This window comes from Juglans regia, chromosome 16 (genome assembly GCF_001411555.2).
Source record: "Juglans regia cultivar Chandler chromosome 16, Walnut 2.0, whole genome shotgun sequence".
Classification (NCBI taxonomy): Eukaryota; Viridiplantae; Streptophyta; class Magnoliopsida; order Fagales; family Juglandaceae; genus Juglans; species Juglans regia.
Genome location: NC_049916.1, coordinates 3,522,686 through 3,631,406, shown reverse-complemented (window position 1 = coordinate 3,631,406; position 108,721 = coordinate 3,522,686). Strand labels below are relative to the sequence as shown.

Sequence of the window (108,721 nt, the reverse complement as noted above, 5' to 3'; positions counted from 1 at the left end):
GATATGGCTCAATAACAATTATATATATATATATATATATATATATATATATTATACGTTGACATAGATCAATGGCATTGAAAATTTGAAATAGCCATTCGTTCTAGTAAGTTATGTTTTACTTGAGTTATCCTTATTTTCATCTACATTGAAATAAACATTGAATAGACAAACTTGAGGGTCTTGGTAGTTTTGATATATAGATGATGGGAGATTATGAAAATAAAAATAAAAAAGTATTTAAAAATAAATAAAAGCATTAAAAATAGATAACAAAAATATTAATATTTTTTTTTATTATAAAAAGTGAGATGATCCAATGTGGAGTTTAAATTCTGAATGATTAATCAAAAGTCATGAAGCGGCATATACATTAGCCAAACTTTAGCTAAATCAATGTCAACGGGAGACGTTTGGATTCGAATATGAGTTGAGATGAGTTGAGATGGATTGTGAATAGTAATGAGATGAGTTATGAATAGTAGTGAGATTTGTGAGTTAAAGTTGCTGAATAGTAATGAATAGTAGTAAAATGAGTTGAGATGAGCTGAGATGACTTGCGAATCCAAACGTCTCAACTTGTACGCAGTGGTATATTTGGTTTGTAAATAAACGAAGCTTGAATAGGTTTAGTGCATGTTTGGAATTACGGTAGAAAATATAACTTATAGCTTAATTAAAAGTTATACCATATATTTAAATAACTTTCAAATATGTTACATTTGTTTGAAAACAATTTATTGAAGTAGAAATGATGATTATTTAAATTTTTAAAAGATTATGACAATATCTTTTAAATTTTGAAAATTGTAATTATTTAAAAGTTATGTGTATTTTAGTCTATTGACATACAAACTTTTTAAAATTCAAATTACGTTTTACATTATCTAGAAAAATACACTTGAGAAAAGACATCATTTCAAATATACTTTTAAACTTATTTGATATTAAAAATTATTTTAATATATAACATACAAACAATCTAATTTTTTATTAAAGAAATTTTAATACTATTTAAATACTTTTTAGAACTTTAAACGCAATCCCAAAAAAACCCTTAATGCATGCTATGTTTGGGTGTCAAAACTCTATCAACTTATTTCAAATCAATCATTAATAAAATTTACTATTTTTTTAATTTCTTATAAAATGTTAAATATATATCAACATATTCATATATTTAAACATATATTTCAATCTATTTCAGACATTCATATATATCTTAATAAAATCTATAAAATACTACTATGCCTAACCATTCAGATCACATGAGATTCGACACCCAAACGCAGCCTTAAAATAAAAAAATAAAAAAAAAATCAACCTTTAGTCGTTATATTTCTTATCCCCGTCCCAAGCACTTTCGAAGCCTCGACCGACAAATGGGATCGTTAGACACGCCGACTAGTGCAGCGGAGAACGGCTCTACAATACCCGCCACGTTTCCCGGCCACCACAAGTCCCTAAACAAAGACGGGTTCCCGGCCGGAATTGCGCCGGAATCGGACCCGATGAAGAAGCGGAAAGCGTCTTTTCTACCTCTTGAGGTTGGTACTCGTGTCATGTGTCGTTGGAGGGACGGGAAATTCCACCCGGTCAAAGTCATCGAACGGCGAAAAATGCACACCGGTGGGCCGAATGATTACGAGTATTACGTACATTACACGGAGTGTAAGATCTCTCATATATAATTTTTTCTTGCCTTTGAACTTCCGCTTCGGATTCCTAATGTTAGGGTTAGGTTAGGGTTAGGTTAGGGTTTGAAGCCTTGGAAGTTGCAGTTGCCGTTTCGTGACGGAATGTGGTGGTCCGGTGCTTCGTATTATTCGGTTTTGTTCCATAATTTGTGTCAATTAGGGTTTCAAGTTTACTGTTTGATTTTGCTAAATATATTGCTTTGAAGTTGTTTTTAGGTGGGTATTTTAATGTTGATAGTTATCTGAAAAATGTGGTGATTCGTGCTGCACTTTGTGGAGTTATGACTTATTACTAATCTTATCCTCTGTTACCGGAATTCAGTAACAAAGGCCTGTTTTTGGGTTGAGGCTTTGGCGCGTTCAGTTGCAGCCTGTGTTTTTTTGTTAAAGACGCAACCATTGATCCAAAAGTCATAGGATTGTTGGATACTAATTTGGTTAAACTTTTAACCCTCAAGATCATAACATTCCACCACACTTCCGAATCCGACATCCACAGCGGCCCACTCTATCGACACTGATCCGGTGGTAGCCATTTTCCTTTTAGTGGCTTCACTCATCTATCAGTATTCAATGACTTAACACCATGTCCGTACATAGTACCAAGACATTTTAATCTAGCCTATAGGTCGCCCCCTCCGTGACTTGAACTCATGACTTGAACATTTTTTTATCGTGTCGTGCCCTGGTAACAGCCTATTGAAAGGCGCTTCAGTAGCTATAGGAAATTATCGAGTCAAACAAGACTCCATTATCCTTACAGACAATTTTTTTTTTTTTTACTTACAAAAAACTGTCCGTATGGAACCCTAATGGGTTGGCCTAAGTGGTGAAGGCCTTGGTCTGGGGTATCACTCCCTTCAAGGTCCAAGATTCAACACCTCATGGGTACAAAAAATCTTTTTGGACCATACCCCCTGGTGAAAAGCCAGCGATTTAACCAGTTCCGTGTAGGGAAACTTTCGAGGGTGCGGTGCACGGTACCAGGGTTTACTCTGCAGGAGTGGGTCCGAAAGACCCTACGTAATAGTTGTCCGTATGGATAATGGAGTCTGTTTGATGAACTATGACGGAGTGACTAGTTTATGAAAACACTGAAGATGAATTGGTTTCTTTCCCACTATAGTTAAATTAGATGTTTGGATGATAAGCTTTCATTCTTTTACTTTAAGAGGTTTTTGGTTTGAACTGTCTCAATTAATTAGGGGATTCTCCCAGTTTTCCTAGGACCAAATAGGCATATCCTCCTTTCTCTGATAAGGACTAGAGAGGGGAGGAGAGGGAGGGGGGCTCATGGGTCCATTCCTTACGGGGTCTGTGAGTTGTGTTTATCAATTGGAGAGAAGAAAAACCATGGAGCATGTGTTCATGTTACAGTTGGTATGCAATTGTTTTTAGTGCATTAATAGGTTCTCAGAGTTATGGTCAAGGAGTTTTCTGTTAGGAAAGTTGAAATAAGTTACTTTGGTGAATTTATAAATGTCAGCTAGAATGCTCCGAATGTCATGGGTTGTCATCTTTTGTATCTGATTTGTTCTGTAAATTTCTTAGCAGTGTTCTTACTTGTGGCCACACCCAATGACCCATTTCCTTTTATTCATTTTGTATTGAATTTTTTTTTTTTTTTTTTTTTTTATAGATAAATGAAATTATTTTGCAAACTATGAAATCAAGGTTCTCATTTGGCATTCCATTTATTTCAAAGTTATCGCCTTATTGTCTATTATGAATGCCCATCTCTTCACTTTCCATACATAATGGTAGCGGAAAGGATTTTTTTCTGTTTATAATTTTATGCATTTTGACAGTCAATCGGAGGCTTGATGAATGGGTGAAGCTTGAACAACTTGATCTTGATTCTGTAGAGACTGTTGTTGATGAGAAGGTTGAGGACAAGGTATGATCATATGATATTGGTTAATTATTAGGTGCTTTCCTTTCTCTAATGGTTGGTTTTGTTAAATGAGAATCCTTTATCTTTGGCCACATCTCTTGGACAAAGCCACAAAGGTGTCTTTTTTTTCCTGTTACCTTGCACATTTTACATGCTTCTCACAATTTATTATCTTTTAGTGCTGATTACGAGAATTGTGGATGAGCTTTCCAGGTTACAAGCTTGAAAATGACACGCCACCAGAAGCGGAAGATTGATGAGACTCATGTAGAGGTAAATACATGTAAAAAATTGCTTGGAATATTTTTGGTGCTTTGTTGGTGCATTTATATTTCTTTGTCAATCTGAAATCCTATTTAAATAAAAGCTTGAGGACAAACTAGAGTGATCAAGTGAACCAAAAGGCAAAATGGGCTTTTGGAAGCAAGTACTTCTGAATTAGTTATGAGTGAAATGAAAATTGATTCTTGATGCGGTTTTTTTTTTTTAGTTGTTAAGTTACTCAAGCACCCAGCAGGTCTTTGAATTCGTGGTTTCATGCATCACTTTATTCATATGAGGGAGCAAGTGCAATTTGAGCTAGAGCCGTTAACCTCGATATTCAATGTATTATGAGAGAAAAAATGAGTTGAGATTGTGCAATGGAAAAGCTTTATGAAGATTTAACACACTAAGAACAGTAATTAATAAGTCATGGCCTTCATGTCTCATGTTCCCCCCTTCTCTCTCACACACACACAATCACACCCCTATGAACCTTATCAAAGGAGTTCTTCTTATGAATCTCTCCATTTTTATTTCCTATGGGATGCCGGTCTTCCCTGGTCAATCCCCCCTTCTCTCACACACAATTACACACCTACCAACCTACCCATAGACACACATCACACACACTCGAATACATATTATAACGCACAAATCACACACTCAAACACATATTATGTGAGATTTCAATTTAATCAATAAAATACCAAATGATGTGAGTTGCTGACAATCTTATAAGCTGAATTGCTGGCTGTTATTCTGCCTACATCATAGTACATCCCGTGTATATTTATATTTAAGGAAGAGGGGCCTCATTGTGATGGATTGGTGTTATTTGTGCAAAAAACATGGCGAATCAGTGGACCATCTATTATTGCATTGTGAGGTGACGAGAGAGTTGTGGAATGAGATATTTAGTAGAGTCGATGTTGCGTGGGTTATGCTGGCAAAGGTGGTTGACCTACTTGCTTGTTGGAAGGGTCTAAAAGGTTGTTCTCAGGTAGCAGCAACTTGGAAAATGATCCCGTTATGCATAATGTGGTGTATTTGGATGGAAAGGAATGCACGATGTTTTGAAGATAAGGAGCGAACAATGGAGGAGCTACATAATTTTTTTCTGCACACTCTACTCTTATGGTTTTCAGCTGTTGTTCTTAATGGAATTAGTGTACATGAGTTCTTAGCTCTAATTTAGTTTATTAAGAATGTATTTAGGTGTTTTCTATTCTATACTCCCTGTGTACATAGGCTATGCCTATCTTCATTCATATTAATGAAAATTACTTTTTACTGATAAAAAAAATATATATTTATATTTTATAATCTGAATATTTCCTTAACAATTATTTAGGGTCATGAAGAGCTTGATGCTGCCAGCTTGCGAGAACATGAGGAGTTCACAAAAGTGAAAAACATAGCAACTATAGAACTTGGAAGATATGAGATTGAGACATGGTACTTTTCTCCCTTTCCACCAGAATACAATGACTGTTTGAAGCTGTACTTCTGTGAGTTTTGCCTCAATTTCATGAAGCGCAAAGAACAGCTTCAAAGGCATATGGTGAGCTGTGCCTTATATTACACTGTTTTCACTAGCTTTCAATTTTCATTTTATGGTATAGCATGCTTGTATGTAAAATTTAGATGGCAATTTTGGATTTTTTTAGTTCATCAATATTCTATGGATATATGTATATATATATATAAGCATTCAGTTCATCAATACATGAACTAAATATTATTCCCTAGATTCTTAATTTTCTGCCATAATTGCCAACATACATTGAATCTGTTGCAATCTTGTGTTACTGCAGTTCATCGAGAGCATTGTATGAAAATAGTGTTTGGCTCTTCTTTCTATATGTGATCACATGATTTGGGTCGAACGGGCTGTGTGAACATATTGAGGATTGAGTACGTAATTGCCTATCAATGGCTGAGATGGTCCATGGTGTTATTATTGGAAATAATTATTTCTATCCACATGTAGATCTCTTCCTATTAATGTCTTCAATGAATTGAGATCTTAGATGGGAGAGATGGTTGATGAATACTGTGGAACAGGTGCAAGGGTTGAAGGAATATGTGAGTTCTTCCAGGCAGCTCATTGTTGTTCCAATCCCCATGGCCATTTTCTAATTTTGGCTGAATTTGGAGGTGGTGATCGCAAAGGACACATTCTCATACCGGAAAGTATTAGAGGAAAGGGCTGGAAGGGTCTTGCATTGGCATTACGTAAGGTGGCATATGTTTTTCAGATTTTTGTTGGTGTTGGATAAGAAGCAAAGTTGACGAAAAAACTAGAAGTCCCATGACTATATAGCATGAAGGTCAACTCATATGCAGAGGTGAAAAGAACATTGTTTCTAAAAAGCAGTTGCATGTGGAGGAATGGGCAAGGCTGAAACCGAGCTCAACAAGCATCACATCATATAGGGCAAATACCAGTAAAATGCAGCTGTTGGAGTGTTTAATTCCAGATCTCCAGCCGGGCAAACCTTTGAATGTGGTACTGAGACTTCCAGTGGGAAGGATGTGTCTGGTATGGCAAAGGATGTGCTTGTAGATGAGCATAGTTTACTTCATGTTTTAAGAGGCAAGTAGAAAAGATTAGAGGGGAAGTGGAGTTAATTGAAAAGTTGGAATCAGGATGTGGGTTAAACGAGTTAACTAAGAGGCCATAAAGAATGGGTCAAAATGAGGCCCAATTCAATATAGGGTGTTTACTAGCCCAGCTAGTGTTCTATCATCTATGGACCTAGGTATGCTGTGAAGGCTCATAAAAAAACCCAATGTTTTGAGGCAGGCTCAAGGGTAGGCTTGTCATCATCCTAAATAGGCCTAGTCATACCTTCCTAGTTAATAGGCCTATTTTGGGATGATGACAACCCAATCCTTGAGCCTGCCTCAAAACTTTGGGGTGGATGGTGTTCTCAAGAAATTAATGGGACATTTGGAGTTGTACTTTGGAAAAGCATCTGAAGAGGTTTTGGGGGAGTTTTTCCATTTTTCTAGATATGTATGTGGTCAGAGATGGTTTGAGGACAAAGTTTTGGCATGATGTGTGGTCCGTAAACAGTACTTTAAGGTAGCTTATCTGGAACTTTAAAGTTTTGCTCGCTTCAAGGAAAAGCTTCAGTGGCAGGCCATTTACAAATCTCCAATGGTTCACATCAGTATGATGTTGGTTTTATTGAAAAGGTGAATGATTTGGAGATGGATGCTCGTACTTCATTGGAGAGGTTGTACTCCACCCATTAAAGCCGAGGTGGTGAGGTCAGGCTATGTTGGGTTCCCTCCAACCAAGGAATGTTTGAAGGGAGATCATCATATTTTAGTGTTTTTCATCTTATGATAGATCCTCTTTCCCATGGAAGAGAATATGGTGGAATAAGGCTAATTTCTATCTGACTTCCTTTGTATGGATGGTGCATTAGGGAAGACAGGGGGATGTTTTAGGCATCGTTTGGATAGTGAGATGAGATGAGATGGTTTTAGATGAAAGTTGAAAATTGAATAAAATATTGTTATAATATTATTTTTTAATATTATTATTTTTTTGTGATTTGAAAAAGTTGAATTGTTTATTATATTGTGTGGAAATTTGAAAAAATTGTAATAATGAGATGAGATGAAACCGCTTCTGTATCCAAATGGGGCCTTAGTGATTGACTGGTGTTGTATGTGCAAAAAGAGTAGGGGAGATCCATACTTTAGATAACTTAAAGACAAGGCATGTTGTGATAGAGTGGTGTTGCACTTGCAAGAGGAACGAGGACTCCATGGATCATCTTCTACTCCACTGTGAGGTAGCTACCACATTATGGCAAGCTTTTTCCAGTCTTTTTGTGCTAACCTGTGTGATGCCTCGACGGTTGGTTGATCTGTTAGTGTGCTGGAAAGGGCGGTTTGATAATCCTTACAGTAAGACCATATGTAGAATGATCCTGTATGGTGCATATTGACCGCTAGTGCGACTTTATGGAAATTGATCCTGTTGTGCTCGATGTTGTTCTTTTAGAGGGAAAGAAATTTAGGAGCTTCGAGGATTGTTAGAAGACAATGTGGTGAATTTGGATGAATGTTCATATTTATACTATTTCTGATTTACAGGACTTTCTTGCTCTTTTTTCCTTTGTCGTTTTGGGTGCATACCATGTATGCTCCTTGTGTACTTGGGAAGCACTCTTACAGCTTTCTATTAATAAAATTATTAACTTATAAAAAAATGTAAGTTAATAATTTCCCGGTCTTCCTTGTTTTAATTTTTTTTAGTCTCAGGATGTAATTTGATTATTGAATTTCATTCTATATATGCAGAGGAAGTGTGATCTTAAGCATCCGCCTGGTGATGAGATATACCGAAGTGGTACATTGTCAATGTTCGAAGTAAGTTTTGTTAGTGTTAATGCTTTGGTTTTGAAAACCACATTATTTCTCCCTTCTTATCTCTCAGCTTCTGTTTGATAATTTTTTAGTTGATTTAACGTTTCTGTGATTGAATGTTTTGGAACAGGTTGATGGCAAAAAGAACAAGGTCTATGGGCAGAATCTATGTTATTTGGCAAAATTGTTTCTTGATCACAAGACTCTTTATTATGATGTTGACCTATTTCTGTTCTATATCTTGTGTGAATGTGATGAGCGGGGATGCCACATGGTTGGTTATTTTTCCAAGGTAACATTACTTCTTTTCGGTTTCTCATATTTAGTGTTGAGTGGAGTCTTTTACCTCTCTTGAGTAATATGGTATTTTATAGAAGTTCAAAATTTTTGACGCAGGAATGTTGGAATCTCGCGTACAATTTGTTGTCATGCAGTATTTGTGAATCTTGCATGCATTTGAAATGATTTATACAGTGGATACATACTTCAAGCGTTGGTGGGAATAATTTAGGAGTTTTAACATGTTTAGGATGCGTAATTGTTTCGTAATTGTTGTATCCCTACATTGATATTGTTTGCACTTGACGTATCTTCTATATAGAAGACCTTGATCTGTTTGGTATTTTTATGGACTCTGATTTCAGGGATGGTAATAGTATTTTTAACCTCTCTATATGTTATTCTGTTGTTTTGCTTCTCCCAAACTGATGTTCTATGCTTCGAGTGGCCTATAATATTTGACCCTATTTTACTGAAATTTTTAGTAGTAGCTAAAGATATTGGAATAACAAAAAGTGAGGATTAAGAGCTATGTATTTTGTGTATGCTGGTGCAGGAAAAGCATTCGGAGGAGTCTTATAATTTAGCATGCATCCTCACCCTTCCTCCTTATCAAAGGAAAGGCTATGGAAAATTTTTAATTGCCTTCTGTAAGTTCTGTGCCTTTTATTTTATTTATCTAATTAATTATATTTTCTATTGGAAAATCTTTTTTTATTCTTTTCATATCTTTATTATTTATCGTGCATTTTTAACATTATTCTTTGCTTGGAGCAGCATATGAACTTTCCAAAAAGGAAGGTAAAGTTGGCACACCTGAGAGGCCCCTTTCTGATCTTGGACTGTTGAGCTACAGAGGATACTGGACCCGGGTTCTTTTAGACATCTTGAAGAAGCACAAGGGCAACATTTCCATCAAGGTGTGCTTTTGTTTGCATATTTAATTAAGAAAAAGTATTGGCATCAGCCACTGTTTGGGATCATCTAAAACACACCATAGTAAAATGACTAAAAACACCCCACAACAAAACCCACTTCCCTCTCATTTCAAATTTCATTTTTACTTCCTCCCCTCACCACCCGTGTCGCCCAAGGCCTCCCCCCCTTGCCCATCCCCGGGCATCGGCTGTCGAGGTGGCGGCGACTGTCGAGATGACGGCAGTCTGTAGTCTGGTGGTGCAGATTTGGCCATGAGGGAGAGGGCATGTGAGGGAGAGAGAAACGGTGGTGTGGGAGGTCGGTGTGGGCTAGGGAATGAGGGTATGGCCGAGGGGTGGACTTCCGGTGTGCTCGTGGGCGGCGACGCGCGGCTATAGGTGGCGGAATGTGAGCCGCGACGTGGGTGCGTGGGGTTGGGCTACGGGCGTGCGTGCGGAGGAGCTAGGGGCCTCGGGCTGGGGGAGGAGGACGGGCTTGGTGGTGGTGGTCGGTGGCTGTGGTGGGAGGCCGAATCGGCGGCGGATCTGGGCTGCGACGGGGACACGGGTTAGAAGAGAGAAACAAGGAGGGGGAAACGGGTGAGAAGAGAGACATGCTCGCCACTGCAGCTCAATGGCATATTTTTTCTTATGTGAATTTGTTTGTCGTATTCAGACAACCCATGGAAATGGTTTGAAGTTTTAACTACTCCTAGTATTCCCATCAGTGTATCAGGAATTAATTTACATAACTACGCCAAATAATAATAATAATCAAATATGCACACTGCAAGAATGGGGTCCCATGCCCTGAAAAGAGGAAAACTCAGGATGTCTAGAGATATATTTGAACCTGATAATCTTTTGCAATATGTTAATGTTGAGCCTAATAAGTATTTACAATTAGTGTATAAATGGACCTTTAAATTTTTTTTTTTTTTTTGCAATTTGAGAAATCATTTATGGGTTTTTATTTTCATTGTTTGTACCTTGTACGTATGTTTGTGTGATTACATCTCTCCATTGGTTCTTATTTTATGAACTTTCTGTTGAACCCCTGCTTTCGGCTGGTTATGATTCTATATGTACACGCTATGTTTTTGCAGGAACTTAGTGACATGACAGCAATTAAGTCGGAGGATATTTTAAGCACCCTTCAGAGCCTAGAACTGATTCAGTACAGGAAAGGGCAGCATGTCATCTGTGCTGATCCGAAGGTCTTGGATCGCCATCTCAAAGCAGCCGGCCGAGGGGGTCTCGAAGTTGATGTCAGCAAATTGATTTGGACCCCTTATAAAGAACAAAGTTGATGGCAACAGAGTCATCCGGATACTTGCTGCCTTCTATCTTGACTTGTAACTGACCTCTCTTGTATAGAATATAGGCTTTTAGGGTATGAAACTGGGAATTGTCTTGGTGACTTTTTCCTTGCATTATCCATTTTGTGATTTCCTGTACGTATGCATGAACAAAAAAATTAATAATATATTCTGACAACACTAGGCCGCTTAGGTTACCGCTGATTATTTCAATTGACTCAAAAGTCTTTTGCTTCCATAACGTGCTTGTGAAGATTTTGAGTTGGCACCAAAATCTGTTCCCATGAGATGAATTTGCAGGACTAGGGCTTTTGATGACTTCCCAATACTCTCCAGAATCCAGATGAAACAAAATTCCAACAAAAACTGTGGGAAGTGCATCCTTTACGAGGGAAAAGCAAACTGGCAACATATGTGTTTCAGTGGTATTGCCGTCTACCCAAAAGATTCCAATGTCATTATGTAATCATTTTTTAAAGAATAGATCTTTATATTAGCCGCTGCAGCTACAACACACCTAACGTGTTTAAAACCCAGTCTCCCTTCCAAATGCGATGACAGTTTCCATAGTATTACTGTTTTTTTATTATTATTATTATTATTATTATTATTATTATTGTAGTAATGGTTTGTATTCCTGTTATTATAAATAAAATAAAAAAAGATAAAAAAAAAAGTAATGCTATTTTTATTTGTTGTCATATTTATTGACGTGATGTATTTTAAATGGTTTTATGTATTAACCTCTTAACAAGTGTCATGTTAACAAATAACATTCTCAGAATGAGAATAAGTTAGATCATGTGAAAAACCGAACAATCATACAATGGTTTGTTTCAATACAGAAATCATCTTATTTTATCATTATAATTTTTTTAAATTCTCACATAAAATATAATAAATAATTCAATTTTTTTAAGTCGTCAAAATAATAATAATATTAAAAAATAATATTTTAATAATATTTTATTTAATTCATTTAAAACCATCTCGGCAAAACTCACTATCCCAACCAACCCATATCTTCCTTACGCAACTTGTTGGAATTATTTAGCTCATGTGTTCACATAAGCAATAACTGTAAAAGGCTCAGAACAATTACGAAATATTTAAGTACCTAAAGAGCCAGTTATACCAGCTAGATTAATTATGTTGGAACTGAGACGTGTAGCTTGGCTTGCTTATCCGTTTCATTTGCGTAAAGCTAATTTTACATTTACGTGAGTAAAGAAACCGACTGACCGGAAAGCCTCGGAGCGTACTTCCTGCAGGATGATCATCTCGTGATCTCTTTTCTCAGTTATTATTATATGTTGTTTTTTTCTTTCTTTCTTTTTTCCGTAATTTTCTCATTTCTCATGTCAAGTTGTCAACAAAAGCCTGGATCGACGTTAGAGCAACTACAACATACATCATGATCAGCAGCACCGAACTGTGAACAAAGAATAAAAAAAAATATTCAGATTTGGAAATTAAAACCAAAAACATTTACATGAATGTTTTCTTATGCCTCATCTTTCTCATCTCCCATTGAAGTATTCTTAACAAACAGTGGTAGGTTGAAGATAATGCTTAGGATGATGTATCTTTTGAAGCTGTAAAGTTTTCAGTGCTACCCCACCAGATCTCCTCTTCCAAAGATTTTCCACTTCCCCTCCTACAGGCTTTTGCTCCTTCTTGATAACCGGCAATGGAGGATCCAAATCTTCGATGCTGATAGGAACACATTTCTCTCCACCACGATTAGTCTTGAGCCCTCTTGCACAATTCATGGTCACTTGTCTCCTTCTTCCACAGCTAGCAGTAGTGGCGGCCTCGGCGGTGACAGTTGTGGTGGCAGTCATCATGTCGAGGTTTTTGCTGGAGAAGAGTTTCTTGACGTTGGAGTACTTGACAGATAAATCGTTGTTGTTGTTGCTTTTAGCATTGTGGTTTGTGGTGAGGGTGATTTTGTGAGAGGTGGGGAAGCCAATCGCTCTGTTCATGTTTCTCCTGACCTGGCCCATGCAACCGATTTTCGGGGACAAAGTGTCGTCGGAGACAGATACCGAGTGGTCTTTCCATTTCGGAAGTGCCACATCTTTGATGGTCGTTCTTGTACATAACATGGGCATGAATGTAGTTCTTGAATGGAGATGCAGGCTTTGGTATTGGTGGTGGTTGTGGTGGTGGAGGCGATGGTATTCTTTGCCCATATTTTGATGTACCCTTTGTCCGTCTTCTTTGGTACTGTTTGGGAGAGACAACTATAACTACAACTACAACTACAAATAGACTGGTTGTTTATGTTTCTCAAAGTGATCTTCTTGGTTAATGAGAAGAGGGCATTGAATCTGTCCAAAGTTGTCTAGGTTAGGTGGTCCAAGCGCATGCAGAGAGAAACTGCACAAAGTGAAGTGTGATGAACGCAACAATGTTATATTGTTGTTGCGTGCCCTTTTTTTCTCTATCTGTTTACCTAGTCCTCCCTAGACTCCTTCCTCCCTTAAGTACAACTTAAAACCAAATGAATAAGACCAGGACAGCATTAACTTTGGTTGAATACTAATTACTTTGCAGTTGCAGACATATAAAGTGGACCCTTGTTTTGATGATTTTTAGAATGAGTAAAAAGCAGGCTGTCAAGATTATTGATCAGGGCCGGGGGAGTTAGCACCAAGTGATTCATGAATTTCAAGCAACTTTACACGCTACTTGGTTATACATCATCATAGGCTGACCCTCGGGTTGTCCCCTTGGAGCCCTAGATCAAGAAGATAGTGAAGTGTGAAAAATACAAAAGAGAGGCATTATTATTATTATTTTCATAACGTATTTTTTATTCTTCACACCAAATACAAAATACCATCAGTACGTATATATAATATTCATTTGGGGTACAGATAATTTAAGTATATATATTATGTGATATTCCCATAAATTCCCATTAATCAACAATATGGACTAAAACATCTAACAAGAACTTAATTTCATTTAGGATTATCACATGGTATTTTAGCAACATAAGTGCTACAGCTACAAAAAAATCTTATAAAAATAATTTTATAAATTGATATGATTTCATATAATATATTAGATCTATTTTATAATAAAAATAAATTTACAATCTAATATATCATATCAATTCACGTTAATTTATAAATTTATTTTTATAAAATTTTTTCTCGCTAAAATATCTCTCTTCGAGTTGATTAACATACTGGGATCAGTTTCCATTTATTTGGAATTTTTTTTTTTTTTTCAGTAGTAATGGCAGAAAATCGAAATCTTTGACTATAAAATTAGAAAAAAAAAAACAGTCAAATGGAGATATTGGACAATACAATAGCAATTAATAGGAAGACATAATATAGGTGGCGTCACGTTTGCCAAGGTGCATGACGGCCACGTAGTCATTATTATATAGGAATCATTTATGTCGTTGTAAAGACCGGAATTAGGAGACTGGGCAAGTGACAGCAACTTTGTCATTTTGAAGTACCTCATCATTCAACGGTCGGCTTCTCTTCTCACAATTTGCCTTGCATTTTTTTTTTATTTTAAATATCTATATCTTGTTTTTTTATTAAATCAAACATTACAAAAAATTCAATGTGAAGTCATTCTTATGTATTCATTTCATTCTGAATGGCCTTCATAACCATTAATTAAGGGTCAAATATTATGCTATAATTGGTTTAAGTCCCGTTTGAATAATAAAAGTATTTTATCTCATCTTATATCATCTTATCTCATTATTATAATTTTTTTAAATTTTTATATAAAATATAATAAACAATTCAATTAATTTCTTATAAATCAGATTTTCTTCGTTATTACAATTGTCTCATCACAGTCCTCTTTATTTAGTTTCATTCTTAAAGAATTTCATAGTTCCCTAAAATTAGATTCAAAGCTTGTTGAGTAAAAAAAAATATATGAGATCAATTATCAATCTATGATAAATAAATAAATTGATATCTATCTTTAGTAACTAAACTTGTACTCTTCGTTGATATGAATGATCGTGATTAACAATGGCTAAAATGGCTTGGAAAAGTAGTAATTGAGTAGGATCGTTACATTTAAAGCCAAGTGACTTCAACCCAAAATTCTTGCTCAAAGTTGAAATTCATCATTTAAATATATTTATATATATATATATATATATATATATATATATATATGCCTTAGAGCTAAAACACATCTATCAGGAATTGATCAGGGAAAAGAACAAAAGAATTGAGGAAAAATACATAAATAACCAGTCTTGTAGGTTGGTCTTACGTACATCTATCAGCACACTTTTGTCATTCTTATCGTACTTAAATGATGTAAGATTATTTATCAAAAATTAATTTTGTTATTTAAAAAATAATAAATATTTAAATAACATAGCTCTTGAAAAATGTAGTTTGGTCTACATGGCTTTTAGGTATTCTAATTCTCGAAAAAATGAGAGGGAGTTGAATACGATATGAGATGATTTTAGATGAAAGTTAAAAGTTGAATAAAATATTATTATAATATTATTTTATTATTATCATTATTATTTTAAATTTTAAAAAAATTGAATTGAATTCAAAAAAATTAAATTATTTATTATATTTTATATAAAAATTTAAAAAAATAATAATAATAATATAAAATGAAATAAACACTCTTTAAATCTAAAGAAGGCCTTTATTATTCGAATGTCAGTATTCAAATTTCAACCACCCGCCTTGCCGTCAAGGGACGGTCGGTCACACATGCCCATGGTGTGGGCCACATGCCACAAACTTCAGACGGAGTCCCCACAGCAAAGTTCAAACCCTCCTCCGATGCCTGACTTTAATACCATTAATGTCACTTTTTTATTTAATTTAATGCAGCTATAAACTATCCAAGGCATCTGATTTGACATTTAGTCAAAAGACAAAAAAAAAAAATCCACGTTAGGCTACGATCACATGCGTGTCACCTGATGGGATGCCTTGATATTTATACATGTGAATTGCTAATACTACAAATACATTACATAAAAAATCATTTTATTTTGAATTTATAAAAAAAAAAAAAAATGGCATTCTATTCATCATCCCGCGATACATATTATACATGATTTTTTTTATTCTTACTAAACTACAGAAATTTTTTTACTCATTATTAATATACCACACATTTGATAAGAAAAAAAAATTAAAAAATTATATGATGTGTGATATAGAAATAATGAGTAGAATTTTTTAAAAATAAATTTACAAATTAAAGTATTTTCATATTATTCGTTAAATCTATTTTATAATAAAAATAATTTTATAATTTAAACGTCTTTTCAATTTATAAATTTATTTTTATATAAAAAAAAAAAATTGACTAAAGCATTGTGATCGATGTATAACGTCTAGGCCATGCATGTGAAAGCTTCTCTATGTACTAAATCTCAAAAATACGACCCCTCCTCACCTTCCAACTTCAATATTCTTCATATTTGATTTTTTCAGCAATTTGAATTTGGACACACCATTCTCAATAATCAATATTATCAATATTCTTATTTTGCTGCTTTTACTTCCGTACTAATTAAAAAAATATGATGTTATAATTATTATCATAGCAGTCTATGTCGAATTTAACATGCACTATTTGTGTGAAAGTTTTTTTACGACAAATTTTATAAAAAATAAATTTACAAACTGATGTAATACGAGATGTCTAAATGAAAATTTTCTTTTTGTTGTAAAATATATAATATTTTATATCAAACTACGTCGATTTATAAATTAACTCTAGTTAAATTTCTATGTAAATCAAACATTTCTCCTTGACAAGAATGTTTTACATCTTCATGGAATGTTATGTAATGCATTGCCATCAAATTCTACCCTTCCATTCTGGATTTTTCTGCGTACGGCCGTCACTCATTGCCAAAGAAAGTTAAAGCTTAAAAGAGAGCTTCTCATTCACTGCATGAAAAGGGAAAGAAAATGGCTCGGTGACTGCCTTTTCTTTCCCTTTGTAATTCAACTTACTTTTACAAGAAACAAGTTTTAAGAGAAACATCATTGAGAAGTCTCATCATTTCCCCCACCTTGAGCTGAAAATGCTTCATCCTGTGGCAACTTGGATTCAAGAATATCCTCTTGTAATAAAGGAACTTTATTTGAACCATCATCTTCCCTGGTATGCTCTTTTGAATCATCATTTGGTTCTACACTTCTAGTATCTCCAGGTTCTTTATCGGTAACAACTCTATGCTGCAGTTTCTGAGTTTGAGAACTGGGCAAAGGTGAAGGAATAGCACCCATCCCTTTGAAAAGACAAACATACTTGAAAACAAGTTGTTTGTAATTGTTCAGCAGGTCTTCTATATTGTCGATTGTTAGGTCACCAACATGAGCAAACAAATATGGATAATCCCGAAAGACTTGGCTAACCATATCCTCCTTCAAAAGCATAATTGCCCCTTTGTTCTCCAAATCGGAGAGGGATGGAGTTTTTGTCACTGATAACGGATCTCGAGTTGCAGAATCCCCATCATTAGAAACATTAAAAGATGAATGTTTAGGATCCACATGTTCTGCTGTAGACACGTCTGCTGCATTTCTGTCACTCTGATCAGACTGGCCATCCCAATCAGCTGAGAGTCCAGAAAGAAGTGCTCGAGCAGATTCCATGTTCTTTTCAAACTCAATTTCATCCATTGAGAGCGTCTTTGCATCAATGTTGGAGATGAAAGACTCAGCAGAGAGCATGTTCGTAAAAAAATACGCTGATTCCGCAACTAATCGAGATTGCTGCCTGTAGCTTTGAATATACAACAAATTGGAGTGCAGTTGCGGAGGGTTTGCCTGCTTGATATCATTCGTGCAGTCATAAATATAACATTATAAGTGTCAAATTGCAAGGGACATTGAAGAGAGATATGAAGCATGGAAGCAATCAGTTTGCAAAGTATTATTGGTACTAAATCAGGCTTTGTGTAATCACAATAATTTGCACTACCACCCATCCCATCTCCCCTTACAGGATAGGTGGAAGGGATGCTACCATTTCATTATATCCGAAGACATACTATATATGTCTTCTAATGCGATCCTATCACCACAATAAAATTAGATTAAACAATTTATCCTTCGTTAATTTTAATTTTTAAAAACACGGCGGACATATTTTAATAAAAAATACTTTTTATACCAAAAAATTCAAAAGGAAGATCTTAGAAGTTACACATTTATGATCTCGCTGATTACTTAGTAAATTTAAAGGAGAAAGCAAACATTACAACATTTAAAAACTATATCCACGAAAATATATCTCAAATTAACAATAATGGAACCAATACCACTTTGAATAATGCATCGTGCGCCATGTCGGTATGAACGGTAATCACACATTTATTTGTTTTTAAACTCTATGGTAATCGCAATGTTTTGTCTTTTAACATTTTATCCAATATTAGAAAATAGGGTTTTGTTTTGAATGTGATTGGAGAGAGCATAGCAGCTTTTTAAGGAGATGGACACAAACATATAGCATGTACATGGATATAATATACCGTTGTTTGACTTCTAATCCCCATGTCAAGTCCTACTTCTAAAACTTTCCCTTTCCTGTTTCATGCAATGCTCCATTATCAATGATTAACGGGTAAGCAATAACAGAGATAAGGGATCCAAAACAAACATACTAATTTCATCATGAACACAATAACTATATGGAACCATCAGATTTTTGTTTTCAATAACAGTAAGATATCAGAAATTAAATTATGTAATCATATAGTATATCTAAACTCACCTTTATAGTAACGTAAATCAGGACAGGAAGAAATTCATCAGCTCCAGGGGGGTTCTCATTCGAAGCAATAGAAGCATTAAGCAGTAAGTTACCAATAACCTTGCAACAATTAAGGATACAAACAAGCTTGTCTCTAGGAGCCTTGTACATATTGATCTTCTGCAGTTCTTTCTGTGCAAGCTGCCAAGACCGAAATAGAGATGCAGTTAAGACTCTATATGAAAAATATTAAGCCGCCCCCCCCCCCCCAAAAAAAAAACCCAGTTTAGCATACTTCTAAATTGAGCATTGAGGTTAACCGGAGTAGAAAAATCTTGTCAGCCTTTTGAGAGTGTTGCATATCCCACATTTCAAAGGATGTTCTACACGCACTTTTGCTTAAACCATCTCCTAATGCCATTTATGGTTGTTACTTATCCAAGAAACATACAAGGTGGTATCTGTCGGTGTTAATGGATTCAACATATTCCTATTCATGACCTGATCAACATTCCTTGTTGATAAAATTCAGCTGATGTGGGACTCAAGACATATATTGGGACCTAGCTTTCACCAAACAGCCTGAAAATGACAGGATCAATATAAAGCTAGTGATTTTGTTTAATTGGCACTAAGTGACACATGGTATGCCAACTGTGGAGTCAAGATAGATAAGAAATGATGGAAAACTTCTGATGGAATCATTACCCTTCTTCAGTACTGGAAAATATAGTGAAATGCTCATACCTAGAGGGGTTTAGTGCAACATATACAGAAAAATTTAGATAATATCAAATGAGTCACGCTTCACAGGTACTAATTTATCATGGGAGGAAATTCCAAACTCTTCCAGTCGCTTTATTAGATTTTTTCTTGCTAAAGAAAACCTTCTTTTGCTAAGCAAGCTCTACAAAGTTAAAAACCTTGGGCTTCTAATGACTGGAAATTGAAAGCCCCAAATAAAGTTTTGAACTTAAAATTTTGAATCCCATTTTAGTAATTTATATAATATCCATAAGAGGCAATGGTAACAGAACACAAGATCTGGAATTCCCTTCATGAAAACTTTGGCTGAATATCCATTTAAAAAGAGAGAGAATTATATTTGGGCAGAGCCAGCCAAAGGAAGGGCAGTACCAAAAGTAGGATCTTTTTGTGTACTTTCGAATCTCCTACTTGAAGCCTCCATTCAATCATAATAACACCTCTCTTCCTCCCAAACAAAAAAATAAAGAAGAAACATAATCATTTAAAAAACAAAAATCTAGTTTAGGTCAATCAAGATGAAGTATGAAATTATAGGCAGCAAACACCAGAAGGAAGTGATGATTAAAATAGACTTTTATTTAAAAGAAAAAAAGAAAATGACCACCTCCAGTAGGGGAGGGGGGATCTTGGGCATGCCATCTTGTAAAAACACTGTTAGAAATGAACTTAATAAAAAAGAATAAACTCATGAAACTTTATAAATGAGAGATCTCTATATGCTATTTTTGTGCATGTGCAGGAGAAACATATATAAGCTTTTAATATGTGCCATCTCTTTTTGCATGCTAGAGTGAAACTTTGTATGAGGAAACAACTATGGGAGTTCTCTTATGGCAGCTTGAGAGTTAAAAAGTCAGAACATAAGTTAAACTTGAGTGTGTTGTGTTGGGTCCCACACTTTAAATGCATCCAAGACATTTTAAATTATGAAAAAAAAACTAAAAAATTCCTTATGACCATCCAAAATATCCATTGCCCTTCTTAAAATGTAAACATGCTAATTAATGCCAATAGGTTAAATCAGATATATATATATATGTATATATGGAGAGAGAGAGAGAGAGAGAGAGAGAGAGAGAGAGAGAGAGAGAGAGAGGGTCCCACTTACTAGCCACGATGTTTCGTTTTGAAAGGTTGGTTTAATATCCAAATTTTCTGGTCGAATGAATTGTTGAATCAAAGCGGTCTTCTCAAAAAGTTGGTCATCAAGTTTTACATCACTTGGATGTGAAGCAAATACACGAGGAAATAACTTTGTCATGACATACTTCTCTAGTCCCTGTATTTGAAAGGTGCAGTGGTAAGGAAATCACTGATTCACTATAGATCGAAGTATGTTCACAGCACACATTACAAGGAGGAAAAAACAACTAAAATGGAAATTGAAATGAAAACAACCCATGTTTTAAATTCCGTTCCGGTGACCATTCCGGTTGAAGCACTGGAACATAATATTTTGGTACCGGTGCGCTCCGGTGTACCGTTTCAGGATTAGTTATATATATATATATATATTTAAACATATAACTGATATTTAATAAAATAAATACATGTATATATAAGTGTGTATCATGTATGTATTTGTGCGTGTGTGTATATATCAATATATATATATGGTAGAATTTGAGATTTATAAAATGAAAATACGTTGAAAACATAAAAAAATGGTGTTAAAAGATAATATTAAAAAAATCACAAACTTGAGTTGAGACACAAAAAAATAAAAGAACCGAGATTTTTTTTTTTTTTATCAGTTAAAAGTAATTTTCATTAATATGAATGAAAATAGGCATGGCCTATTTACACAGGGAGTATACAATAGAAAACACCTAAATACATTCTTAAAAAGCTAAATTAGAGCTAAGAACTCATGTACACTATTTCCATTAAGAACAATGGCTGAAAACCATGAGTAAAGTGTGCAGAAAAGAATTCTGAAGCTCCTCCATTGTTCGCTCCCTATCTTCAAAGCATCGTGCATTCTTTTCCATCCAAGTACACCACATAATGCACAACAGGATCATCTTCCAAGCTGCTACTACCTGGGAACAACCTTGTAGACCCTTCCAACAAGCAAGCAGGTCAGCCACCTTTGCCGGCATAACCCACGCAACATCCACCCTACTAAATATCCCATTCCACAACTCTCTCGTCACCTCACAATGCAATAGTAGATGCTCCACTGATTCTCCATGTTTTTTGCACAAATAACACCAATTCATCACAATGAGGCCCCTCTTCCTTAAATTATCCGTGTTTAGAATTTTTCCAAGTGCAGCAGTCCACACAAAAAAAGTCACTTTGGAAGGTACGCGTGACCTCCAAACACTTTTCCATGGCAAATGTACATTACGTTGTGATGCCAGAATTTTATAATGTCTTGACTGAGAACTTCTTACTGCCCTTGCACTTTCATTGTAACCTATTGTCCTGTGCCGTTAATCTTTCTAAAGAGTATATCAAGCTAAAAAATTCTGAAATAGTAGACAACTTCCAATCATGGTTAGCCCGAGTGAATAAAATATTCCACTGATAAGAGTCTTGGGCAAACACAAACATATCCGCTATTGAAGCCTCCCTATTAGCCACAATATTATAGAGAGCTGGGAAGGTCCTCTCCAAAGAACGCTCTCCACACCAGACATCCTGCCAAAACTTTATGCAAGTGCCCTGTCCGACCACAAGTCTAATATTGTTTTCAAAGCATTGTCATCCCCCTCTTATATATCTTCACAAACCCACACCATATCCCCCCCCCTCACTTCATTAGTGCACCAACCCCCCAGGCACCTCCATGTCTAGAGTCTACAACTTCCTTTCACAAAGACTCCCCTTCTTCTTGAAACCTCCATAGCCACTTCCCCAAAAGCGATTTATTGAAAGTCCTCAAATTGCGCACACCCAAACCACCACTCGAAACTAGGGAGCAAACTTTATTCCAATTAACGAGAGAGAGAGAGAGAGAGAGAGAGAGAGAGAGAGAGAGGAGGAACATATATAACGTTACAAAAAAATAAAAATTATATAATTGACTTTAGATTTTAAAATTCCATGAATGCCATCTAGATTTGAAATTTACAAAAATGTCATCCAAACTCAATAAAATTACAAATTTGCCATTAAAACGGTCCAGAATGGAGTGAATTGATTGGAATGAGCTGGAATTTAGAACGAAACTGAATGAGCAACCATCAAAAACTTCATAATAACAACCATCCAACAAAGAAATGCAAATACAGTGTAAATGTACAGTAACTCACTTCCCCAGAACTCTCCAGCTCCTCCTCTGAGCAACCAGACCAAAGTGGATGAACCCTGAAAGCTGCTTCCATATTGGCAAGGAACTCCTGTACTGCAGCACCGTCCTTCTCTGGATCAGGAGCATTGTTTGAAAATGAGACGATAAAACTGCCATATGGAAGACATCACACTCAAGACCTTGCACATGATTGCTTGTTAAAATGTTATTACCATATGCACTATATATGCAGTAGGAAAGAACCTTTTGCTTAGGTGAAGAAATAAATAAACAAAGCATGGTAAATCTTCTATGGAAAGGCTATCATTAGTTTTGAGTAATCATGAGGTACAATGCAGTCTCTCCCATTCCAAGTATCTCTCACGTATAATTGGCTGCCCCCCTAATCACTGGATGGGGAATTCTATGAAGCTCCAGAGTTGAATTAATTATCCTTCGACTATAAACTTTTACTGAAGCATGTGCCCCAACTTGCATGCTCCATGCAAGTGCAAAATCTACCTTTTATTTTGTGTTTTTTTTTTTAAGTATTTTTTTTAAATCCCTTGAACATTTTTCAAAAAAAGAAAAAAATCACAAGTTCATTAAAAAAACAATTCCTTAACCATTAAGTAAAAAAAATAAAATAAAATCGGGAGAAAATGTCGGTGGCCATCCTTGGTAAGAGTAGTGTTTTCCATGCAAGAAGGGGAGCGTGAATTTCATTCCACAAACCCGAAAATTTATAATTGAAGGGAAAGCTCGTGGAAAGGTTTCTTTACCACTCTCTCACAACAGCTTCCCTTGTCTATTTTAATCATCTCGAATTTCAGGTTTGAAAAGTAATTCGACATACCATTCCTAAACGGGTTGTGATACATCCTATATCAACCAAAACATGACGCAGTTTCCCCACACACACACCCACCCGCCCACGATTAACTTTGGCTTCGATTCTAGTGAAAAATAAATTCGAGCATTTAGTTAAAACTATAGGCAATCAACCATATCGTAGTCGGAGTCGGAGAGAATCATAAACATCAAGCAATTGACTTTGAATTCAGTGGATTTTCCTTTCTTTTTTACTTTGAACCTGTGGTTAAAGACCAAGTCCCAGGTCTTTCATGCAAGGAACAGAATCATCGTAACTACTCTATAATCGGAACAAGATACTCTCAAAGTCCTATCCAAAATTTGAAGGCTTCTGCTAGGAGAGACATGAAGTAGTGGGAGTATTTAATAATGCCGGAAAATTCCAGATGGGACTTTTACCCATCTATTTAAACGCCCTCAAATTTAGATAGAAGAAACTACTCCCCAAAAACTTGCTAAAATTATTGGCTAAACAAACCCATCATAATTGCAAGAAGAACTTGGTAATAAATACACCACGGAATCAAGAAAAATTAGAGGGTTTAAATTTGGAATTAATTTGGATCATAAATGCAGTACCTTTTGATAGATTTGACGAAATCTGCTGCGGAAGGTTGTCGCATGCGCTCCAGAAAGTCGTGGAGACCCATGAAAACGTCGGCGTTCTCCATCCACCCACGCACCCCCGTTCGATTGTGTCAAAACCTGAGCTTTCAACGAGTGATTACAGATTACTAGGCCAGTTTAAGGAAGCAGAGTTGCTGATAAAAAAAAAAAATAGTTCCAAGGAAACAGAGTTCGTAAAAATGGAGTGAGTAGCTTGGTGCTTGGATAATTTAGCAGTATCTCTGTCTTTTGAACGAGAAGATTCACATTTCACGCACAATTTTTTTATAATTACGTTTTAGAACCAGGGTATTTATATAAATTAATGTTATTTTTATAAATTATTTTATAAAAATATTACTTACTTGAAATATAATTATATAAATAATTATAAGAAGCATTGTATGAAATTAATTATAATTATATAAATATAAATAGCCAATACAAAGCTTTTTCCAAATATCAATACGGTTGTCGGGAGAAAATCGAAGCCCTACCGACTACCCGAATCCGGATATTTGAAATCGAGTATACACATGGTGACATATTCCTCCTTTATTAGCTCCTCGTGGAGCCAGCGCCCTAGGAGGCTCATCTAATCGAAACTGCTTACAATTTTTATTTCAAATATCATGTAAATATAAAATATTTTTAAATTTTAAATTTTTAATATTTTCATTTATATCTTATTTTGGTTACCAAATCATCTTATCTCATATAATCATTATAATTTTTTTAAATTCCTACACAAAATATAATAAATAATTCAATTTTTTTAAATCTCAAACCAAAAATTATATTCTAATAATATTTTATTCAACTTTTAATTTTTATCTCATCTCAATTTATCTGTGTAACCAAATGAGGTTATTATCTAATCATTACAAATTTTATAAACTTTAAAACAAAACACCAATATGAATACAACTTATTCAAATTTTAAAATAAAAATAATATTAAAAAAAAATTTTCATCTTCATAATTAATAGATTTATATGACAAAAGATCATATTAATATATATTTTTTTTTTAGTAATGAATCTATTTCAAAATAATTTTGTTTTTTACTTTTTCGTAGTGAATGAATCAGTTTTTTTCATATGAATAACATTTGTTTAAATCTTTATTTTTAGTCATATGACATTGATATTGATGGATTCTATATTTCGCCGTTTTTGTTATATTAATCTAGAGTCTAGACCATCTAATATAAAATAAATCATATTGATAATGAATCTTTGGCTAGTTTTTCCATTAATTAATTAAAAAATTTTGAAGGTTTTTATGTTATCTTAATTCGGAATCAAATATTCCTTGTGTTCCAACAAAAATATTATTTCACTTCATTCTTGAGAAAAAAAGATGTTCCGTAATAGTTAAAGACACATCTTAACTTACGTAAGTTACTGACTTGGATTTGTGAGAATTTATAGAATATATATACTTGTGACAAGTATGATAAGTCCCAAAAAAATATGTGAATTTTTATTAATAATACAAAGTGACTTTTTTATAGTCAAAATAAAGTTAATTATACTTTGATTTGTTTTATCAATTTTTTCTTGATTTGCTTCATTATTGTAAATGTATTTATTATTTTTTTTTAATTTAAGAAGAAGCTCTGCAATAATTCTAAATATAATAATGATACATAGAAAGATATATATATATATGTATAATACTAAAAATAATAATTTATTAATTTTATAATAATTTTATTAAACCTTTTCTCTCTATTTTCTTAAAATTCAATAAAATATCTTAACTCAAATCAATTTACTACTATTTACAAATCGTTTTACTATTATTCACATAATTATGAAATACTCCAAGTGTCCAAACAAACTTGCGCAACTCAAGAGAAACCCAAATATATGCACCAAGTCAGATTCTATATATAGAAAGAATATAAATGAAATAAAAATTAGAATTTAAACAAAAGCTAGCAAATGATTTTTTATTAATTTACCTGCAAACTATTTGATAACATGATGAAAGACTGTAATTAACTTTTTTTTTTTTTTTTGAAAGGAATGTTGCATTCATTCAATAACTTGGAAAGACAAAACAACTCAGGGACAATAAGGCCAATTCACAATTACATCAGTAACTACCAAAACCGATCTAGCTAGAGAGTGAGCTAGGTGATTAGCCTCTCTCTTTAAATGACTAACTGACCAACTTGAGAAACATAATAGCTTTGCTTTAATATCTTCAATCACCAAACCATAGTTTGAAAAATTCGCCATGTCTTTAGGAATGTCTTGAATAACTTTGAGAGAATCTCCTTCTAGAATGATGCTCAGGCAACCTACATTGAGGCAGAAAATAGTGGCCTGCAGCTCTCCAACAGCTTTAGCCAAGAGAGGGTCCTGTTTGAGAAGCCTGTTTGTTCTTGATGTAGCAATGACTGCTCCTGCACTATCCCTTAGAACTATGCCAATACCTATTAGCGCTCTAACCTTGTCTGTAGCAATATCCTAATTGACCTTCATGATGTTTGCAGGTGGAGGAACCCACTCTGGTGTCTGTCTACTCCCTTCCATCTCTGCCCGACTATTTTTAGTATTACCCTCGACCAACTCCTTCAAAACTAATTGAGCTTGCAAAAAGATCTCCTTAGGATGCTGGAAAACTGATTGGAAAATGAACTTGTTCCTTCTATGCCAAATCCTTTTTGCCACAACTGAAAATTCCTCCACAAAATTCCTCCACCACTTCCATTTCAAATCCAAACAAAAATTATCAAACAGTTCAATAAAAGTTTCCTTCCATATAGCACATTTTTTAATCTATTTGGAACATAGACTCTACACATTCTTAGCTGCAGGACATAACCAAATAGCATGAATAACTAATTCTTCAGCAAAACATATAGGGCACTTAGGATTTTCAACTAGCCTCCTCTTGAAAAGATTCAGCATAGTAGGCAGACCCTCTAAGCATGCTCTCCACACAAATATTCTATCTGCTGGTGGGATCTTGAGTTTCCAAAGCACAGACCAAAGTTTCCTCCTTTCATTAGAAACTAAAGGTTGTCCTTTTGATAAAATCCTTAGTTCTTTTTGAAGATGGTAGGCACTTCTCACATTAAACTGGTCTGTTGTTGTACCTTTCCAAATCATCTTGTATGGCTTGTTTGTGCAATTGCAAAATCTTCTCAGCAATGTCACCTGAAAATAAGCTTGTAATCAGATCAGTCCTCCATTGGTTTGTCACTGGATCAATCAATTCTTGAACAGTAGTCTGGTCTTCCTTTGATTAGACAATACTTTGAACCCTCATAGAACTTGAACCTGGGAGTCACTTGTCTTGCCATAGTTTAATCTCTCCCATTTCCAACCCTCCAGTATGTGTCCTACTCTATTAGTCCTCTAGCTGCCAATATTCTTCTCCAAATATAGGAAGGCTTGCTTCTCATTTTGGCTTGGAAGAAGTGAGCTTTGGGGAAGTATTTTTGTTTTAATACCTGGGAAGCTAGGGAATTAGGATCTTGCAATAGTCTTCATCCTTGTTTGGCCAATAATGCCAAATTAAAGTCTTTCAGTTCTCTGAAACCCAAGCCCCCAACAGCTTTAGACTTGACCATCTTATCCCATGAAATCCAGTGAATTTTCTTAGTCTGGTCTTGTTGTCCCCACCAGAAATGTTGCATCATTCTATTGATCTCCTTTGCCGATGAGATTGGAAATTTAAAAACTGACATGATATATGTAGGCAAAGCTTGAACCACTGCTTTCAAAAGAACTTCATTTGCTTCTTGTGACAGATATCTAACTTTAAAGTTGCTAATCTTTTGTTTGACTCTGTCCAGGATAGTCCTAAAGGCCTTTGCACGAGCTCTTCCAATCAAAGTTGGAAGATCCAAGTATCTTTCATGAGATTGACTTAACACCAGCAATTTCCAGCACCATCTCTTGAGTTTCTTTAAGAGTGTTTCTGCTGAATTGAATGGATGTTTTATCTTTATTAAGTCTTTGACCAGAGGCTTTTTCATAAGTATCCAGTAAGTAAATAAGCTTGCTCCATTCAAGAGAATTGGCTCTGCAAAAAAGCAAACTATCAATCGCAAATAAGAGGTGATTAACATGTAGTTTGCCTCTCTTTATGGGAACACCATTAATAGCTCCTGATAGTTCAACATGACACATTAGTGAGGATAAAGCTTCAGCACAAAATAGGAAAATGTAAGGTGATAATGGGTCACCTTGCCTTATTCCTCTAGATGGTTTGAAATATGGTTGAGGGATGCCATTAACCAAAATAGACTGAGAGACAGATTCCACCCCCTTCATAACTAACTCAATCCATTGCTGGTCAAAGCCCATTCTACTCATGATAGCTCTCAAAAAAACTCATTCAACACGATCATATGCCTTACTCATATCGAATTTCAAGGCCATGTAGCCAGTTTTACCGAATAACTTGATGTTCATAGTATGTAAAGCTTCATAGGCAACAATTATATTGTCAGCAATAAGTCTACTAGGCACAAAAACTGACTGATTTGGGGAGATCACATCAGGGAGGATTCTTTTTAATTTATTAGCAATGGTTTTTGATATAATTTTATAGAGGACATTGCAAAGATTAATGGTCTTGAAATCAGCCACCTTCGTAGGAGATTTTTTCTTTGGAATCAATGCAATAAAAGTTTTATTTGCATCAGAAACCAAACCACCAAAATTTAGAACATAAAGAGCTGCTTCAGTAACCTCAGGGCCAATAGAAGACCAATGAGTTTGATAGAAGGCAGGGGGAAAACCATCATGGCCAGGTGAACTCAAAGAATTCATATGGAAAACAGCTACCTTTACTTCCTCAACAGTGAATTTCCTGGTCAACTTGCTATTCATCTCATCTGTCACCACAATTTTCATGTTTTTCAGGCACAACTCAATCCCATTGGGCATTCTGTAGAGAAAAGTTCAAAAAAGAACTTTTGAAATTGAGTTCCAATGTCATCTGGGTTTATCAGAACCTTCCGTTCATCATTGATGATTTTTTGTATAGAATTGGTTTTCCTTCTTTGGTTTGCACACTGATGGAAATACTTAGTATTTCTATCCCCTTCTTGTAGCCATCTTTGTTTGGCCTTTTGCTTCCACTTCAAATTATCTTCTTCAAGAGGCCCCTCCACCTCTTTACTTAGATTTTTGAATCTGTCATCCCTCTCACCCTTGTGTGATTCCTGCAATTTTGATAACTGAGCAAGCTTGTTGTTTATGGATCTCTTAGTGTTCCCAAAGTTAGCCTTAGCCCAAACTTTCAATTTATCTTAGCATCTCTGTAACCATTCTGTAACCAGAGCTAGTTTGTGGGGGGGCCAATATAGGTTTTTTTCATTTCTCCTTAACAAGATGCAAACATCCTCTCTTAAGGCCCAACTAGCTTCATATCTAAAAGGTTTTTCACTTGTCTGCTCATAGGGCATCTACTTCGCCATGTTAATCACAATGGACCTATGGTCAGAACAAAGAGCTATCTCATGAGACACTGAGTGAGAAGGAAATAGATCTTGCCACCTCGAATTGGCAAGGCCTCTGTCCAGTCTTTCTTTAGTAAACTACTAGCCCTCTCTATTGTTTCTCCATGTGAATCTGTCTCTCATGTAGCCTAAGTCACTGAGTTCACATTCTTCCACTGCCAGTCTGGATGCTTCCGTCTGAGCATAAGGTTTCATGGCAGCCCCATACTTCTCCTCTTGCAATAGCACTTCATTAAAATCTCACACAAAGCCAAGCCATACCAATAGGGGGTTTAACAGCTCGCAATAATTGCCAACTCTCATGTCGCCTAGCTGTTTTAGAGTGTCCATAAAAACCAGTTAAGATCCAATCCTCACCTGCCAAAGGATCATTAATCCTTAACGAGATATGGTGCCTAGTATAAGATTCCAATGCTGCCTCCACATCATTTTTCCATAGAAAAGCAATACCTCCACTGAGGCCTTTGCTATCAATAACAAAACTACAAATCAAATCCTATCCTGCTCCTTACTGCTTCCACCTTCTCTCTATTGCATTTAGTCTCAATTAAGAAAATAAACCTGGGACACTTGTTTTTCACCAAATGGTGAAGTTTTCTAACTGTCCGAGGGTTCCCAAGCCCCCTGCAGTTCCAACTTAGGCAACCCATTGTTGATGGTGGGGCTGTCCAGCAGCCGCCACCATACTAGACTGTGGTAAGCTCTCTCCATCTGAACTTACAGATTTGACCTTTTTAGACAAGCCATTCGACTCCTCCTTAGATAATAGCACACTTCCACTCCTTTTAAGAAAACCTGGACTTACAAGTCCCAATTGTTTGTCATCAGCAATAATAGTAAATTGAAAGAACTTGTCACGGGCCCTCCTTTTCCAACTAGCAGATTTTTTAGTAGCCTGCAACACCTGAATTTGGTCTTTGAGGAAGTGATCTAATGAGTTCACCTGCTCAGAAATTGACCATTCTTTTTTTAGCTGGTGATGAATAGCAGCAGGTTCTTTCAAAACTTGCTCAGTATAAAAGTCCATCAATTCTGTCTCCCCGGATTCAGCTCCATCAATCTTGGTATTAATAGCCTTTTCTGCACTACCCACCGATAAGGAAATAATCTCTTCCTCAAATTCTGGTTTGACTTCCTTAGTTCCCTCCTGTTTGATATTCGAATCTTCTGCTGAGGAGGGAAAATGATCATAAATGCCTTGATCCTTATTTAAATTAGCAATCTTCGAGATTTTAGCCTGAACTGACTCCTGCAAATTAGGTCCCTTTCTGGCACTTTCCTTATTCATCTCCTTGCCTGAAAATTCCTTCTGCCGACCATGGTGAGGCTGCTGAAACTGAACTCCACCATACCTTCTTTGAGGATCACCACCTAGTTTTGGAGGATTTGCACGTAGCCAATGACCATATTGAGTTTTTCCTTCTGCAGAAACTTGTGGACTCCACGAAGCCTAGGTGCAGCCTTGTTTCCCATGCTTAATAACTCCACATTGAAAACAGAATAATGGTAGCCTCTCATATTTGAAAGGCAGCCATATTTGTCTACCATCAACTGATAAGAACCTACCTCGAGACAAAGGAAGGTTTCTATTAACTGCCACCTTGATGCGCATAAACTGACCCCATCCCAAACCATTGTTGTCCACCTCAACGTCGAGAACCTCTCCCAATCCCTGACCAATCTAGAGTCCCACCTCTTTTGTCATGCTAGCCAGAGGCATGTTGTGGATTTGCACCCAAAAAACCTCTGATGTGAAAAGAATTTCTTTAGGATGAGAGGTCCCATCAAATTCTTGTAAACAAACTAACATCCTATCAAAAGACCAAGGTCTGCCCGACATCACTTTTGTTTTATCCTTCTCATATTGGAATTCCGCTAGCATTCGGTTTTCACCCACTTCATTGAATTTGATCCACCCTTCTGATTTCCAAGCCATAGACATGGTTGTTTTGAAAGCCTCCCTATTCACGATCTTATCAGCAATCACTTTAGACAGAAGACACGATCTGCCTTTTAACGTAGACTCATGCATGGCTTCTGTTGATAATACTACTACATTTTTCTCTGTTTCTGTGAGGCTAAAAGAAGCCCACATTTTCTCCAGTTCACTTTCCATGTCACCCTCTACAGACAGAGTCTAAAGACAAAATCTAAGAGAGAGCCTCTTTGTAGAGAGCAGAGAGAAAAAACCTCACCCTACGAGAGGAAAAGATACTGCCAACGGTTGAAACCTCAACAACATCCAAAGACTGTAATTAACTAGATTCATAGAGAGGGCTATCAATTAAATGATAATAATTTTTCTCCTACAACATTTTGTGCTAATGAATATTCTAGTTAATGTTCATCTTCATTTTAAATCTTGTAACTTTCAGTAGTGGACATTTTAAATTATCTTATAAGTTTGTTATTTAAATGGACAACCACTTAAAATGTTTTAAAATCTAAAATTAAAAAATAAAGACAACATTTTACATCAATACTATGTATCTTTCACAAGGGTCCATATTTCAGAAGTAAAACCGTATAAAACCCTAGGCTAGTAATCTCCCAACATTTCTCTCTGGTTAAAAGAGATGCTCTAAAATACATGTAATTATTGACCACAACAAAATTCATGCATGTTCCTAATCATCAAATCTCATTACGGATTAAACATAGAAAAGAATGTGATTATGACATTAAGGCTACTATGCCTTTTATCAAAACATAAGATGTTGATAGAGATTTTCACCACAAATTGTTAGTCATGATTTCCAATAAGCAATACGAAATTGTCCATATTGTGGACTGCCATATTCTAGAGTTCTGTGGAGACAATCCCCTTGGCCTCTTAACATCTCCTTATTTGGAAGACAAGATATTGACACCTGGTGTAAAGGGCTTTTCCCCCCTCTCTCTTAGTGAGAAGGGCAACAAAGGGAATAAGAAGAGAAGGTCCAGCTCAGAACAAATAGACTATTCGACCCGGCCCACGGGAAGGCCCTGGACGCAACCTCCTTAAGGGAGTGTACTGCAAGGGGATGAGACGTGCCGTCTTGGAGACCCCTTGAACATTGTCCAACCCTTGAGTACTTGTTCACGTAAACGGGCAGGAAGTAAGGGGATTTCTCGATCTTCTGACATGAAGACATCGACGGACCACCAAGGACGCTAGTAGGATAAGGCAAATCGGGAAACCATGCTGCATTAATGGCACCACTACCCGAGCTATATTAAAGGACTCTGACAGAAGGAACAATAAAAGGACATAAACTCCATGAGGACAAACACGATCTGTCTCCCCCAGACTCCCGATATAAATAGAAACTTCCAGGTACGAGGAACTCTCTCTGATTCTTAGACTCTCTTACTTATTTAAAAACTTCCAAAAGACAATACTAACTTCGGCATTAGAGACTCCCTGACCCCAAGACCACCCTATCTCAGTTGCCTTCTTTTCTATTTTCGCAAGCCCAATTCGAAAAATCTGAGTTGCTGAAATCTGGCCCAAAGACGTACGAAACACGACATTAACACCTGGATTATGTGTATTTTAGATCCAAATGCCAAACTCCAAATTGTGGAAGCTGATACTCACAAATTCCAATTATTTGCTGCAATTGCCATAGATAATCTTTGGTTTTATTGAAATCAAATTGTTCACACTTCCAAAAGTCTTTCCATAGGCCAATTTGTCGTGAAAGGATAGACAATCAAACTCAAAAAACCAATTGGGTTCCTCCTCCTCCAGAAAAAGTGTCAATAGCTTTTGATGTTACAGTAAAAGCAAGTGACAGTACCTCTGTTGCAATATACAGATCACATAACAGAGAAATCTCATTCATAGTAGTAGATCATTCAAGGAGCTACAACCCAAATCAAGGGGAAGCAATGGCAACATTCATAGAAGTGAAAGAAGCACAACACAAGCAATTGAAGAATATCATAGTTGAAGGTGACTCTCAGAGAACTATAATAGCTCTAAAGAAATCAAAAGGAATTCAAGATTTGATTGCAGAAGGCATTATAAGAGACACAAGACTAATGTTGAACAACTTTAAATCCAGGGAAGCTGTAAAAATACATCGGTCTCAAAATTGATGCGCGCATGCAATTGCGCAATGGGCAGCATCCAACAATGTAACTGGAAGCATACCCTTAATCAAAATTCCACTATGTTATTAAATTTTCACAGTGGAAAGGATCCAACAATCTCATCTATATGATTAGTACATTAGACTCTGTTTGTATTAAGACTCCAAGTATCAATGAATAGTTATTTTCTTGAGAAAAAAAAATATATATATATATATATATTTATATGAATGTTGCATTCGACTTACGATTTTCACTACAAAAGGTAACCCCAGTTCAAAGAACCATCAAGTAACTTACTCCTGCTAATGGGGGCTACAAGTGAGCATCCAAAGTGTACATATGAACCCACCCATGAAATCACCCTTTTAAATACTACAACATCTAAAAGGAACAGACAAAAAGGGGGGAGAAATACATTGGAAAATATTGAATTGTTGTACAGTGTAATGGAGACTTGAAATCTCCCACATCTAAATAAAATTTGAATTTTTCTGAACAGATCCGCCCGTGTGAACTACTACAAGTTTGAATGAACAGCTTCAATATGACTTCTGCACCAGCTTTTACAGGAGTAAGAGTCTGAGAAGCGAAGTTTGACTGAGCAGCTTCCATAAAACTTATGCACCACTCTTGCGGGGCCAAGAAGCCGGTATTGACTTGTGTATGATAAATATATGCACAACTTTAATGCTCTAAACTGCCACCAACACTGTTGGTGAACGGCATTGAAAAATTTGAGTATCCTTGTCCGCCTAGGGAAGACCCTCACCCTTTAGTTGAATTACTATAAAGCGCTCCATACAGCTCCATTCCCTTCGCCACACTTCGAATGAACATACTTTATCTTCTCCACTGATTTGCAGATTCCGCTACAGCTCCAATCAAATGAAGCAACACATACGTTACCTGCCTGTGCCTTCCACTCACAATCTGCAGCAACGGCGGAGCATTAACATTGGTTAAAAGAAAGGAACCACAGCCATAAACAATGTCATACATGGATGCGTTTTACTTATTGAGTTCACAGATGTCAATCAATACCTCATGCCTGACCTAGAGAAGTGTCTTAAAACTTACAGATCGAAATTCAAGACCCAGAATTTAAAGTTTTAACTCAAGATGCAATAAGTGGTGGTTTTTTACACAATAAAACACTTTTTTATTGTATCCAGTTTCTTTAAATTGTTTCAAAATTGTATTCCAAATTCTCAATCAAAGAGAACATTCATCAAATGGGGGAAACCATATTGGGTCGGATTTGGTACTAGCAATCTTGATTATCTAGTGGTGTATCATCCAGAAGCAGTAGACATGAGCGACATCACTATACAGTTCTTGAAATTTTACTTTCTTGTTTTTTTTTTTTAAGTTTGTTTCTTCCCACTTATCGGATAAAAAGTTAAACTATGCTCTAATTTCATATGTCTTCTAAAAGAAATACCTGGTGGAGTCCCACAGCACATACTGTGGTCATCAATGTGCTCAACTTCAAGACCAATAAACCATGAACCACACGTCTTCATTGGCATACTTATGCAATATAGGCCTGCAATCACAACCAATACCTCTAAGAACATTATCCGTGCTTCATAAGGGATATTTGTATCTGCAAATATTCAAAATTTAAAAGCTACGATGTCCAAGAAGTCTTGCAAGTATCCAGATGGATCATAAACCAGTATCTTTGAGAATAAAAAGAATCAGTGCCCTTGGAATTCAATTTGATTGTATACACTTTACCCCCCTCAAACTACCACTTGTTTTGTAATATGACCATTAAATTACCAAAATAGTTTGTTGACCTCGAAATTTGAAACATAAGTTGCAATTTACCCTCTCATTAAGAATTGACTCTTAAGATGGCCAATAATAAATGACATGACAAGATCTCAATGATTGGACCTTAAAGAGGGGTAACATGTAACTTATGTTGGACCTTAAAGAGGGGTAACATGTAACTTATGTTTTAAGTGGGCCATCTTAACAGTCAATTCTTAACGGGGGACAAATTGCAATATTTTTTTTCAAAAATGGGTTAAGTGACAACTTTAGTAGTTGAAAAAGAAGTTTTAGTTTAGAGAGGTAAAAGTGTAATTTTCCTTATAATTTTGATCTGATTCAAAGTTTTCTAAATACAAATTTTAGGTCAATTTCAACTTCAAAGTTCTAATGAAATTCTCAAAATATCTTTTTGACCTAGATAAAGACCAAAGATAGTTACAAACTTCATGTTCAAAAAAAAAAAAATGGTGCGGGTGCAGGACTCCAAAACACTAAACAGAAAATTGATGAAGATGATGAAGCTCATCATCCTTAATGTGGAAGCTACAGCATAGCAAATTAGGCTACTTCCAAATGAAAAACCTTACTGGTTATTGGAGATGTATGTCGCTAGATCCTTCGAGATTGCATATATCTGCCCAGTTGCATGTCGGAAGTATTTATTCCCCTCTTCTCCAAATTTCCAGTACTCTGGTTCATGATACTTGACATCTCTAGAGAACAGAGGGAACTTAAAATGTTAATATAGCACTGCAGATATGGAGCAGAAAGTAAATGAAATAGCAACAATGTCACCCTCATCAAAATATAAGCTCCAGGAGAATTACTTTCGAGAAAGCACAGGTCCAGATTTCATACACCCAATGTAGACTCTGGGTTTGGAACGGTGACGGGCAAGAGTTGTAGCTAGCATACCTACAAAAGCAATATGTGTAAGAAATCACCAGAGCAATGGTGGTATAATGCTTTCTTTTCTATAATGGTGATAAAGCAATAACAATGAAAACAACAATAGAGATGTTGAGGCTGAGCATACCCAAATTGACATGGACATCATCATCCACCTTCACATAGAAGTCAGAATCCCATTTTGCAACCGCAGTGGCAAAGAAAATTTTAGTTTTTGCAGACAACTCATGGTATCCTTCAATGTGCTCCTACAAGATAATTGCAGTTATCAAAAGTTTGATACCGTTTCCCCAGCAGGGTGTCTTAGATCTTAGATTAATATACAATTTTGCGTGCATTTTCTTACCAGCCTAAGAAAGTCTTGATGCTGATCTTCTTCTGAATCAATAGCTCGATCTAAGATGCTGTTGGATGTTGCACTGAAACAATCATGAAGATATCAGTGAGTTCAGCGAAACATTATATCTTTTTCAATTTCAACATCTGATGTGTGATATATCTAACATATGTTGCAAAAATGACAGAAACTGCAATTTCTCTCAGAGATAATGTGATGTTGCATCGTCATGATGTCCGAAAGAAGAATGCTGAATTTTTTTCTTCTGAATAGAACGCTGAAATATTAGACTCTACTTTTTATCCCTCATTTGAATTAAAAAATATTCTGTGTTGAATCAATTTATTAAAGAGGGTTATTAAATCCTTCCCATTAGTTAATGCTTTCGAAAAAATTAGAGATTTTAATATTTGCTGTTAAGGGTTTGTCTCTGCACTAATATTGATCCACCGGCCAGTATTGGAATCATCCTTCTCTCCCAACATATTTATCTATTCTCCCAATTCATATTGCTTTCATTGAGAAACCTGACAATGACTGTGTCATAATTCAATGGATTCAAGCAAAAGTATGATCGCAGCTGTTACCATTAGATCACTGCACACGGTACAGAAATTTTACAAATGAATTTTGAACACAGTTTTTTACCTCAAAATCTTAATGTTGGTTTCACACGCTAAAACTACGATTGATGAAGCATGGAATGCAGAGGGCTTGCATGTAGTTTTGACTCAAATATGCTCTTGAAAATAAATAATCATCAGGCCAACCAAAACTGCATTATATTGTCCAATCTCTAACACTTTTTTGGTCAGCAGTTCACTGAACCGCAAAGCTTGATAAAAAAGATATTTCTTTTAGCCTCATTAATACTCCTGGTCATGAATTACATGCTTCCTGGACGTGAAGTAATGGTGGCATTACACGCATACAAGCATTTTCAATCTTTTTTCTGCTGTCTGGTTAAGTTTTTTAAGTTCACACCGATTATACCATGAAGAAATGAAATTCAAAACTTTTCAATTGGCTAAGAAATCAATATTAAATTTTTTATGGAACCATATATAATAAAAACGAGTTTTATCAAATTTTCTGAGCATGCAAGTAAGCAATGAGATTCACTTGCTTAAAAATGTCCATTTGCACCTATTTAAAAAAATCCTACAAATTCTAGACAACACAAGCTTACGCCAAGGGGTGTGTGTGTGATGAATCCAACATCCAAGGCATACGATGGGATACTTATAAAAAGAACCTGGAAAAGTAAATTAACCTGTGGCCAATCATGAACCGGATCACAATTCCCTTCTCGCGCTCCAATTGAACAAGCTTGTCACCTAATCGGTACAAAATGAAACACTCTCAACAACCCAACCCACAAAACTCAAACAAGTCTAGGAAAAAATACAAGTTCAAGCAAGAACTATATAAATTAACCTTGAGGCATCCAAGTCTCTCTGACCGAATCACGCCGTTTCCTACTACTGAAAGCAGTGTTGATTCCAATAACCACGAAAGCTTTCTTCCTCTCACTGGGCAACAAAGAGGTGACAGTAGAGCCGTCGGAGATCCCCATTTCCCGAGAACTCCGAGTCGCCGATAACTCCATATTGAGTTGCGATATCTGCTTGTCTAGGGATCTGGAAGCGTCTCCAAACAAACCAACAAAAAGCTTCCATATTAATTTTAAATAAATCGGTTAGAAACTTAAGAGTACTGTCCAAAATACAGAGAAACTCACTGAAGGGATTCCTCTGTTTTGTAAACCCTCTCCATTATATCGCTATCCGGTGCCGGTTTCTGATTAACAACCAAGCCAAAACGGAAAATAAGGAAAATTCAGTACCCAACAGGATTGAAAAAAGAAAATTCAAATTCACGACAATTTGAAAACTATAAACATACCGTTTTAGGTGTGAAATCTTCGGTGACAGCTTGAAACTCTTGTTCATGTCGACGCCGGGACATGAACTGACCGTTGGATTCCGGTGGGGCCCACGACCTGCGCAATAACGATCCGAACATCTTAATCTCGTGAGCTCCGAAAAGAGCAATATCAAACGAACAACCCCCGAAAACGAAAACAAAACTTTCCCTCTTTCAACAATTCGAATCAAAAACAAAATATGGGAGATTGTACGGAGAGGGCGAGAAAAGAAGGAAAAAAGGGGACCTGCAGGTGATGAGAGTGCCGATAAGGAAGGAAGAGATGCAGAAAATGGGAATCCACTTAACGGAGATTTTTGCAGTGCTCCGGTTCTTCATTTTCTGCTAGTATCTTTCTGTGTAATCGCCAGAGAGAAAGAAAGAGAAGAGGGGGAGAAGGAGGAGGAGCTTGTATTGGCACGTAAACGAGGGAAGAGGTTATATTTATATTAAAAATATATATATCGGTATTGGTGAATAAAGGAGGGAAGAGGTTTGATTCTTGTTTTGGCTTTGGCGTCGGTTAAATATTAAAATTTCTATTTTTACATACTACTTTAAATTAAGTTTTTATCTCAAGACTGATCAAATAACTCTTTCATCCACTTGCATCATTCAATTGTAAAACTTTCCAAGCAAAAAAATTACAAAATAAATAAATATTTTACATGTTATAGAACTTTCCATATTATAATGCTAGATCTAGTTGTGAATTATACAAGTATCATGTAATTCTTTTATAAAATAGAGATTTATTATTAAAAAATTAATTTTTTATCATATTAATCCTATATATACTCATTTTTTTAAAAAAATTTACACGACACTTGCGCATTCTACGATTGCAGATATCATTTTTCTATTATTTTACATTTAGAGGAGTTCTACAGTCAGAAACATATTCTATAAAAATAACTTCACAAATTGATATGATTTTATATAATATGTTTAGGAGTATAACTAGTCCGGTTCAATCCAATTTTAAAGAAATTTTGGAACTGAACCTGTATATACTGGTTTGGAAAATTTAAGAACCGATACTGACTGATTCATCACAAAAATCAAAACTTTCAATTTTTTCAATTTCGGTCCAGTTTTTCATTTTACCATTTACACTTGTGACACTGTATATATTTAATATTATAATTTTTTTAATACTAAATTTAACTATGAGAATTTAATATTTATTACTAACAATTATTAATTTTTTAATGTTCAATTATAATACTATAACATAAGTAGTGTCTAACTTATTAGCGAGATTAATAAACTTGAATAATTAAATTAAAATAGTATAATTAGTGTCTAATTATACTAGTATATTCATTTTATGTTATAAGATTAATAGACTTGAATAATAAGATTAAAATTTCATATTATATTAATTAGAAATATAGCATATAATATATAATAATAATATAAAAATTATATATAATATAAAAAATTAAAAATATATATGTACCAATTCGGTTCGGTTTAAACCTTGAAAGTACCGCACCGATTTAAGACCGGTTTTCGCTTTTAAGAACTGGTACCACACCGAACCGGTTACAAACCAGACCAAACTCATCGATTCAGTCTGGTCCAATTCGGTTCAACCGATTTTTCAATTTTTTCTTATACCCCAGATACATTAGATCTACTTTAAAAATAAAAGTAGTTTTATAATCTAACGAGTCACATCAACTCAAATTAGTTTGTGAATTTACTTTACTTGTAAAAAAAAGTTTGTGAATTTATTTTGTAAAATTTCATTATGACTAAAACATTTATTTTTTTAAAAAAGAGTGCGTGAAACTTATACACTCAAGAACTTTATCTAATATAACTCTAAATATATGTAAAAAAAATAATTAAAAGCAATAATATAGATAGAATATGATTTATATAATTCTAAAGTATTCAAATCCTACGAATTCATTTTTTAAAAAAAAAGAAAATATTATCGTAGGGTTGGTTTGAGAGCTTACCTAAAGCAAGATGCAATATCAAACCTCCCTATGTAATGGTAATTTAGAGTAGAGTGGATGGATCATGAAGTTTTAGGTACATGTGTGTTGAATTTTCAAAAAAAAAAAAAAAAAAAAAAGGTACATGTGTGACTGTTGAAGCGTTGAACTTGAACTTCAAACCGTCAACATTGTTAGGCAGTTATTATTTATCGTGTTTAACACGATGCTCGTCCACGCCAGTCACGGCACAGCTCCAGTCAATGACTCAATAGTCAATATGTCCCCCCACTCCCCTTCTTTCTTCTTTCTTCTCTCTTTTCTTATATTCGGGTGGCTAACCCCCATCGAGTTATCGACTCCTTTGTATAATGAAAATGTTTTATCTCATTATTATAATTTTTTAAAAATTTTTATATAAAATATAATAAATAATTTAATTTTTTTAAATCTCAAAACAATAATAATATTAAAAAAATAATATTTTAATAATATTTTATTTAATTTTTAACTTTTATCTAAAATTATACTATCTCATCTCATTTCGTCTCATTATCCAAACTAAACTTCGGAGTTAAAGTGTAAGTGAGATAGGTATATAGATTACTCTACTTCATTTATAATTGTTTAAGTAAATTTCACGTATTTATTTTAAAGAAAAAGTAAATTTCACGTACAACATTAAATATTTAATTATTGCTCTATGACTCACATAAGACAATATGAATTTAACATATAGTCGTTTAGATTCAGAGATAAGTTGAGATGGATTAAGATAAGTTGTGAATAATAGAATAAAAGTTAAATTATTTATTATATTTTATATAAAAATTTAAAAAAATTATAATAATAAAATAAGATAAATTGAGATAAGTTAAAATAGATTTTAAATGTAAATAAAATATAGTAGAGATTACATCATGTAATATTTATTTCTCTTTCGAAATGTAGAAAGGGTTTATACAGTAAAAAATTCATAAAAAAATATGATGCATTAATTACACGGTAAAGTTTCTTTTGTTTGTCTCTTTATTTCCTTCTCTTACAAATTTTGGATCCTTTAAGTTTCATTTGTTTTAAGAGATGAAATGATATATAAATAATTAAAATTAAAGTTAAAAAATAAAATAAAATATTATTAAAATATATATTTTTTAATATTATTTTTATTTTAAAATTTTAAAAAATTAAATTATTTATTTTATTTTATGTGAGAATTTAAAAAAAATTATAATAATAATATAAGATTAGATGATAAGTTTTCAAGATTTTGAATTTTGTTCCTGAAAGCAAAAGTTGAATTGTTTAGTTCCATAATTGGAGTAAAAACTTTAATAAAAAATTGAATAGGAAATAGGAAAATGCATAGTAATAATTTAAAAAAATTATTATATTTAGTAATCCTAAACCACACACCTACAGAAAAAAAAAAATGTGTAGAATATGATAACTAATAGAATATTTCAATTTAAAATGTGAAGCTGGCGAATCCAAAACGTGAGACCCATGAAATGATTCTTATATATGTACAGTTGTGAAAGATAGATTTGATAAAATGAGAATAATGTCATCAAAAGTTGTTTGACTTGCAGTGGAGCTGCCGGGTGATGGGAAGAAATTTGGGCCAAATCTGAGAAAAAAAGGAGTACCAAAAATTAAAATGGTTTAACTTTCCAGCAACTACCAATTCTAGTTTGGTCACCTTTATTTCTGTCGCCTGTTTACTGTTTAGTGTTTGAAAATTGGCGTAATTCATGGAGGAGCAGGTCGACATAGAATACGGGTAAAATTTGTTCAAAATGTGAAAAACTAGTCTGCATTAAAATAGCTAAATATCTATCATCTGAGTAAAATTATGAGCTATAGTAGTTGGATTATATACGTACTTAGTCATTTAAATTTGTTATGTTATTTTTTCTCCACATTACGAAATAGTTACATTTTCTCACAATTTTTAGATATTTATATATGAAAAAAAGTAATATTACATACAGTTATAGAGCGTGCAAGTATCGTACAGTCATTTTGAAAAATAGTAGAATCTATTATTAAAAATTTATTATTTTTTTATGTAGATCTCATATTTATTCATTTTTTTCAAAATGATTGCACGGTACTTGCGTACTCACGATTGCAACTATCATTTCTTTATGAAAAATGATTTAGCCACAAAACAATTCTATAAAAGTAAACTCACAAATTGATATGCTTTGATATGGTACATCAGATTGTAAAGTTATTTTTATTTTAAAGTAGATCTAATATATCATATCAGTTTATGAATTTACTTTTATTGAATCTTTTTATGGATGTAGCAGTTCTTTTTATATATTTTGATTTCTAGGTTGTTGGATATTAAGTATGATGCTGAATTTGTACATATTTTGATATTTTGTGTTTTGGAATGAAATTAATTTAGTATGCTGGACATATTTTATATATATTGATGTATGAGTTGTTGAAAATTATGAAAATGAAGATAAAAAGTTATTTAACACATTTAAAAAGTAGGAAAATAATTATTTTTATATAAAATAAGATGACTAATCTAAGATAGAATTCAACATTTGAATGGGTAGTTAAAAGCCAAAAAATGGTATATTAGCCAAAGTTTATCTAAGGATATAGTTAAATCAATGTTAATGCTCTTGGATTACAAGACAAACTTGAGTAGAAACTCAATTTTGATCAATATATAAAAGAAAATTATTTATATAATTTTAAGGTATGCAGGTTTCATATATTCTTTTAAATAAAAGTGGGGAAAATTTGGAATCCATGAGAAAAAAAATTTTATTTTTCATGCTGGCCCCACTTTATTAAAGAGATTGTGCAGACTTATAAATTTAAAAACTGTATAAAAAAAATTAATCATATATAAACTTATTCTCAGACGAATATCCCATATTTTTTGAAATGTAAAAGAAGACATTTGATCTAGAGTTGTTAATATTTTAGTTCCATGTTGAATTTGGCTTTCCGGGTGTTACCTGCACCTCCCGGTAAATTGGAATGGAAGGAGTTGGCTTTTAAAAAACTTTATAAAAAAAAAAAATTAAAAGTCAAATCAAATATATTTTAAAGAGTTTTAATACATCACCTGTTGTTTGAAACTTAGATCTATCGTAATTGATGATGCAATTTGTAAAATGTGACTTCACCAATTTCTAGCACTTGCGATCATAATCACAATACTTGCTAAAAGTCTGCCCAGCGGGTGGACTCTATGACAAAATTTACTTTTTAGAGGAGACTCTTTATAGATATCAATAAAGATGGAGATCTTTGGGTCTCCGACTGTTTTTAGAGGAGAACTTCACCCTCCTCTCCTTTCATTTCCATTTTTGCAATATGTATATATTTTTATAGTAATGTTTTTTTCCCTCCTCCCTCCTCCCTCCTCCCTCCACTGGTTCGATTTTAATCAGATCTACTACTTTCCAACTGCCATCAATCGACACATGCCCCACCACCACATCTGCCAGCTGCCGATCTACAGGGATGACACTGAGTCGCCTACCCCAAAAAGCTCGGCGCGTGACCCTAAAAGCTCAGCGTATGTTCCTCACGCGTCGTTGCACCCCGACTCCTTCGACGGCTACACGCGTCGTACCAAAAGATTCCTCTTGCCGAGATCTTCCAGATTTGGCTTGCCTCGACTCCATCTCACCGACGCGTGATTGCCACACGCCACCACATATGCGCAGGAAGGTGGATGACCGGCCGCAGATCAGCCCATCCGATGTCGTGCTTTCTACTATTTTATCATTTTTCCTAACCAATGATCTTGGAAAAGGTATTACGGATCTTTCTAAAAAACATTTCAGGATAACTGCAGTACACCCACTACCATCACCGCTTCCAGCAATGGTTCCATAGTTTGCATAACTTTGCGAACTGCTTATTTTTGTCTTTTAAGCGACGTCCTCTTTGTAGCAATGTTTTGAATACCGTACCGGACGCTGTACCGGTCAAGGCACTGAAACGAAATATTTCGGTACCGATACCGTTTCAGGATAGCTTTTCGGAATAACATTTCGGAATAGTCGATATATAAATAAATAACATTTCAAAATTATATTCCAAAATAATAGTCTATATATAAATACATATATATAAATTATAAATAGTCTAGTCTGAATTGGAGATTAAAAAATAAGCTTGAAAAAAAAAATTCTGGCCGAAATATCGACTGGTACCGGCCGAAATTGAGGCTGATACAGGCTGAAATTGAGGCCAGTACGTTCGGTACCGGCCGGTACGAAATAGATATAGTACCTGTACCGGCTGGATGACCGGTACGAAAAATTTCGGCCATACCGGCCAGTACGGTACGAAATTCAAAACTATGCTTTGTTGGGCATGGGTAAGGACTAAGAAATTGATCTCAAACCTTTTTTTTTTCTTTTTTTCCACCTCCTTTACACTGTAGTTTTTTGTACTTGGACATTTGTTGGGGAACCCCACCCCTCCTCATGTATCATCCTTTCCGTTTCTAATAAAAATTTACTTGCCTAGAAAAATATATATATATAGATAGAGATCTTAGTTGATTGCCAAAAGTCTCCCCCTCATACCTGGGTTGTTCTTTTCATTGAGAGATATAAAATACAATATAAAGAATCTCTATCTATCAATTTCTTTATATAGACATCTATCATGACTATCACAATTATTCAAGTAACAAGTCTAGTATTATAAACATGATTTTCTCTTATCCCTTCAAATATTTAAGATATGTTCATTATAAATATAGAGATATATAAAATAATTAATACGAATTCTAAGTTTCTACAAACTTATATGAGCGGAGCATAATTTTATACAAGTTATATTATTTAATAATCGGTTATAATTTTGTATTTACGAAAAAATTTGTTTAATAAACTAATCAAGTCGAATTCAAGTTTAATTAGCAACTTGTCCAATAATTTTGCTTATTTGAAACCATATTTGCCTGTGGGCGTATCAAGTGATGTCTTAAGTTGTTGTTTGATATGCGAGACAATGGGGCATCATTCTTTGAACCCTTTTCAGGTACAAAAAATCTTTACAACCTCCTAATACTCCACACTCCATATTATTTTTAATTTTTATTATTTTTTTCTTTTATTAAATATTTATTATATGAATAATGAATAAATAATTTGAAATAATTTAAAAAGAATAAACTCAAAAAAAAATTTAAAAAAAATATTAAAAATTTAAAAAATTTAAAAAAGTGTCGAGTGTGGAGTGTGGTGGAGGTTGTGTAGCAATGCTCTTTCACGTAGGCATTGCCACATTCCCTTATCAGTGGTGTACTCACGGGTGCATTTTCAACTTGGCCTTGTGGGTCTTGTGGGCTTTGTTTCGGTTTTGCTACCCGCACCTTGGGCTGTTTGCACACGATAAAGAGAGCTTCTACACATAGAGAGAGAGAGAGAGAGAGAGAGAGAGAGAGAGAGCACTTCCAGTTAGAGAGATACCTGAGGTTGTGGAGCAGAGGGGCGATGACGAGATGGGGAGAAAGACTGCGATAGATGAAGATCGGACGGGACTGGGGCGAAACAGAGGAAGAGAGAGAGAGAGAGAGAGAGAGAGAGAGAGAGCGCCAAGGGGGAGGGACAGTTTTTTTTTTTTTTTTTAACGTATGGTAAAACGACGTCGTTTTATTAAAAAAATATATTTTAAAATATATCTTATATATTGGGCTGGGCCTGCCCGAGCCTTGTCCCCCAATACCAAAATCAGTGAAGGCGTTCGCCCCAAGCTAGGGCCAGACAGGGGGGACGGGTCAAATGAGGTGGTCTGCTGCCCAACCATACTTAAAAATCAATATTTTGGTATTATTGATGCACATTGTATTGAATTTATAAAAAATAAATTGCAAATTGATTATATTTTTTCCAAGGTGGCTGTTAAGGACGTGTTCCACACACCTGCTCACTGCCTTGCAACCAAAGGAGAGAAAAGGCCTGGAGTGTATAGAAATGCCTATGATGCCTAAGTTAGATGGATTGGGTGATAGATATCTCTTGTAGAATGTGGAGACAGTTTTTCGTACCTTCATAAGTAACCATTTATATAGCAGAAGGCTTCCCCCTTGAGCCTTGTAATCATCTTTTATTTGAAATCTAGTCTGATTATTTGAATTTCCATCAGCATTTGCAAATCTTATCTTAGAGAAGCAATTCGGATCCCTTAGCTATTAGGAGTTTGTTGGGTCCTTTATCCCTTGTATGACGGAGGTTGTTATCGTAATTTGGGATCTGGATGATGGGTTCATCCAATGCTCAATTGTCTGGGTTTGGCATTTGGGTTGCATCTTAGGCCCATCGGGCTTGTTAGAAAGGATTAAGTCCTTCTAGTGGCAAATTGAAAATTACAACTAATAATGGGCAAAATGCCGGAGGTCAATCTTTTAAATTCAATTTCGGTAATTATTTCGATTTGTACTGAAACTAAATATTTCGGTATAAGTACTTTTCAATGTACCGTTTTGAAATTAGCTATATATACTAATAATTAATAAAATAAATACATGTATATGTAAGTTTGTATCATATATGTATTAGTAGGGGTGAAAAATCGACCATATCAGTTCGGTTTTGATAAACCAAACCAACATGGTTTTCAGGGGACGATATCAACCGAAACCGGTCGATGAAGGGTGGGAAAACCGGTCGGTGTAGTTTCGACTGGTTTTCGTCGGTTCATCGACGTTCCCATCGGTTCTTATCACATACAAATTTCTCAACCAAGTAACCAACAATCAGATTCAAACAATTTCAGTAACCAAAAATCGGATCCCCCAATGCTAGAAACAAATTAAACAATACATCGTCATCCCATGAGAGAGAGAGAGAGAGAGGGAGAGAGGAAAGGGAGATGATGAGACTTGAGAGGGAGTTGACAGATCTGAGACTAGATTCGACTGAGAGGGAGATGCACGATCTATGAGGGAGACGAGAAATCTAAGAGGGAGAAGAAAGGGAGACAACAGGGAGAGAGAGAGAGAGAGAGCTGAGGGAGATGAGAACCAGAGGGCTACAGCAGAAAGAAAAGAATTGTGAAAATGAAGAGGGAAAGGGGGGGTTGGGGGGTTAGGGTTGAAACCTAACCCAAAACGGCGTCATTTGGTGTATTAAACCAAACAATGTCGTTTTCATATAATTTTTTTTGCAAAATGTGAACTTAAAATGATGTTGTGTCACTTACTTAAATGAAATGATATCGTTTATACGCATATAAATATATAAAAAAATATATTATATATAATCAGCCGGCTTGTCGGTTTGAACCTGGTTCAAACCGGAACTGAACCTGCCGATCACGGTTTTAGCTAATATTTATCGCTGGCCGACCGGTTCCTTGCCGGTTTCGACTGGTTTTGTGCTCTGATGGCCGGTCTGAGTCGGTGCTGGCTGGTTTTCTTGGTTCCTGTACGACCCTATGTATTAGTATATTTGGAAGAATTGAAGCTTTTTTAAAATGAGTATACATTAAAAACATTAAAAAAGAGTAGAGATATCGGTGTTAAAAGATAATATTAAAAACAATTACAAACTTGAGTTGTGACACCAAAAAATAAATAAAGAAAAAAAAAAGATATGTTAAATTAGTAAAAATAACGAGACTTTAAAAAACAAGGAAAGATATTTTAAGTTAAAAAAAAATTAAAATATATAAATCCATAATCCATTTTAGATTTTAAATTCAATTGAATGTCATCTATATTTGAAATTAATAAAAATGTTATCAAAACTTAAAAAAATTACAAAATTATTATTAAAATAGTCCAAAATGAAATGTAGTCCAAAATTAGCCATAATGAACATGTATAGTGTACCGAGTACTACCTCAAAATGGAAAATTCCGTTGGATTAGAAGAAAGGAAAAGTCTTAAGTTAGGCACGACTCGCCACTCGGGCCTGTTCGCAGACGACATCCAATGTGGAGAGAAACACACCGTTTTATTTACTCCAAAACGGTGCGTTTCGAGACTTCTGAAATGGCGTGTTCTGGTTCTTCCTGCTCGACGTCTCTCCACAAACCTAAACCCTAATGTTTTTCTACCCTTGCTTGACTTCATCCCTCTTCATCGCACCGCATCCTCTATGTTCGGTTTCTCTCCTCCCAGGCACTCTCTCTGTGCGAATCGATCTGTGGTTCCCAACCCTGGTTTCTCTCTATGTGAATCGATCCCTGGTTACCAACCCTGGTTTCTCTCTTTGTGCGAATCGATCCGTGGTTTCTCTTCTCCCAGGTATGCAATGTTATTCTACTTTTGTTCTTTTCAGAAATTTTTGGTCATTGATTGTTTTCTATGGCCTATTAGCAATGTATTAAAGTTAGTGTATAGAAACTATTACTGCAACTACAAGCATATCATGTACATCCACAACACCCACTCTTTGACTCATATTAGAACCAATCCAAAGAAATGAAGAAACCCCATTCATCAGTGGAAGAAAGTGCAGACATTTTTCTTTTTCATGCATTATTATTCACAAGGGAATGACTTGTGATCATTAAAAATTTTCAACAGTTGATTAGTTTTTGAAGGATTTTTTGTACCTATAATTAGACTGCCTCTTGAATAATAGAAGTTCGGTTCATCAGAAAAGCTGTAATTTTAATGTTCAGCAAATCATGATTGCATCATGACAGGATATGATTAATTGTTTTCATTCTCCAGTATCTAACCATGTGATTGGGTTTAAAAGAAAAATGTAAAACTTCTTAAAATAATTCAATTACATTATGATGGTTATGATGAATATACCTCCTGGCCTGCACACGTCTGAAATCTAGATCTCTGCAGCTGTGCATTTTACAACAAAGAGTATTTCTTATTCTAAAATCTGAAGTCCTTGAAAATTGAAAATAGGGATTGCAGGATGAGATTATCCCAATGGCATTAGATACTTTGAGTTCATTTTCTTGACATAATTAGAAACTAGGAAGTTATATTATCACTTTCTACGCAAGATCACCTGATTTGATGAGTGATCAGAGCAGCATACACTTCTTGAGATGTCATGATTTGGTGGGTATAGAGAAACAGCTTCAGTGGACTCCACTGTAGACATAAGGTCACACCAAGTTTGAATATGATTAATTGTCTTAATCAATTGACGACACTACTCAATCTAAATAAAAAGCAAAGACAGACAAGAATGGAGTACACGCTACAGAATGATCCATTCAAAGCAATTTACATTAAAAAGAAGGTGTTTTATCTAAGGAAGAGAGTTGGTGCAAATATAATCCTCCTTCTCAAAAACACTCTCTCGTAGCCCCTCATTTCCTTCTTTGCACTCGACAACTTCTGTGCTGCACCCAACTCTTCCTTGCATCATATCCATTATATATCAAAGTATTGTTAACAACTGCAACACTTGAGAGAGAGAGAGAGAGAGAGAGAGAGAGAGAGAACTCACTACATTTGCAGAAGTTCCTGCGGAGCCCACCGCCAATCTGTTAGTCTTTGATTCCCCTTGAGCAAAAAGAGAAAGAGTGAGTGCTTTGGATGGCTCACGTGGCTTATAAGGGTTGGATGTCCAAACAACTAGAAATTCATAACACTATTTTGTGCTCATTCACCACCTTTCTTTAGTTCGCAATAAATTTAGTGGCATATGTGGTTATATTTCTTGCTTGCCATGCTCTTTGAGCATCTTACCAGCTACCTAATCTTTTAAAGGTTGATATCTTCACTAGTTGTCAAGGTTTTGATCTTATAACCAATGCTAGTTTGTATAGAACAGAAATAATCACATCAATGTAATGGATTGTAGGTCCTGTGCTTCCTCAAGAAATTCAAGAGAGGCTAAGTCACACAGAGCAAGAGTATTTTAAGAGGCATTCTGCAGCTTTGATTTAGAATGTCATCATCAGTTGTGTCAGCATCACTTGATAACGACCCAATGTGCAAATGTGGGAAACAAGCTGTACTTAGAATCTCAAATACTCCAAGAAATCTGGGGCAGGCATTCTTTGGGTGTCCAGTGTACAATATAGAGGTAGACGCAATTAATAGTACTTGATTGTTTCTGTTTACATATTAATGTTTTATTCAAAATCTTGACAGCAAACATACTTGATTATTTACAAAGAGAAAACCTTTGTAAATAGAGAAACAAAAGTATTAAGGAAAGATGAAGAACTTCAAAAGAGAGAAGAAGAGATTCGGAAGAGGGAGTTGGCACTCCACAACGATCAAGCCCAGCTTCGTAGTTAAGAAGTCGACATGCGGCATGCACGCACACTATTGCGTGTGTATTGGCTAATGTCCATAGTTAGTTAATTGTATTTGATACGCTTAAAGTGATGAAGACTTTGTATTTGTATTTTATATAAACTAAGCGCTTGTAAGTCAAGACTTTAAAATTACGTATTTCAGACTTTATCGTGAATTGTATTTGATCTGCAATCCCGAGACTTTATTGTGCTTTAACGTGCCACTAGTTATTAACAAAGTATGTATTTACGTGAAAATAACTTACCAGCCTGATCATTTTGTCAGAATATTTGACAGGACTAAATTACAGGTTTATTGATTTACTTTTTTTCACCTGGACAGATGAAACAGTATCAAACACAACATCACATAAACTCAAAAAAATAATACCAATCACATTCAAAACCACATAAATAAATTGAGTACATAGATAAAAAGTCAAATTTACATAAATAAAGTACTTGAATACAAAATGTGCAAAATGCGGGTTCAAATACTAAGATACAAAACGTGAGTTTGGATACAAAAAGTACACTTTCACCACTAATACATAACATACCCTAACGTACCACCACCAACACGGAAATTCCTAAATCACCCAAACACACAAATGCCAGCAAACCACATCCAACACAAATTCTAACAAATCACCACCATTAACACTCAACATAATTCAACAATGGATTTCAACAAGTCTTGCTACAAGAAGCTACTTTGCTGTGTTCCGTCTGCCATCTCCGGCTTCATTCCATTCATCCCTAGTTGTATATGTGAATATAATAGCAAACAAAGTAAGACTCACCATAAAAAATAATAAAATGAATGAAAGTGGTAATTGTACACTTTCTTGTTGTACACTTTCTTGATCCACCATTATGAGAGTTTGTACATTTTCTTGAGTCCACATTTTTTATAGGCCGAGTTGGTTTTCACTACTTTTCAATAGTTTGGTGTCCATGCTACACCTCTGACAAGATAAAAAATAATTAAAATTCACAAATAATTGAAAATGTAGTATATTATCAAATACTTAAAAATGAACATCATGTAATAATGACAATAACTATGCTCTCACCAGTTTGCTTTTTCCCTTATCGTTTTTCTTTTTCGCAACCTTTGTTTTAATTTTCTTCAAATGTTCCTCCATCATCGACATCCTCCTCTTACATGGGGGTCTTCCCTTGCCTATGACAATATGGAGACTTAGCACCTTTTTAGAATTTCCTTTCGTAGCTGCATTCACAGTACTTACTCAAACATTAGAATCTATGCTGAAGGGCTTTGATGTGCTGTATACCTTATTCATCACATACAACTTCGATACCATGTCCTCAGTATGCTCATCGCATGAAACTGCATTTGTTATTACCTCATAAAATTTTTTTAATATACGTTTATATCTAACAGTTTTGAGTTCTGATCAGCAACGTCATAACTGCTAGGGATAATAGTATACTTACATTTTATGTCCTTTCTCCACCGGTCCAATATGTACTTTTCTAGCAACTCGCGAACTTTCCTAGCTGAGAAGATGACGAGAATATGTCTACATATTATCCCTCGAATATCAAACAACCCGCAAACACATTTCAACTCACACTCGGCCTCGTTAGAGTAAGCAGTATATGTAACCTCTTTGATAAAATCTTCAGCCTTAATTTCATCATCAACCGAGTAAGTTGCGATTATTCCATCCATTTTCTCGAAACGACAACGAAAATATATCATTTTCATTATCTCTTGTTGAACCTCCCTAAATTTTACATTTGTGTACACATTTTGAAACTTATTCTCAAGAGCCAAGTATGATATGCATGGAATGATGAAGTTAAATGAATGGAAGTCAGCTTGATTTTCGTTCTCAATTTTTTTCTTCAATGCATTGTCGAACTGATCAACAAACTCTTTAAGGTTTGTCCTAGCATGCACGTAGCGGTCGAAGAAAGCATTCATGCGCTCACTGTATTGAGTTGTACTCATTCCAGCCCAAAACGAGTTCTTTAAATATACCGGCACCCAAAACTCTCTCTCTGCATATAAGCTTTGCAATCATGCATTTTCATGCAAGTTGAACGTATCCTTGAGGTTGTTCCAAGAATTCTCAAACTCTTCGATTGTAAGGGAGTCATAGACACAAAATAGCAACTTACTTTTCAGGTCACATTTGTATTGAGTATGAGAACCATGTTTTTTAGGGACCTTTCGCAATATGTGCTACAAGCAATATCTATGCCACGTGTTGGGAAAGATAATGGCGATCGCATTTTTCATTGCGCGATCTTGATCTGTAATAATAGTTTTCGGCGCTTTTCCATCCATATAATCAAGCCAAATTTTAAATAACCATACAAATATTTACGTATCCTCACTTGAAATAAGGCCTGCACCCAAAATAATTGACTGTCCATGGTGGTTTACACCCACGAAAGGTGTAAATGACATTCAATACTTATTTGTTAGGTATGTGGTATCGAATGTTACCACATCTCCAAAGTAGTTGTAGGCCCATCTACTTTGGGCGTCTGTCCAAAACATATTTTTCATCCTATCATCATCATCCAATTCCATGAGACTGAAAAAACCATCATTCTTGTATTGCATCATTTTAAAGTACTCAAACAGCGCTTGAGCACCACCTTAACCAAGGCGCAGGTGTCGTGCCTTATCAATATAGTTACGACAATCATTTTCTCCAAATAGTACATTCTAAAACCCACTCGCTTCAGTCACAAGAGCATGGAAACTCTTATTCATCCGTATGTCAGCATGAACATTTGTATCCAACACCCTCCTAACAAACTCGTTAACTTCTCTATTGCATCTGAAAAACCTAGATTTTCTTGGACTGAGCACATATTATGTGTGTTAAATACGGATTTGACACACAATTTCTCATCCTTTAACATCACATTCATCATTGCCTTGCAATCTGTCTTGCTTGTTGGCCATGGCTTGGAGACGATTGATGCCCTATTTCGTGCCTTGCCACCACGAACAGATCCCATAGTGACATATTTTACAGTCCTATCTTTCTCCTTTTTACTCCATTGTGTCATAACTCCAAAACCACATTATTTTCCGTAATGTTTATAGTAAGTCATCAACTCATTTTCTGACTCAAAGCGCATCCCTGGGTTTGGCTCCTCAATGATATTACCCCCATCAATAGGCTCCATATGAAGTGACCCGGAACTGCAAGCCTCTTTGGTATCAATTGTATTACCCAAAGAGCCAATAGACTGCGCTTCAACTTCTATCGAATCTAACGTTGCCTCACTAATTTCTTCAACAGAGTTACTTTGCTACACTTTACTTTCCTGCAAATTCGGGGGAAAGAAGTATTATATGACAATATATGTTGTGGATAATGTGAAAGACATCATGTGGAAAATCCAACACATCACCTCGCTGCCACATGGATATGGGTTGGTAGATGTTGGAGAAACAAATGCTGGTAAAGCTGAACATAAGCTAGCAGCGACACTAGTGCTAATTTGTACACTAGAACTAGCAGCTACACTAGAGCTGACACTGGTTGCGGAACTAGACATGAAAACGGAAGTAGGCATGGTACCAGAAGTATCCATTGCAACAAAAGTAGAGTTCCATGAGTGTTGCTGCAATTTTTTTTTAAAAAAATTATGAACATAAATAATTGGGCCAAATATTCAAGTTCAATATTAACTACAATAAATACTCCAAGAAATCATCACTTGGTTGCTCCATGGATATGAATAGACAGTTGGAGGAAGTCCCATCATTGATATGACGAAATTATATAAGGCAACAGTATTTGATGCGGCAATAGAACTATGAAAGGCATCGGTACTTGAAGCGGCAGAGGAACTACTCAAGACAACAGTATTTGACATGAAAGCGGAACTACTCAAGGTATCAGTACTTGAAGCGACAGCGAATGTAGAGTTCCATGGGTGTTGTTGTAGTTTTCCATAAAAAATTTAAACACAACTAATTAGAACAAAAATTCAAGTTCAGAAAATTAAAGCACACTAACTACAATAAATACTCCAAAAAATTATCACCTGGTTGCTTCATGGATATGGGTAGGCAGTTAAAGGATGTCTTATCATTGGTATGGTGGAACTATACAAGGTAGCGAAACTACTCAGGGCAATAGTACTTGACGTGACAGTGGAAGTAGAACTCTATAGGTGTTGCTGCAGTTTTCCAAAAAAAATTTAAAAATAAATAATTAGACCAAATATTCAAGTTCATAAAATAAAGTATATGTAAACTATTTTACCATCCAACGATTACCAGGTTACTCCATGGATATGGGCTAGCACTTGGAGGAGACACAAAAGGTGGTAACCACGCATGAAGCACTGGACCATAGTAACTTGACATGTAGTTTGAAAAGTTTGAATAAAGTAGTCTTGATATGTCCTACAATATAGTAACATAATATTAATCAAGCCACCTGCACAATAAAATAAACATGCGCCAATTGTTGAAAGATGTGTATAATACCTGGGTTGATGGATTGGTGATAGGAGTTGTTATGTGAGATAGTCTTCTTTCTATTTCTCCATCTACCTCAACAATGAGAGTGGTTGTCAAGAATGAAAACAAGATGCACGCACTTACAATATTATATTAACTTTGAATCTGATCAGTGAGTATCCATTCATTTGTATAAGAACGCTTTTTTTTTTTTTTTTTTTTTAACATATTATCTATTTTGATTAAATTTCTTGTGTGTTTTTTTTCCTTGGAATCTACTTTCTTGCTACTCGAGTGTCAAAATTTATGATACAACCTGAATAATATAATAAAACTTGAATATCCAAGTTATGACACCTGAATAACTTCGTCATTCAACATGAATAACCAAGTGTAATATGATGTAACTTGAATAACCAAACTCTCATAAAAAATAAAACTGATGTTATAGAAAGATTTTATGCCAAAATTTACAACCAAAACAGGACACTTGAAAAGCTATAAAATGGACAAATTACGCATGTATAACCATACAAATGCCACTCAACTAAGAGCAAATGAACCAAATTTTGTACAATGAAACAAATTGACATTTTTCACTACAGGCCTCCCGTATGTTCGCAATGAAAAATGAAACACATGTTCAACGCATAAACCCACATTTTTCACTACAGGCATTTGTGATTTTCATTACAGGCCTCTCGTATATTGACTAAGTCTCTTACCAGGTTCGACGCCGAAATGTGGGTAGGTGGGTTGCTTTAAGTGACCATCGACGGAGACACGACGTCGGGGAAGAAAACTGACAACTGAGATATGAGAGAGAGGAAGAAATCTAAAGTCGAGAGTGAAATTTTCTGTAGCACTATGTCGAGGAAGCCACCGAAATTGCCAGTCGATTGCCTTTTGTTTCCTGGATTGAAGCGTGATGGAAACTATCACTTGAAACCTTTCTTCTCGCTTTTAGATATTTTCTTCATTTTCAACGTTTTTTTTAATATAATTTTTATGCCACGTCAGTATCGTTCGTGGGAAGACACATATTTGTGCCTGTCTGTAGCAGTATTCCAGAAGAAATTCAAAACTATGTTGGTGATCTCACCTTTAACCATAAAAGCATTGGGCATAATTTCGTGTTATACATTATATTTATTTTATAATAATTTATTTTACAATATTACATAGTTAATTTATGAAATTATTTTGTAAAATCTGCTAAAACATTTATTGTAGCAATTTAGGTCTAGTTTGGTTTTACAGATTAGATGAGATAATTTGAGATAAAAATTGAAAGTTAAATAAAATATTATTAGAATATATTTTTTTAATATTATTTTTATTTTCAAATTTAAAAAAGTTGAATTATTTATTTTATTTTATAAAATAATTTTAAAATATTATAATAATTAGATGAAGTAAGAAAAATTTTGAAAAAGTAAACGATACCTTAACATAAAAAAGTTGTTTAGGATAGCAATTTGGTTGTGTAAAGCTCGAGTTCTACTTGTTCTTCCTCCTAAACTCTTATCTCTCATTGCATCCCAAGATAACATTTCTCCTCTTTCTTTTCTTCGTTTTGCAAATCATTCTCTATTTTCCTTATTTTTTTTTGCTGTGAATTTGTTCCCTTTCGTTTTCTGAATTTTCTCTGTGAATTTGTTCATTCCATTGTTGGTGGGCAGAGCTAATAGCGGATTTTGATCGCATTGGTAGTTCGCTTGATCGGATTTCAAATTTTCTATTCATCAGTTCGGATCTTTGTATTTTATAGAGTGGTTTAGATCTTGTGTTCTTTTCCCCTTATTCTCCTTCAGTTCTGTTTGGTATATTTTGCTATGTTTTGTGTTTATTATTTCCTGCTTGATTTGGATTTCTTTTTTAAACTATTGCTTGTTACATTTAAATGACAAAGATTTTGTATCTGCCATGCTTTGTTTGTTTTATCAAAGCAAAACAACTAAGCAAACCAACTAAAAGAGACGGTCTAAGTGAGAGTTCATGAATAAAATTACGGGTACCATCCCTCTTTCGTAAAAGAAAAGAACTAAAAGTGATGACCGTTAGATGTAAAATTCCTTTTATTAATTTGAATTTTTTTTCCTGTATTCTCTACAACCAAAGAGAGGATCAGACTGCCTTGTTTCACGGCTACCTAAGATTTTGTTTGGAGTGGTTGTAAATTTTTGCAAGAGAACTGGAGGAGGATCAAACCTTAGTTATTTTGTTTTATAAGTAAGAAGTTTATTAAAACACGTAATTAGGCATAGTCTAAATACACATGAAGTATATAAGAGAAAAACACTTAATTACAAGTTCAAGTTGAAAAACAACACAAAAGTCATTAAGACTATTCACATCCATTACAATAACCGAAGCCCAAAGCAACAAAGTATGAAAAAAGAAAGCTCTAATCCCTTCCACTGATTGTTCTCTATTGTATTTTCATTACCCTGAATATCGACTAATTTTTACCAATTTTATTAGTTTAAGTTGTTTAAAAGCATCAAGGTTTCAATAATTCTATAAAAGTTTGGATAAGAAGAGTTTTTTTTCCTAATTATTAATTTTGTTGCTAGCATATCTATTTAATACATATGGGGTGTCTAAACGAATGAGCTGATGGTTGAGCATGCAAGTAAGAAGTGAGAACTTATTCGTTTCCAGCAACAATGTCATTGAACAATGGAATGAGGTCCCTGTGCAAGGTTGTTGATGTCCTCGGAAGCATTTTTGTCAAAATCAGGTTAGTTTGGTACCATCTGCTGCTTTCCAAGGCATCTGGTATTCCCCATGCCATTTATGGTGTTTGTATCTTATGTAGTAGTTAAGTGCATGCGCAATATTATATCAGATATGATATTTTGGAAAAAAAAAAAAAGAAAAAAGAATCTATGCAGGATTTCATTTGTCTTGTGGCTTATATATGTTTCAATGGTTTTAATTATGCTAGTTAATCATAGTCAGAAATAACTTCACTCGAGATCTAGTATACTATGATGATGTGGACAAATGCTGTGTGGAAACATGTGCATCATGGTGGTGCAAAATGGAGTTCTCAAAGATGCTTGCAGTTCAGTATTACAAAAGAATTTAATTGGTACTGCATGAATGACTTGCATGACAAATCTTTTAGTTTTTGAGAGTCTACAATTTACAAATATTAGCCAAAATCACATAATGTGTTAATTCGTATTAATTCCTTATGCGTCAAGGAGCTCTCTAGTTCTAAAAGGGTGGATTTGGGATGTGATACTCCATATGATAAGCATAAGGATATGTGATGTATGAGATCTCACATTGCTTGAGAATGAGAAGTTCTTGCTCTTTATAAGGTTCCAATGAGACTCCAATTGTATTATTGACTAGTCCTTTTGAAGTATAGACCATATATTTTGGGCTTTCTATTGGGGTATTATAAATGGTATAAGAGCTTATCCCAACCAGAAATGTGGGATTTGAGCCGTGCCATCTACGATGGACTAGCCCGGCGAGGACGTTGGGAATTTAAGGGGGAGAGATTGTGATACCCTATATGACAAGGATAAGAGTAGGTGGTGTATGAGATCCCACATTGCTTGAGAAGGAGAAGTTATTGCTCTTTATAAGGTTCCAATAAGGCTTCAATTGTATTACTTACTAGTCATTTTGGAGTATAGGTTATGTGGTTTGAGCCTTCTATTGGGGCATTATAAATGATATCAGAACTTATCTCAATCAGAAATTTGGGACTTGAGCCATGCCACCTACGATGGACTGACCTAACGAGAACGTTGAAAATTTAAGAGAAAGAGATTGTGATATCCCATATGATAAGAATAAATGTAGGTGGTGTATGAGATCTCATATTACTTGAGAAGAAGAAGTTCATGCTCTTTATAAGGTTCCAATGAGGCTCCAATTGTATCATCGACTAGTAATTTTAGAGTATAGATCATGTAGTTTTGGTCTGCCATTGGGGCATTACATGGGATGAGCTGTAGATCCAAACATATTGTGTTTGATTATGCATTAAGAATTCCCTTCAATAATCCTTTACACTGTTCCTGGCAGGTGGGGTCGTGTATGCAAGGTTTACTCCTTAAGAGTGGGTTTGACAAGCCTTGCCTTGGCAAGGTTCCCCATCATTTAAAAAAAAAAAAAAATTTTTTTTTATTTTTTTATAATGATGAATCATGGAGACTATGCAAGTTCAACGTGTCTTTAACCTAGTTAAACCTTGGACATGTGTAATGCCTTTCCATCACACGGATCAGGTGAATTATCAGTTTTTCATCAATGGGTCGTGGTTCCTAGAAATTGTTTGCATTCAATGGTTCAAGCCTTAGATCTGGTGGGAGCATACTCTCTAAGATTAAGGCCCTTACCACTGGAGCCAACTCCTAGGGTTAAAAAGATCTCATTTATTCTTGATACTTTAGATTCTTTGAACCAAAGACTGGTGTATGTCTAGTCAACACCTCAACTGTTGTGGCTCTATCATTGGAGTTTCTTAAAAATATTGGAAACCATGAAGTCAGACAATGGCAAAACATATGGAAATAGTAAATGTGGTATGATGTGTTATTATTTACCATGTTTAAACTTGCAATGTATTGTGTTTTATTAAGCATGTAAAGTTTTCCGAAATTCCAGATCCCTGGATGCTGAATGACTACTTGTCAAATGTCAAAATTGTGAATGCTTGCCCATGTCACTAAACTAGAACAATTGACTTTTTTTTCTTACTAGCAAAGAGGGGGTTCCACTCAACGGAGGTGAAGAGAATGGGGGGACATGATCACGATGAACCTTACTGTCTGCATACCAAACACATGTATAACTTGGATATGATGAAATATCAGAAGTTGACAATGAGCCTTGCAGTGTTCACTGCCGTCAGCATTGGTGTGGTTGTTCCGGTCTTTGCTGTTGTATTCCAGCAAGGGAAAACAACTTCTGCTTGAGAACCCCTGTTTTTCTTTTTTCTTTTTACAGTAATAAGAGATCTAGTATCCTTGTTGTTTAGCCAGGTTTGGTTTGGTTTGAAAATTGTCACATCTCCTCTTGCATGTATTCTGTGTCTCTATGGATTATTGTTTTGAATGTCAAATACATGGCTGCAAATTAATAAATTTCTTCCTAGACCATTGAATTAGTCTGATTACTTGATGTGGATGTTATGCATTGCCAATTACTTCATTAATTGGTATCTTAATGAGGGGAAGATTCATGTGCTTATTTGATTCAGGATAGAAAGAAATATCTTGTAGTTTTTCGGTGAGATGGATATGATCCCATGTTTTATTTACTTTTTTCAAAACGATTACGTGGCAGTTGCACAATTTACGATTGTAAATATATTTTCTCCTCTGGAATACAGTGACCTTTCAGATGAAATGCATTCATTTCACAATTTACTTAAATTATATTAAAGCAATCTTGATTTTACCATGAACTTGCGTTTGAGACATATTAACCCCACCCAAAGGATCTCATAGCCCTGTGATAAATAATCAAGAAAGGAGTAAGGCTTCGTTTGGTAAGTAAACTCATATCAACTCATCATTATAATTTTTTTAAATTTCAATATAAAATATAATAAACAATTCAACTTTTTTAAATCTCAAAATAATAATAATATTAAAAAATAATATTCTAACAATATTTTATCATCTCAACTCAACTCAATTCAACATCCAAACACAATTTTAATTTGAAAAGTTGAGGGTAAGGGCTCTGGCTGGGACTAGGGACGAAGTCGGGATTTATGTAAAGGGGCCGTAGAATATATAAAAGTTTGTATATAATAAAAATTAAAATATTACTTAAAAATATGCATAAGTATATAGGAAATTTCAAGTTTGAATGTAAAATAAAAATTAAAAATATTTAACATGCCAATTGATTTGGGTGTTCTTTCAACAAATAATTATTATTAATTATCACATTCATTTTCAATATAGACTAGTAAATAATTTATTAGACAGTTGTCATTTATTTTGTTTTGAAATCTTATCTAAAAAATATTAAAAATTGAAAAAGTTCGTTTAATTTATTTTTCTTTTGAAACCTAGTCTTAATAATGTTTGTCATTTAAAATTTTTGGCTTGATCATATTATTCAAATTAAGTTTTTTAAAATAAAAAACAAAGAAAATGACCAATGAAAAGTCATATTATGATTTCCAAAACTAATTTAAACGTACATACAACATAATAAATTAAATTAAAAAATTGGATTTACATGATGAATCAATGAGTGTATATATAATTTATGGAGAATAAAACATATTTGGAATAAAAAAATTCACATGTAATACTCTTTTATTTTGATTTTTACATAACTTAATTAAATTAATGAAAGATAGGATTATAAATTTGGAGGGACGAAATATTTTTAGGCTGAAATAAATAATTCAATTCTAATTCATTGGCATACCATCGGGACGTGATAAAATAAAATAATTTATAAGCTCGTTGAATTTCTTTTTTTTAACTCTTTTACAATTCTTTTATAATTATATTTGAAACATAGGATTGTTAGGTATAATTGAAACTGTTTCAAATAGAGGATAGATAAAGAAAGAAAATGATATATTTATTTATTGTTTTTATTTTATAGTAAAATAAAAAAAAAATGAAAAAACGAAATAGGAGGACCCAACTGCTTGGGGTTTTGAAAGTAACATGCTAAACAAAATGGATAAGTGGAATAACACTAATAATTCTGGAGGAAAAATAAATTTTTTGCTCGAGGAAGTATCTAAGAGCATTCACATTGGGTTTCCTATAAAATTTTCCATAATTTAGCTAAAAAGTACATTTTCTAAAATTGTTTCCTAAATTTTACTCATCTTTCAAAAATCTTCTACATCTCATTCCCTATCAATTCCCTATTCTATTAAAATAATATTTTTATATTCTTTTTTTTATTAATTTTTTCTCTCACTTTCATTTATAAATTTAACTACTCAATATTTTTTTTTTATATTTTGAATTATTACTCTAGTGAAGATTTTAAATAAAAATTTAAATTATTTTTAATATTTTTAAAATTAATATTTTTTTATATTTTCGTAGCTATTTAAATTATATTTAAAAATATTATTTAAAATTACAATAAATATGAGTATGAAAGAAAGTGTAGATGATTGGAAGAAGAATTAATTTAATTGAAATGAATAAAATATTGATAAAAGTGATTTAGGGAATGAATAGTGATTCCTCAAATATAGAGAACCACTATTCATTTCCTAAATATTTTCCCTAAAATAGAGATCTAGATGGAGGGAGGTTTTTAGAGTATTCCCTAAAATATTCCTCAAATTATAAGAAAAAAGTGATTTTAGGGAAGCTAATGGGAATGCTCTAAAGGACACTAGTGTAAGCTTTTTTCATTTGTGTATAGTCTATTTTCATCATGGATGATAATACACTTACACTTTATTTATTATTATTTTATTATCTAATTATTTATTTATTTATTTATTTGTTATTAAATCTGAATTAAAAATATCAAAATATGACCTTCTTACATAATCTAAAAGAAAACAAATTTAAGAATGTAGATTTTTATAAAATTAAATTTATTTTTAATTAAATTATATGATTACATTAATTGGTTAAATTTTTTTTTTTTAACAATTATGCAAGAATGACATTTTATGAGATTTTAATCTAGATTTAAAGAGTAAAAAGAAAAAAAATAGCTTAATAGTAAAATAGTGGTAAATAAAATATAAGACTATCATTACCCTTTCATTATTAATGCAGTAAAGTTTACTTAATTTATTTATTTTTATATTAATACTATAAAATCTTAATTATTCACTTCAAGAAAAATAATTATAAAATTAAAAAACTACGCAATAACAAAACACTAACAACTTTTTTCAGTTTCAATTCATCGATATAAGAGCATTCTCATTGGATTAGCTAAAAGCTAAATCCAATGAGAATTTAGCTATTAGGTGGATAAATTGCTCACATTGAATTAGTTATATTCCAAATATTTGGAATATAGCTACAGTAATATCCAAACTAATTTCTAAATTTGGAAGACACTATTCATTCATCAAATCCTTTTTATATTATTTCTTTCTCTTTCCTTTTAATATTAATTATTTCTCTCTCCATTTTAAATGACAATTGAAAAAATATAATTAGAATACAATTACAAATTAATATAAAATATTATAAATAGTAAAATATGAAAAAATAAAATAAATTCATAATTAAAAAAATTAAAAAATTTTCAAAATTATTAATTACTCATTACTATATAATGAATAAATAGATAATTCAATTTGGAGATTTGATGTGAATAGTTAAAATTATATTCATCTTATATTAATTTATTGTTATATAATGAAAAAATGGCTATTCCAATGTAGAGATTTATATAAATGGAATAGTTAAAAGTTAAATTCATCTTATATTCATAAAAAATATATTTTAATTTAGCTATTCCAATGAGAGTGCTCTAATAGAACTTTGATTAATTACACAAAAACACGAGCCTCGTTTACTTTATGTCCACGTGTGTTGCAACCCAAAGAATAAAAAACAAAAATAGCAGGAAAAAACACGTGGGATCAATATTCTCCGAGACTCATATAACAATAAATGTTACAGAAGCTAAAAAAAAAAAATCGCATGCTTCATTGAATTAGATAATCATATTTGAAAAGTAAAGTAATTATATAAAAATAAATTTATAAATTGATATTATTTTATATTTTTTAATTATTTTATCCTCCTTTAATATGATAAAATGATTAGAAAATAATTTATAATTTTTTACATGTCTATCCATTGAAAAGATAATGATTAAAATAATAATAATAAATAATAACTTTAATATTTGTATAAATGATTTTTATCGCATAATATATCATATAATAAGATGAAAATACAGTTCGATAATACGCCCCCCACAAACCCTCCCCGGCTCGCTCCATCCTACGCCAAGCACGGCAAATCTCAACAGCCGGATTCGCTGACCTGGAACTCAGTGTCAGCGCTTTGATTACCATTGATTTCTGTATCTTTGTCCAGTGGGGTCCGCTTCACTGTTACAGAGCGAATGGACTGTTGCCATGTGGCCATGATGAAATGCTTACTTCTGGGTTCTGTCACATGTTGTTCTAAGGGGCATTTACGTAATTGGTGAACAGACATGCCTTATGTTCCCTCGTAACGAGACCGACGCCAGTGGGGAGGGATTGTTGTACTAGTAAGCAACGGTTTCCGACGGCTACGCCCTTTTTATCGTATTTTTCCACGTTGAAAGCTTTGAAACTTTATTTATTTATATATCAAACCCCAACTTTTTCGGGTTTCTACTCTCTCTCTCTGTATTCTCTACCTTCTCATTAAATGCTCTCTCTATATTAACCTTTTGGAACATCTTATTTGAACATCTGCTTCTCATATTAAATGCCCTTTATGAATGTTAAATCAACAAATTTGATAATTATGAGTAATTTTATCTATAATTGTGAGTTATATAATTATTATGTTATTATTTTAAAAAGTAAATAAAATATAAAATTTATATAAAAAAATTAATTTTTTAATAATAAACCTTATTTTTTTTCAAAACGATTACGTGACGTTTACATATTTTACGATTGTATGTAAAATTACTCTATAAATAATATGTATTATATGTTTTACTTACCGACTTGATAATATCACAATTTTTAAATTTTAAGCCAATTAAATTAATTGAGTTATTCTACTCATCATTTATATATCATATATTTATTAAAAAAATAAAAAAATATGTATAATGCAGAAATGACGAGTAAAATTATTATTCTTAAATCAATATGATTGAGTTTCTCCTTAATTTTCTTTATAAATTAGGTGGTTCAATTCATAAAGAGAAATATAAAATTTTGAATTCTTAAGAAACGAATTCTAATTACCAAAATAATCATTGAACGTGTGATATTAAAAGAGTAACGCGCTATTTTCTATTATGCTTTTAGTAATATTTAATCTAACATATTTTAAGTGACTTTGTATATCTACTACTTAAATAAATTATCATCTAAAATATCTAAATGTCAAGATATATGATGAAGAACAATATTTTTGTATTAGAAAATAAAAATGAGATCAATTCATTTATAATTTCTTCACTTTCAATTAATTTTATAATTCCAAAACATAACATGATAGTTGATACATCCAATAATAACTTAATACGATCTAAACTCAGTTATGGAATATACAGAACATATATATATATATATTCAGGATTATTGTAAGAGATATATAATTACTCGTGAGATTAGTTTTTAGGAACTAATTCGGTTCAATTTTTACAGCATATCCTAAAGTAAGAAAGACAAAAAAAAAAAAGAAGAAACCTTGGGTCCGTGAAGTACACGCTGTAGGAGGCGAGACTGGTGAAACCTTGGCATTCCGATGTTGTTACGTTGTTGTGGGCAAAACTGTAATTTCGGTGTCAATAAGAACCATACTTCAATTGTGATTTGTGCCACCTTCTCCGACCCCAATACGGCACTGTCTCACTCTCTCTCTCTCTCAGCTCAGACCATGTTTTAAGAGAGAGAGACACACTCACAACCTCCACTCATGTTAAAGAACCCTAACCAACCCTATCGCTCCCTCCTTTCCCGTATTTCTGCCTCGATTCCTTCCCTTATTCCTTCCCTAATCCCTAAAAGATGTCGCCTCGGGATCCTACTCCTGCGACCAATCTCCGCCGTCTCGACCCCAAACTCTGGCGCGCATGCGCTGGAAACTCCGTCCACATCCCCACTGTCCACTCCATGGTTTACTACTTCCCCCAAGGCCATGTGGAGCAGTCCTCCTCTCGCCCGAACTCCCTATCCCCTCTAGTCCTCTCCAAGCCCCTCATTCGCTGTCGGATTACCGCCGTCGAGTTTCATGCAGATCCGATCACCGACGAGGTCTTCGCGAAACTTCTTCTTCAACCTATTGACCCCCAACTGTCATCCGCCTTCCCCGGCTCCTCTCAGTTTATCGAAACTTCTAGGAACCAGCCCGACCGAAACGACGGCGCCGGAGAAGAAGATAAGGTCGTATCCTTCTCTAAGATTCTCACGCCATCCGATGCCAACAACGGCGGCGGGTTTTCCGTCCCGAGGTTCTGCGCCGACTCGATCTTCCCTCCGCTCAACTATCAGGCGGAGCCGCCGGTCCAGACGTTGTCGGTCACCGACGTTCACGGCGTGGTCTGGGACTTCCGGCACATTTATCGTGGCACTCCGAGGCGCCACTTGCTCACTACTGGTTGGAGCAAGTTCGTGAACCACAAGAAGCTAGTCGCCGGCGACTCCGTGGTTTTCATGAGGAACCCTGGGGGCCATATGTTCGTCGGGGTCCGCCGCGCCGTACGTTCGAGCAATGGAGATTCCAGCGGCAGATATAGCTTGCCGACAGGCGGAACAACGAGAGTAACGCCGGAGGAGGATAATGCCTGTGGCAGAGAGAGGTTCTGGAGGAGCGGGAGGGGCAGGCTATCGGCGGAGGCAGTGGCGGAGGCAGCGGAGTTGGCGGCGAAGGGGATGCCGTTTGAGGTGGTGTATTATCCGAGTGCAGCGTGGTCGGAGTTTGTGGTGAAGGCAGAGGCAGTGGAAGAAGCCCTGAGCGTGTTTTGGACCACGGGGATGAGAGTGAAGATGGCAATGGAGACCGAGGATTCATCGAGGATGACTTGGTTTCAAGGAACGGTTTCGGGGGCTTCGATCCCGGACAGCGGGCCTTGGCGGGGTTCTCCCTGGCGCATGCTTCAGGTATATGTTTCGTGACAGCTTTAATCGAATCAATTGAAACTGGATATTTTGCTAAAATACTGTTTGATAATAGTTTATAATATATAAAAATTATATTTAAAAATAATAATAAATAAATTATATATAAATATATATAAGTTATATATATAAATTATAAATAATTTAGTCTAAATTGGTGGCTAAAAATAAGAAGAAATGAAAAAAAGACAAAAGTTAAAATCTGAAATATCAATTGAAATCTAAAATATTAGTAGTATATGATATGGCAGAAATTCTTATCGGTATAAAATTCGGCCCGGCCACCCGGCGGTATGGCCGAAATACCGGCGATAGGAAACAATATTAAAAACCTTGATCTGTTTACACTGCTTTTGGACTATTTTTACTGTTTGAGCTAATATGATTTCTGGGGCTATGATATGCTAGGAAGCACTTGGCTGGTGTTTTGTGTCGTACATGGGCACGGCTTGGACATGGCCTGATACGTGTCCATGAAATAAAAATAAAACGAAAATTTTGTATGCTTTTGATACATGGCAGGATACACGCTACGGTTGGTACACCTTGATATACGTTTGGGGTAAAACAGAATAGAGTTTTCTTAATAAAAAAAAAAAAACTAATTGTTATTTGAAAATGCTTTGGAGTGAAATATCAGGGATACTTATTAGTGTTTTGAGGGTATTGACGAAAATTAAATATAGTTGATAATTATTCTACATACTCTAAACATATGTTTCTTTCCAGTCTGTTATTGCTCGAGTTTTAGATATTGATTGCTCTTTGGCGGTTTTCACGTGGGGGTTTATTTCTTTCAATGGTTTTGCCTCTACAAATATCCGCTACAGGTTTTCTCTATCTTTCCTTATCATACTAATAAAAAAAAAAGTTTTAGCTTTGAATATGTTTATCTTCTGAATCAAAACTTAATATTAATATATTATATACAAACTCGGTGTGTGTGCGCGTGTGCACATTGATTAGTGAGATAATGTGTCCTAGCCATATGGTGTCATAGTATTTTAAGAATTTAATATTATCCTATCCTAGGGGTCACCTTAATAAAAAAATCTTCGCAACTTTCTAAAACTTCACACTCCACATTATTTTTAATTTTTATTATTTTTTTATCAAATATTTATTATATAAATAATGAATAAAAAATTTGAAATAATTTAAAAAGAATAAACTCAAAACAAATTTTAAAAAAAATATTAAAAATTTTAAAAAAATTAATAGGCCTTAGAATTGTTGTCTTATATTTAGAGGGAAAGGAACGATAAAAATCTTGAAGACCACGAGCGGACATATTTCTTCTTCAATACTTGGTTCCTTTTGAGCAGTTTATATGGACACGTTTTTATGATTTTCTTGTACATTTTTCTATTTCTAATTAGATGCTTCTCTTGTATAGGTCCCGTGTATTTGTGGCTATTCTTTTTGGTTTTTTTTTTAATGAAAAATTTCAATGACTTGTTAAAAAAAAAGAGAAATGTTGCTGCCTCATTCTTTCTGTTGGTTAATGTAGCCCTTCACTTTATTATTGATGTGTGGGAGTAGGAAGAATGATTACACTCTTGGGACTGGTGCCCTCTTTCTTGTCTCCGTAGTCTGTCATGATTCTTGACATGTTGTCTACCTAAGGATAGGGAACTCTCATTATATATTTGGAATAGTATTAATGGTGAAGATCAAGGTGAATATAGTTGTGTTTGAATATACAGGCATGATACTGATAGAGACTGTTATATTTTTGGAATAGTTCTAGCAATAGGTATCAAGGTGAATATTGTGTTTGAATATTTGACTATGATTTGACACGATTAAAACTGAAATCTTGTGTAGTTTAGTGGTTATTTAGCGCTTTGAAAAAAAAAACAACTTGAATCATGAAAATCTTGTGATGTCTCTGAATTTGATTTGAACACTCTTGGATTAGTAAACTAGCTTGCATATGGACATAATTAATATATCTTCCTTTGGTGTTCCCCTTGAATTAGCCTATGTACACTTGCAGGAAACTCCTTGTCTAGAGGGCTTATACATCCCCAAGATTAGTTGGGACGTTGTTCCTGAACACCGGTGCCAATAAAAAAAAAAAATCTTCTTTGATGTTGGCATGATGACTTTGTCAATTGTCAGTAGCACTGAAAATAAATATAATTTCTTGATAGATGATGAAACATGGAAGTGAGAAGAGTTTATTTTTAATAAAGTAATGAATTCCAGAAAGGGCCTTGGAGGTATATGCTGCTTGTCTTAAAATGTGTTAAAATAATGCTTTTTGCTTCTGTCTAATTTTTGGTTAGAGAATTACATTTTTTCTTTTATTCCTTTTAATTTGTGTTTACTTCTAAAATTTTCTGTTGTGAATAGGTCTTGTGAGGGAACATGACTATTTGTTTTTGTGGGGGTCTTGTGAGGGATCAGTGATTCTTCACTTTCCTTACTGTCAGGGCCAGCTTATAGGCCCTGGTTGGGCACTACAAGGCTGGGCGGGCGTTGGGGTTGTTTGTACACCACATAACTTTATGTTTAGGCAGTTTATGTGCTGTATTATTATTTGTAGCCAACCTTTCGAGATTTTGAAGTTTCTGAGCTTCATTGCTTTGTTACAAACTTAGATCCTAAGAATATTAATACATATTGATCGATTAAACATATGCTTGCGGTTTTTATGCTTGGTATTTATATGCTCTGATTGTCCCAATTTATGCTGTTGTTTGTTAATTATAGAATGAAAGTGAACTGTTGTTGATCAGGGTATTGGCAACTTGCTTATTCACTTCTTTCTGTAAAACATATTTCAGCGATATCATTACCCTTTTAAGTTAATAATGGTTAAATATGTGCATCTAGTGTACTTATGGTGACATAGTAGATAACAAATCTTCACATAGCTTTTATATAATGCTGAGATAATATTGTGATACTTATATCACCACAATGTCTTACCTTGTTTCCCTTGGTTTCTTCAGTTTTTATAACTCTTATGTATCACAGGTCACATGGGATGAACCTGGAGTCCTGCCGAATGCCAAGGGAGTGAGTCCTTGGCAAGTTGAATATATTTCACCAACATCACCACTCCATACTGCATTTCCTCCTGCAAAGAAATTCAGAGCCCCTCAGAATTCTGGGCTTCTAACCAATGGAGAGGGGGACCCTTTTTTTCCCATCACAGGATTTACAAATTCAACAATGAGGCATATGGGCCAATCATTCTTGAATTATAACACTTTTCCTGCTGGCATGCAGGGAGCCAGGCAAAATCTATTTAGACAATCAGGTTTATCCAACTTAGGTGAAAACAATATTTACACTGATAATTCCTATGGAAACAATATGGTGCCAAAGTTGAAAACTGTTTCCACTGAGCTGAATATTGGCAGTTCACAGTCTGAAAAGCTATCACCTGATAGCCAGAGTAGTGTGCTCTCCTTCGGCACGGAATTGATTGGAACCCAGTGCTGTAGCTCAACAAAAGTTGGTGCTGGTTGCTTTCAGTTGTTTGGTAAGATCATTCATATGAAGCAGCCTGTTGAAAGTGGTTTTGATGACAGTGGCTGTACAGAAGATGATGGCATCAAAGGGTACAATGAAACTGAACCCTTAAACAACCCACTGGATCTTTCTTTGACTTACACGAAACTGCTTGACAGGCTTGATGTCCAATGTAAGAGAGCCTCGGCTGTTGGGGCTTGCACTTTGTAGCGATTGCATCTATGTCTTACAGATAAGTAGCTGTACAGGTATGATTTTTGCTCACTGGATTTGACTAAGCTTCTTGGTTTATATGATGAAATGAAATGATGTATGTTCCTAGAGATATGTTGTACAATTAGTTGTTGTATCAATTCTTCTTAAATTTGATTATGGTTCTTAGGAGTTTGGCCTGTTTTTAACTTTTAATCAGTTTTAAATGACATGTTGTCCTTTGCGAGAACTTATTCAAGCCTTACCTCTTGGATTGTATACATTTCTTCTGTTTCACCATGGTTCTGACTACCAGTTCCACCTATGTAGTTTCAATTCTACTTTCATCATAATCATACCTATTTTTACTTCAAAAATGTATGTAGTTAGTTTTTTCATTAGATTGTTCATCCCTTGTTTTTTAATAAGACAATTTTATTAAAAATGCAAAGGGTTCCAACCCAGGAACATAGGATGTATACAAGATAAAACACTCAACTAGGAGGGAGAAGGAAAACAATGACACCGAATTGAAATAATTGGAGAAGCCAAAATTGTCCTGAGCCGACACCCAGACATAAAGAGTTTTTAGCATCATGGTTCTAAGCTCAATCATCATCTTCTCACAATCTTCAAAGGTCTGAGTCCAAAAACACCACCTTAAACGTAAAAGAACCATTTACTAAACGTCCATGCTGCATTAACTTATATATTCTGAATTCTCCAACAAGCTAACAACTCTGCAACCATTCGAGGCATCGCCCATACTACACCGAAGAGATGAAAGATGGAGGCCCACATTGTACTAGCCACTTCACAATGAACAAAGATGATCAATGGTTTCCTCACTTTTCTTACATAATAAACACCAATCAATCACTAATATTCTTCTCTCTTTGAAACCTATAAAAAACCATTCTTCTCTCTTTCAAATTGTCAGGTGCTAAAATCTTCTCTGACACTATTGTTGATACAAAGAAAGTCCTTTGTTTAACCAAATGCCTTTCCTAGGAGAAGGAGGGCCTGTGTGGCGCAATGCATGGTAAAAATCTCTGGCCTCAAGCTTCTTTTTTTTGGAAGGGACATACCAGATCTTATGTTGGGATCTAGGTATGGGAAGCATTCAAACATTGACTCTAATCGATTTCATTGATCATCTTTAATAACTTAGAATATTATCTGCTACAATTTTTTTGACTAAAGCATTGAAATATATCTTCATAAATTCTCCACACATCTAGAGAACCTAAATCTTGTTCCATCACTCTGTCTTTCTGGTACATCAAGAGGTACACGTGAAGTTGCCTGGGTTAATTGGGGTAAGTACTATCATATACATAGATAGTAATCTTATCAAAGCATGGAGGGTCTGAACTTTGAAGTAAAATCATCCTATCATGCTTCATCTCCTCATGATAGTTACTCATTTCCTTTGAAGACACCTATGAGAGTAGCTTTCTTTGTTTGCACAGCTTCCTTGAGGAATGACTATCCTTACTATGGATTATTTACATAAAGGGAAAATTATTGTGATGGATTGGTGTTACATGTGTAGGAATGTGTAAATGATAGATCATCTCTTATTGCATTGTGAAGTATCTAAAACTCTTTGGAATGCTATCTTCAGTTTAGCTTGGGTCTTGTCTCGCAATGTGGTGGAGCTTTTGGCATGTTGGAAGGGGAGGTTTGGTTGCCCACAGAGTGTAATGTTGTGGAAGATGATCCCGGGTTGTTTGTTGCATTGTATATGGGAGAGAAACGACTAGAACTTTGAGGATAAGGAAAAGATGGTGGTGCCCTCAAGGATCTCTTCTTCAAAACCCTATATCATTGGTTGATTGGTTATTTTGGTTTTTCTATTTCTAGTTTTCAAGACTTGTGTACTCTTTTTTCGTCTTTCTGCTAGATGCTTCTCATTTATCCGCCCTATATACTCCGGCAACACCTTTTTGGTCATTAATAAAGTCTTGTTGAACAAAAAGAAAAGAATGGCCTGATAGAACAGTGTGAAAAAAATTTCATTTCCAGTATTAAATACATAAAATGAATGCAACCATTCAAACAGACATATAGATGGATAACTGAAGTACCGAGCAGTGAAAATCTCATGCTATTTAGTCATTATCGGCTAATTGTTTGAACCCAAAAAGAGTAGCTATATGGGAGCTTAGATTGTCTGGACCTGTTTATAAACATTTTAGAAAGTAGCATGTCTGTAAGGCACCAAATCATCGTACTAATTATGTTTGATACTAGAGTAAGAGAATCATGAACTCTCACTGATTGAATGGCTTTAAGGTCTATGTATCCTTTGATCCCAATTAGAGTTTAAGTAGCTGGTACTTAAGGCGGCAGGCAGAGGCTGATTACAAACTGACCCTTGCGGTAGTTACTTTGTTAGGCTGGTTTGTTTTAGTTTTGCCATTTGGTAACTTGAAACTATTGCATGCTTGGTTTTGGATGTCAGAGTGAGATGTTGTGATATTTCAGATTATGGTGTTTTTCTTTGTTTGGGATGGCTTGTTCTTATTTGCTCGTGAATGGCTAGGAATTAAAACCTTTTCTATCTTCTTTCACAAAAAGCTGTCTAGAGGAACTTCCCATTTCAGTCATAAGAATATATATATATATATATATATATATATAGCTTGGCAATGCATCCAAAGTAGATCTGACTGCCCCGAATAGGAATCTTTTTTTCTTTCTAGTTACTGTTTATTATTTGGAATTCACATCTTCTTGAATTGGATCTTATCCTTTTTTTTTTTCCCCTTTTTCTTTATTTTTAATTAGTTTATCTATGGAGCCATTTAAAATGTCACATCCATAGATGTGACTGAGTGTGATAAAAATAGGATGGAGAATATTATTGTTTGTTTTTTTTTTTTTTTTTTAAATATCAGTAGAGCTTCGTCCAAACATTTTGCAGCATCTGTGAGAAATTGCCAACGAACCCTGAATTTAGACCAATGGAAACAATTGTAATTATCTCTTCCTTGCAATGAGGCTTTAGGTTCATGCCGATGATGCTGTTTTTAAGAGGGCATGTTTCGGATTCCACCAGGGAACAAAAAAAAAAACAAGAGATTTTTGGGCAAAATGGCTAGAATTTGTACGAGATATACAGTGGAAACGGCCAATTAAGAAGAACGATCTCCGACAAATTTCCGATGAATTCAAGGATCTCATATGCAAATTGAATATTGAAATCTCAAGAGGAGATTTGGCTGTATTAATGTAAGAGAAATGTTAAATGCAGTTTGTACTTAAAAGTTTACTCTTATAAATAGTTATTAATATGTTGAAAATTATGAATTTTGAAATTCAAAATTTGGATTAAAAAAAAATATGATATGGGTCTTCTACTCATGATGTATAATATAGTGTAGCATATGTAACATTACTCACTTCAAATCTACAAAGTGGTGTTATAAAAGTGAAGTTTATAAATTGAGGTGGTTATAAAGAACTATTTAAACAAGAAAATTCACATGAATATGATTGGTTTATTTTGCATAAGATTTACATGAATTGCTATATAATACTAAATAATTAATGTCAAAGTATGTTGTAAAAAATAAAAGTTGGTGGGACTTAGGATGAAGAAATGTAAAATGAACAACGTTTTTTTTAAATAAACAACGATAAAACCAACTTTTACTGGAGCACTTAGACCTTATCCTTAGATTTAACAAATTTCTATAATTGCTCGAATTTTAGAACTTAAAGTTTAGAAGAGAAAAAAGAGATAGATTTATAATGTAAGTTTTAAAATATTTATTGTTATTGATATAAACCTTGTCAAATAATATTAAATATTTATAAACTGAAACTCGTCCAAAGGCCACCCTTTGAGTTTTAGAATAAAAAATAAGGATCATGCTACTCGGTCCCCATTTTATACCCATTTGACCTTTTTTTTTTCTTAATTTTTGAAAATGTTCTAAAATAGTAAAAATCAGTAGGAGAAATTATTAATTTGAAAAAAAAAAGGGTTCAATGGTGAAAACTTTAAAGGGAAATTATGCATCCCAATAAAAGCTATCGATTTTTTTTTATTTAATTGTTAAGGAAGTGTTTTTAAATAAATTTGTGAATTTTTTCTTTTTTTTTAAATGTTTAAAATGATTTAAAAAATATTTGAAAAAAAATACACAAAATAAAAAAATACATTTGACACTTCTCGGCAGAAACTATCGAGACAACCTTTTTATTATTATTTATAGTCAACATAGTAATCAATCTTATTGAAGTGAAATATGGCATTCAACCATTAAAAGAGGTTTGATACATTCAGCAACACAATCAATATCTAGTAGTTCATGTTTTAAATTCACTACTATTTGAGCAAGTCGATGGACAACACCATTCAATTCTCTCTTAACATGTTGTATTTTCCATTGAGCATTACACAAAAGATTGATGATGTTTGAGATAATGCACTACAGTTTCCTAGCAGGGGAATCAAACCTTTTAATTGAATAGACAACTTGACTAGAATCACCCTCGAAGATTATGGAGTCGAGACCCAACTCTTGGCAAAATAAAACAGCAGAGAGTAATCCTCTTGCTTCTGCCATCACAGGATCATTGCAAAATAATCTTGGTTGCATCAAACTTGCCAAAACAGAACCATCAGCATCTCTTATCACCACACCAACACAAATCTTGTTAAAATTAGTTCTTACAGCCACATCCCAATTTACTTTCATCGAAGGTGATGGAGGTGTTTCCCATTGAGTAGCAAGCAAAGGGTTCTGAGTTCCTGACCCTAGTGTACTTGATCTTGCATTGTAGTACTCCTCAATAGCCTTAATTGCATTACCATAGAGCACATTAGGAGATTGAAAAGGACCATCATGAATTAGTGTGTTTCTCCTAAACTAGATAAATCGAGCTAGGGTGGCAAATAACACAAGATCTTGACTTGATAGTATGTCGACCAGCTGCTCAAAAACATAGAAGAAACTGGGTGCTTGAATGTTTATCTTTTGAATAGATTTGGAACATAGTAGCCATACATCCTTAGCAGAGGGACATGTTCATAAAATATGGGCTGGTGTTTCATCTTCAAGCATGCAAATAGGACATCAAGAATTAGTAATCACCTTCCTTTTACATAAATTAATTCGAGTGGGCAATGAATCTGTGCAGGCACTCCAAATAAACTGTTTAACAACATTTGTTGTTTGTAAGGACCAAATCCTCTTCTATAACAACCCTTGTGCTCCATTAGTTGAAGATTCGCCCTTATTTCTTGTTTGGAGTTGTTTATGCAAGTGGTAAACACTTCTCACTGAGAAATGCCCAAAAATAGTTCCTTTCCATATCGGCTTATCAACAATAGGCAGAATACTAACATGCAACTTCAGTATTTCCTTAACATCTTCCTCTTGAAAAATTGTTTGGAGAAGATCCATATTCCACCACCTCGTGTGAGCATCAATAAAAATAGCTACCACTTCATTCTCATGAAGAGTAGACACTGAAGATTGAATCTTGCATGAAGAGGCTCTATTCAACCATTTATCCTTCCATATTCTAATCTGGGTACCATCACCCACTCTCCACAAAAGGCCTTCCTCAACCAAAGGAATAGAGTGAAAAAGACTTTTCCATAAGTATGAGGGCTTCGGACCTAGACCAGCATGTGAGAGGGATGTGTGTGTGAAGTATTTAGCTATGAGTATCCTACTAGGCAATGAATCAGGAAACATTCTCAATCTTCATATTTGTTTTGCTAAAAGGGCTATATTAAAACTGTGTAGGTCTCTAAACCCCAAACCCCTACAAGATTTCTCTGCACATAAGGATTCCCAGATTGACTAATGGATCTTAGACTGATTTTCCTGATGACCCCACTAGAATTTTGCAAAACATGACTGTAGTTTATAGCATAGTATTTTTGGAAGTAAAAAAACACTCATACTATAGGTAGGCAGTGCCTACAATACTGCCTTAATAAGAATCTTTTTCCCTGCTTTTGAAAGGAACTTGTTTTTCCAATTATCCTGCCTCTTAATCAACCTTTCAACTATATCCTTAAAGGCCCTTGTTTTGGATTTCCCAATAATAGATGGAAGGCCTAAGTACCTTTCTAGGTTAGTAGAAGCTTGTAAATTAGCCACCTCCATGATGTGTCTCTTTGTTGCTGCCTTCGTGTTCCTGCTAAAAATAGGGAGATTTTGTCTTTGTTAAACTTTTGGCCAAATGCAGCTTCATAGACACTAAGGATGTGATTCAAGTGGACCCACTCCTGCATATTAGCTTTACAAAATAAGAGGCTATCATCTGCAAAAAATAGTGATTCAATCTGATCTGGCCTCGAGCAATTGGTACACTAGTTAAGCCTTTATGTTGTTCTATAGCATACAATTGAGAAGTCAAAGCTTTAGCACAGAGAATAAAAAGATATGGGGATAAAGGATAACCTTGCCTGAGGCCCTTTTCAGGTTTGAAGCAATGTTGAGGAACACCATTAACCAAAACTGAAAATGATGAGGTATAAATACATGAGATAATCAGCTCAACCCATTTGGCATTAAACCCCAGTTTCAACAAAATAACTTGAATGAAACCCTATTCCATCTTGTCATAAGCCTTACTCATATATAATTTTAAAGCCATAAATCCTTTCTGTCCATGGAGTTGTGTATTCATGGTATGAAGAGTTTCATAAGCAGCCATGATGTTATCAGTGATCTGTCTATCAGGCACAAAAGCACACTGGTTTGGTGAAATGAGAAAATGCATAATAGATTTCAATCTGTTAGTAAGCATCTTTGTAATGATTTTATAAAGAACATTGTATAAGCTTATGGGTTGATATTCAGAGACATTCTTTGGATTTTTGGACTTGGGAATTAAAACCAGATAGGTGTAATTGATTATTTCAATATTTGCATGAGAGTTGAGAAATGATAGAATAGTATGACAAACCTCATTACCCACCACATCCCAATTGTCTTGATAGAAATAAGCATTATATCCATCTGGTCCAGGGGCTTTATATGGCTCTATTTGAAAAATTGCAGCCTTAACATCCTCCTTTATAAAGGTCTGAAGTAAATCTTCATTCATAGCAGAATATACTTTAGGTGGAAGATCATGAAGACAAACATCAATTTGTGAAGGATTAGAAGAAGTAAACAAATTCTAATAGAAATGAGTGAAAGCAAGACCAATCTCTACTGCAGTACTGCACTGAACTCCATCCTCATCTCCCACTTGTACCATTTTGTTTCTTTTTTGTCTTTGGCTAGCACTCAAGTGAAAAATTTTGGTATTTCTATCACCATTCTGTAACTAGGGAACTTTGGCCCTTTGTTTCCATTTTAAGTGCAAACTCTCTTGAAGGATGGAAATTTTTTTCTACAACTTGTTGACTTTTGATACTGAGGCTGTTGTAAGATTAGTCTGAATCCTTTCAAGTTGGCACATTTTCTCCTTAAGATGCTTATCAGAAACTGGATATTTTGAATTAGCCCATCGTCTAATAGATTTCATGCAACAAGCAAGCTTATTAGTCAGAGAGGACAGATTATCAGATACTCCATTGGCCTACAACCAAGCAGTTTTAATAGCTGCACTATAATCCTCATAAGAAGTCCATCTATCTTCAAATCTACTTGGCCTCTTTAGTGGACAAGAAGATCCATGGTTATTTGTTATGGTCATGAGAAGAGGGTAATGATCAAAAGTAACAGGAGAAAATAGTCTTATGTCAACCATGCCAAATTCTTCACACCAAGCAGAAGATGCCACTGCCCTATTGAGTTTCTCCTTAGTGAATGAAGAATCTGATCTGTTATTAAACTATGTGAATTTCCCTTTAGAAAACCTTAGATTATGAAGTTGACAATCATCTAATACATCTTTAAAAAGGGCAATTTGTTTCTCACTCCTTGCTGCACCCCCTCCTTATCACTGTGAAATAGGATCTCATTGAAGTCACCAAGACAAAGCCACAAATCAGAATTCAGAGAGTTAAGATGCCTTAAAATGTTATAGCTCTCTACTCTTTTTTCAATAATGGGATGACCATAAAAACATGTGAGAATTCATGGATGTTTTGGAGAAATGCTATCAACCCAACAATTAATATGCCTTTGAGAATAACTTTGGATTTCTACGACCCAACCCCTTAACCAGAAACATATTAGTAAAATCAAACAAATGTTTCAAACAGTCCATCTTATTCTTATGTAATCTAGTTTCCATAAGAAATAAGATGTTTGGCTTTTTGTCCTTAACTATAAGGTTAAGGTCATGAAATGTCTAAGGGTTGCTAAGTTCTCGGCAATTCCAACTTACAAGCCTCATTTCTCTTGGCGAGGTTGAGAAACAGCCTCCGCCAATATTTTCTCATTTCTAAGTTTCCTTTTGAATAACATTTTATCCTCAGTGCTATAGTTGCCAATAGGCAAAATCTTCTCATTTCTAGTTGCCAAGTAAGTATCAGAATGAGCAGTCGCCTTACTTTTATCATTTCTAACCTTATTCTTCAGATGATGCAGTGAACGAGATGGACTAAAGAAATCTTTCTGCTCAAAGACATCCACCAAACTAGCACCAACCTCATCATCAGCAATGGGGACTTTAAGAGGAGACTCAACAACAGATGGAGAAGGAATCACATGTTGCAGTGCAGGACCAATCTTGGAAGAGATGACAGTTGTTGCAGTTGTAGTTGTTGCAGCGGTTAAAGTTGCAGAATTGATGATCACAGATGAGCAGCCAATCAACATGTCTTCTACATCTTTCTTAGAATGCCACGTGTTATCCACACCCCCAACAGTATCATAACTGTTAATGCAGTTACCAGAAGGAGAAGAAAGAGATAACTGATTTGTTACATCAGAGGATGAAAATATTTTTGAAAATCCAGCAGTGAATTTCCCCACTACTCCTATTGCAGCAGTAGATGAACCATGCATCCATGTACCATATTGCATGGTAGAAATGGCTTCTGTCTTGTTCAAACAACCAACATTTCCATGCATAATAACACAACAAGAAAATGAAAAACGTGGCAATCTCTCATACTTGAAAGACACAAACACATGATGTTCTTTCAGTGATAACATAGTGCCTCTTACAAAGGGTTTAAAAAGGTCAATCTCAACAAGAACACACATATATTGTTCCCAACCAATTCTATGTTCATCCACCTCCACATGAATCATGTTCCCAATCATTCCACCAATTCTAGAAGCCACATATAATTTATGCACCCACGAGGCAAATGATGGAGTTGCACCCAAAGATAAGCATGAGAGAATATTAATTTAGTGGGAGGAGTAAGTCCATCAAAGAACTTTAAACAAATCAGATTCTAATCAAAGAGCCATGGTTGACCATCCCATATTCTCTGCAGATCATGTTCAGAACTAAATTGCAAGAGAAACATATTCTAACCCACTTCAACAATACGAATAACTGCACCAACTTTCCAAACTTTAAGCATAGTTATCTTGAATGCCTCACGATTGGTTCTCCTTTTAGACATGATCTTCCCCACAAGACAGAATTGGCCTTTCGTTAGAGTTTGTTCAACATTATTATCCAAGACAACAACACCCTCCTTTTCAATGGTTGTAAGACTAAGTTTATTCCAATGCGAAATAAAATCCTCAGCCATGTTGTCAAACAAATACAAAATAGGAAAAGATGACAATTACAGACTAAACACTTCGCCTACCACTCAAGAGTGAAGGCATGGACTTTCTCCTCAAGAAGCTACAGAAAGAAACTTGAGAAAAAACTTCCAGCCTTTTATAAATATGCAAGTATTATTGAGACCACCTCTTGGTGGCCTAGCAGACCCCAATTAAGAAAAATGATATACCCACATCAATTACAATCCTACGTGGTATTAGTTTTTTCTTTTTTCTTTTTTTCTCTCGCAAGGGATTAAATTTATAAAAAGGCATTAGATCCATAACTTCAAACCCCCCACCGCATCAGAGCTCACCTTGCCTCCCCCAAAAAATTTCAAGCCCAAATCTGGCCACTACCATCCACACCAGCGTTGTATGTAAGTCTCTTTGTTCTCTTTGCTTTCTCTCTTCCATAAAACCCCATTCCAGTCACCACTGTCCACACCAGTGGATAGTTTTCACATCGACGAAGAAGATGATTTTGGGACATAAAAATATCGCCCTTTGCCTTCCATCCGCCTCTCTTTGTTTGTTGGATAAGAAAGGAAAGTGTTCTTTCCTCTCTTCCTGAATGCTTTGAGAGCAATAATCTTTTCATTCTTATTCTCTTGAAGAAAGAGAAAATGAATATTTTTGGAGAGATTTTAGACAGAAAGATGTCAATGGACGCCTCAGCTACCAATGGTGGCCTTGTTGGGCTCAAAGATAATGAGTAAATGGTGGACCCCTTTCTGGTTGAGGCTTTCCATATCTCGTCACTATCTCATCCATCGGTACTTTTCTTCTAATTTAAAATTGTATTTTCTCTATTGTCCCAAATCTCATCTTGCAAACCCAAATTTAGTTTTTGTTTGATCATGCGTTTAATGGCACTGGTGTTCTATAATTTCTGGATTTTTTATTATCATTTTTACAATTTTTCTGACCTTATGGGTTTTGGTTGTTATGATTGGATAGGATTGGATTTAGGGATTGGGTCAATGATAATTGGATCTAGTTCTGTTGGGTTTGTGACTTTTTCTGATCAGGGTTTGATTTGGGGGTTACCTTTTCCTTGGTAGCTGGAAAAATTAATGCAAAACGATAGAGAATAAGATTCAATCTGGACGGTGGTGGCCAGATCTACAGAGAGACTTACCTTCGGCACCTGTGTGGACGGTGGTGGCCGGATTTTGGGTTTGAAATTTGGGGCAAACGAGGCAAGGTAAGGTGCGGCGTGGGTTATAGAAGATTTCCAATTTTTTTTTTTTTTTTACAATTTTAAACTTTAGTCCCACCAAGCGCTAGCCAAAAAAATAAAATTAATGCCACATAGGACTGTTGTGTAAATTGACGTGTATATCATTTCTCGGTTTGAAATGGGGGGCCAACTGAATCCAACTACCATTTCCCACGAATAAATCATAGAAACCAAAGTTCATCTTTGACATTACAGCATACGAGAAGTTGCTAATGGCGTCCTCTCTCTCTAACCACTCTTTCTTGCCTCTCCGCCTTTCTACTTCATTATCACCAAGAAAGCCATCCAAAACCCTGGTTTTTTCTCAACCCCTCCATAATCACTACTGCCCTCATACCTGCAAATCGATTCTAGCATTTCTTCCTCTATCCAGCTCATCCTTGATAATTACGAATCACAACTGCTGGCCTTCCTTCAAATCTTATTTCGTTGCCCAAGACTCTACCCCCAATGTACGTTTTTTTCCTTATCTTTTCTCCTATGTTATCTTAGAGAAAAGCTCCCAGCTGGATGAGTTTAAAACCCATTTTCATACCGGCCAATGAAATCGCGACACGTAGGCTTTCCAAGAGAAAAGAAAATGCACCCAGCAACACCTGATTGGCTGATTCCCAACTCATCTCCCAATCTCTCTTCCTCCCTCTAAAGCTCTCTCCCTCCCTCATCTCCCAATCTCTCTTCCTCCCTCTGAAGCTCTCTCCCTCCCTCATCTCTGCACTCTCACGCTGTTCTCAGAGAAAAATCCCCTCCCTCCCTCCCTCCCTCTGAATCTCTCTCCCTCCATTTAAACAGAAGCTTAAAAATAATCTTGAAAGTTATTGTTTCAATGTTTAATTCAAAATAATAAAAAAACAAAAAACAAAAGGAAATATAGCCAAGAAATTGAAATTAACCAAAAGTACCAGGAATAAAGGCTCCTTAACATGGAATCATTGTGCTTTTGTCATGATACATTTGACCAAGTCCAGAATACGAAAGTAATCGTAGAAGAGTGCAGATTCTTTACCCTAAAGTCCATCTCGATGATGCTTTTTGCTACCAGAAAGATTTTTACAGGGGCTGCCACCAACTACAAGATCAAATCCACCGAATGAGCTCATCATCTGCTCCAACCGGTCACCATTTAACTTCTGCACATTTGCAAGGTCAATCAAATTCCCTCTCTAGTTTGTTTGCTCCCACCAACACCTGATATTTTTATTTACTTATGAAATCTCAACCGACACAACATTTTTTAGACGAATGCTTCTGACAAGGACGAGTGCTTTCATCAAGGGAGAGAATGAGTTGGTGCAAGTTTGGTACAAGGAGAGAATGGAAGGAAGGAAGGGAGAGATGATTACGTGTTGAGAAAGGAAGGAAGATGAGTTAGAGATCTGGTGTTGCCAGGTGCATTTTCTTTTCTCCTAGAGCGCCTACGTGTTGCGATTTCATTGGTCAGAGTGAAAATGGATTTTAAACCAATCCGTCTGGGAGCTTTTCTCCTTATCTCAAGGCTTGTTTCTCTCCGTTACTAGTTTTATGTTGGTGTTATAATTATCAGTGAATTATTTCATGAGAATTATGATTTTTTGAATTCCATATATTAGTCATTTTGACGCTGTATTTAATTCAGTTTATTTTTTTTATTCATTATCATACAATTCTATGATAAGATAGAGATACTTTAATCATAAAAGATTATACAAAAATAAATTTATAAACTATTAATATAATAAAATCTAATATTAGATCGATGAATTAAAACTTAAAAGTTTTTAGTGTTTTATTTTTAGGATAATATTAATATAATAAAATCTTAATTATTCACTTTAATTTTATCCTTTTTTTTTAAGCGAATAATTAAGATTTTATTATATTATACCGATCAAGATGGGCTTGACGTTCAAATGTGTGCCTTTTTTTCATTTTAGAATTCTAAACTAAAAACGGTCAATTTTATTTTGTCAATCTCTAGTCATAGGCTCATAGCATACTTAGGCCATGTTTGGCAACAAAGTTTTCATCTCATCTTAGTTTGTATAACCTCCTCATCTTCTTCTGGAGCTCCATCCACTCCTCGATCCTTCTCGTGTACTCTCCAGACTCCAGCTCTCTATTGGTCAAATGGGGATGGACCAGAGCCCCTTCTGTCTACGAGGAAATATAGAACAAGGAATAACCTTTTTTTTTTTAATTAAATCTATATCTCTTGTATTTATCAAATTTATATATTGTTTTCCCTAGGAGATTATATCGAGAGTTTCCTATTGACTCAACTTTAGAATTATCATATCCTATTTTTAGTGATTCATATATTTAATACCTATGACTTTCTATCGGATTATGATGATACTTGTAGTTTTACATTTACACATTTTTTTCCCGGCCCAATCAGAACGAAATCATAATATCATACAAAAAAATGTTGAACATATAATCACCTCGTGCCTTCATTGATATTTGCTAAAACCAAATCATATTTTACTAATGAAACTACAAAACACATTGAAGTGTACGGTTTGATTATGGGCCATGTTCTACGTGCAAGTATTGGAGCACCATGATTTTGGATTGTCAAAAATAATTTAAGAAATAATTTGTATAGTTCTACAGTATCTAACTTTTACTCAGTCTTTATAGTTTAATCGCGTTTAGATGTTGAGATGAGATAAGTTAAATTTAGTTGAGTTGTGAATAAGAATATTTTATAAGTCTCATTGAAATGAGTTTAGGTTGAGATGAGTTGAACTTTTTTACGAAAAATTGAAAAAATAGTAAATTCTATTAATGATTAGTTTGAGATTAGTTGAGTTAAGTTTAACAACCAAATATAGTTGTTCTCAATCAAGTTGTCCCATATATAAATTGGATCAAAGTAAGAATTGAAATCTTGGAAACCCAAATCTATGATACCAAATATGGGGTTGGTTTGGAATTTGGATGCTTTTTTTAATAGCATCGTTAATAAATGATAAATGTTTTAGTCATAAAAATTTTATAAAAATAAATTTATAATATGATATAATTTGATTTGACATGTTAAATTATAAAATTATTTTTATTATAAAATAAATTTAATATATTATATAAAATCACATTAATTTATAAATTTATTTTCAATCTCTTTTCGGCAAATAAAATTATGTTTTGTTATTTGACAAATGAGCGGAGAAAGAAAGAAAAGATAGAAATTTAAAACCAAGGAAAAATACATTTTGCAAGGTTTACAAGTACGACGAATACGGTCTTTTTACTTTTTTTTTTTATTATTATTTTTAGAACAAATAGTCATATGGCCCACTTTTCGGACAGAGAAGAGCAAGACGGCCGTGATTTCCACACAATCCACGAATGAACCTGGACGTCATTTAGTCCAGGTGGACCGAAACGCCCTTTCCCGGAAGGAAATAAAAGACCCTCTATTCCTCGTCCACGTTTGCGTCTACCGGTTATTCCCAGTCACCTAACCGCTCACAAATAAAGACGCCCCTACGGCTCCCAACAATTTTCAGAGCCTGGCACGTCTTTCCCTCCTCCTCCTCCTCCTCCTCCTCCCTAGCTCCCCGGAACTTCCATGGAAGCCTCTGTTTTAGCTGCAACCTCTCATAGTTCTTCATTCCGTTACTTCCACTGCACCTTCTCCAGGCGCTGTTGTCGCTGTTTCTGTTACTTCTACACTTTTCCTTAGGAGCGGACTTGAGATTATTCCCATCTTTCCTCGCGCAAATCTGGTAATTTCTGTCTTTTCTTAAGGTTTTATGGATTTACCAAATGCTCATCCCGGTCTCTCTCTGTGGCTCGATTCACATGCATCGCCGGTGTCTAGAGACTCTAAGGTTGACAGCCCGATTTCGCTTCGTATCGATTCGAGGTGTTGCACTTTGCCGAATTCGGCCCAATCCGTTCCGTTGCAGTTGATCGAGATTAAAGAAGAGAAAAATGATCTCGAGAATGGCGAGGACCTTAGCGAAGATGAGAAATTCAGCATTCTTGGACACTCTGTGTGTTTGAAGAGGCCGAGAGATGGGCAATCATTGCTCTGCACTAACCCTCCGAAGCGTGTCGCAATTGAACAGGGGCTCGAGTCAAGGCGAACCGCTGTGCGGGCCTGGGGAAACCAGCCGCTTCGGGTGGCTGACCCGGAGGTCCACGAGATAATGGAGAAGGAGAGGCAGAGACAGTTCAAAGGAATCGAATTGATCGCTTCAGAGAATTTCGTCTGCAGGGCTGTAATGGAAGCTCTGGGAAGCCATTTGACCAACAAGTACTCGGAGGGAATGCCCGGAGCGAGGTACCATACAGGCAATCAGCATATTGATCAGATTGAAGTGCTCTGTTGCGAGCGCGCATTGGCAGCGTTTGATCTCGACCCTGAGAACTGGGGTGTGAATGTTCAGCCATACTCTTGTACCTCTGCAAATTTCGCGGTTTACACTGGTCTTTTGCTTCCGAATGATCGGATTATGGGTTTGGACTTGCCATCCGGAGGGCATTTGAGTCACGGGTACTATGCTACTAGCGGGAAGAAGGTCTCCGCTGCTTCGATATTTTTTGAGAGTCTCCCTTATAAAGTGAACCCACAAACGGGTTACATTGATTACGAAAAGCTTGAGGAGAAGGCGCTTGATTTTCGCCCCAGGATACTTATTTGTGGTGGGAGTTCGTACCCGAGGGAGTGGGACTACGCAAGGTTTAGGCAGATTGCAGATAAATGTGGAGCGGTGTTGATGTGTGACATGGCTCATATTAGCGGTCTTGTGGCAGCTAAGGTTTAAACTTCTTCTGGTCGTTTTATGCTTGATTTGGAAATGTAGAATTTAATTTAATGTTGATTTAACCTTTTGATGCTTGAATTTTTTGTTTCGGTGCATTTGAATTTAATTTTTGCAGTATTTTCTTACTCTAAATACAATGTCTTGTGGATCATATGAGCTAGCTTTGATTTAGCTACCTTGTTTGTACAAAGCGATGGTGTTCCTTGTGGTTTGAGGGCATATGCCATGAGTTTCCCGGTTTTCATAGGAGTGGTGCAGTCCAGAGCCCTCATAGTTGTTTGTCGGATTGTGAATATTGAAGTGATAGAATGAACCCAGCTCATCGAATTAGCTTTTGTTACAAGCAATTAATCCATTTATGTTATCATGTTTTGACCTCGACTTCTTCTGCTAGAACAACTGTTAAATTATATACTGTCGTATAGTTAACATACGTATATTTAAGAACCTCCTAGTGGTTCACCTCCTTAGATATGATGCGTGTGTGTGTGTGTTGGGGCGTTGTTGGGGAAGGGTCTATGAATGTTCATAAAGCCTCGTAAATATATTGTTAGGTTACTAATAGATCAGAACTATTTATATAAATCAATAAACAGTATAGATACACATCTTCAGATCTGCTGAATGGGTTCGAGTTAGTGGACTTAAATGACATGGCATTATTACTTGATTTGAATTGTGCATAGCCGTGAATTATTGTCAAAAGTTGGTGCTAGCTAGCCAATAAGATGCGCTACCCATCAAGGGAGCTTAAACTGATGTTTCTATGTGCCAGCCGTTAACTGTCATTCCTTGCATACTATACTTAGCATTCTTTGCGAAGGATCGGTGCTGCTTCCACTGCCTTCGATGGAAAGAGTAGGTTCTGCATTGTAGACAGTACAACAAATACACTAGTTTTTCTTGGAAAAAATTTCTGATTTTATCAGGTCTCACTTTGTTTTCTCTTTTATGTGAATCAATCTGTTTAATGTCTTAAATTGTTACAAAGTTGTACCAATACAAGTGATGGATGAAGTTCCATCAAAATTGATTGGCCACTGCTATAGATATGTGTGTGTGTGCGTGTGTGTAATGGTGAGTTTAATTGATCTTCTTTGGAATCTATCATGGAGTTTGTGCATTTTCTTCTTCCAATCAGTATATCTATCAAAATGAATCCAAATTTCTTACTCAAGTTTGTCCATTGTCAACCACAGGAATGTGCAAGTCCATTTGAGTACTGTGACATTGTTACCTCAACAACTCACAAAAGTCTCCGGGGTCCAAGGGGAGGTTTTGTTTTTTACAGGAGAGGTACAAAATCAAGGAAACATAGCTTTAACCTTAATCATGGAGACGGTAATACTCATTATGATTTTGAGGACAGGTTAAACTTTGCTGTGTTTCCATTGTTACAAGGGGGTCCTCACAATAATCACATTGCTGCTCTTGCCATAGCTTTAAAACAAGTAGCTACTTTGGAGTATAAAGCCTATATGCAACAGGTGAAGAAAAACGCTCAGGCACTAGCATCTGCTTTGTTGAGAAGAAAATGCCGGCTGGTGACTGGGGGTACCGACAATCATTTGTTGCTTTGGGATCTGACTGCTTTAGGCTTAACAGGTATTCTGATTTGAACTACTCAATTTTCAACCCCTTCCTAAAAAAAAGATTGTAGAATAGATTGGAAAGGATAAACTTCCTGTGTTTCCCTCTTACTTTTTAGACTTCTTATTGCTTGACTTTGGTACTGCATTTAGTGGTGCCCATCTTCACTTTATGAGTATAACTTCACTAAAATTGTCTTTCAGTAACTTTATTTTCTTGTCTTTGTTTATGCCAATTAGTTTCTTTCTTGGCATCAAGCTATCATGAAGTTTTTGGTTTCTGGTATATAAATAAGCAAAGTTAGTTATGAATATGGACTGGGAGTATCGTCTCACAGGCTGGGCTATAATCAAACCGATTTGAGCCGACTAGGTTGCTCAAGCTCAGTTAGCTTATTTGGTTGTTTGAACTTGGCTTGAACTCGAATTAAGCTTGAATAACCTTGTTTGAACTTGGCTTGCTAAATATTAATTACATAGCTTGAGCTTGATTTTATATTTTTTTGAAAAAAAATAGGTTTTTTCTTTTAATTGATGTAACAAATTTAAGATTTTATAAAAAAATTCTAGTCATTTAACTATTTAACCAAATAGTTTGGATAAAAAATGGAGAATTTTTTTTATAATATAAATTTACTTCATAGTTTTTAAATTAAAAAAAATTAATGAATGAGACAAACGCAACAGATTAAACCATTCAATATATATATATATATATATATATTTATTAGTATATGGATAATAGAATAAGCCAGAAGTTCTAGTTGCATAATATATTATTATTAAATATAAATTATGATATACATTACTAGATATTATATTTCCAAATGTATTATTAAGCATACGACATAAGTATATTTTTTCAGTTTATAGCTAATGCACATTTATTACAGCATAGGGATAGAATAATATGCAACTATAAGTTATAGTTATAACTCACAATATGTTATATCATTTGTACAAAATAATAGGATCTGTTGTTTGGTCAGGTTGTTTTGAGAACCACATTATATATTAATTTAATTATATGATTCCCTTGATTGAAGAGAAATACTATCATCAACTTAGGTCATGTACTATATATACAAGCTATAGTTAATCGTTTAAAGTCAAATCAGTTTATAATTATAACAATATGCTATAGTAATTCCTGTACATGACCTTTGGTTATAATAAAGTTAGTTACATGAGTAAATGTGTATATATGTAAGCTATACATATATAAGATAAAAAAGATATAATCTAAATAAAAAATGACAAATAAAACATATATATATTATGTTTGTATAAAACCCGATTAACTAAATTTTTTTTTTGATAAGTATGATTAACTAAATTCATAAATTAACTTGTATTAAAACATAAAATAACTCGATATATTATATGACTTGCAATAAATATAACTTGATGAATTTAAAACATAAATAACTTGAGGAATTTAATAATTAACCCTTAGGGGTTGGCTCAAGTGGTAAAGGCCTTGGGCTTGGGGGTATGCTCCCCCTAGGTCTAAGGTTCAAATCCCCTTGGGTGCAAACAATCTCTAGGGGCCATCGGATTGGGGAATTTTTCCCTTGAATTACCCGAGGTGCATTTGTGGGAAACTCCTTGCTGAGGGCCTATGCACGCTCGGGATTAGTTGGGATGCTGTTCCTGGACACCCGGTGCCAATAAAAAAAAAAATATAGACTAAAAATACACAACTATAGATATATATATATATATATATATATATATTAACATATATAACCAATTACGTGAAATATATTTCGTAAAAAAGTTTTACGAAATATCCTATGCACGCTTTAGGAACATAACTATGTATATTATAAAAGGAAACTATTAATAAATTAATAGTACATAATTAAATATATAAAATTTAGCTAACATGTATTACATATAACACATACATTACAAGCTTTAAAACTAGCCAAGTCGAGCATATGTGAGTTTGGCTTGTTTAATATTTGAGCCGATATTAGTGTTTATGGACAACTCATTTATTAAAGAATAATTCTATTTGAATGCCTTTACACCACAAATCATCCACGTGACATAATTTGATTTGAAAGATAAATTTTAAAATTTGAATCTTACAAATCAAATTATGCCATGGTGCGTGGTGTAAAGGCCTTCAAATGAACCAAGTGTAGACGAGTCAAGCTTGAGCTGTTCATGAGCGACTTGTTTATATTCACAGCCCTATGAGTCACAGGCATACATGCATTTGCTGTTATACATCTCAAGACCAAATTTGCCACAGTTACTTTTGACTTACTTTTTGACCTTTTTGTGGGTAACTACTTATAGTTTTAAGACAAGTGCTTCTTGTTGCTCCTTTGTCGGTGAAAAGAAGTGTAATCTTGGTCCTTTAATCATTGAAGAAGGAGATGAAAATGATTATTTCAAAGACCAAAACATGTGTATCAGAGTACATTAATTGTGAATATTTGATTAATGGTGCATCAACAGGAAATGTGCCGTGGTTTGATATTGATTTCTAAAGCTCTATAGCAATCAGTGTGTAGTATTGATGCCATTTATGTTAGGTTGGCTGCCTATGAAATTCAGAAGTTTCTAGTAGCCTAGGATCCAGAAGTTTTTAAGTCCCAGCTGCATTTTCTACAGGCTCTGGTGTATGTTTTTGTAAACATCCTTGTCTGAAATCTGAAGATTGGTCACGCACCTGTAGGAAAAGTATAGGTTTTGTAGAAATATTGCCAATATGTGAGAAGTTTCGCTGTCATGACTGTGCTACCAGCAAGTCGTGAATAGGGAATACTTTTTTCTTGACTAGTGTAGAAAGTGGAAAAAAGTCAACAAGCAAAGGAAAAGTTTCAATATCTTGTAGGGACACATTTTCTACCTTTTTACTTTTAGGTACAATTTAATTGTTAGCTTTTTTACTTCTAGGTAAAAATCTGTAAACTACCTCCCTAAATTTGCACCATGTGTTCTGAACTGTTACTCATATTTGTTTCCTAGGGAAAAACTATGAGAAGGTCTGTGAGATGTGCCTAATCACTCTCAAAAAAAGTGCTATATTTGGTGATAATGGTGCTCTTTCACCTGGAGGAGTAAGAATTGGTGAGTAATTTTTCCCTATTGCATTTACAAGTAGGGTCAGAAAAGCTGTTCTGCATGATTGTTCCACGCATTTTTGTTTTTCATATGAGCATTATCTACTTCAATTGTGGTTGAGCTGTAGCGTAAATGCCATTGCCTTCCCTTGTAAGAAAAAGGGGGTGGTGGAGGGTGAAGTTGTGATTTCAAGACCCATGATTCATGTGTAACTTTCCAATGAAGGAAAAAAAATGTTCTGTTGTTTAATTTCAACCTGTAACTGATCTGCAAAATTGCTGTACAAACAGTTTCCCAGTTTTCCAATTTGTATTGTAATCTTTTTTCAAATGGTGCAAAGGAAGAATGCTTTGTCAACTTGCTTCTCCCTCTATGGGTGTCCCTAGGAAGTAATTTTAAAGCTTTCCATAATTTCATATTATCTCACCATTTTCTTAATTCTAACGTGGCAAATGACACAAGTATATTAATCTACAGACTTCATTTCTTTACTACAGGCTCTAAATAATACATTTATTTGAACTTCACAAGCCGAAGATTAACTTCAACTGTTTTATTTTTTTATTTTTTCTTTCGACATTCTTATTCAGGTTCTCCTGCCATGACATCAAGAGGTTGTTTAGAGGCTGATTTTGAGAAAATTGCAGAGTTTCTTCTTAGGGCAGCTCAGATTACAAGCATCATGCAGAGGGAACATGGAAAATCACAGAGGGATTTTCTGAAGGGTCTTCAGAACAATAAAGATATTATTGAGCTCCGAGAATGTGTTGAGACATTTGCTTCCCAATTTGCAGTGCCAGGATTTGACACTTAAAAATGTTAAAGAGGCAGCCTGCCTGCATCTGTAACAGCATCATCTTGCTCCTGTGGCTTACCAACACTTACAATTTACATGGTAACCCGTCCATTTTTCTTCCATGCCCTCCTGTAAATTACGCCCAAAACAAAAGTCACCATTCAGATTATGTTGCCCAAAAAGTTTACGAGCATCGCTCAGAAAGTCCTCGACTGACATATTTTTTATGATTTGTAAAATTTACACCAAAATAGTCGTCCTTTTATTTTCTGATTTATTTGTGAAGACATCATAGATATCTCCAAGTTGTGGTGGTCTGCAGCCAACGCTGTTTATCGTATACATATGTAATTACAAAGATGGGGTAGATTTGGATAGTTGCTGACTTGCTGTTCCAAACGAGTTATGCTTGTGAATGGTTGCATTTGATATTGCTCTTGATTGTGTCTGCAATTCAGATTGTTTTGGTTATAGGTGTCCACTGAAGCTGTTTTACTTCCAGTACCGATAGCTGTAATAGGTCATGATGTAGAAACTCTAAACCATTTCACCCTGGTTGATTTTGCTACTCACCTTGAAACCATCTGCAGCTATCCATGGTTTGTTTGTATCTTATGCTTGTTGAGTTTTGTCAATTCAATCGAGAACCTTGGTAAAAAGCAAAGGCTGAAAACTCTATAATTCTTTTGCAGTGGTCTATCTTTCTTTTGTTCTTTTAAAGAGTATCAAAATCATGGCCTCTGGTGATAGTTGTAAAAACATGTTATGCTGTTTTAAGGGTAGTGGCTACCCCATTGGTTTTTTGGGTACAGAGCTATCTGCTACCTGAATTTCTGGCATCCGGCATGTTGTCCTTTGTTCTCTTTTTCAGTTTTAAGTTTACTCATTTGTTTTTGTCTTTATCCTTGTGTCTGTCACCATTAGATTAGATTAGATTATTCTTTTGTTGTTTACCCAATACACTCAAATGGAACCCCTTGGGGGAGGCAAGGCATGAATTTCCGGCAAGGTACAAAAAGCATGAGATACGGTTTGAACTGAGAAAGTGACCACTGAAATTTCCTGTTCAATATTATTTTATGTTATAGACCCCAGAAAAAAAAAAGGGAAGAAAAAATTGGCTGCAGAATAAAACTTTTCTCAAAGGAGAGAAAAAGAGAGAGGGACCCTGATTTTGTTTTAGAAGAGACATGTCAGAAGGAAGAGGAAGCTTTCATCATCGACTCCATTGCTTTCAAAAGAGAACCGAATCAGACAAAAGCTTCCCGAGAGCAAAAGAAGCTGCTGCTTTTGATATTAAAGCAGCCAAGGAATCTCACAGTCACCCCTACGATCAGTCCTTAACCCATCCTTTTCATCATTCTCTCAACACCTAGAATCATTACTCATTTACTATAACAACTATAGAAGAGACCAGTACTACCTACCTATGAAATCAAAACAACAGGAAGTTCACCTTTTTTTTATTATTATTATTATTTAAAAAAAAAAACAACATAAAATAACAATGCAAACATAAAAAATAATAAGAAGCTTCTATTCTTTCTTTTAACCCAATTTTAAATAGGAGATAGATGAGGAGGCCAGGTGTTGGTGTTTTGAAGAAGTAAAGAAACTTGGCCCCGCCATGAAAACCAGACCTTTTATTATTATTATTATTATTATTATTATTATTATTACTGTGCTTGATTTTCACTTCTTGGATTCTCATTTTAAAGTCGTCTTCTCTTAAAAGACTTGGAAATTTATGCATTCCAATTCAAGAAGCTTTTCCTCTCTTTGGGTGGATTGTTGAAAAGAAGAAGAAGCCATCCCCAAAGCTTCAAGTTTCACTAGGAAGAGCAAAACCCACAAGAGGAGGAGAAGAACCCAAAAAGATAAAAACAAAATTAAAAAAAAAAAAAAAAAAAAAAAAAGAACAAAAGAGGCCTGAGAGGAGAGAAAAGGCTTCAAGGTACAACAACCACTCTCCCCCACCCTCCCTCCAAAAAGGAAAAACAAAATCTGATTCCCTTGCTTCTAATTGCAAATATTCATGATGATCATCATCATCTTCCTCTTCTTTCTTCTTTTCCGTTTAATTTTTGGGTTTTCCATCCATCCATCCATCCATAGGACCATAAGTCCACGAGATTCCATATTGCTTTATTCTACAGTAATCTCTCTCTCTCTCTCTCTCTCTCTACCTATGGCTGCAAAAGTCCAAAAGCTTCTTCCTGCCTTCAACAATTTCATCAAAGAAATCATCGAGCTGCCCAACAATGTTGTCAGCACCAGATCTCAACACCCCAAAACACCCTCTCAAGTTCTCCACTCTCTCCCTTATCCCGACCTCTGTTTCCCACTCCACCCCCTGCGACCTCGACGACGAACCTCCCCTCCTCTCCAATTCCCCTCTCAGCTCCTCCATCGCCACCTTCGATCTCCTGAACTCGTACAGCAGAATCCCCGGCCTCCCTCCCATCTGGTTTATTTCTGCCGCCACCCTCTGCTGCAGCCTCCCCGTCGATATCATCAGCCCCGACCCGAAGAACAAGCATCCCTCGTACCCTCCCCGCAGAGAATTCGACTCCGGCCAGCAGTACACCAATCCGCACAGCAAGATCATTAGCAGCAGCGAGCTCACGTTCCTCATTGCGTACAGAACTCCCCTGAAGCCGTTGAACCCGTTCAGCTTCGACTCGATGGACACCTTCTCGTCGAACCGCAGCGACAGCGGCTGGATTCTTGTTTCCAGTAAGGCTCTGTTCTCCTCCTCCAATCCCAGAGCTTCTCGGCGACACCCGGAGATTGTGCGAATGACCTGTTCAAAGAACTCAATCGAATAAGAAAATGAAAATTTCGTTCATCTTCAAAACGAAACAAAACCAAACTAAAATAAATCCAAAAAAGATTGGCGATTTTGCGATGGACCTGGCGAGAGAGTTGCGAGCTTAGATGACGATGATTGTCGAGGGAAGAAGTTATGTTGAGGCCTGCAGAGTAGTAGTTTTCCATGCCAGATATGCCAGACTTGAGGACATGGCAGACATCCCAGAGCTTGGAGCTCTCGTCCATGTACTCATCGAGCCACTTCTCACCCACAGGCAAATGGAGCTTCTGGACGAGAAGGGTGAGCTGGGTGTGGAAGGATCGGAGAAGTGAAAGTACCCGTTGGAGGAATTGGATTGACATGAAGTTGTTGGAGAGGTAGACGTGCTCGAGATCATCTATTCCACGCGTAAGAAAGGAGTAGAATCCATTGACAGAGTTGGTAGAAGAAGGATCCATTTATGGTGGGGAAAGAGAGAGTTTCAAGGGATGAAAGAAAAGGGAAAGGAAGGATGTTAGAAGAAGTGGGTAGAGAAAGAAAAAAGGTTACAAAGAGAGAGGTATATAAATTGTGAAAAAGGAAGCATGAGGAGAAGAAAGAATTGGAAATGAAGGAGGGAATATCTTAGAAGCAGCAGCAGCAGCTCAGCTCAGCTCAGGTTTCTAAGGTTGAAAGGGATGGTTGGGAGCAATGATGGCTGTTTCCTACACAGGGGAAAGGATGATTGGTAATATGCCATTTTCATTGTTTAATGGTGTGATATAAACAGTGCCATTCTTTTTTGTAAAAATAATCCTTCCTCCTTACTTAATACTCTAATGTTTTGAGATCTCTGTTCATTATAACATAGTATATGATTAGAGTAGTATATGAGAATACAGGTGTCCTGATTGAAAAACAACACTACTTCTCTTAAAAAAATATATATATTATCTGTTTACTGTATAATCTTCAAGAAGTGTATCAACAGATATAGACTTATCTCAAATGGAAGCTTGTCTTATCAACCGACAAAGACTTCCTAATATAGTAGAATTATTGTTGCTAAATTCTTTTAACAGACTCCCTCAAACTCAAGGAGATCTAAAGAGCGATGAAAAGCTAAAAACCAATTATACACTAAGGGTTTAGTTAAAAAAGTGTATGCAATTTTATCCTTTATGAGATAAGAAATGAACATAAACTTGTTTGAAGCAACGCAAACAAAATGATTATCAATTGCAATATGTTTAGTGCAAGATTCAAAGATGATAGGATTGCTAATAAATAGGTGTTTTCATACCAAAGGACAAAAGATCTTGAGTTTCATGTTAAGAGTGAGTTATTGTATTTGACTTATTGGCACTCTAAGCAATTAAACTTGGACAAAAAATAAAAAATAAAATAATAAAGACACTATCCCTAAGTGGACTCCTAACCATCATCAGAGCACCCAGTCCAAAACAATTCATGTAAGTAAAGCCCTATTAAATAAAAAAGAATAAAAAAATTCTAACGCCCCATTTAGATTAAGAAGTGATCTCAATTCATCATTATAATTTTTTTAAATTTTTATATAAAATATAATAAATAATTCAAAATTTTCAAATCTCAGAACAATAATAATATTAAAAAATAATATTCTAATAATATTTTATTCAACTCATCTAAAACTATCTCATCTCATCTTAAACCAAAACAATGAGCGCTCTTCCAATTTCTTCCTTGCTTCTGCTGCTTCTAATTCTTCCCATTTCAATAGATTTACCACTCATGCTCTTGATGTGAGTGCTCTTTGGCTTCTTCTTCACTTCACTCTCTTTCTTCATCGAGCAACTGACTTTGCTCTTTTAACTCCCCCTACTTTCTATTGAAATTTGTGGGTTTTGTTCTTCCTAGATATTTCTTGCTTTGTTGATTTTTTCAATAAGGGAAGGACTTGGAATCATGAGGTTCCTTGTATATATGTGTATACTATGCTTATTAAGTCTTTTTAGGCCACATTTTGTTCTTTATTTTATCCCTTCTTTTTATGTCTAAATGGATATGTTCTTCCTCATCTTTGGCCCTGTACATTGAATAAGACTTAACCAAGTAGTTGTATCCAATTTTAATTTTATAAAACTCGACATGAAAGACGTATAAAGAGTGTGCTCTCTACATCAACTTGTAAATAAGTTTCTAAATAAAAAAAGATACGTGATTGTTATCTATTTCGATATGAATAATTCTACTGATCATTCCTACATACTATACATCATATTTATTTATTTATTTATTTTTATTTTTCTTATAATAAGTATATGGTATATGAATGATAAGTAGAACAACTCAATTAGTTTAACAATAATAAAATAAAATAAATAATAATAATAATAAATAATTTTAAAATATATAAAATGTGTTGTATTTCCGAATGATTAGTAGCATCTCTCATAATAATCGTTTTAATTTAAAATAACAATGGGTTATTGCTAATGCAACTGGGTACGTTTGGATAGTGAGAAGTGTTGAGAAGTGTTGAGAATGTTTGTGAATAGTAGTGAAAAAATAATGAAAAAGTAATAATAAAATATTAAATAGTAGTAAAAAATAAGTAAAAAGTAATGAATAGTAAAAAAATAAGTAAAAAGTAATAATAAAATAAAGAATAGTAGTGAGAGTAACATTGTTTTAAACTTTAGTCGAGTTGCTCGTGGGATTTTGGAGAATGGGACATCTAAAGAGTATGTTGGTCTTTTAAGATTTGGTTGGGAAGTGAATCGAAGATACAACAAAAGCATAGCATTATTTTAGGGCATTGATCCGGGCGCCTCATTGATTTTTCCACAGCACCTTACCTTCTTATTATAAGTTGCCCATTGTCCAACGTTATGCCCATGCTTCTATTAAAATAAAAAATTAACCTTGCTTTTCTATCTCTCAATTCCAAAACTTCAATTAGATAATTTAATTTGAAGAGAAATACACTTATCATAGAAATTATTCAACATTTAATATTATATGTGTGAGGTCAATCCACACGTGCATTTAATTAATATTGTATTTCTTATTTTTAGAATTAGATGATTCAATTTTCGGACATAAAATGAGACAGCCCAAGTTGTAAGCTGAAACATGCATTTTGCACAGTGCATTGAAGACGCATTTCATCTTGTATTAAGGAAAGGAAAATACTATAGTCACAAAGGGATTACACAAAAATAATCTCACACACAGATGTGACTTAATGTAATTCGTCAAATTTTAAAATTAATTTTATTGTAAAGTAGATCTAATAGATTATATAAAGTCACGTCAGTTTGTGATATTACTTTTATGTAACCCTTTTGTGGGTGTAGTAGCACTCGAAAGAAAATTAGTATGGCAGGTCATATGATCTCTTCATGATGCACCAAGTGTTGCATTCCTTGATGGATGAAATGGTCCCCAGCATGCATAAGATTGTGACAAGTCTTTGTGTACTCCATTTAAGATAATCTATAGAGATGATAAGTTAAAAAGATTTCTTTCAAGATTCTGGTGAGTTTCACTGTTCAGTGATTTCCTGTTATGTTTGACAAGCATGACTGCAGATATACACAACTTTCTGCATTTTCATTGCGCATTCATGTAATTCAATATTGCTTACATGATACAAGTCAAGAGTTCAAAACTCCCTCGTCTGAAAACTTCTGCAGGATCATTTTAGAATTTGATATGAGATAGAGGGTTAGAAATCAAACCTAAATCACTGATCTTTGGGTAGAAATCAAAATGTTCTCTGATTTACCTAAGATTAGACTTGTGAATGGCTTTGGATGATGATTAGTTTAAATGGTCATTGACTTGGCTTTCATACAAAGTCTCCATCCCAATATCGTACCAAGTTTTTCTTTCCGAGTCATGTGGATGGTGTGTGGTTTAGAGGCCAGAGCATCTTAATATAGGGTTATTATTTATTTTTATACAAAGTCTCCATCCCAATCTTATACCAAGTTTTTCTCCCCCACTTTGAAATTATGAAATCCTGGAACAGTTCAAATTTATTTAATCTAATAGCAAGAGATGTAACTTGTATAAATATCCTAAGCTGAGTGATTGAGATAATATATACAATGGCATGTCATTACCAGACATATAATAGTTAGAATAACATGTGATCTCCTGCCCATTGTTTTCCAATATTGACACATATATAGTAGTTGAGTTTGAAAGGAAGCCTTCTTTATGCCTCTTTTTTCTTTCTCTTTTTTTGAATTATTGTGTTTGTTTGTTTGTTGCAATTGAATTATGAGTAATATTACATACAGTCGTAGAGTGTGCAAGCACCGTACAGTCGCTTTGAAAAAGAATGAGGTTAAGTACTATTAAAAAAATTAATTTCTTTTCACGTGAATCTTATATTTATTCATTTTTTTCAAAGTGATTGTACGACGTTTACGCATTCACGACTGCAACTATCATTTCTCTTGAATTAGATCCTAAGAATTATATATTTTAATTTTGCCTACAAAACTGTGGTAACTCTGGATATATGTGTGTTTATATGCATGCACATTATTTGCTTATCTATGGTAAATATTATTCAAAGAAAAGAAACAAAAGGCTTTGGCTCAAATTGTATAGAAACATGATGACCCACTCAAAAGGGTTACAAAAACTGAAAATAGAGTGTACACAAAAATGGCTGGCTGCCCTTATGTGGGTCCAATTAATGTTGGTATGTGATCAGTAAAAGAAGTGGACGGCTAGATTTGGTCGACAACATCAACATCACTTTCATCCATCATGATATCATGACCCTATACATACAGTCTTTGTAGGAGAATGTTTCATTTTCTTCTTAATGGTCACAGATCATGCAGTATACAACTGCATATATGCATGCATGGATGCTCGATGATCCAGAGCCTCCAAACACATGAAAATGATATGAAAGAACTATATATATTATGCGTAAGCTTCTCAAGTTGGTTATGGTATTAATTTCGAATTAAATTGGGGCAACCAGGCCAGGGGACCAGTACTGACACTCATTTTCATTTTTCACGGTTGTATGACTATAAGTTGTTGAACATAGATTTTGCTTATATTTTCAGCTTGCTTACTTCACATCTCTAGAAGGAAAGGATTTAATAACTCATCAAGATGCCTACTTTACAAATATTCCTATTATCATGAGAATTAAAAAGTAGAAATGAAGATATATTTAGAGAGTTTGTTATCAGATGAGTGATGTCCATGAAAAGTAGCTAGTTAAAGTAAGAGAAATTAATTCTTTAGTTAAATTTTAGCCACAATTAGCCACTTTACTACCAATGCTCATAGAGTTGTAAGCATATTGTTCATTACAAAAAAAGAACATTTATGACGAGTTATTTATAAAATTAATAATTATTTGTATTAAGATTATACTCATTTTGATAGAAAATGATCATTTTCATAGAAAAAACTAGTCACAAATAAACTTTTTTTTTATAGTAGAAATTTCATCTAGTTGCATAAATTTTGGGTTTTTTTTTTTTTTGTTGAGAAATTTCTATTTTTTTTCACGATATCGTAAGGGTGTCAAATCTTGTTAACGGGTCATGTTCATGTCGTATCAAGACATATATATTATACTATATAGGTCAATCCTAACCCGACTTGTTAAACTTATCGTATCCAAATTTGAAATCCTAACATGACCTATTAATATAATGGGTCATGTCGTGTCAACCTGTTTTGACTAATTTATGTAAATGAGTTGAACAAATCCGAAATTAACCCATTTGACCTAATTAAATTTAGCATAATTTTATATAAATGTTACAATCACAATATCTATAAAAAAAAGTATAAAACAAACTACAAGTCTACAATTACAATCCAAGCAATAAAAATATCGAAATTAAAATCCTGATAATTTTATTTTTAAGTATAAGGATATAATTGTAATTTTAACTTTCTTAACGGGTCATAACGGGTTGACCCATTATCAACCTGTTAAGTAATCGTGCCTTAATGAGTCAACTCATTTTGACTCGAACTTATTAAGACTAAACTCTAATCCGCTTTTATCATATCGTGTTCGTGTTGGATTAACAGATTGTGTCACATATTACCACCCCTACAACTGGTCTCATTCCATACTCTATTAATAAAACTGATAATTAGTATATTAAAATATCCTCATTCCATACTCTATCAATAAAACTGATAATTAGTATATTAAAACATCAAGTTTGAGGAACTTACATCTATTGTGATCGGGTTTGAGAATTACGATAACTGTGTACTGAAATGTCCCATTTTCGATCAACATTAACATTTAGATTTAATGGATGATATAAATTGTAAAAAAGAAAAAAAAAGGTGACAATTTGAGATGTAAATATTAATAATTAATTTTGATAGTTTAGAATATAAAAAAAAATGGTAATAATATGGAGTACCAAACGTACGTAATTTCCAGCAAGCTTATTTCAACCAAGAAATATGCATGCATGCGACTGATCACAATGCTGAAGACCACACTAACAATTAGTAAATAAAATCCATTTTAGTTGAAAATTAAATAGTTGCAAAAACTGGTATCATTGTACGTCTTTCTCGAAGGAAAGGTGACAAAGGCGCAATTAAACCACTGTACGTACTTCTGTTTGGACAAAAGAAAAAAGAAAGAAAATTAAAGTTCGTTAAAAGTGTCGCGTACCTATATATGCACATTATATGACAGGTGGCGAGCATATATAAAACTAAACAACTGGATGATAATCATATTCTCAACCTTCTAATTAAAGTAGATTTTTTTTTTTAGTCAGTCGGGCTGTCCAAACTCAAATAACAGCTCTCTAATAATAGTCATTCGTGTAAGTCTTTTAATTTACATGTCATGCACCTGTCTACACCTGATAAAAAATTCACAGACCTTTCCAATCTTCTTTGGTGCCCTCTTCGTCTTCTATGAAAGGACCCTCATCAAATCTAGAGCTCAACTTTGTCGAGCCGCGACGGAGCTTGACCCTGTCGAGCCGTGAAGAACTACTGATCAACAAGCAGTTACACCCCATTTGACCAAATCTCTCGAAGAAGATGCTTCCAATCCATAAACCAATTTGCATTCAACCTCAAAGAAATACCAAATAAAATCGCAACAATCATTTGGAATATTACAAGATATCAAGAAACTAAAAAATAGAAAAAAACAATCTTATTTTTGAGATCTCAAATCCTCCCTATCGAATATAAATTCTTCGTAATTATTCCTCCTCTCCTTCACCCAACCGCCAGCTTTTGTTCCTTTCGACCAACAAATTCACATGCAATACTCCTGTAAAAAGAAAGAACAAAAAAATATGAAAGCCTAATAAATGAAGACTTCCAAAGGCTCTGCTTCCTTTGACCAAAAATACTTTAGAATTTATCTCTTAGCATTGAACCATCTATTTTGGTTTAAAAATGGAAGAAAATCTCAATGCAAATCTCACACATGAGAAATAGAGTGCGTAAGTACTGTACAATACTTTTTTTAAAAAAATAAATAAATTTGAAATTTACATAAAAATAATTATTATTTTAATAATAAACCTCACTCTTTTTAAAAATGATTGTGCGATTCTTACGCACTTCCCGACTGTATTTAACATTACTCTAAATATATATATTCTAGTGTGCATGATGTATGTGTATATTTTCTCATCATGGAAAAACTTCATTTCAATGATATGGTCGGCTGGTCTAAAGTTTGTGGAGGGTCATACTGTTGCTTATGACCTGATAATTTTACATTAAAGTTTCCTTGCACAGATCGTTGAACATCAACATATATGATTCAAGCAATCATTCGTTTTTTTTTATGAATTTTTTTAATTACCGAGAAGCCAATGGAATCCCTCGATGGTGTGTGTGTATACACACACTCACACACTATATTAAGAGTAATAATTTATTCAAGTACTAAATAAATAAGTCTTGTGTAGATTTTTTTGTAAAATAATAGACTCCATTATGAAAAAGTATTAAAAATCATTTTCTTTTTTAGTGGGACCTACATTTTTACAAAGAGAATGTGCGAGACTTATTTACTTAGGACTTATACCTAATATTACTTTTATACGAGTTCTTCTTGATATTATATATTATGTATAATAGGTTAAAATATTGGTCTGCAAAATGATACCAAATAATTAGTTATAAATGACTAGGATTCTCTTTCATTTGAAGAAGTTGGGGAGGAAAAACTATAATATTTTTTTTAGACTTCTTTTAAAACTGAATAGGACTTAGGAGTTGGAAAATATCCTATAAAGATAGGCCATAAATGATCAAAATAAATAAAGTTTTTTTTTTCTTTGCAAGAAGGGGAGGTGGGGGCGACAACATATCAATCATCACTGAGCGTGATCATATGAACTCCTCTTTGTTGTAGAATATTTAGTTTGAGCCATAACCATTGTCCCAAGAGTGAGCCCATCACCACAACACTTCCAAAGTATCCAAATGATCAAAAGCCCATTTCATGGCCCAAAGGTCAGGCTTTACCACTGCAAATGGTTTCAACTTATGTCCTAACTCAAACTTTTGACTTCGAAGGCATGAAATACTAGTTCGTACCAACTGGGCTACCACCTTGATAGTTCAAAATAGATAAAGTTATGTTATGTGCTACACTCATTATGCTGACTTCACGTTATTCATCAACTATTAGCATTAGATGGGATGAAGGAAAAACATCACTTTAACTCGTTTTCTCAAGTTTTCATGGTATCTTAAATATTTAAGGCCATACGTCAAGCGTATATATAACACATATATCACCATCTTTGAAATATTCCCTCTTCTTTCATGGATTTACGAAGCATAAAGTTTTCATTTAGTTCACTTCTAAGATATATATGTACTTAATTCCCATTAATGGTAGTGTTATAATTGATCACTTGGCCCATTGAATTATGAAGGGTAAAAAATTTATAATTTATGTGATGAATAGTAGATAAGAAAATATTGATGAACTTTTTTAATACTCATAATCTTTTGTGTTAAATTTAAATGGGTGGTAAGATTCATAGTTTATCAGATGATCAACTCATTAAAAATGCATTATTTTGATTAATCATACCTCCCAATTATTAATAGAAAGATTAACATCACACCAATCACCCACTAATTGTAGAATATATATCCCATCTTAATCCTTCCACCACAAATTATTTTCCCCGTTATTTTTTTCCTTAATGAATAATGATATTCATACAATTATTTTTAAACTAATTTCACAGTCAATCAATGTGATAATGTCACTTCATAAAAAAAATATTAAATTTTTTCATTTGAATTTTACGTGAATACCCTCTATTTAAAACAGACTTATAAAAGAGTTGTAAAAAGGTTATGCATGTGTGTTGTTAACGTCGTATTTCACACACTTTTGAGTCAAGCTCCAATAACTCAGATCTTCAAAAAGGTACCTTGCATAGAGAAGAATAAAATGCGACTTTGAGAGGACAGCCTTGAGACTGGAGAGCCTCTCATGCCAAAATCAGTAAATGCTCTTAGAGTGTAGTAAATAAGTAAGAATGTCTAAGATTCAGAGAGAGTTTTCTCGTACTTGGAATCAGCTATTTATACTATAGGTCTGAAAAGCATATTACGCATGCTTTCATTAAGTCCGGGTTCTCTGTACTGTTCATTTTGTCAGAACCTTTAAATGTAGTACGACACTGCGACGGCGTCATTAATGTGGCATGTTGTTCAAGTGGCGGAGCTATTAATGCGGCGTGGTTCTCCAACCTTCTCTTCTTAGTCTGTTTTTCTCTTGGTTCATTCATATTTTCTTTGTTAGTAGATCAACGGCCTTTCTTATGTCACGTATGCCATGTGGGCGAACACTTGATGACTGGACACTACCCGAGGGTCTTTAGATTGATGAGTCACATCCCCTATAGCATCATTCATCTTACAGGTCATGTACATAAGATTCTCCTGGTGGGTCAGGTTCATGGCTTTCCATCCTGGGCCGGACTTAATTTAGCCTTTTGGGCCTTGAGGGAAAATCTCCTACACGTTTCTTTCTCATAATCTACCGAATCACAAGTGCTCGAGAGAAAAAGGGATAAAAAGAGTGCAAAAGGGTCAACCAATTATCATATCCTTTTATGAAAACCAATGAGCATATCTTTTGAGTCCATATGTATGGGGTCTATGCAAGCTCTAGCTATAACCCCATTAACTTGGCCTCTTTGACTAAAAATATTGATGGTGAAAGGCAAGAAGATGGATTGTTTTGCTTTTTGCCTTTTGGTTCAACAAGGTAGCTAGCAATACCCGGATTTCATCCCACATTAATAAGAAATGATATTTATAGTTTTGAAGTGTGTAATCTCTACGTATTCATTTAAAAAAAATTAATAAATTGAGACCCACATAAAAATATTATTTTTTTAATAGTGACCCTCACTTTTTTTAAAGAGAGTATACGGAGACTACATACTCAAACTGTATATAATATAATTACCCTACATTAATATATACATAGAGAGAGAGAGAGAGAGAGGCCAGTGCCATTTAGCCCCTTTCTCCTCCCCACATGAAACCAACAACTAAAATGTTCATAGTAATGTAAAAACAGTAGTGCTAGTGCTTGTAGGTGGGCATTAGATGCCGATGGATGTGATATATAAAGGGAATATCCTTTGCTAGAAGTCCTTGAAGTCCTTTTTCATGATTAGGATTTTGATCTAAAACTTTTGTGTGTATATATTCGGTTTAGGGTTTGAGGCATTATTACCTCACCCATATATGCATGTTTCGTTAGTGGGATTTACAATATTATGCCATATCTCAACAATATATATATAGTATTGGGTTTGCTTAATTGCTATCTGGTCATATGTGTGTATGTGTATATATATATATATATGTATATGGTGCATTAGGCTTGTGGAGAATCTGCAGATCATGAGATGCCTAGCTAGCTATTGCTACCAATATTTTATGAAATTTTGACAAATGACAAGTTATTTGATCCTGACCATGAGCCTTGCCCAACTCACACTACTACTCAAACATCTCCAACTAACCTGTCTCTTTCAACTCATTTTGTAGGTCAAGAATCAAGATTGATCCTTTAAAGGTAATCATGTGAATAATATTATATATATATATATATATATATATATATATATATATGTATGTATGTATGTGCAATGATTTTATAAAGGGGACTTGCATAAGTTTCTATGCATACATGAAGAGCAAATTGCAAGTGCCTGGTACGCATGCATATGTCCCTCTTTCATCATGACATGTTGAGTTGTCATGTAAGTTTTTTTTTTTTTTCTTTTGGGTTCTTTATATATATATTTACAAGCATCCTTGTGCATTGTATATATATACCTACAGTCATTAATAATTTTTTTAAAAATGATTTAATTTCGTGAAGTTCTATATATGGACGCGACTTTTAGGGAAAAAAATATTGTTAATTTTCCTGCAAAAAGTTGATAATTTTTCGTAAAATTCCCGTAGAAAAAATCAAGATATATATATATATATATTTTTTTTTTTGAGAAAATTAATCTGAAAGGAAAAACAAACTACTTAAACTGCTAGATTTATGAAAACTGGCTTCCTCACTCAACTGTGGGAGCTTGGGATGTATTTATAGATGAATATTACAGAATATTTGTTACAGCAGATCATATATTATCCAATTGTTACAACAAAAATGATCCCTAAATGATGCTAGGTGATCTTATCTTTATCCTTTGGTTTTGACTTGACAACTGAATCTTGTTGAGTTTGATCTGCAGAGGTATTTTCTTCAAGAGTGTTTGACTTGTCTGATGTTTATCTGTTGCTGGTTCAGTATAAACTAAGGTTGTGTTTGGATGTTGAAGTGAGTTGAGTTGAGTTGAGTTGAGTTGAGATGATAAAATATTATTAGAATATTATTTTGAAATTTGAAAAAGTTAAATTATTTATTATATTTTATGTTGAAATTTGAAAAAGTTGTAATGATGAGTTGAGATGAGTTGAGAGGAGTTTGACAACCAAACGAAGCCTCACAATATAATTTTTTTCATCAATCATTATTCACTATCTCATATTTTACATCTTATAAAAAATATTATTTTATAAAAAAATTATAAATAAAATATAAAAATAAATAATAATTGATACATAGCATTTTTTAAAATATTATGATGATCATCGTGATACATGGCATGGGATTCGAGCTAACCTCAGATTGCCTGCCCGTTCATGCTATTGGGGCCTATCGTAAAATATAAGAAAGTGGGCTTTTTTTTTTTTTTTTTTGAAAAGCGAAAGTGGGCTTTTGTTCTCGAACGAATCACAAGTTCACAACAAACTAACAGCTTAATGCTTAAAATAAATAAATAAACAAACACTTTACCCTCTAATTATCTATTCCCATGCAAATTCACCACCAAATAATTAAATCTGCATGTTGAATTACTTTGCATATCATACACCAAAGTATGAAACGAATTGCACCTAAGCAATGTCTATGATCAGTTTAAACCAATGCTTATAGCTAATTATTTATGAGTAACGATACATGTACGACTTATTTTAAAATTTTTTATATAATAATATTTTAAATTTAGGATATTTCCAGAAGATGATATTATTTTTATAAGTTACTTTATAAAAATACTCGTCATTTTAAAACAAAATTGTATAAAGAGTTGTGAAAAGACTAATATATGCGTATCATTTTCCATTGTTTAATGAATATGAGATAAGGGGTTCCATAAACCCTCATCATGCACAGGTATATAATCCCCAATGCTTGAAAATAAATTCTCTCAAATTACTTGATGTGTATTTGAGAGAAATTACTTTGCACGGACATTTTTACCCAAATACTCTGATAAAATAAATAAATAAATAATTTAATGAGTAATGCCCGACTTCAAAAGATGTCATAATAAAATGTATTAATGTTCTATGCCTCAGACACTGAAAAATATAACAAAATTGACCTGTACAACAGTGACAGCAGTACTGATCATTGGAGTGCATTAGAATTTAACATTTAGAAAAATAATAGTTACACTCGTGAGTACATAAGTCACATATAATTATTTTGAAATAAATAAATATAAAATTCACATAAAAAATTAATAATTTTTTAATATTAAATCTCACTACTTTTTAAAATAATTATACAACACCTATACATTTTATAACTGGTTGCACATTTTATAACTGGACGTAATATTATTTATAGTATTACTAATATAAACTTCATAATATTATTAATTTTTCTTTCATTCTCTGGCCCACAGAAGGGTAATAGAAGGTCAAACAGAAATAAGTACTTATAAAACTATAGAGTAAACATAACAAGAGGGATCCGTGGCGCAATGGTAGCGCGTCTGACTCCAGATCAGAAGGTTGCGTGTTCGATTCACGTCGGGTTCAATCCCCACTCACCCCCTACTTAAACTTTTTGCTTTCACAGGCTTGCGTTATTGGCGCTCTCTCTGCTTTCTCGTTTCAACCAATGACAGACCTTTTGCTTTTGATGTCCATACATACGTGAGTGTACGTAGAGAGAGAGCATTTTGTATTTTGTTTTGAAGTTTAAAATATTAAGTTTTAATATTATTATTGTTTTGAAATTTAAAAAATGTGTATTGAGATTTGAAAAAGTTGAATTGTTTATTATATTTTGTATAGAGATTTGAAAAAGGTGTAATGATGAGATGAGATGAAAATTTTGTGTTTTGGTTTTGGTCCCAAACCTGCCCTAAAAGCTTCTTGCCGGGCCGCCGACCCTACGTGATGGAAGGTTTAATCCTCTCTCTAGCTACCTGTAGTTTCCAGAACACTAGGTCTAGCTTTTGTGTTATTACTGGGAAAAAGCTACTCATCTCACTGATAATTCCCGCTAAATCTATTTATTTACTTAAATATTTTTTAATAATATTATAAATATTTTTTAAATAAATATTTAAAAATAAAACAACAAAATGAATTATTAGGAGCTGTAGCTGTAGCTGTGGCCGCAGAGCCACCCTATTTACTGGCACTCTCAACAAAAGTACTGCAAAACTAGCTTACTTTCAGAGACTATCTTGACCATGTTCCAGTACGTGTATGATGTATGTACTTAATTTTTTGCTACAACAGTAGAATTATACTGTGAGAGCATGCATATATGCAGCTAAAAGCTTGTTGCCACTTGCCTACGAGACTCACGATCGATA

The 108,721-nt window shown here is 34.5% G+C and overlaps 7 protein-coding genes, 1 non-coding gene and 2 pseudogenes across 10 annotated transcripts; 5 read left to right on the top strand and 5 right to left on the bottom strand.

Annotated features, from left to right (window-relative positions):
- The first annotated feature begins 1,330 nt into the window (after nt 1-1,330).
- LOC109012443 (histone acetyltransferase of the MYST family 1-like) lies at nt 1,331-11,040 on the top strand. The gene is made up of 9 exons (XM_018994078.2): nt 1,331-1,671; nt 3,506-3,594; nt 3,805-3,864; nt 5,207-5,416; nt 8,176-8,244; nt 8,372-8,533; nt 9,077-9,170; nt 9,298-9,440; nt 10,544-11,040. Exons 1-9 carry the CDS (start codon nt 1,383-1,385, stop codon nt 10,745-10,747), a joined length of 1,320 nt encoding a protein of 439 aa, XP_018849623.1. The 5' UTR covers nt 1,331-1,382; the 3' UTR covers nt 10,748-11,040.
- A 1,129-nt stretch (nt 11,041-12,169) lies between these two features.
- LOC109012542 lies at nt 12,170-13,069 on the bottom strand. The gene has a single exon (XM_018994248.2). The coding sequence runs from the start codon at nt 12,949-12,951 to the stop codon at nt 12,298-12,300; it is 654 nt and encodes a 217-aa protein (XP_018849793.1). The 5' UTR covers nt 12,952-13,069; the 3' UTR covers nt 12,170-12,297.
- A 3,585-nt stretch (nt 13,070-16,654) lies between these two features.
- Nucleotides 16,655-24,249, bottom strand: LOC109012444 (vacuolar protein sorting-associated protein 9A-like). The gene is made up of 5 exons (XM_018994080.1): nt 23,955-24,249; nt 22,525-22,672; nt 20,373-20,543; nt 18,518-18,697; nt 16,655-17,568 (listed from the first exon to the last, which is right to left on the bottom strand). The coding sequence occupies exons 1-5, from the start codon at nt 24,044-24,046 to the stop codon at nt 16,780-16,782; spliced, it is 1,380 nt and encodes a 459-aa protein (XP_018849625.1). The 5' UTR covers nt 24,047-24,249; the 3' UTR covers nt 16,655-16,779.
- Nucleotides 24,250-27,486: 3,237 nt separating this feature from the next.
- LOC109012522 lies at nt 27,487-28,318 on the bottom strand. The gene is made up of 2 exons (XM_018994224.1): nt 28,081-28,318; nt 27,487-28,025 (listed from the first exon to the last, which is right to left on the bottom strand). The coding sequence occupies exons 1-2, from the start codon at nt 28,316-28,318 to the stop codon at nt 27,487-27,489; spliced, it is 777 nt and encodes a 258-aa protein (XP_018849769.1).
- Nucleotides 28,319-33,784: 5,466 nt separating this feature from the next.
- On the bottom strand, nt 33,785-38,905 carry LOC109012445 (annotated as a pseudogene).
- An 18,905-nt stretch (nt 38,906-57,810) lies between these two features.
- LOC118344872 lies at nt 57,811-60,084 on the top strand (annotated as a pseudogene).
- Nucleotides 60,085-65,656: 5,572 nt separating this feature from the next.
- Nucleotides 65,657-72,503, top strand: LOC109012447 (auxin response factor 17-like). 3 transcript variants are annotated; one of them, XR_001999448.2, is made up of 4 exons: nt 65,657-66,911; nt 69,915-70,663; nt 71,548-71,649; nt 72,235-72,503. XR_001999448.2 is itself a non-coding variant. In XM_018994084.2 (4 exons), exons 1-3 carry the CDS (start codon nt 65,820-65,822, stop codon nt 70,623-70,625), a joined length of 1,734 nt encoding a protein of 577 aa, XP_018849629.2. In that variant the 5' UTR covers nt 65,657-65,819; the 3' UTR covers nt 70,626-70,663; nt 72,235-72,503. The 3 variants fall into 3 exon arrangements, 2 of the variants coding, with proteins under 2 accessions (XP_018849629.2, XP_018849628.2); XM_018994084.2 differs by lacking the exon at nt 71,548-71,649 and having other exon boundaries at nt 69,915-70,504; nt 70,574-70,663; XM_018994083.2 differs by lacking the exon at nt 71,548-71,649.
- A 12,457-nt stretch (nt 72,504-84,960) lies between these two features.
- Nucleotides 84,961-92,165, top strand: LOC109012448 (serine hydroxymethyltransferase 7-like). Its single transcript, XM_018994085.2, has 4 exons — nt 84,961-86,257; nt 87,463-87,868; nt 90,838-90,939; nt 91,524-92,165. Exons 1-4 carry the CDS (start codon nt 85,247-85,249, stop codon nt 91,745-91,747), a joined length of 1,743 nt encoding a protein of 580 aa, XP_018849630.2. The 5' UTR covers nt 84,961-85,246; the 3' UTR covers nt 91,748-92,165.
- Nucleotides 92,166-93,489: 1,324 nt separating this feature from the next.
- Nucleotides 93,490-95,376, bottom strand: LOC109012449. Its single transcript, XM_018994086.2, has 2 exons — nt 94,643-95,376; nt 93,490-94,532 (listed from the first exon to the last, which is right to left on the bottom strand). Exons 1-2 carry the CDS (start codon nt 94,997-94,999, stop codon nt 93,912-93,914), a joined length of 978 nt encoding a protein of 325 aa, XP_018849631.1. The 5' UTR covers nt 95,000-95,376; the 3' UTR covers nt 93,490-93,911.
- Nucleotides 95,377-107,861: 12,485 nt separating this feature from the next.
- Nucleotides 107,862-107,933, top strand: TRNAW-CCA. Its single transcript has one exon. It is a non-coding gene; the product is annotated as a tRNA-Trp (tRNA).
- The last annotated feature ends 788 nt before the right edge of the window (nt 107,934-108,721 follow it).

What these genes read in the sequence shown, in the direction of transcription:
- LOC109012448 (XM_018994085.2), top strand. Translation starts at nt 85,247, where the DNA reads ATGGATTTACCAAATGCTCATCCCGGTCTCTCTCTGTGGCTCGATTCA. An exon ending in GCGGTCTTGTGGCAGCTAAG is followed by an intron (nt 86,258 to 87,462) that starts GTTTAAACTTCT and finishes TGTCAACCACAG; the next exon opens with GAATGTGCAAGTCCATTTGA. An exon ending in GACTGCTTTAGGCTTAACAG is followed by an intron (nt 87,869 to 90,837) that starts GTATTCTGATTT and finishes TTTGTTTCCTAG; the next exon opens with GGAAAAACTATGAGAAGGTC.
- LOC109012542 (XM_018994248.2), bottom strand. Translation starts at nt 12,951, where the DNA reads ATGGGCAAAGAATACCATCGCCTCCACCACCACAACCACCACCAATAC.
- LOC109012447 (XM_018994083.2), top strand. Translation starts at nt 65,820, where the DNA reads ATGTCGCCTCGGGATCCTACTCCTGCGACCAATCTCCGCCGTCTCGAC. An exon ending in CTCCCTGGCGCATGCTTCAG is followed by an intron (nt 66,912 to 69,914) that starts GTATATGTTTCG and finishes TATGTATCACAG; the next exon opens with GTCACATGGGATGAACCTGG.
- LOC109012444 (XM_018994080.1), bottom strand. Translation starts at nt 24,046, where the DNA reads ATGGAGAACGCCGACGTTTTCATGGGTCTCCACGACTTTCTGGAGCGC. An exon ending in AAAACGAAACATCGTGGCTA is followed by an intron (nt 18,698 to 20,372) that starts GTAAGTGGGACC and finishes CGGTCTTGGCAG; the next exon opens with CTTGCACAGAAAGAACTGCA. An exon ending in TGATTTACGTTACTATAAAG is followed by an intron (nt 17,569 to 18,517) that starts GTGAGTTTAGAT and finishes GATATCAAGCAG; the next exon opens with GCAAACCCTCCGCAACTGCA.
- LOC109012449 (XM_018994086.2), bottom strand. Translation starts at nt 94,999, where the DNA reads ATGGATCCTTCTTCTACCAACTCTGTCAATGGATTCTACTCCTTTCTT. An exon ending in GCTCGCAACTCTCTCGCCAG is followed by an intron (nt 94,533 to 94,642) that starts GTCCATCGCAAA and finishes TTCTTTGAACAG; the next exon opens with GTCATTCGCACAATCTCCGG.
- LOC109012522 (XM_018994224.1), bottom strand. Translation starts at nt 28,318, where the DNA reads ATGAGTAGAATGGGCTTTGACCAGCAATGGATTGAGTTAGTTATGAAG. An exon ending in TGGTGTTCCCATAAAGAGAG is followed by an intron (nt 28,026 to 28,080) that starts GCAAACTACATG and finishes GCTTTTTTGCAG; the next exon opens with AGCCAATTCTCTTGAATGGA.
- LOC109012443 (XM_018994078.2), top strand. Translation starts at nt 1,383, where the DNA reads ATGGGATCGTTAGACACGCCGACTAGTGCAGCGGAGAACGGCTCTACA. An exon ending in ATGAGAAGGTTGAGGACAAG is followed by an intron (nt 3,595 to 3,804) that starts GTATGATCATAT and finishes TGAGCTTTCCAG; the next exon opens with GTTACAAGCTTGAAAATGAC. An exon ending in GTACATTGTCAATGTTCGAA is followed by an intron (nt 8,245 to 8,371) that starts GTAAGTTTTGTT and finishes GTTTTGGAACAG; the next exon opens with GTTGATGGCAAAAAGAACAA.